Here is a 102307-nt window from a genome sequence, read left to right as displayed (position 1 = left end):
ACAGGAAAGAAAACTGCGATTGTCAAGCCATTTCATAGGGTCTTTAAAGGGTGACTTGTTTATCTTGTCCATTGAATGCTGCTGTTGTATGTTTGTCTGTGTTTGTTAGGACTGCCTTGGCCTGCCTATGATGTGGTGGTTGTGGAGGATGCACACTTTATGTTAAGTGGAGGAGACTCCCTTCAGGCCCACCACCTCTTTGATGAGCTCACTGTTGCCATGGGGACAACCTTAGTGGGCCTTCTGGAGGTCATATTAGATGGCTCTTTCTCAGATGTTATAAGCACATCATGACAGAAGCACATAACAATGTAATCCAGCCATCAAAGAAGAGATTGCTTGAAGAAACTGGCTCTGTATTTCCCCTAAAAGACAGGACAAGGATATGACCAAAGTGGGTGTCCCAGAGAGCACAAAGGGATTTGTAGATCCCACAGTGAATAAGACTACGGGATTTGTAGTTGTGAGGCAAGCTGGTGAAGTTATCGATCTTCTTAATTCAAAATAACTTTTCAGACACAATTATAGTGACTGATGCTTCTGAATACAATAATTTGTATACAACCATGTTCACTGTCCTTTTCTGCATAGCGCGGTTCCGTTTTTTGACCATCTCAAAAATGGTAATACAATTACTTAATTGATAAAAGAAGAAAAAAAAAGGGATTTCCAGGCCTGAAAAAGTAATGCATATTGATATTTCTGTATGTTTTGCTTTGCCCTGAAATATTTTATCAAGTATTTTTCTCAATTGAGGGACTTGATGGAGAAATTTGTACTCTGGTAATTATAGTTTTTAAATTTAATTGAAAATATTTGTACCTGACATTCAAATGAATCACAGCAATATTTTTTTAATTATTTCTAAAAGATTGTTATGGCACTTTTCCACTGCAGGTTCCGGTTTGAGTCTCCTCAACTCTACTCGCTTGACTTTTCTGAGTTTGCATTTCCATTGCAGTTTAGTGCCTCCTCAGCATGGGTGGGATTATAGGCTGATCTGCATAGTTGCACCGCCTCTACTGCCGTGACATCATCTTAAACACGACACAAACTGACCAAAACAATAACACAACCACTAGCTGTTAGCTACTAGCTCATTGTACTGCATAAAGCAGTTGTTACATGGTGATTTTACACAAGTGTAACAGTTAAATTGACCTGGTTGTTTTAGAAGCAAGCTTCCAGTAGCTGGTCAACTAAATAAAGTGAAGCTTTCAAGCATAGTATAGAGTTAACATAACAAAACATACCATCCTCCATTGTGGCTGAGTCCAGGGCACTCTCCCTCCCATTGCTCGCTGGTTTAGATAGCATCCATTTGGTCAAACCACTTCCACTTTTCCTTGATGGTTCTGTAGTCACATTTAAGTATTTTTTTAAACTTTTCCCTACACTGTTGGTAGGTCCGGTGGTAGCCGTGTGAGGCCAACAGCATCGCTAACAAGTGCACCATCTGCACCTTGTTTATTGACCACATAGTGGTTTTGCACACAGCCATTTCTTTTTTCACAATTCGAAAGTCGCGTGAACAAATGATACTGCTATCGCTGTTTATAACTTAAAGACTAGTGGGTTGATTTCGCATGTCGGAAATCCAGTGATGATGGTAGTGACGATTCTCCCTGTCCAATCAGAGATCTGCAGTATTTTGACGTCACATTTAGCATCGGCCTGGCTAGCTTGGAACCTCAACCGAGGTGTTACTAAAAAAAGTATCAGGTACCAGGTACTATCCATAGTGGAAAACCCCAAAAAAGCGAGCAGAGTCGAGTTGTACTGTGCAGTGGAAAAGCCCCATTATTCAGGAATCATGAACAACTGGAAATGTTTTGGGAAAGGTCATGGAAATACATTGGTAGAACTGTGGGAACTTTGGGAACATTGGAACTAACATCTCTGTGTTAGCTTGAACATTTGATTTTTTTTAATTTTTATTCTGATGATTTGAGGGCTAAATAACATATATTTACCAAGACCTCTGTCTCAATGTTATGCGTTTACCTGTGTTTAACCCTTTTTATCAGGCTGCTATGACATGTGTATTTCCTAAATGTTTCCTGTGGGAACACATTTGAGACGTTTGAGAAAGGTGATTTGGTCAAAATATCTCCTACTGTAGACCCTAAAACTGGACTTGTTTTAGCAGGGTCCCATGATGGCTATGTATATGCATTAAACCCACTGGTAAATTGCAGGAGAAATACTCCCAGCCAAATGATAAACAAATGTTTATGTTCACAATTGTCCAAGGCTAAGTGCTGTACACTCACCTAAAGGATTATTAGGAACACCTGTTCAATTTCTCATTAATGCAATTATCTAATCAACCAATCACATGGCAGTTGCTTCAATGCATTTAGGGGTGTGGTCCTGGTCAAGACAATCTCCTGAACTCCAAACTGAATGTCAGAATGGGAAAGAAAGGTGATTTAAGCAATTTTGAGCGTGGCGTGGTTGTTGGTGCCAGACGGGCCGGTCTGAGTATTTCACAATCTGCTCAGTTACTGGGATTTTCACGCACAACCATTTCTAGGGTTTACAAAGAATGGTGTGAAAAGGGAAAAACATCCAGTATGCGGCAGTCCTGTGGGCGAAAATGCCTTGTTGATGCTAGAGGTCAGAGGAGAATGGGCCGACTGATTCAAGCTGATAGAAGAGCAACTTTGCCTGAAATAAACACTCGTTACAATCAAGGTATGCAGCAAAGCATTTGTGAAGCCACAACACGCACAACCTTGAGGCGGATGGGCTACAACAGCAGAAGACCCCACCGGGTACCACTCATCTCCACTACAAATAGGAGAAAGAGGCTACAATTTGCAAGAGCTCACCAAAACTGGACAGTTGAAGACTGGAAAAATGTTGCCTGGTCTGATGAGTCTCGATTTCTGTTGAGACATTCAGATGGTAGAGTCAGAATTTGGCGTAAACAGAATGAGAACATGGATCCATCATGCCTTGTTACCACTGTGCAGGCTGGTGGTGGTGGTGTAATGGTGTGGGGGATGTTTTCTTGGCACACTTTAGGCCCCTTAGTGCCAATTGGGCATCGTTTAAATGCCATGGCCTACCTGAGCATTGTTTCTGACCATGTCCATCCCTTTATGGCCACCATGTACCCATCCTCTGATGGCTACTTCCAGCAGGATAATGCACCATGTCACAAAGCTCGAATCATTTCAAATTGGTTTCTTGAACATTTCAATGAGTTCACTGTACTAAAATGGCCCCCACAGTCACCAGATCTCAACCCAATAGAGCATCTTTGGGATGTGGTGGAACGGGAGCTTCATGCCCTGGATGTGCATCCCACAAATCTCCATCAACTGCAAGATGCTATCTGTGGCAGCGGGGGCGTGGTCAAGCGCCCGTCCGGGAGAGAAAAGCGGTAAGGGCGCTCACACCTGAGCTAAATTATGTCTAACACCTGTGTCTAATTGCAGTAGCATGAGGAGAGTCCTTAGAAGGAAGACACGGGAAACAGCGTCGGCTTCAAAGGTAAGTCTCTTTAATTTTTACAGACAAAGTCAGTAAACTGTGTTTTTCTTCTTTCGCCTTCGTGTCGGGTTTCTCTCTCTCGAGGCTCTCTTGCTGCTGCTCTTTATGCCGCTCTCCTCATGCTACTGCAATTAGACACAGGTGTTAGACATAATTTAGCTCAGGTGTGAGCGCCCTTACCGCTTTTCTCTCCCGGACGGGCGCTTGACCACGCCCCCGCTGCCACACTATCCTATCAATATGGGCCAACATTTCTAAAGAATGCTTTCAGCACCTTGTTGAATCAATGCCACGTATAATTAAGGCAGTTCTGAAGGCGAAAGGGGGTCAAACACAGTATTAGTATGGTGTTCCTAATAATCCTTTAGGTGAGTGTATATAGCAGCACTATTGTGGTGGTGGTGCAGTGTTTTCATCCCCCTCCATCCATTTGTCAAATAGACAGTTACACTTTTCTACCCTGGGAGGGAATCTCCACTGGCTTAATCCAGAAAATTATTTAATCCAGAAATTCCTTCTTCACTGGTTCCTCCTTTAGTCATGTATACATAGCATATCTGTTTTGAATGTTGAAGTCTAAAACATTATGTTTATTGGATCTAAGGAAACGGACCTCTAGTATGTAAATGTGTTTAAAACCTTAAATGTTTGAAATAAGCTTTCAAACCAGTTTATGTAATGTTAGTAGTATACTGCCTGGCCAAAAAGAAAGTTGCCGTTTGGATTTAAATAAGCAGATACTTAAGAGCCTTTTATTGGATCATTATTGCAGTGATTAATATGTTTCAGCTGGCAACAATTCTTTTAACCATAACTGATGCAGTGTGTGGCTTCTAATTTCTTAATCAACCATGTCGGAAAATGTATCCCATGGTCGTGGAAAATATGTTAATCTGTTTCAGAAGGGGCAAATTTTTTACCTGCATCAGGCAAAGAAAGCAACTGAGGAGATTGCTGAAATCACTGGAATTGGGTTAAGAACTGTCCAACGCATTATTAAAACCTGGAAGGATAGTGGTGAACCGTCAGTTTCGCCGAAGAAATGTGGTCGGAAAAAAATCTTGAATTATCGTGATCGGAGATCACTAAAACTCTTGAAGTCACATCATAAAAAATCGACAGTAGGACTCATGGCTATGTTTAACAGTGAAAGTAAGAGCATTTCCACACGCACAGTACGATGAGAATTTACAGGATTGGACTAAACATCTGTGTGGCCACAAAAAAACGACATCAATTTGCTAGGGAGCATAAAGATTGGACTGTGGAGCAATGGAAAAAGGTCATGTGGTCTAGATCTACCATATTCCAAAGCGGTGGGCCCAATTCAAACTCACACACAAATGGTAATGTGATGGTAATCACACACAAATGGTAATGGTAATGGTAATCACACACAAATGGTGGGCCCCATTTGCCTGACATATGTATTCGGAGACCCATAGTTGGGTCCGCAGAGTTGAAGAGGTTTTAAAGATAGTATTTGTCTAGTTTTTCAAATCTAAAACTTGTTGTTCTCCAATAAATATGTACAGGAAAATGGAAAAGTCTTGTGGAGATATACCACCAGTGTTCCTTTTTTCTCATCTCGTTCCTGCTTCATTTGTTCAGTCAATAGACATATTTTGGGATTAAGCCATTCTAGGGGTTAAGTTGAGAGTAAAACAGCTTTAGAATTGTAGAACAATAGCTATATAGTTCAAACAAAACACATTTGACACGATTATGAAATAATCCCGTACTGTAGACCACACTCAGAGCAGCTCCTGAAGAGCAGCTCATGCCTCATATGCGAAGGTTTGCGCCAAACTCCCACAAAAATATATGTGAGGATTTTGATAGTGAACGCAAAGCCGCAAAGCACTCCGGTTTCACTTTGATTTAAGGTTCGCATAATGGCAAATGTTCTTCGTAATCGCATGTTCGTACACGCAGTGTTATTCTATTTCTATGGAAATAACAGAAAGAGAAACATATTTTCAAATACACACAGATTCTTAAAGGTCTTCATTACTGCAGAATATGGGCTTGTGGGTTTAATCAGTGAGAATTAAAATAACATGTAAAAATGAAGAATTTAGGTCAAAAATATGTAACAATTGCATAATATAATATAATAGCTGTTCAGGTTTGCTGGGTTCCAAAAACTAATGTGTGAATGTAAAATGGACCAAAACTAAAGTTGACCAAAAAGAGAGACATATTTTAAGTGTTTGGAAATATTTGAATATTTAAAATATTGGGGGCCTGGGTGGCTCAGCCCTGGGAGTATTGACGATGTCTACCACCCCTAGAGTCGCGAGTTTGAATCCAAGGTGTGCTGAGTGACTCCATCAAGGTCTCCTAAGCAATCAAATTGGCCTGGTTGCTAGGGAGGATAAAGTCACACGGAGAAACCTCCTTGTGGTTGTGATTAGTGGTTCTCGCTCTCAGTGGGTCGCTTTTTATTAAGTTGTGTGTTGATCACAGAGCGTAGCATGAGCTTCCACATGCTGAGAAAATCATATATCCCTATTTCATATATGATGCCAAGTTAAGTTAGAAATAATTGATGACGGACCATCGAATTATTAAATTATTGAACACATTTAATGTGATAAACCGGTATTTACTTTACTAGGACACCTGTGTGAATTTAAGGGGAAATTATTTCATAACTCTAACCTAACCCTCACCCTAATCCACTAAAAATTACCTTCACACCAGTTGGTTAAAATTCATAAAACAGTTAAGAGATGTTTGTTTGCAGATGCCACTTGGTTTGATATTTTGTTAACAATGCAATGAAATCTTAACATTAAGTGTGACTTAAGTTTCGAAATACTTTTTTGGTCCACTTCATTTTTTTATTTATTTTTTGGTCATTTTAAATATGACAACTGGCAGGTCATATCTAGTAGTGAATTAATCCTATTTAAAAACGATAGTGCTCCCTTATTTCCATGCTTATTTATGCCATTGTTTTGCAGTTATGGGATTTCTCTGCTAAAGGGATAATCTTCTCATCACCATGCATCTTCTGCTTGGCATCTCTGAACAATCATCAACTGCTGTCTAAAATGTCTAGCAGCAACATAACAATGTCACCATCACCCAATCAAATGGTCACATGTGGTTCACATGACAGCCTGTGTTTACTGTTTAAATGCTGTTAATGGATCGTTACTATGGCAGTTCCAGACAACAGGCAAGGTTTTCTCTTCTCCATTTGTTTTTAATTGCACTCCATGGGGTTTTAGAGTACTAGTTACTGTGTGCTCTACAGATGGGACAGTGTGGATTTTAGATGGAGAGATTGGTACACTTAAGGTTTTACACTGTCTTTGCAAAGGGAGCTTTTCTCCTCTCCTGTTGTATGGAGATATTCCTTAGTGGTTGGATGTTGTAATTATTATGTTTGCTGCTTAGAACTGGCCAATTAAAATATCAAACCCTGGTGCAGTTGGGTAAATCAACTTTTGTTTTCAAGCAATGGTGGCATTACAAGAATAACGTATATATACAGTTTAAGACAAAATTATTAGCCCCCTATGAAATATTTAGTTATTTTTAAAATAATTCCCAAGTGCTGTTTAAAGGAGCAAAGATTTTTTTCAACATAGCATTTCTAAACATAATAGTTTATTTAGGCAACTTAGAATGTTTATAATACAAATAGAAACAAAATTATAACCAAGAATAAAAAAAATATATACAGGTCAAAATTATTAGCCCTCTGATGTTAATAGTCAATAGTCAATACTGTGTCCCTTTTGCTTGATAACATCCTTTAGTCCTTTGTTGTAGTTCTCAACAAGTTTTAGGCATTTCTCATGAGTCACAGCCCATTCCTCCTTAGCAAATCTATCAAGCTCCTCCAGATTTGTTGGTCTCCTGGCATGGACTCTAGTCTTCAGTGTGGCCCACAGATTTTCTATGGGATTCTAGTCTGGGCTTTGTGCATGCCAGTCAAGGACGTTCACTTTGCTCTTTTGGAGGTAGTTCTTCACCAGAAGTGTAGTATGCTTTGGGTCGTTATCATGCTTGAAGATGAAATGTCGACCCAAACCAAGTTTTGTTGCAGATTGCCTGAGGTTGTCTTTCAAAATCTTCTCGTAGTCTTCCGTTTTCATGATTCCTTCGACCCTGATGAGATTCCCAGTTCCACACACACTGAAACATCCCCACAGCATTATACTCCCACCGCCATGTTTCACTGTGGGAATGGTGTTCTTTGGTTTGAACGCCTCTCCCTTCTTTCTCCAAACATAGGCAACATCTCTATGGCCAAAGAGCTCTAGTTTTGTCTCATCTGACCAAAGGACACGTTTCCAGTATGCAGAATTTTGGCAAACTTCAGTCTAGCTTGAAGATGTCTCTTCTTCAGAAGTGGAGTTTTTCTTGGTCTGCAACCTTGCAGTCCATTCCTGTGCAGGGCTCTAGTGACAGTCTTCGTTGAGACATCAATCCTAGACTAAAGACCCAAGTACAACTAGTGTCTTGGAAGTTGTACTTGGGTCTTTAGAAACCTCTCTCAGCAGTTTTCTTTCCAAGGTTTTTGAAATCTTTCGATTCCTGCCTCTGCTAGTCTTGTTCTCCACTGTGTGGGTCTCCTCAAACCTCTTGATAATACTTCTCATGGCAGTTCTTGAAAACTGAAAACACTTTGATAAACGTGCATATCCTTCTCCTGCTTTGTGAGCATTAACAATTATTTTTCTCAAGTCTAAACAAATGTCTTTTGTCTTTGCCATGATGACAGTTTTATATTACGTCACTAGTTGTTTTGCAAGATACTAATCCTCAGTTTGAAGTGGAAATTAAAGGCTTGGGGGATTAATTAGGTTAATTAGGCAAGTCATTGGATAACAGTGGTTGGTTCTGTAGCCAATCAAACAGATAATTTCTTAAAGGGGCTATTAATATTGACCTTAGAATTTTTTTAAATAATTATTTTATTCAAGGAAAATTTAAATAAATAAGGCTTTCTCCAGAGGAAAAATATAATAAGAAATACTGTGATAAAATCCCCTTGCTCTGTTAAACATCACTTGGGAAATGTATGAAAAAGAATAGAAATTTCATAGGGGGGCTAATAATTTTGTCTTCAACTGTGCGTGTATGTGTGTATATATATATATATATATATATATATATATATATATATATATATATATGTACTGTATATAATTACAGGTGGCACGATTGTTTTTTAGCACTAATGTTTATGCTTGTTTTGTGCAAACAAACAGGAATTTCAGATCACAGAGTTTAAACACCTTTAATTTTCTCTACATTTTTCATAATTTTTGCGTCAATTTTTCAATAATGGATATTTCTAAAGTAGAACAAAAAGTGCAATTATCAACAAACCATTTTTGTTTCATGTCACAGACAACACTGTTTATGCTACACTATTGCACATGACCAATGTAAAAACAAAGTGACGCGACTTATGTTAAGGAAATCTCCAAAGGAATACAGTCCATTCCATTTCACCTCTATACATACATACATACATACCTACATACATTACATACACACAACATTACATTAGATAGTGGGGTCAGTGGCTCTGCTGAGAGATCAAGGCTTCCATTTAGTAATGTCCATCATTTAGTAGACACTTTTTATCCAGAGTGTCTTACAGTTCACCTTCATGTACAGCTTTGCCTACAGTGACAATCCCCTTGATGCAACCTGGGGTTAGGACATAGAGATGATGTCCAATAATATTCCATTCACTCATTGGAATTGCTCCCATTTTTCTAAAGGAACCTCTCATTGGCTAGACCTCTTGTTCTGACTCCCCCTGGGGCGTTTCATTTGAAACACTGATCTCCCATCACTTAGCCATTTTGCAGGTTTCGCTAAGTAGCAGTAAAAGAGATGCTAGCACACGTAACTTCAGTATAGCATTGTTTATGTTACAGCAAGCAAGCAGTTTGTCATCCTAGGCAACCACATCTAAGGAGGCAGGCGGCTATAGACACTGCAAGAAGTAGATTTTTCATCAATTGACAACACGGCTCAACGGTATATATACTATGCTGTAATGGAAATGTTGAAATTCAGAGTTAGATAATTACGAGTAAACAGTGCTGACATATCATATTAATTATGATTTTTAGCAATAGTTAAAGGACAGTACTCACAGTTGTCGCGGACACAGTGAAGATCTTTGCTCTTTGCCAAGATATCAAATATAATAAGTTAAGAAAAAATGAAGACCATATCTGTCCATCAACAAGGACTAGTGGTGCCAACACATTTGAGTGAATACATGAGAAACTGTACCAATAGTTAAAAAAAAATACAAAACTGTTTCTCTGATTTACATGCTTGTTGGAGTGAGACAAATTTGTTTAGGATTCACCAACTGTTATTATTAGCCCTTGAATTGCTTCCCAGAATTGTCACCAAAGCAACAACATAGTGTCTTATCTAATTTAAAATGTGTTACATTGTATTGAATTTTGAACATCTCTAGGATCAACAGTTTGACATGCATTGTGTATATACACTGATGAACAAGATCACTGAACTTTGACGACTGTTAAGGTTAGAAGGTCTGTTCTGCTTGACAAAGATTTTAGGTGTTTGATTAGCTGCGACTGAAAATGATTAAATATACTGTTGTTGTACATTATTGCAAAAATCGCTTGTACTGATTGAGAACCAGAAGAAACAAGGGTTGGCTTCTGGAGAAGGTGATACATTTCATTATTTGTTATCTAATCCATCATCTGACAGAATTCTAAATAGTACAGTTCTATAGGCACAATGTTTTGTCATTACGGCAATACATTTTTCATTCTTAAATACCAATTATTAGAAAATGCCTGGTAGCTTGTAACTTGTAGAATGTTCAGGGAAAAAGTAAAATAGCGATGTGTAAAGTTGTTGCTGTTCAGAGCCAGAGGTGAGTTGGGGTGCAGTGTTGTCTAATTGATGTGGATGAAGGGGATGATACTTATTTGCTGTTAACACTGGGTCAAAAGTTTTGGATCACTTGATGATCTGTGGGCAATCGCTCCAGGCTTTGGCCTTACGCTTGGCTAGGGCGAGCCAAGCAGGCTCAGTGGAAACCTGGGTAGTGTCACCAGGAGGGAATCGCTTTGTCACATCCTTCGTTGCCGGCGGAGAGGGTGCAGAGTCTGTTATTTCAACTGTCAAAATAAACAAAATCAACATGGTTATGATTCACCAAATTGCTATTTAAAGTATTTTTCATTGTTAGTCACTAGAGTTATTTATTAAGTATAGCATTTATTGAGAGCATGTTCTTTCCTATATTTTAGGGGGGTTGAATGTCTTTGTAGTAAAAGCATCAGATCATGAATGTGAAGACCCTTAAAGGGTCATGAAACCCCTTGTTTCAGCACAGTTGAGCTCTCATCACAGATTCTAAAAAATGCCGGGGATGTCGGACCCAGTCACTCAGCTTTATTGCATTGCACTTAACAGCAACAAATATTCTCACAAGTAACAAAATGCACAAATAAATTCTACACTGTTTGTAAGCTCACAATTCATTACACTGACACACATTTTATATCTGTAATTTAATGTGCAAATAAATGCCAATATGTGGTACTCTGTATTGAAGATATGTGAATGCTTTTCAAATTAAGTAACTTTTTAGAAGCCAGTTTTGAACACTCCTGGCCTAGGATCAACTTACTCACTTACAGTAAGTGTGTAATGCTGGGAAGAAGTCAAGAGAGCTGGATCTAAGTGTAGCTTTAGATTTTAATAAAAAAAAAATAAACAAATACAAATAACTGGGAGACACAGGAACAAAATAAAACATCCACGAGGGGAGACAAAAATATAGACAGGCGAAAACGTCCACGAAGGGCATGGGCAAAACACGGTAGGTCTAGATACATACAAGTACATACATTCAACAACTGACCCAGAACAAGCAAACAACAGAGCATTATATACAATTTTCATTAATGACTTAATGAAACACAGGTGAAGACAATGAAAGACAGCTGGCAGTGATGAGAGTAGGGAATTATGGGAAGTGTAGTCCATGGGGATCATATAACAGTTATATGGGGATCCATAATCAATTGAAAATATAACATTTATTTTTCAACATAATGTATAATTTTTTATCACAATAAATGCTTAAGGTGCGTACACACTGCCAGCGACATCGCGCGCGACAGCGACTCCATACCATTCATTTTCAATACGAGCACAGCGACTTCCGGCGACACGAGCTGTCGCGACCGTTGGCGCTAGATGTGGGCGTGTCCAGCGACGCGACAAAGTTGAGAAAAGTTAAACTTTGGAGCGACTAACGGAAGCGACAGCCAATAGGAGAGAAGACGGGAGAGCTCACGTGATCCTTCTCTATCTCTCAGCTCCTGCAGTAACGGAAAGATGGATGAAAGGCTAATTCTTGCTGTTAGAAATTTTCCAGTGCTTTATGATATGTCTCTTCCCACGTACAAGGACATTTTTAAGAAAAATACTGCGTGGAAAGGTGTATCTGAGATTGCAGGGATTTTATGGACCCAGACAGACCGGCATTTGCATTTTCGCCGCAGATAAACAGCCGCTCTGGTTTCTCATTCATCTTTGATATAAAGCATTTTATGTACTGATTCCATTTATATTTAGTCTTTTCCCTCCAAAATCTTTGTTTTTAGTGGCAAGAAAAGAGATTCGCTGTCAACAGCAATGGAATGGCATCCGTGAATGTAATTTATAAACGTTACTAGGCAACCAGTAGTGGGAACGCCCACATGCGACTTCACCGCCAGCCACTGGCGACTTGCAGCGACAAAGTCGCTGGCAGTGTGTACGCACCTTTATAAACATTATCTCACAGCACAGTCCAAAATACAGGATTTAAGTTATATTTTGTCAAATATAACGCTGCATAACAGAGCATCACAGATGTGAGATATTGCTTAAATATATTACAATTAATATTGATTTCTTATTATCAGTAGTAGTAGTAATACAGTGAATATTACATAACTTTACAGTAGTGATATATTTCTGTCATCTTTTTTTTATTTGAATTGAGCTTTTGTTTTGACAGCTTTTATTTTGAAGTGTTTCTATGTGATGACGGCAGCTTTTCAGTCTGGAAAAGCAGGTCGTTCCACACCTTCACAAGCACTCACATTTGAAGCATGCCACACATGCAAACTATATATTTATTTCATTAAATCACAGCATTTGTGGTTAATCTCACTAGAACATAATGTGATTTTAATTTGTGTGCTGAATGTTTACGAAATTACATTCATGTCAGATGGTATCGGTTATTGGTCACATCCTGTGACATTGAAAATAGAGCAAAACATTACTAAATCAACCACTTTCTGCTAAAATTTTAAATAAAGGATGCTACCATTTTCTTCTATCATGTGCAACACACATATCTGTTAACATCTCAGAAAATGTAGGTTAGTGTTTCATGACACTTTTAAGTCAATGTTTAAACAACCCCAGTAGACAGCTGCATAAGGGAAACACAATCAAATAGATTGTCACCTGTGACTGAGCTGGGCAAGGTAATGGCTTTCTTCAAGTTCTCGCGTCGTTCAAAGCGGGCTAGGAGTGTGTCTGGTCTCTTAATCTCATCTGCTGTTTGAGGCTTGGGGGGACTTGAACTTCCAATGCCTTTATCTTCTGTAGGACTGTCCATTCCAACCTTTCAGAGACAAAAAACACCTATGTTTTTCCCAATTGCTACTAAAACATAAGGGTTGTTTTAACACTAGTTTAATTTAACAACATTTAGTACAACACCAACTGTGTAGCTTGTTGCTATTGTAGCTTGTGTGGCCATTTATATATTTGTTTTACATACGATTTCTCTGTCTCTAGTCTGTTTATCAGCCAGCTTAGCCTCTCTCTGGCACTTCCTCTCCTCCCGGTTCTGCAGCTGTTCCCTGAATCCTTTCTGTTTCTGTAGTGCCAGAGTGATCCACAGTGGTCCTGCCTCTTTCTCCTGTGTCCGTGAGCTGTCCAGGGAGTGTCTGGTCTGCAGAGAGGGTTTTTCTGTGAAGTAGAAAGAAATTTAAAAATCTGTGCAAGAAGGGACAAGAATCTACTAATCTTTCTAGTACTCTTTACCAGGATCTCAATAATGCAAAGATCCTGTGTGTATAGGTCTACAGTGCTTGAGTATCTCAGACCTCTTTTAAGGAGTTCTGTCCTGCGATCTGTTTTTTCTCTCCACGGGATGCTGATGGATGGAAAAAATGACTTCTTCTCTTTTTGCTCATCCTCTCCTTTTCTTTGGGATGGTACAGATGCTGAAGTTTCTTCCTTAAAATCACTGCTCTGCTCAGTAGCTACCTGTTCTAGTTCCCCTGTTTCCCTGTCCCCAGAAGTCCTTCTGCCAGGTTTCGTGAGAGGAGAGGGTGGAGGTGTGGCACCTTCAGATGGTTTGGGGGAGGTAGGTGGTTTTTGGCAAAGTGGAGGCTTGGGGACAAAGTTGTCACTTTCAGTGTGTGCTGAAGGGACTGTACTTCTGACCATCTTGGTTCGAGATTCTATACTAGGTGCTGCAGGGGGTCGGTGTCCAGAAGTCTCTTGTTGGGGAAAAGCCGGGCTTGACTTTTCAGAGGGTGTAGAGGTGTCAGAGTTTTGGTCAATGGAGGTTAGGGGAACTGGGACCCCTTCAAAGCTGTCACCTGCACTGTACCTTTTCTTCCTCTTCTCTGCAGATTGTTCATTATGAAAGCAAACAGAAAAGTTGGTTCTTCTCAGCTTGATTCCAAAAGGTGAGGGCCTCTCATTACCACTTAGATCCTTCTGATCCCCTTCATTCTTTGTGTCTGAGTCTTCTGATTCTGTGTAACTTGGGGACCTAGTCTCAGATCTCTGTGATTTGGGGGATCCATGTGGCGGACTAGGAACAAGAAAGGAAGGGAGGTCTTTGGCAAACTTGCATTCTTCAGCACTATCTGCAATACGGACAACCTTACTTCCCCTGCTCTTGGTACCTATAGAGGGCAACTCTACCTTTTGGACAGAATTAATTTCTAGAGGTGCCAATTCTGTTTTCTCACCCTCTCTTTCTTCCTGACTGAAAATCTCTGAGTTCCTGTTAGAATCAGCAAATTTCTTTCTGGCTGGGGTAATGGAAAACTTAGCACTGACTGACAAGGTTTTTCTGAGGTTAGTGTGAGAGAATGGCACTGTATGTAGATCCTCACTTATTGGTCTGCTCTTGGATTGCTTGCGACACTGATCTGGATACTCATCATATTTTACATCTTCAGCACCTTTAAAAATTTTAGATCGGATACTTGCCCATTCCGCTAGTACTTCAGTATTGGATTGGTCTGCAGATACGGAAGACTCGTATAAGGATTTGGTTTTTCCAGATTTAAGTTCTGGAGAAGTCTTGCTCTTGGTTGGTGGAGTGCCCATAGCTTTTTTGTCTTCGGAAAGACCAAGAAGGGACTTGCATGCTGTATCCTTGATCTGATCGAGATTGACTGCAGTTCCACAAAGCTGGGCTCCTGTCACAAGAATAGCAGTATGAGGGACGTAAAGAGATGAAGACAGAGTAGGTGAATCAGCGCATCCTGGTGAAAGGCCTTTAGCTCCCTCCCTGGTTTCAGCTGTTGTTTCAATCTGTTGGCCAGTTCCTGGAGTAACAGGGGTGAGGTTGACCTTTTGAAAGAGTATCTGTTTCTCACCTGAGGACACCTTGAAAGTGAAGGGTCTTTGTCTCTCCTCCATCTCTCTCCATCGCAGTTCCTCTGCCTTTCTTTTCCATTCTAGGTCAGTGGCTCTAGCCTGCTCCTCAGCTGCTTTCTCTTCTTGCTTTTGCCTCTTTCTGTCCTCCTTCCTCTTTTTTTCTTCTTCTTGGATTTTTCTCTCAGCCGCCTTCTCTTGATGGCGTATTTCTTCCTCACGTAGCCATTGCTCTTCCTCATTCTGTCGTTTCTCCTTTAACTCCTGAATCTTACATTTTTCTGCCTCCTCCTTTCTCCTTGTTTCCTCCTGCTCTCTTTTTCTTTCCTCTTCCAGAAGAAAATTCTCTGCCTCAAATTCTCTCCGCCTTCTCTCTTCCTCTGCTCTTCTTTCCTCTTCCTCTTTCCTCATTCTTTCCTCATCCTGTTGCCTTTTTCTTTCCTCCTCCTGTCTTAATTGCAGCTCTTCCTCTTCTTTCCTCCTCTGTTCCTCTTCCCTTGCTCTTCTCTCCTCTTCCTCTCGTTGCTTCCTCTCCTCTTCCTCCTTTTGCCTTCGTTCTTCTTCCTGTATGTGCCTTTTCTCTTCTTCTAGCCTTTGCTCCTCCATTCGCCTCCATTGCTCTTCCCTCTTTCTCTCTTCTTGTTCCCTTCTTTGAAGCTCAAGCCGTGCTTGCTCCTCCTCATGAAGTTGCTTTCTAATGGATTTCTCAGTGAGCTCATAATCTTCTTTGCTCTTATGCATACTGTTGTAGTCCTCTTTTGACAAATCAAATACTTCTTCATGTTTTTGTGTTTCTGTTTCCTCTTGCATTTCAGAGAGATCCAATTCATGAAAATCCTGAAATATAATAAAATAGTTGTTTTCTTTAACATCTTCAAATGTCAAAGGTATCCAAATAAACACTGTGTGAAGATCACCTTGACATTTACCTGTGTAAACCTTCTGTGTTTGCGAGACACCCTCTGGTTCTTTGGTTTGACAGACAGTTTGTGTTTGGCAGCAGTGTTGTCCAAGCGTGGGACAGACTGAGGAACAGCATCTAGATTGATGGACTCAATTGTACCAGGTGGAGGTGGGCGCTTAGTGCGTGGGGATTTGACTGGAGTTCTGTACTGGACCAAATCATGGCTATCAGCCTAATTATAAAGCAAAAACACACAAAATGAAGTCAATGGGAAAGCAATCTTTTGATAAAGGTTATAAGTCTATGGAATCGGTGTATTGATAGTCTAACAGTATATTATAATTTTTCCAAGTGAGGAAAACGTATTCTGTAAAACCGAACATTCATCTTAAACTGACTGATTTTCCACACAAAAAAAAAACACATAGATGGTCTAAGCTTGCATTTAAACTGAAACTGACATAAGACATTGTGACTGTATGTAAAGAATTAGGTATGCACTATATGATGGCAGATGATATATTATTGGCTGATAACAGAGAAAATCTAAATATTATTACCGTGCAGATAGTGGAATTACCGCAGATATTTTCACAGATAATTTGTTACGATTTATTTACATGCAGCCTTGAATATCTGACCACCTGCAGCTTCTTTCCTTCATGTAGGGACTCGGGCAGCCTCAAGCGGCAGTGCATGTGCGCACACACAGCATGTCTGACAGTGAGACCCAGGCTAGTGTTGCAAGACAAACTTATGTCCCTCTGTGATTATTTCAACATCTCAGCACCTTGTTGTATACTGTAGTTTTGGGGCTGGTTTTTATCAGGATCATCAGCTATAAGTAAATATATGCCTTTTCCCATATTCTGTTTTTTTAATGAAGCAATAAATTAAAACGCAAATGTATGTTATTTGGGGGCAATCATTTTCGCCTATTACTTCATGAATTCGGATATGAATAATAGCGTATTGTTACTTACATCAAAGATTGTGATTAAAAATCACAGTTAAATAAGACCAAACAACTATGTAACGCGGTGCATAGATCTTGAAATAATCTTCACGGGGTGAGGTGAGATGGTTAAAGACACTAGTTTGTGAATAGAAACTAATGTGCTTGTATTTTACTAATAAATATTTGATTTTCAGATTTTTAAGATCATGAGAAACATTTAAGTCAAGTGTTTCAAACGTTTTGACCGGTGGTGTACATCACACACATAAACAACCATTGCACTCGCTGTCTGGCTGTCGGCATAAATATTACACCATTTATACAGAGATTAGGGTTTGAGATTGTGTACATTGTTGTTTATTGTTCGTTACATGATGTTTATCGCCTTATTTTAGTATAATGCATTAAATCTGTTAGAAGTTCTTTATTTATGTAAGTGTATTCATATGTATTTATTTTTGTAATTTATTATTTAAGCGTGTCATTTATTTCTCAATCAGATCAGCATACATCTGTAATATAGGCACATAGATACACATGGCAAACCTTAAATAGCAGCAGTAAAGAGTTGGTCAGATTATCAAAGCTTTTAAATTCTACCTATTTTTAAATGAGTAGCTTTAAATCATTTAGCTAGAAGTTCCAGGTTAAAAGATCATAAATAAATAAACGGATCAGTTATCATATCGGTCCAGAAATTCCATATTGGTGCATCCAATGAAGAATAGCTAATAATTTGGGGATTAATTTACCTTTTCCATGGCTTCAGATTGCTGTGGCTCACACTCCACCTGAGCAAGAACCTTTAACGGACTTTGTGGTACCTCTTCCTCATCTGAGCTACCGTCATCTCCCTCACTCTTCCTAAGTGAAGGGGGTCTCTGACCAAACTTGATATTATGTCCAATTTGCCTCTGAAAAGCATAGAAACAAAAGCAAACCATGTTTTTGGCCTTACTGTTATTCGAATAAGGCAAAACTTTTATTAGCCATCACTTTGTCATAATGATACCAACCTAAACATTGCTTTATTTTTTCATCATATTCATAAATAATTTTTACTCTGGCATTATTGGTAATCAGATGTCTTATGCTAATGTCATATTATTATATTACATTAATGTAAAGTAATGTAAACATAAAGTAATGTAAACAGTCTCACCTGAATGTTCTTGACTTTGTCTGAAACGTTCTCCTGGGACATTGTCTGCCCTGGATACACCTTCTCTGAGTCCTCAGGGATAAATACACTCTCGTGTGAAAAAGCTCGAGACCCTAGGGTGTTCAGCTCCCTTTGAACACAGGTATAAGTATGCTCCTTCTGTTACTGTTTTTAATACGCAGTCCATCAGTTAAACAACTCTATACTCCAACTTTTACTTGACACAAGATATGATTGATTTTATGAGCTTTGTCTCCTTATTTCAAGAGAAAACATAATCCCATAAATATTAAATCCAGTGGTTAGAAAGTTTCAGGATACTTAACCGTGAAGGATAAATATACATATTACAAATTGCTCATGCTACTTAAATGAAAGTAATACTATTTTGCATAGCCTCATATTTACTTACAACAGACCAGTAAAACTGCAAATAATTTTTTTTTTTTTTTTACCTTAGACACTGATCATTCTCTTCATTAACTGAAACCACCCCATTGCAAACATCATTTGTGGAATGGCTAGGTTTAAGTTCAGATCCCTCAAACCGTTCTGCTTCCCTCCTTTTCTTCTTCCCAAATAGACGTCGGAATGGCTGGAATTTGCCCTGCCGTCGCCGCTCTGGTAAAAAGTGGGGTCAAGAGAGAGGAAAGAAAGGTGATAAATAGTCATTAAGTAGTCAAAGAAGATAGTGCTAAACTTATTATGATTATATTTAAATACGTATTTTTTACTGTATGGACAAAAGATTCCTGTGGATATTTTTGCAGGAATTTGAATGTGTATTTCAATGCAAATGTAAATGAAAGACTGATGATCAGAACAGATATTAGGCTAGGGAATGAAGTTATATCAGGTGAAAAATTAGTGTCTCGACTAACACCTGTGGTGACCAGATGACCTCAAGACCCTAAGAAGCACAATTTTAAATAGGTAGAACAAAGGGAAAGCCAAGAAACAATGACAAGCCAAATGCTAGATAAACACTTTTATATAGAAGTGATCATGTGTAATATAAAGTAGAGACTGCATGGCAACTAATCAGTTTCAGTTTGAGAATAGTCACAGAGGCTTTACACAATAAACTGTATTATAAATAAGTTTGAATTATCAAACATTCTATTTATATAGCCACTTTCCAAAAGCTCAAGTTCGCGTTACAATATGTTCAAGAATTCAATATAGTATAATAGTTTCTGCATCGTACAAAATATGTTACGACATAACCATTTGTGAGTATCTTGAGCACCAATTAAAAACCATTGTCTAAAACTTTACATTTTTAGATCTAAGAAAACAACCCAAAACCATCTTAAAGAAAAATATTTACAGAATATATATCAACATACCGATTAAAATGCAAATTTGCAGGTGCAAAGTTTATCCGGCATGACTGAATCACATGGTGAGACGGTTCCCATGTAACAGCTTTAAAGAATGATAAGACAAGGGACCTTTGGTTTGTATTGTGTGCAATACACTTCCTGAAGCCAGAAAGTTATTATAAATCATAAACATGTAAATACATAAAAATGGAGATAAGAGTAACTGGAAAAAGCATGGCTTATGTATGACTGTACAGTACTCATTAAATATACAGTAAGTAATTCCACTAACGTGAGTACCATAACAAAGGGTATGGTTCAAGGCGGTAACTTTCTTTTTGATAATCAGCTACCATAATTCATTTTTCAATTCATTAATATTCTCTGATATATTGTATATGTGAATTGGGGGATACTGTTTCGTTTACCTCACAATACTGTATTCTAATGCCAATAATAGATATTTTAATTACATTTTAACCATAATTTTCTTTGAGGATAAAAAGAGATTGACCACTACTGAGAAGAAAAAATGTACTGCAGCATTATGTCAGTGAATAATCAGTTATATTTGTTCAACCTAAATACAAACTCAGAATGAGCTAAAAGAATGTCATGTTTGTTTTGTAAGGAATGTTCGTGCAGATCCTTTGTACAGCTTGTTTTCATGTGATATTCCCTCATCATTTTTTTATTACCATTACTGTCATGTCAATGCTCTGCATTACTTATAGCTCTACAATAAAGAAACGCAGGAATATCAGCTGTTGCTGTGCAAAGCTCCAAATTCCAATGAAGATTAATGAGAAAGGAGTAAAAAATGCAATATATCAGTTTTGAATCACAATATGATCATATTGCAACCCAGATATCGATATGACATCATATTGCTAGGTCCTTGATGATTCCCACTTCTAATGTGAACATGCAAATTTCTGTCTGTTTCCATGACAGTATGCAAGTCTCTTCTTGGTATTTCTGAAGTTAAAAAGTGATTACCTCACTAACCAAGAGCAAAACATCACCAGACTGTATTTTCTGTGTCTAACAATGTGTTTGTGTATACCCAAAGCTGAATTTGTGTGAATGTCTTTCTCTGTGGGAGCTCCTGGTGAAATGGCTGGGGTAAGAGGGTCACTCTACACCACAGAGTGGATACATTTAGTGAGAGATCAACATGGATCTGTTACAGGCTAAAAGTGGAAAGTAGTGTTGGGTTGCACAGCAAGTGTGATGCTTCTCGAAACACAATGGCAGAATGACAAAGAAAGTAGACGTGGTACCTGCTATCGGTGTCTGTTTATGTCGACGTACTGTTGTTTATTTTTAAGTTATTTTTAGAGCTCCTGATTTAATGTGTTGATTCAGTGCGATTATTTAAAAAAATAATGCATTAAAAATGTATGCAGTTTATCATGTCCTTGGACCGTAATAGGTAATATGCCTACCATCTAAGCAATTTAAGCTTAAAGTACCACTTGTGTTCAGCAGGGGATAGTAAGTGAAACTCCAGCTGTATAGACCATATTCACAGCAGCGCCATCTTTTATTTTTGATGGGAATGGCAACGAGGCAGTACGGGACAGACGTACATGGGTTGAACAGTAGTTTAAAGTGTTTTTGGATCATTCCGCTGACGAAACATTGACAAAAAATATCTTTCCAAGAAATTTCAGCAGTCAAAAAACTCCAGACAACATGAGTTGTGGAAAATAAAATTTGATCTAGGAGCTTTTTGCTAGCTTTATGCAGTGCATATCATTGAAGAGATGATAAGTCTAAACATCACAGGCTCATTTTCATTCCCATCAAAAATCAAAGATGGCGCAACACATGCAGGGATCACGAGAAGTGTTTCTCTACGTTTTAAACCATGTTTAACTTGAGACAGCGACCTAAAAAAGTTTATGATGTGACGCTACCAAAGTGAGATGCTCCAAAAGCACCCGTTTGATGCTTGTGTATACTGATGTGTAATTTGAAAAGCTTGTATAATACATTTAATCTTGGACAGATTGACAATTTAATTGCAAAACGCATTGCTGTGCATTCTAGGCCAATGAGAGGCTTATGATATGGAAGTAATAAATTGCCTTCAAAAGATACTTTTTGTATTGTCTAATAAATGGTTTACTTGTCTGCCACAATATGCAATGCATTTTAATTACATTACTAATATATTTTACATTTATATTATTTTTATATATTTGTTTAATCACATATTTAATTATTGTTATTTGGGGGTCTTTTTCTGCAAATGTTTATAAATGCGTCTATTGCGATTAATTTATAATTCATGTAATTATTCATTTCATTAAAAGTTCTAATCAATTGACAGCTCTAGTTCCCTATCTGTCACTCACTCGAAGTTGTGTCAATGTAGTGACACTAGGGGTGGAACTTAGGAGCCCCAAACACCTCAGATATTTGAAAAAAGGCCAATGGGAATTGCCGAGTGGAATTTGCATGCCACTCCACCAGACATACGGGTATAAAAGGAGGTGGCTTGCATTCACTCATTCAGATTTGTTCTTCATAGCCGAGCAGTGTTGAGTGAAATCCACTAGCGTTCCATTCACCTCTGACAAAAGTGTTAAACGGCTGTTGGATATATGGCGCATTACAGCGGGTTCTCCCTTTCTCACACAGATAAGTGCAGAGAATGCCCCTGGATGCTTCAGCAGCCACACTAAAAGAGAGTAAATGTTCTCTGAAAGAGTAAGCACTGATGGAGAGCATCTTTTTAAAGATGCCTTTCCCTTTATGTGCAGTTCCTGGGTGCGGTCGTTATCTCTCTGCCTCTGACAGCCACAATCAGTGGTGGATATGGATGGTTCATGTACTTACTGCGAGAACATGACCATGGCAATGTTGCGGTCGCGGCTTTCTTTCTTTCATAAAGAGAAAGCCACTCCAGCCACTCCCCGCTAGCGTTGGGGGCAATTTGGGGACATTAATGGGAGCGTTTCCTCTGGGTGAATCCCCACAAACCTCCCATTCCCCAGCACACTCATTTCCACCGGTCGAGTTCATGAATAAGTCAGGTGGCTCGCCCCAGGGCAAACTTGATGTCTCATTCGGGCTCGGGAGGAGGATGACATTTATATTACATTTATGCATTTGGCAGACGCTTTTATCCAAAGCGACTTACAGTGCAATTATATTACAGGGACAATCCCCCCGGAACAACCTGGAGTTAAGTGCCTTGCTCAAGGGCACAATGGTGGTGGCCGTGGGGTTTGAACCAGCGACCTTCTGATTAACAGCCCTGTGCTTTAGCCACTACGCCACCACCACTCATGAGGTTTCGATCGAAACATCAGAGAGCAGGATGTTACAGTCTGACGTGGAGGACACAGCCGGGCTTCCACTGTCTGGTACGAGAGGCCAACAACGATCTGTCACCACATGTTCAGCCCTTGGTCGGACCTGGCACTTCTACAGGATCGGGTTCCCCTAGAAAAAGTGTCCAGGCATGTCATTGTCACAACAGACCCGTCCAAGTCAGGCTGGGGCGCCGTTTGCAACTGGCACGCAGCCTTGGGCTCCTGGACAGGACCTCAACTGTGTTGGCATATCAATTGCCTCGAGTTGCTGGCAGTTTTGCTGGCTCTGAGGAGGTTTCGGCTGTTGATCCAGGGCAAGAACTTGTTAGCCTGGATGGAAAACACGGCGATGGTAGCCTATATAAATAGCCAAGGTGGTTTACACTCACATCACATCTCGCAACTCACCTGCCATCTCCTCCTTTGAAGTCGCTGTGGGCCACTCACATCCAAGGCGAACTCAATTGCACAGCAGATGCAGACACTCCCTTCCAGGTAGGACCTACCGCGGGGACTCTTTTCCATATGTGGTTTTCCGGGTTGGTAAGTCCATGTTATTTTCCACATGTTAACCTCCCCTTCAGGTGGGATGTGGTCTCCGTGGTGTCTTTTCTCCGTGGGGAAAAGAACACCTTCCCCGGCGCAAATGTATCTTGGTCTCAGCTAAGTGAATTTTCGTTTTTTCAAAAAGAGGAGAAAAGGTCAAAACAGCTGGTGCAGCCTATTCCCATTGTAAGTACGTGTTGTCCCCCCCTTGGGGTACGACTTATGTGCGGCGTTGGGAAGGTTACGATGGGGCTGTGTGCATTTGTTACTAGGCACCACCGATCCACGTAACACAGTTCAGCTGGTCATAGTGTTTTGTATAGGGACCCCTAGTGTCACTACATCGACACAATGTTGAGTGCGTGACAGATAGGGAACATCTTGGTTACTGTTGTAACCTCTGTTCCCTGATGGAGGGAACTAGACATTGTGTCCCTCCTGCCAAAACACTGAACTACCCGCTGAAATGGTCTGGCTCCTCAGCACAAACCTGAATGAGTGGATGCAAGCCACCTCCTTTTATACCCGTATGTCCGGGGGAGTGGCATGCAAATTCCACTTGGCAATTCTTATTGGCCTTTTCTCAAATAGGTGTTTGGGGCTCCTAAGTTCGACCCCTTGTGTCACTACATCAACACGTCTCGTTCCCTCCAACAGGGAATGGAGGTTACAACAGTAACCAAGACATTTTCTGCTTTGTGAGATGGTATGACAGTCACTGTGAAATAATATTTACAACCCATTTTGCTTCCGTAATTTGACCGATTTCCATGTGAAACAAATTATTCTATGGGAAAAATGTAGGGCGGGATTGATTCAGTCATGGAAAACACAACATTATTTTGTGATTGAGAGGCCCCTATTCTTTGAAAGTACAGTCAAACAAATCCTGAATGCTTTGGTACCTCTAGCCAGACGGCAGGAGGGTGAAGAGTTTGTGTGAGTGGTGTGTGGTGTCATCCACAATGCTGGTTGCTGTCGATGTTTAGTGGAGAGTGTTCACTATGTGCTTTCCTGAAGTCAACAACCATCTCTTTTGTTTTGTCCACATTCAGAGACAGGTTGTTGGCTCTACACCAGTCCGATAGCTGCTGCACCTCCTGTCTGTTTGCTGACTCATCGTTCTTGCTGATGAGACCCACCACGGTCATGTCATCGGCGAACTTGACGATGTGGTTTGAGCTGTGCATTGCTGCACAGTCGTGAGTCAGCAGAGTGAACAGCAGTGGACTGAGCACACAGCCCTGGGGGGCCTCAGTACTCAGTGTGGTGGTGGTGGAGATGCTGTTCCTGATCCGGACTGACTGAGGTCTCCCAGTCAGGAAGTCCAGGATCCAGTTGCAGAGGGATGTGTCTAGGCCCAGCAGGTTCAGCTTTCCAATCAGGTGCTGAGGAATGATTGTGTTGAATGCTGAGCTGAAGTCTAAACAGCATTCAAACTTATGAGTCCTTTTTATCTAGGTGGGTGAGGGCCAGATGGAGGGTGGTGGCGATGGCATTGTCTGTTAAACGGTTGTGACGATACACAAACTGCAGTGGGTCTAGTGAGGGGGGCAGCTGGGTCTTAATGTGCCTCATGACAAGCCTCTCGAAGCACTTCATGATGATGGGTGTGAGTGCGACGGGACGGTAGTCATTGAGGCAGGACACTGAAGACTTCTTTGGCATGGGGATGATGGTGGTGGCCTTGAAGCACGTTGGAACGATGGCGCTGCTCAGAGAGATGTTGAAGATGTCGGTAAGAACATCTGCCAGCTGGTCTGCACATCCTCTAAGCACTCTGCCAGGAATGTGGTCTGGTCCAGCAGCCTTCCATGGGTTGACTCTGCGTAGAGTTTTTCTCACATCGGCCGTGGTAAGACAGAGCACCTGGTCGTTGGGAGGAGGGGTGGTCTTCCTCGCCACCACGTTGTTCTGCGCCTCAAACCGAGCGTAGAAGTCATTCAGCTTATCTGGAAGGGAGGCATCTTTGTCACAGGCAACTGATGTTGTCCTGTAGTTGGTGATGGCCTGGATGCCCTGCCACATGCGCAGGCCGCTGTCCTGGAAGTGACTATGGATTCTCTGTGCCTGTGCGTGCTTTGCCTCCCTGTTGGCCCGGGACAGTTTGGCCCTCGATGTTCTTAGGGCTGCCTTGTCACCTGCTCTGAAGGCGGAAGCTCATCCACGGCTTCTGGTTGGAGCGTGTGGTGATGGTCTTGGAGAAAGTGACATCATCAATGCTGATGTAGCTGATCACTGATGCTGTGTATTCCTCCAAGTTGGTAGAGTCGCCATATGTTGCAGCCTCCCTGAACATGTGCCAGTCAGTACACTCAAAACAGTCCTGAAGAACAGAGATAGCTCCTGCTGGCCAGGTTTTCACCTGATTCTGGAGCGGTTTTGTGCATCTGACGAGCGGTCTGTATGCTAGAATTAGCATAACAGAGATGTGGTCTGAGTAGCCGAGGTGGGGGGCGGGGCTCCGCCCGGTACGCGCCTGGGATGTTTGTGTAAACAAGATCAAGCGTGTTCACCCCTCTCATTGCAAAGTCCACATACTGATGGAATTTAGGGAGCACTGTCTCGAGATTCGCATGGTTGAAATCTCCGGCGACAATAAACAGTCCGTTCAGCAGTTCGCTAATAGCCCCATACAGTTTACAGAGTGCTTCCTTCCTATGACTGTGGTGAATTCCCATGGTAAATAAAAAGGTCTGCATCTAACAGTCACAAGCTCCAACAGCGATGAACAGTAGAGTTCTTGCACCATTCCGTGTTGATGTAAACACACAAGCCACCACCGCAAGTCTTACCGCACAGAGCTGTATTTCTGTCGGCACGAAAGAGGCTCTCCCATCTAGCTGAATGGCAGCATCCGGAACTCTGTCACTGAGCCACGTCTCTGTGAAAACAAAGACACAGCAGTCTCTAAACTCACGGAGCGTAGTCTGCTGGAGTCGGATGTAGTCCAGTTTATTGTCCAGGGAGCAAATATTTGAGAGCAGGTTAGACGGGAGTGCCTGCCGGCTAGGGTTTGTTTTTAGCCTAGCATGGACCCCCTCCCTCTTGCCGTGCTTTCGCTTCCTTGCACACCGCTTTTCCTGCAGATCATCATGCAGCTTGGTTGTTGCATGAATCTTATATTTTAGTAGTGTCTGGAGATGGTAAACACGAACACCGGTTGCCATTTTGGATCCGCTGCATGCTATCGTACCGCCATCTTCTCAATCAGATTTTGTCTAGTAGCACAAAATGGAAACAGGATATTGGGGGACTTGTGACAAGCATTTCTTGAGGGTTAGTTGATTTTTACTTCTGTTTTTTTGTTTTTCTTTGGCTCAGCGTATTGAACTTTGTTATAGTTCTTGATTAATTTAACAAACTGTGTAACACTAAAGGGAATGGGCAGGACTTGCCCAGATAAGGGGTAAACAGAAGATAATTTGCTCAGAAATATGTGGGGAAATACACTCACTGAACACTTTATTAGGAACACTATGGTCCATATAAAGTGCCGACATGGTCTTCTGCTGTTGTAGCTCATCTATCTTAAGGTTCGTAGCCTTTCTGTCAGCTCAAACCAGTCTGGCCATTCTCCGTTGACCTCTCTCATCAATAAGGCGTTTCTGTCTGCAGAACTGCTGCTCACTGGATGTGTTTTAGTCATCATTCTGAGTAAACACTAGAGACTGTTTTGCGTAAAAATTCCAGGAGTTGAGCTGTTACAGAAATACTCAAACCAGTCCGTCTGGCAGGGGCGTCGGACTGGGGGGGTAAAGGGTACCGAGTACCCAGGGCCCGAGGCAGGGGGGGCCCCTTAGAAGTCAGTTTTCTATACATACATATTTGGTACGGGGGCCCAGCAAGATGGTTTGTACCCAGGGCCCAAAATTTGGTGCTACGCCCCTGCCGTCTGGTACCAACAATCATGCCACTTTTGAAATCACTGAGATCAAAAGCTCCTGAATAATATCTGAATGATTTAATGCACTGCACTGCTGCCACACGATTAGATAATCACATGATTAATTAGGTGTACAGGTGTTCCTAATAAAGTGCTAAGTGAGTGTTTTTCAATAATATAAAATATATTTTTGGGCTATTTGCTAACAAAGTGCCATCAGCGGAAAATTATCTACATTTTGATAAAAGATTATGAAGAAAAACTATTTTGGTGTGCGAATAACAAACACCGGTGGATCTATCACAATAAGCCAAGAAACTTGCATTTGGAAACCTATATAAATATGTAATATGAAATTTTGATTTCATGTTGACAAAATAGCTCACCGATTTCTCTCCCACATTTACATATGTTCTCTCCTTTGATTCAAGAAAGACGTTTTGTCTCGTCATGTCCCTTCAAAGCTTTGTCCAAGTCGCAATCTGTCCCCAGCTGCTGCTACCCCATTTCACTGGCTCACAATGCAGTGCTGCAGGCATCCTCAATCACTAAGGCATATGATGTGATACCACTCAGCCAGAGATATAGCACTGAGTAGTCCTCAATGTGTCTCCCTTGTACTCCTCCATACTACAACCACTATATACTCAAACATGCCCTTCCCATTCCTATCAGTGTCAGTGCTGCTAAATCAATTCACTCAGAACCGACTGTGCTTCTCAGTCATAAGTCATAAGCTATAACACACGCCTGTCCAGTTTAACATAAGAATACACAACCCTACACATCACACTCAAACCTATCCTACAATATTGACCATGATCAGTCCTGTGCAGTGTTGGGTAAATTACTTAAAAATAGTAATGTCTAAATTTAATTCTTATTCATTGTTACACACAAGTCATACACAGCATTAGGGATGTCATAAAATATCAATATATAGATTATTGATCAGCAAGTCATTTTTTCAAAACATTTTTGAGGCATCGATATATTGCCATCAGGCGACATTTAAATTAGAAGCCTAATTTGTGTGCTTAGCCTGATGTAATAGCTTTGGGAGACCACAAGGGGGCAACATAACATTTACTAAAAATGTTTTGATGAGACTGACACAAGCTGATGGCAGTCCAAAGTTACAAAGGTTTTTGTACTTGAAGAATTTATGAAATGACATTGAGGAGTGTGCAGCTTAGAGTATGAAACTGGTGTAACCGTGCAAACTTAAAGATTAGAAATGCAGAGGTTTATTATGCAGTTTTCAACTAGGGTATATGAAAGATTCATATAAACAATATATCATCCAGTGACAACTAGACTAAATAATGTCCTTTGATAGTGATTTAGATCTAATTTAATGGAAAACTGTGCGAGTTGAGCTCTTTGCCGCTGCAGAATTTTTATGTACCTTCATAAGGTGGAGTTACTGGTGCCCCCTTGGGAGTTTGTGCCCTACGCAGACTGCGTAATATGCGTATAGGGAGCGGCCTTAAAGCCTGCCACTCACACTTTACTAAAGTTGTGTTGATGAATATGTTTGAAAAGATAAAGACAAGCAAGCAGCAAGCAGCTTATTATCTATGCGTTAAAACTGCATCTATCACAAGCCTACTCAGCACCTCACAATTCTCCTTCACAATGACTCATTATGGGGCCATAATTCATGTTTTCTTCATAAATAATATATTAGAAATATGCATAACCCTATACTGTACTAAAGAGTCATTTAATTAATTGAAAGTCAGTAACTGTAATCTGGTAACAAGAATTTAAAGTGTAATGAATTACACTATTTTTGAAAGTAATTTGATTACAGTAACTGATTACTTTGTAATCTGATTACATCCAATACATGTACTGTTACAGACGGGTCTGGCACAGCTTTACTTAGATTCAAAGATCAATGTGTGAGAATATTTTATAAACCTTATTTGTATAGTTAAAAAAAAAATACTAATTCTCAGTTTCATTGTTGGTGTAGTTACTACATTTTGGTTATTTATGACAGAATACTCCTCGATAGAACATTTGTATTTATCAATGTAATTCTACTGCACACCTGAACCTATTGGCCCACTCCTAATCAAAATCTCAGCATCAGTACATGATAAATTGCAACATATATTATAAATAACAACGTAATTGTCACTTATGTCTTTATGCCAGCTTTCTGTTTGTTTGCCTAACATTAGCTACATGACCATAAAAATGTCTTTAACAAGTATTGCTCAAACTATAATAAAGCACACCACACACAGTCTCTCTTGTTGAGAAAGAATGACATTACTCACAAGCAGAAATGTAATGGTTAAATGTGGTTATAAAACTTTGAGGGCACAAGGTTCAAGTTGGAAAGTTGTGAATAATCCCTTGACAGCAACTGTAACATAGTGATAAAGTAATATTTAAACAAACATGCATGCACATTGCACACAGCACAAAATTGTTGAAGATTTTGTGAACTCAAACTCATCCACACCACACTGTTCTTAAAGAGACGATGCTGACAATGAAGAAGGACAAAAAATAGCTTGATGCAATTAGCTGATCCAATGATGCAGTGCACTGTCCCTTTAAGAGCAAGCCCTCGGAAAGATCCTCACTCTGTTTTTGTGTTTACCTGGGCCTTCAGATACTGTTACCTCTTCCTGTGTGTCAAGCTTAGCCTCCTTACAGTCCGTCGCCATGGTAACAATGTCTGCAGCAAGGGGTGTAAACGTGAGCACAGAGGTATTTTCCTAATTGATGTGTTTATGTGTGCAAGTCTGAAAAGAAAATGGAAGGAGGAGATGAAAATAATGAAGAAATAAAGGCTTTCAGAGATCATAAGGCACTTTCTTTTTCTTTCATTCCTTCTGGGGCCTCAAGAGTTTTCATGAAACCATTTTTGTTTTTCAATACCTCTCTCCAACAATTTTTCTTCCTCTACTCCTTGCCATCTTTTGGTTCCAAACAGCCGGACCTTCCCTCTTTCTCTCTAAGTGTGTATGCACATTTATGCAAGTTGAATGGCGAGTTTCATGCCATAGTAATGTGTGTGAGTGTATGCATAACAGTGTATAATTGCAGTGCATTGTTTCTGTGAAGAGCATCACAGATATTTGGTGCTTTCACAGCCTGTAGTGTACAATTGCATCAGATATATGGGTAACACTTTAAAATAAGGTTCCATTTGTTAAGATTAGTTAACAACATCATTTAACATGAACTAACAATGAACAAAACTTTTTGCATTTATTAATCTTAGTTAATGTTAACATAAGCATATACAGTATATACAGTTTTAAAATCAAAAGTTGTATTTGTTAACATTAGTTAATGCACTATAAACTAACATGAACTAACAATGAACAATTATATTTTCCTAACAATGAACAATTGTATTATTCGTAACTAACATTAACAAAGATTACTAAATTATGTAATAAATATATTGTTCATTGTTAGTTCATGCTACCTAATGCATTAACTAATGTAAACTAATTGAACCTCACTGTAAAGTGTTACCGATATATGCCTGGTCAGCAATCTGTTCATAACTGAAATTAATGGCTACTTTGAAAGTACTTTTTCTACCAGTAGCATCTTGTGTAAATGGCATCCCCACACAAGTTATGCTGGAAAAAACAAAAACTTTTTGATAACAGCTTAAAAATCTGATCAAATCTCCTATGAGTAATGCACACAATATAATTCCTATTAAAGGTAGCTCACAAGGTTTTGAATCACAGCCTGTGATTCTCCCGTATATTCAGAACACCATTATCAAAAGATTCCAAATGCCATTTTTGTTGTTGATTTACAAAACACATTGCCTCAAAACCTGCATCCATTTTGGCAGACAAAAATCGTTTGTCAAAGCAGCAATGTGATAGCAGATGCTATCACAAGAAACTGTAAATGATTACAGTCTTACGTCATCCTTCTATGTCCGTTGTTTTCTTTTTATGAGAAGACAATGTCCTCTAATAATTCACAGGGTGAACCTGAAAGTCTTACTGTCTATTGAACAGCTGTGAGAAAAAAGCTTTGTGTGTGTGTGTGTCTGTTTGGAATTCTGATCCAGATGTAGCTGTGCACCTGCGACACAAGTGTACACGTGATTGTGGCTAAAACTGTTCCTGAATTTATGTGTATTTGTCATATTTTGGGACACATGTAAGTAACAGCCACACGCACACTTTTTGACCAATTCATTTCTTTAACTTTCCACTACATTCCAGTCATACTGGATAAGGATTTTCTTTTTTAAATAATTAAAGGAATATTACGGGTTCAATACATGTTAGGGTTAGGGTGCAATAAGGTTACATTTGTTAACATTAGTTAACTACATTACATTACATTACATGAACTAACAGTTAACAACAATTATTAAGCATTTATAAATCTTAGTTAAGGTTAATTTCAACATATATTTATACATTTTTTACATTACAAATCAAAAGTTGTATTTGTTAACATTAATTAATGCACCATGAACTAACATGAACTAACAATGAACAATTACATTTTTATTAACTAACATTAACAAAGATTGATAAATGCTAAATAAATAAATTTGTGGCATAATATTGATTACCACAAAAGTTCATTTGGACATGCCCCTCCTTTAAAAAAAAACAAAAAATATCAATTAGGTATAGCTGCAGGCCGGAGACCACCAAATGGGGTCAGAATCTCCAAAAGAGAGAGGAGTTACTCCAAAAGGGGGTGGGGTTACTCCAAAAGGGGGTTGCGCCAACTCCAAAAGGGTTAAGTTTAGGGAAAGGGTTAGGTTAGGGGCTCCCTATATCTTTAATGGCAATTTGGAGTTCACGCCCCTTTTTGGAGTTATGCCTGCAGCTATATCCTTCTCAAAAATCTGGGTTCCAGTGAGGCACTTCCAGTGAAGTCAATGGTGCCAATCTGTAAGCATTAAAGGTGGAGTATGTAACAATTTTCATGTAATATTCACCTTTTTCCCATCTGCCTAAGCGGGAACATGATCATTGTCGAGCGAGAATTAGAGTGAACATTGGCAGGACATTTGATTCCTGGAGGGACCTTCGTTCGGTTTTGGGGATCAAAACCGACCCTAAATTGGCGTTCTTCTTATTGGACAGGAAACCTTACATAACTCCAAAGCATGTGAAATATAGTGCCATAAGGGTTGATCTGTGTGATTTTAGCTAACTTGATCTTGCCTGCACAGTAATAAACAATGTCATAAACAATGTTAATCTGTAATTATTCAGCAAAGTAAACTACAATATCACATGAAATGAATGTTAGACAATGTTCAAGATTATGCAAAAAGCTCCATTCATTAGTGTAACGTTATACAGAAAATATGTACATTCTGTTATTATAAAACAATAGCACATCGATATATCAAAATGACAGTTGTGATAGAATCACACAATGTACAGTCTATTTTATAAGCTGCTATTGTCATCATCCACCAAATTTAGCTAACAGCTATTGATAAAGCTGGTTATCTTATAAATGCAGTCAATGTATCATGCAAAGAAAAGTGATTACTTCAAACTACAGACTTGCACAGTCAGACCTATATCCACACTTTGTTTTAGCATTGTTCCAGCACTGGAGATTCAAAAGTCTCAAAGTTTGTAGTAAAACAATCATAACTGTATAATTTTAATTATGCTACCTAGTCTGTCAGTATGATGCTGGTGGATCATGTTCAGTCTCTTTGTACGTTACGTCTTTGTTTTGGCCGATGCTCGCTCGCGTCCCTATGGAGTGTATGCACGAGTGTGAGCGTAAGCAACAGGTAGCTGCTGCAGTTCACTTAACGGCCACAAGTGTCATTAATAACAAGGGTTTATGAATCTTACATACTGCACCTTTAAAATACTATTTCAAAAGTATAGCGACAAGACAAAAACAGTATATGTGTTTACATAATTTTAGTGTGATAAAATCACTTACTAACCTTTTCTGTATAAAGTTATAGCCAATTATACAACTTTGTTGCCATGACAATGTAATTATTTATAAGCTTCACATTTCTGACTTTAAAAAATTGGCCCCATTAACTTGTCTCTGGTCCCCATTGTAAGTGCCGCTCTGTAACCCAGATTTTTTTTTTAAAGAAAAGGAGGGACAAGTCTAAATAATTTTTTGTGGTAATCAACGTTTTGCCACAAATGCTGTCGATTGAGCTTAACTTGTATTGAACTGGGAATATTCCTTTAAGATTCAGAGCAAATCACTCCTGAATCATTTAGACTGATTTTTACTGATTCCTCAAAAGAACAATTTGCTCATAAATTGGACAACACTAGTGCCTGCAAGCAATTTTTACTGTACAGAAGCAATTTCTAGCCAATTAAATATTAGTAAAGTGTAACTAGAAACATTTATTTTCCAAATAGAAATATTAATGACTTGTAAGGTTTTAGTCACTTCCATGACTTTTCCAGTTCTGCAAAACACAACTTAAAAATGACCAGACTTCTCAAAACTTTTAATAATATTTCCAGTTTTCTATGGAAATGAGAACCCTGCAGGAAATACCCCAGATGAACATACACTGCAGAAACACTAAATAAAGGCAGCAGAACTACAGCAAATTACCCCACTGCTCTAGGTGCTCCAGTGCTAATTTCAACCAATGCCAAAAATGTAGTAGTAAAAACTAGTACTTCTGATCTTCCAGCTGACCTCACAATTAGGCAATAACACCAAGAGAAGCTCTAACTATTGTTACCTGCATTTCAAGACTCAGACTTGCTTGTTTGACAGACCAGAAATGGACTGCAAGTGGATTCCTGGAACAGTGTCCCTATGACTCCTGAACCTAAAAATCAATGTATCTAATAGCTGCATTACTAATTATAAGTCATAAGATATCCTATAATAACAATCACAAAGTCACTGAGCCAAGATGACACACCCTATAGCGTGGTCTTGAATATTGCTGTAAAATCCATGCAAGAAGAGGATGCGCTAGTGATATTGCTGCGGTGGATATAGTCAGGTAAAGAGCCACATGGATAAACTGCTTTTGATATACCTTTTGTAAAGGAAAGCTTGACCATGTGCTATAACTGAGTGCCAGGCCTTCCAGATAAGATGCTGCTGCTGTCCTAGGCTAAACAGTATTCACTTCAATACAATAATACATACATTTCAAGGTTTTAAAAAATTGTTTTAAAGAGCTTTGAATAAGCCATCTTTACACTGCAAACGTGCACAGCATATACACCATGAAAAAAGCATTAACACAAATGTTTTAATGAATCACAAAAAGGAGGCATAAAAGTATTCACACAGAAATCACAATCTCACACCCACCCACTGAAAAAAAAATTGAAGTGGGGTTTACTTATAAAAAAATTAAAAAACCTAGGAAACAATTTCCACACAAACTAAATTTAACAGACTTTAATGGCTTTAATGAGAAATTCAATGACAAAGATTTACTTTAATTAGATCCAGAGGTGTGCACGCAGACGTGAACACGGTGCAAAGCATAATGACTGTGGTAATCAAAAGATCATTTTTATTATCATGAATGGGTCATTTTGAGTAGAAATTTAACTCAAGACTTCACAATTGTTACTACACTTAACAATAAAATTTAATTTAATGTGCAACTGTGAATTTTACTCAGATAAGCAAATAAAGGTTTTTGATACAAGATTAAGAAAACAAGAAAGTACTTTTAAGCAAGAGCATTCATTTTTCATTTACATTGAGTACTAATGTAGAATTTACCTAATATTTTCAAGTTCCCGCTAATTCTAATTAAAAATTCAAATGAATTCAATGTAAAGCCTTCAGTGTTGATTCTTGTGTATGCTGGTCAGATTCAGTCATCTGGTCTCTCAGCCTGACCAGGTGACATTTGCCACAAATCCCTCTAAAACCAGCCAAAACAAGCCTGACCAGGCTAGGAGACCAGCTAAGACAGTACACTAGCTGAAGCTGGTTTAAACCCAGCAGAGTTCTTCCAGCAGAGATAGAATTTGAATGTTGCACAAAAGCCACCACAAACTACACATGGCAGTGTAAAGATGATTTTACAGCTAATGTTGTATATGAAGAAAACTAAATTATATAATGTAGTTCAATATCAAGCAAAAACACCACAGCTTCTCATTGCTTCATCTATGTCATCGTAGCCTTAATATGAAACAGCACACAGAACTGCCAGTAATGACTACACATTAAGCATAGCACACAGAGCCTTCACTGAACGTGTTAAGTAAAAGTGGTGAAATGATGTTGCTCTGCAAAGAGCCAAATAAGGTATACATTATCATGATGGCAATCTAGTTGTTCAATGGGGCAGCTTAAAGGAACAGCTAGAAATCACTGAAGTGAAATGGGATGACTGACTGACTGCACAGCGTATAGCAAAGCTGGTCTAGCTGCCTGTGCTTACAGAGCACAAAAGCACACTTTTACCTAGTTCAGCAGCACAGCTAGAAAGAGCTGCACACCACTGAAGAAAAACCTTAGGGAACATGGATTGACCCTTCTGCACCTTGATTTACAACTCTCTGTTGCTGCTCCTTGGCGCTTTAGGAGAAAATATAACAAAACCATTGAATCACAGTTTATATATATCTATTGAAACTAGCAATAATAACATGTCTTATCTTAATAGTGTTAGTTGAAAAATGAAGTTTGATACATCTAACTGGATTATGGTTCAGGATGAATGATGGTGGTTAGTTATAGAGATCAGATAAACACAGACTTCTCATCAAATGGCCAAAAGACCACATTGGATGTCAGGGTTGCCTTTCATCACAATGAACCAGGCAATTGTCATCCATGTAAATATAATATAATATAATATAGCATATGAAATACATAATATATATGGTAAAAAAGGCAAATCATCGTTAAGTTTTTCATGATCTTCAACAACAGATCTTCACTAGAGTCCTTCTAATACTAAATCACAGACCTCCCTCCTTACAAAAGAAAAAAGGTTTTTGATACAACTCCATAATGCTGTATTTTCACCAGGTACTTTGTCTGCAGTCCCATGAGCAAGCTCTTGGGTCAGCTCAGTCTCTTTTTTCTAAGTCATTTGGATAAGATTGCAACAAACTGTGCAGAAGTCTGAGTGAATCAGCAAGGGGCTGGCCTGGTGTAAATTGAGTAACCTTTACCCAGAAAAACAGAGAGCCAGAAATTTCCTGTGGTCTAAATTTGTTTTGCATATAAATGTACATAAATACATCTATACAAAGGATCCAAAAGATAGGATAAGATATATAAGAAAGGTATAAATATGGCTTTGAAATAGCATTAAAAAAAGGATAGTTGTCCTGCAGGAGAACGGAGAAATAGGGAAAGATCAGGGAAAGAGTTGTACAGTATTCATGTTATCATAGATACAATTTACATACAGTACATGCATAATCACACTCACAAATCACAATACATTTCTGACATATACTAACCAATATTAGGATGAAACTGTGTGACAACTGAAAGTGGTAGAAAAGCTCCATTTAATTAAGTAAATTACATTTTACAATACCAATAAAATGATTGTATTCAAAATACTGTAAACACCTAAAAGCTGTTTTCTTGATTCTAACACATGGTTATCACTGAATATGGGCTTACATAAATTTTAATGACAATAAATACGATAGGAAAGGCACAATGTCCCTTTGGGGATGTGGGACTGTCGAGAGATAAAGACAATTTCATGAACAGAAGCCTACTGTGTTTTAACACTATCATACCACATACATTACACAAAGAAGGCTTGATTACATACACTGTATGGTTGATGGAGTACTAAAGAATAAAGACTTACCTGCTTGTTGATTTATCTGGGTAAGAAGGTAGTTTGTATGCTTGTAAGCAGTGTGGCTGTTCCACCTGCCTGCTGTTACTGTGGAGCTGGGGTATTACCTAGAGTCAGGTGTCACATTTCACAGATGCAAAGAGAGCTCAAGAATTCTAATAGTGTTGTGTGTGTGCGTGTTGCTGTGTGCAAAAAAGGATGATTTTACTGTATATTTGTTTCCTCATATACACACATTTTGTAAATTAAAAATTATGAAAAATCACAAATGCCCCTATTAAAACTAGGAATGACCCGATCCGATACTTGGACCGATATCTGCTGTGATATGGATATTGATTGGATAATGATTTGACGAGCATGTTTCAAATCAAATACCATACATGTTAGTAATGGTCATTATTGTTAAGCTCAAGAAAATGACATGAAAGAACTATAAAAGCACAATTAAAGTAGTACATAATACTTGTGCATTTTATTCAGATTCTCTTGAAGACATATGGTGGACGTAAATCACAAAAGATGAATACATTGTTTAATAAATAAATATACAGTCTGCATGCACAGCGCGCTGGTCTGTTGGCACAAACTCTAAGCACAGGTGGGGCTTATGAGACTGATAACACAAGTACCTCACCAAGACGTCTATTTGAATTGTGCGTTTACATCTGAAAGACATATTTTTAGGTTGTTTGCTCATCTGCAATGCGACTATAAGACATTCAGCAGATGTCTTTGAGATGTTTATAATTTAGAATGCTTGTAAATCTGATAATTTTAAGATTTTTAGCAGATGTTAATTAGATTGTAATGCTTTCCAGATGAAACACTCTAAAACAGACATCTCTGAGATGTGTGCTATAGAGATGTGCTGCTATTTTTTGGCTTTAAAGGGGTCATGACATACTCTTTTTATATATATATATATATATATATATATATATATATATATATATATATATATATATATATATATATATTTTATTATATTAATATATATAATTTTCTAATATTTATTATTTTCCCTGAGGTCCACTTATAATGTTAGTAAAGTTTTTTTGTTTTTTTTTGCACCAAACAGTCATAATTTAGTCATATATAATAATTTTCCACCCTGTCTCTGGCCCTCTGTCTAAAATGCTCAGTTTTAAGCTATCTGGCCCTTTAAGACTTCAATGTAAATGGCCAATGTTGTGATTGGCTAACATCGTGCAGCGCTTCCAATACAGTCATTTTTTTTAAACGCAATCCAAAGAAATTGAACAACCTCCACATAACATTTTAAAACTACGTTTCAGGATTTGCACCTTATGTACACCCAACACATTTCATCTGAATGTATCAAACTGTTCACTCAAGGAGTACCATAAACTGTCAAACAGTCATGACATTTAAAAAAGATTAGTGAATGGAACTAGTTACGGTTTTTCTTTCGATAGTCCAATTTTAACTGCCCCATCTTTCAATAACAGTTCCTTTGCAAAGCTTGAATCATATTGTGGCCGTTTCACAAGCGATCGACGCTGAAATGTTCTGAATAAACTAACGTAATACAATGCACAGTGATTTTGTGTGCTTAAACCAGCTTCAACATGCCAAATCAGAGATGCTGGACTTCACATACATCTTACATGTTTGTTTACACACAGGACTGCATGTGTTTCTCCCAGTTAGTGGCAGCAGCAGATGCTGACGTGTTTTTAAAAGTTGCGCTTATCCCGGTTTTGAAACGCGGCGTACATCGCCATAAACGCGTCAAAATGATGAAAGACTTCCATGTAGACACAGATGGGTGCAAAAACGGTCCAGGAAACCTTCAAAACAGCACAACAGAAAGACAGTGCAGCTTACTGAAACACAATGGGGGATCCTTTTTAGTTATAACTTGACATTGTCCTAAATTTGTCACTTTATACCTGGCTCCTACTTCAATAACTACTATGTGCATAGAACACTATCTCATAGTATGTTATGTTTACATTTGGCATTTTTAGAAACTGTCATCTTTTTGCACTACTGTGTACTGGTCGGCGCTGCACTGTCTCTCACTGTGCCTATTGTCCTGTTATTTTTAGTAATTTATTGTACTGTCCCGTACTTTTTGCACACGTTTGCACGTGCAATTTATATAGGTATGTTATTTAGTCTCTGTATCTGTGTATGAGTCATGTGGTTCTGTGTTTGTCCTATGTTGTTTTATGTAGCACCATGGTCCTGGAGGAACGTTGTCTCATTTCAATGTGTACTGTACTAAATGTATATGGTTAAACGACAGTAAAAACAACTTGACTTGACATCTCGTCTTTTAAAAGCAGTGCGAGATGTATGATAATGGTCAAAGCCATGCAAGTTTATGTAGAAAAACATTTAAATCCAGATAGGCACATGAAGGTGTCCTGTGTAAGTCGACTTTGGATGTATCTCCCATGACAGGCCTCCTCTCTCCTGTGTGACTGACTGAGCACCAGTGGGCTTGGCCATGGGAACAGAGATGGAAAAATAGGCGTTGATGTCTTGCTGAAGAGGCAGTCATATGCAGATGTATTTGGTCCTTGTGATGTCACAAGTTCCACAATTTCCAAATGAGCCGTTTTTGCAGCTTGGTTTAAATAAATGCTCTTTTCTATTAAGGAGTACAATGACCTCTAATATGTCAAAAGATCAAGAGAAATTTGATTCCTCATGTCATGACCCCTTTAAACATGAACACCATCTCAGATGTAGATGCTTGATAGTTCAGTTGGCTTGTAACATCCACTGAGAATGACACGACACAATAATAATAAATTATTGTTATTATTTTACTAATTATAAGTTGATTGGGTTCCAATAAAATAACTGTGTGATTGAAAGGTCTACTGCTATACTATTATAACATAACAAAATGCAATGAGAACTTGTTTTCTGCTGAAGACTTTCATTGAAATTACTGCTAAATTTGATGCTTCATTATCCAGTAGACTAGTTAACAAAGGTTTTCTTAATAGGCTACACATTTTTATCTAACTTTATATATATATATATATATATATATATATATATATATATATATATATATATATATATATATATTATAAAGAAATCATGTGTAGTTAGAGGTCTGTGTTTCTTTAAACAAAAATTAGTACCACCCAATCATTTCCACAAAGTGAAGTATAGATATTCTAAATGGATAAAGGAAAACACTACAGTGGCATCGGATCGGGAATCCCTAATTAAAATTGAATATAGTGTGAAAAAAGATGATATGCTAATTTGTATTGCCATAAAACTGTGTACAGTGACACCAAAATGTATTTTGACACTTTTGGGCAATTAAGCCACATTTATAATTATTTCTTTAAAAGCCACTTGGTTTGATATTTTGTTATATAATGCAAAGGCATTATATAACAAAAAAATGGGTCCAAACAATTTCTGGGGTCGATGTTGGTTTTGTGTGTTTGCAGGATGTCTTATGTGAGATGTGTTTAAACACATGACAGAAAACAATACATGAATGTCTGTATGTGTCCAAGAGAAGAGAAAGTGGGTGATGATGGTGAGGGAGTGTGCTGGTTCATACTGCCGTCTCTGTTACTACTCACATAATGCCACTTTGTTCATCGGCCAGCTTACCAGGGCAGAAAGAACAGACATGCATTGATCATTTCAAACTGCCCAACACACACAAAGACAAGGCTGTGACTGTAAGCTTGTTTGTGTGTGTAATGTATTCAGACAATTTCAGAAATATAAGCCTCCATTAACTGAATAAAGACTTTTGGTGGATCAATATTGACAAAAACAGCTACCTGTCACTCATGTCAAAAAGTCTAACTACACAGAAGAAAATATGGATTGCCCAGGTAAAGTGAACATCCCTTATGGCTACTCCAATGTAATTACAAATCTCTTTAGGGTAATATGCAGTTTCAAAGGACAAGAACAATTAAGCAGTATGCATAAACAATTAAACCTGTCATTTTTAACCAGCATCACTGAAGGTCATGTTCACTGAGCAGTAACATGATGGATTTGTTTATTACTAATAAACAGTGAATATGAAATGGGGGGGGGGGTTAAAGTAATATATATGCAGCAGAACATTTTTAATTTGTCTTGTTTAGATTCTGAATTCATGACGCTAATGCGCTAACACGCTATACACGGCCATAATATGTGCTGAATACACTCTATTATTGTAATTTATGATGACACTGATATAACTGCAAAGATGCGTGCATAAAACAGCAATTTTAAGCAAAATATAGACAAAAGAATGATGATAGATATATCTTATTTCGGGCAGATATGTGAATGGCTTTCGCTGCAGATGGCACATGAGTGAATGGCCACTTGAGAATATTTGAGTAGATGACAAATAGTCTTGCACGCTGATGTGTTCACGTTGAATACTGACTGACAAATATAAACAAAGTAGAAGGTGATGTGTTCACGTTGAATACTAACTGACAAATGTAAACAAAGTAGAAGGTGGAGCTTCAGACCACACCAACCAATGACGTGGACCAATGGCAGCAAGGTGTTTAGCAGTTGGTTAGAATTTTTCCTAAAGGTTCACCCAAACGAGCTGTTACGAACACCGAAACAAATGCAAAAACACCTTCTTTTAGCCCCATTTTGTTCTACACCTTTTTTTGCCAGATTTTGTTCTAAATGACATCATACCCATTCGTTCTTCGATTTCGTATGAAGTATATCTGGACCTTAGCTGGGAAACCTGTCCGGAAACAGTCATTATTCCAATGCCCCATTGGCAGAGAAATTACATGCTGTGGCTGTAACTATGATATTTTCAACCATTTGTGTTCTGTTCTAAAAATAAAAGTTGATCTCACTGGTGTTTCTAGTACTGTAACAGTGTTAAAATAAGATTAAAAATCTATTGCACTAGAAGGCTGAGTGTTCCTTGGATGTGTTAAACTTCAAAGACTGTGGTGACTCTGTGGCCTCACACTGGCAGCGAATATTGGCATTTAATAAAAACTCCCACAGAACAGACACAGAAAGGAATCATGGTGGAACAGATTCAATCTAAAACATTACATTTCAAGATCTGTAGGAGAAACATACCAAGGCAAGCAGCCCACTTAAGTAAAGCCAACTTCCTGCAGTAAAAAGTGCACAAAATGAATTCACTGAGCTCAACTTTTGTAGTCTTAAATTTGATTTTGTTGAAAATTTGATTTCTAGTCACTCATTAACCAATTCTCACAAGAAGGCCAACAAAAGTTTTCTATCTTTCTTTCTTTCTTTCTTCTGCACGCTCCCACTAAACTCATCAAGCGCTCAATGTGCTGCTGCAGCTGCACGTGAGATAAAGGGATAGAAAGTGGATTTACTAGTGCATTTTTGGAATAAAAGTTTGATAGAAAAACAAGGTTATTGATTTGATTTGTTCATCTATATCTATTGTTTTAATAATTCGCAGCAGCACTGTAAAGTGAATAAAAGTGTGCAGGATTTCCCGCATTAAAACGTGAAACTTGCGGGAATTTAAAAAAAAATTCCCCTCTTGTCATATACTGCAAGGCGGGCCAAATCAAACGTCACCACGGGCAAACTTTGGCCCACAGGCACCGGTTTGTGCATTTCTGCCCTAGAGTGTTTGCATGAACTAAAGGTAAACAGAATGCAGAAATCTGCATTCTGAAACGTCATGTAAAGAAGAATGGTGCTTTCCTTACACTGTTTAAGGGATTAAGAGAAAGCAGTTTAACATACCCAGGTAAGCAATGTTATTACAGGTTTTTGAAGAGTGTGCATGTACATGAACAGACAGGATAACAAACGTCATGGGATGGAGCCTAACAACGTGTCAACAAAGCAGAAAGTATTCAACATTTCTGGGATTACAGCGGGAAAAACACATACACTATAAACTATACCCATTTATAAACACCAATGTAAAATACTGAGGGTCCCTAACGTTCACAAATATGAGCTTGTACATTGGGGGAGTCCCAGAGTTTTACATAAGAGGAAATCCCACTATTGCAGTACCAATCCGCTGCAGTTCTTGATGGAAATTTAAGGTTACAAACACAGCAACAACTGGAATATCTGGAATATAAAGTAAAGAAATGAAGAATAAAAAAGTGAAGTCTTCCTCGGATATCATGTTTGTTATTTACACACACATTGCAGGGAAATAATGTTGCTGTGGAGAAAGCTGCTTACTGACCGAGATGCATGTATACGAGAGTAAAGTGTACGCCTCTTACACAGTGCATGTAAACGGGAACGCTACTTTCTGTCATGTTCACTGTTGTCTTTTGTTTTTGTGCTTTTATCTGGAAGTTTAGTTTAGTTCCTGTTTCCTGTTTGGTTTTTGTAGTCCTTTTTAGTTTCATTTTATGATTGGTTTTCCCCTGATTAGTTCTCATTCCCTGATTGTTTCCCTAGGTGTTTCTCATTCCCTTGTTTGTTCCTTTTGTGTATATAAGCCCTTTTAGTTTCCTTGTTTCCTTGTTAGTTCTTGCATGTTTTTGCAGGTTTCCCGTGTTTTTCTTTATTCTGAGTTTTCTTTATGTTTATTAAATAAACTGCTGCACTTAGATCCTCATTCTCTGCCTGCTTCGTCACACTTTCTCACAATATGCCACTTTCTGGTGTTCATGTAAACCTTGTCACTGTCAGCAAGGCATGATACATCAGTGGTATTTAATGTATAGTAATGGTGCCAACTTGGCTGAGAGAAAAAATTTTCATGTTGCAACAGCAACCTACGATGCTCATGTTATGTCCCATGGAAACCAGGAAGTAATTGCATTCATATAAACAATGTTGATTAATTTGCCATTGGTGGTAATTTGTTTACTCCACTTATTTTAAGGTTTAGGGTTGGGGTTTGGGGGTACAGTTAATAAAATATGCATTCCTGTTGACTTAAATATATAATTTTACAACTACAAATACGATTGATTTTGGCGCCAATCTGTGGATATTTCATTTGGAAACTGCAGTTCACACATTCCCAAATGTTTAACAATACTTACAGCTTTGGCCACTGGGGCAGTGATTTGAATATGGGTAAGAACAGACTGATTTCAGCCGCAAAACTTTCAACCTGCTGTTGCCGAATTCACAGTGTGATCAGTCTTGTTCTGGTGTTCCATGCTTATAAACCGGCACTTTCTTCGTCAATCAGCTTCACTTCACAAGTGCTTGTAAACAGCCTGGCTTCAGGTTCATCAGCTACACCAGCACCAAACCAGTATTATTAACCAGCTTGTATTAGCCTAAAAATTAATGTTGGTCAAAGCAGAATTTTTGTTAGCAGGGTTGCCATTGTATTACTATCTGAGGTCAAAGATATATGTACTCAAGGACCAACCTGTGTTTGGGTTATAGATTTTCTGTACATCATGACTTTATGGTTTCTGTGAAATTAGATACTGTATTTTTAAAATGTTTACAATTATTTATAGCATCATTGTATAATAGTGATGTGTTAGCAGAGAAAGACTAAAGCTAAAATTGTCTTACTTACAGTACCAACTTGCTGATTAAAATGAGAGGAGAAATTGGGTTGAGTCAGGTACTGTAATTACAATGTGTTCCCTTACAGACATACATTTGGCATGTCTCTAGTTGTTCTCTCTCTCTTTCAAACACACCCAAAATGCCCCTCTCTAACTCAGTACAAACAGTTGTACATACATCCTTTGTTGTGTGTGTCTCAGAGAAACACAGTCGGCAGTCTCACTTACTCCTCTTTTCTTACTCCTAAATCTTTAAAAGCATTTCTCGCTCTTTTCATACAAACTGCTACTGCAGTATCATTGTTGATAGTGGTCTGCGCTGATTGTGTTTGGCTACTGAAGATTTGCACCAATGATTTGAAAGGTATCATTCTGCCTTATCTGTTTTTAGTTTGTGTGTGTGTGGCCTGCTTCACTATTTATCACAAAAGCCTTAGTGAAAGCAACAACCATTCAGATGAATTATTAAACATTAATAAATAATTTACTATGAATATTAATAATTCTGGTAGGATTTGAGAGATTCTTTTACTGAGGAGTTTGTTGCAAAAACTTAAAAATATAAAATACGAGCATATTGTGCAACATCTTTGTGTTTGCACTACATGAATGTACTTAAACCTAGACACATAATGGCCTTGCTTAAACTAATGAGGACCAACTGGACTCTGACCTCAACTGCATGTGAATCACCACTTGCCCCGGACTAATGGACTGAACTACATATCAGAGTGTTCTAGTGTAAAGGCAGCATTTGCCCAGATTCCATACATACACTCAATTAGTGCCCTATTGCTAAGTGAATGTAATTTTCTCAGTCAGTTAGTAGAGAGTCTCTAAATTCTATAGATTGCCTTTAATATCCCCACACCATTCAGTGAAAACATACAGTATGGCCACTTTTTATTTCATGTGCTATTCTTAAGTGTACATCTCTGCTCATAAAAGATCTTAGAGATTTTATCATTTTCTAATTACTGTATATAAGGTTTGTGTTTCAGTGGCTATTTATACAATGTTTAATAGTGTCTTTGCTTATCTATATACAGTATGTCTATGAAAGTGTATACACTATCTATTTGAATATCTGCAGCCTAGGGCAATATGAATTCCCCTAGGGATCTATGGTGGAGTTTATATTTGTATTGTCTGTCTGTGTCATAACAGACCAGAGAGCAACGTTATACCACATAATGTTTTATGGACAATGTCATATTTTTCTCATCAAATCTGTGAGTATAATAAAGTGGGATTAATTAGGTCATATTGTGATGGAAAATAACATACTTCTAATCTAGCATGCTTAAGGCACACCCATTGCTCTGTGTAACCTTATTCGGATTATGCTGTGGGATCGTCTGTCACCAACAAAAGCATATGCACTCAGGTCAAACACACAGGGCCTTTCTCCTTCACTGGTCAAATTGTATTGATGCAGTACTTTTTATGGATTAATATTAATTGGCCTTTTCATGAATTATTTACAGTGGGAGTAAGCCTAGGGAGCAGTCTCTCTAGTTTCCTCAACTAGAATGCACAAATCTCCAGGGTGTATCAGTGAAACATGCCCCAAATCGAGGTCGGTAGTGGGAACTTATGGGGCTGTTTCCTATTTTGAAAATTGACATTTTTAGCCTTCAAATGGCAAGCCTGAGGATGTACAACTGAAAGAGCAGTGGTAGCTAGTATTCAAAGGGAAGAACATGTATTGTTGTTTCAATACATGTTCTGTCAAGAGGACAGAATCCAATGTATGTTGTCAACTTTTTCTCTTATTAATTTTCTCAAATAGACCTATTACAATTTGTCCTAATTAAACTGTACTTGAAATGTCACGTTTTGGAATCATAACTCAAAAATATACATTCTTTAAACTTTGGCTTAGAGTACAACTAACTAAAAATTATCAAGTAAAAAATTCCTTGAGCCAAATGAGTACTTTACTTTAAAAAGCATGCAAACCAATTGCTTTAAAAAATCTAAGAAAGGTCAATTAATTCGAAGCCTAAGACCCAAGAAATTCAGCGTGATGGTGCTATGCATCGGGTCACATGTTTCTGTAGCCTAGTTTCCATCCACCTTTCGCGCTATTTTGTTATCGACAAAGTGAAAATATGAAAAATAAAATTGCGACATTTGCCGCCTTCTGCCCGTTTCCATTCAAATGGCCTTTTATCGATAAAAAGGGTGTGCGTGATGACGTCATGCCCATAAAAACACTTATGTCGCATAAGTTTTGGTTTAGCGCAAAAGCTTTTCTCCTAGTATTGTTTAATTATTTTTTTTATTTAAAACCTTTATCTTTGTGCACAGAAATGATATGTTTTTTTGTATTGTGGGCTAATTCCGTGACTGCCGTCTATTATTTTGAATGGTGTGGAAAATAAACTTTAATAAATAAACGTATGGATACTGCGATTAAATTAATCGCAAACAGTGGTCATTAATTTTTTCTCTGTGCACTTGTCAATGTGCATGATATGAGACATTTGTGTTGGCACTCCTGGAAGTGTCATGTTTGCAGATCGGCTCTATATTCCATCAAGATCAATTCATAATCACGTACAATAAATTGGCTTTCAAGAATGTATAGCTACCTTGTCGTCATGATTAACACAGGCTAACGATTGGGGCAAACTCTGTCATGTGACACAAAATTTTTGCGTTAATGCCAATATTATAGGCAAAAAGTGTTTCCAAACCATTTTTTTTTTCGCAACATTTGATGTATCGACATAGATTGTATGAGTTTGATTTAAACTGAAAAATATTATGTCGACATTTGTGACATTTTTGCGATAATGTGCATTTTCATCAGCTTTATTTTGAAGTGCTAAAGCTTTTTTCGCAAAAAATCCTGGGATGGAAACGTAGATTGTGAAATAAACGCAACATAATTAAATCTGAGATGTACGAATGTCTGCTAAATGTCATATATGTCTACATAAAAATCTTCTTCATGTGTTATATGAAGTGGACCATGAGAGAAATCCACAACCTTATATTATATAGTATAGTAAGATTAGGGGTTTTCTGCATGCTAGTAATTGGTGTTATCATTTTCACATCATCTCAATATTTGAGTATTGATAGATGCGCAATAAACAACTCAATACATGCAGGATCACCATATATCAGTTTATGGTGTTTATATTGTGGATCTTGGAATCAAATACAGACAAAGAAACACATTTCCGTAATTTAATGTACAGTTATGCATTACATCATCGTTACGACATGGTGAAAGAAGAAGAACTGGGCCAGACGCTGTCAATAAAAAAATTAAAAAACTTGTATTCTGATTATAAACCTATCTCTGATTATAAGCATATTAGAGCGAAATTAAAGCATTTCGTGATTTATATTGAACTTATCTGTGTATAGAGTGTCCATTCATGTCCTTTGTAGAACCGGGCAATCCTATCGATAACATATTTGGCCACAAAAGCATGCATTATGGCAGGTATGCATCGTGAGAGAAAACGACACCATTGCTTCAGGGAACCATCACCATTTACCATAAGCATATTATGAATGCCCGACGATTTATGATGTAGCCTATTCATAATTCAAATGTTCAACGATTTTCAGACATCCCCGAGAAATCCATAGCTTCACATAATCAAAACTAGTCATTAATATATAAGCTAATAAAATGTAAGATGTGGAGGGGGTAGAACAGACCAGGCGTATTCTCAAGAATGATGTGATGATGTCAACATATCGACGGCGTTTTCTACTGAATGACAATTTCTAACATAGCTACATATCCACGCGAAAAGCAGCTCGAGACATACAGCGTTCATGCCCCCAGCTGCGCACACATCTGTGAAGAATGGTAGTTTTGGGGAGATGAGCTACACGACAAGGTCAGTATCACTAACAAAGCTATGCAGTTTAAACAAATGTATGAAAGTCTGCAGAAATCTCCTACCTCTCCCTTGTATGACACAACACAACGATTAGTTCCTATTTCCTTTATCGTGTCTGGCGGCACTCGGTTATCTCCCATTCAAGTCGCAGCACGCGAGCTGACCTCTTTGTGTGTGTGTGTGTGTGTGTGTGTGTGTGTGTGTGTGTGTGTGTGTGTGTGTGTGTGTGTGTGTGTGTGTGTGTGTGTTGCTGATGCTGCGAGTGCTCGCCTTCCACCTCGCGACAAATCTGTACGCATTCAGTGCGCGCGGAGGCGCTGCTTCACACAGCTGCACGTGAAACACGAGGGCGTGGCAGTGGCCGTTCACACAATAAAAACAGCTAACATCCTTTCCTAATATTTCGGATTCTAAACCCAGGCAGTTTTTACCCTGCTGGACACACAATATGAAGTATTCACAGCGATGAAATAGTGAACGGTCTCTTTGTCCAAGCACCGACAATTGTGGGCCAAAAATAAATTGCTGAATTACTCTAAAAAAAGAACATTAGCCTCAACTACCTGTCACAAGAGTGCTAAATACCACCTAGATACATATTGTAATGTGTTGTTAAATTTTATGAAGAAGAAAAATGAAAACATATCTCTCTCTCTCTCTCTCTCTCTCTCTCTCTCTCTCTCTCTCTCTCTCTCTCTCTCTACTCTATATACATACAGTACATATCCCAGATTTGTATGATTTTCTTTCTTCTGCTGAACACAAATGACGATTTTTAGAAGAATAGGCCTATTTGGGTCAATACAATGCTAATAATAGTGGTTAATAATGGCCAGAACGTTGAAGGTACAAAAAGCACATATTAGTAGCATAAAAGTAATCCATACGACTCCAGTGATAAAATATATGTCTTTAAAAGGGACATAAAAGGTGTGTGTGTGTGTGTGTGTGTGTGTGTGTGTGTGTGTGTGTGTGTGTGTGTGTGTGTGTGTGTGTGTGTGTGTGTGTGTGTGTGTGCGTGTATTTATCACTTTGTGGGGACCAAATGTCCCCATAAGGATAGTAAAACCCGAAATGTTTGACCTTGTGGGGACATTTTGTCGGTCCCCATGAGGAAAACAGCTTATAAATCATACTAAATTATGTTTTTTGAAAATGTAAAAATGCAGAAGGTTTTCTGTGAGGTTTAGGTTTAGGGGTAGGGTTAGGTTTAGGGGATAGAATATAAAGTTTGTACAGTATAAAAACCATTATGTCTATGGAAAGTCCCCATAAAACATGGAAACACAACATGTGTGTGTGTGTGTGTGTGTGTGTGAAAATGTTTAAGTACTTTTTACTATAAATCTCCACTTTCACTTTCTGAAGGATTTAAATATTGATCTGTTTCTCACCCAAAGTGATTGCATCACTTCAGAAGACATATATTAAACCACTGGAGTCGTATCGATTACTTTTATGCTACCAATATGTGCGTTTTGGAGCTTTTTTGTTGTTGCCCCATTTGCATTTGTATTATTTTATTTCTTAAACAATTATTTTAAGAATATATCATTATATTATTTACAATACACATATTTTAATGATATTTTAGGGGGACAACCCACAGATAGGGGGGTCCTGACCCCCCCCCCCCAAATATCATTAAAATATGTGTATTGTAAATAATATAATGATATATAAATATACACATACACTTAATCCTTTTTAAAATAATGATACAATTTGAAAACAATTATTTTGTGGGGGAGAAAATGCTATTAAACAAATATTGGTAACACTTTACAAGAAGGTTTCATTTGTTAACAAGACCTAACAATGAACAATACTTTTACAGCATTTATTCATCTTATTTAGTGCTAATTTCAACATATAGTAATACATTCTTTAAATCAAAAGTTGTATTTGTTAACGTTGGTTAGTTAGTTGCACTATGAACTAACGTGAACTAACAAAAGGCAATTGTATTTTTATTATCTAAAATTAATAAAGATTTATAAATGCTGTAAAAAATATATGGTCCGTTGTTATTTCGTGATACTTAATGCATTAACTAACGTTAACGAATGGAACCTTATTGTAAAGATCCCCCGTTTCACGCTGCTGTGTTTCATCCAATGTCCAGCAGATGGCGCTGTTTCATTGACTCGAGTTTCAGCAGGACTGGTCTTTCTTTCACTTCGGCGCCATTTTCAAACAGTGTACCGCCACCGGAAGACCGTTCGTCCATCGCGGGGAGGGGAGGAGAGGAAATGTGCATTAGACACAATGATTAGCAAACCTCAAGGCAGTTTCACACTATGGTAGCACTGAGAAGAACCAAAATCACAACAACCCGACAGATCCTTCTGGACGAGTTGCTACAGTTAGCATTGTGAATATTGCAGAATGAAGACTGAGGCAAATACAGTAAACAGCCCTCTGACGACAGGCTGAAAGTTTGCTTAGAGACGGTAGACAAACAAACACAAGCGTCCGAGTAAGTATTATTTTTATTTTATGAATGTATTTTAGATAGCTTGCTTAAACTATATGGCTATGTCTAAAATACTAGAAAGCTGCCTGCCTGCATAGACAGCAGTCGAACGTTCACTAGGTTGGCAGTTCACTAGGATTTGGGAAAAAAACCTACCAATTTCTGTTTAATGAGAGTGGTATAAAGCCAGCAAGAACGTTAAATGTTTTAATATTTGATACAGCCTTTGTAAAATCTTTCACGAATGTCGGTTGTTGACATATGTTCATAGTTATCCATATATAGCGGAGTGGTTACTTGTGTTGAAAATGACTACCAGTGCAGAGCGGAAGTTCATCAATCTGCGGAAGCGTTTGGATCAGCTGGGCTACAGACAGCCGCTGGCCATTGAATGTCTGCCATTGGTCGAGAAACTGTTCAGGTGAAAATTACGTGATATGAATGTGCTACATTAATTAACAAGTGTTATTCATAGTCTAGTCATTTCATTTGTATTTGTATAGCGCTTTTCACAACACACATCGAATAACAACTTTACAGGAAATAATGCATTAACAAAAAAACAAAATAAAGTGACGCTAATATCTATAATGTTTTACAGTGATCATTGTGTAGTTTGTGTATTATATGCCTAGGTGCTTTAATGTTTTCTCTTTATATAGTTGCTGGAACTAGTGTGCATCACAATGAAACATCATATTCGTATTATATGAAACTTGAACTGACAAAATCAAATTATTCCCACAAGGAATAAAAAACTTTTTTTCTTTTTTTTTCCTGAAAACTACTTTATTTCATCCAGTTGGAATAAAATGCCATGACTTTGTTCACACAGGGCATCAGAAGACAATTAATTTTTTTGTTGTTGATCATTTTCATAATATTTTATTGATTTTATTTCACCTGTGTTGATCCCAGTCTAAAGTGACCAGCCATTAAAAATATAGAAATGTTTATTGTTCAGGAGCATCCTATGAGCACATATGTGGAAGTGTGTTTGCACACACAAAGTCCTCATCCACGTGCATGCGCACACAGTCACACACACACAATGTGTATTGAGTGCCCTTTTGTGCATCATATTTCCAAATTTCATGTATACTCTTTGAGGAATATTTCAAGATCTACTTCTCATATTATGTTGTGTTTGGGCTTGCTTGAATAGGGATAGTCTGCTGTAAGTTACATGTCATTGTCTTTGTTTTATGTATGTTTCAGAATGTAATAAGGAAAAACTTGACAAAAAGACACTCCTGTTTATTATGTTTATTTGTCTCAGTGGGAATTTTATACACTACTACTCACTGCAGTTTGGCCTCTGAGTGAAACAAATTTGCTCATTGCATTCAACTAATGGAAACTTTTCCAACAATATATAACGCATGGCTATCTCATGTTCTCTGATTATAATTGCTGTGATAACAAATTGGCAAATTATGAGAACAAAACAGTTCTTATTTTTCAGCAAATTAAAATGCATTATTTAAGTATCGGTAGGATCAGCTATATGTATTGTGAAGTCCAGATTCTAAAATGACACCTATTTGTTTTAGATCAAGCAAGTGGTCATTCATTTATTACATTATTATAATGTTTTTTTCTGCGGGGAGTGCCCCCCACTAGCCCGGTATAAGCTCAGTTCAATTAATCTTTCTCTCTATCTATTTATCTATCTATATCTATATCTATATATATATATATATATATATATATATATATATATACATACATACATACATACATTTTAGAATAATAGTAAAGTCATAAAAACTATGGAATTCATAAATAGAACTATGGGATTTATGTTGTCACAAAAAAAATCCAAAATAAATCAAAACTGTGTTATATTTTAGCATCTTCAAAGTAGTCACCCTTTGCCTAGAATTTGCAGACATGTACTCTTGACATTTTCAGAACCCACTCTTGAGAATTACCTTGGGATGCTTTTTAAACAGTATTGAATGAGTTCCCATCTATGCTGGGCACTTATTGGCTGCTTTTCTTTATTATTTGGTCAAAGTCATCAGTTTCAAAAATGTTTTTTTTATAATGAAATAAATTAATATGGTGGTACAATTATATTTTTGTCTACAAAACTAATTTCAAACATTTAAGCATACACTTCAGATCAAAAGATTTTTTAAGATCATGAAAAACATTTCAGTCAAGTGTTTCAAAACCTTTGACCGGTTGTGTGTGTGTGTGTGTGTGTGTGTGTATATATATATATATATATATATATATATATATATATATATATATATATATACATATAATTATTATTTAATAAATACACAACCTGTCATTACTAAATATGTTGACATAAAGATCTAATGCAATATCTTGGGATAATATATGCATTATGATAGATTTATTAACAATTTATTGGGCCGGTCATTTCCTGACCGAGAACACAAAAGGTGTTAGCACACAAACACAACACAAGGGTTAATTTAAGTTGTTCTAGTTATGCTCAGCTTTAAAATACCTCATGTGAATACAATCTCTATGAAATTGCAGTTATTACAAATTGCTGGAAAATTCATTGAAACTCATTGGTGAAATTATTTGAGGAGATTGGCAAGGTTTACAATATTTGCATAAACTGTTTTCATTTAATACCTCAGTGACCTGGTCCACACCACAGAGAGTCTCAGGAATGCCAAGCTAGCTGCAGGAAAGACGGAAAAGGAAAGTCGGAATGTGGATGCTGTTCTGGAGCCTTATAAAGCTGAAAATGGCCGTCTTGTCAGAGAAAACAATGAGCTACACCTTGGGCTACTAAAACTGAGAGAGGAGAAGGATCAGATCAGCAGAGGTAGTGTTTGGGTATAATGCATCAAATCATATAGCCTACAAATAGATTTGAACTTTCTAAAGGAAATTATAACAATAACCACCATGCTTCTATTAACAGAGTTGAAGGCATACATCAGGAAACTAGACCATGAAACCTCAGATCTGAAATTCCTCAATAATCAGTATGTGCACAAAGTTCAGTCCCTTGAGAAAGACAGCAAAGCCAAGACTGCACGTATCCTACAGCTCCAGGAGAAGAACATGCAAGCTGTTGTTCAGACACCAGGTTTGTTGACTTGTTTTATCTAATATCGCAGCTATGATATTGACCTAAGTACAGACTGTTTATGTTGCTATTAAGACATTTTATGGTCAATAACTAACACAACAAATGTGATTAGGTGGAAAGAAGCGATCAATTCCATTCAGACGCCAGCGGATGCAGATTGATGAACTCCTCCCACCCTCCTGTGGCCCCACCCCTCCATCTGTGGTACAGCCAGATGATCCCTACATCGCTGACCTTCTTCAGGTGGCTGATGACAGGTGTGAAGGAGCAAACATACCATAATCAGCGGTTCTCAACTAGTGTGTTGTACCCCCAAAAATGGGTCCCAGGTTGTTTTGGTAGGGTCATGAACAGCTTGGAAAAACAATGCTAAATGCAAATAATATAATACCACTGCAAACTTACAATATAAACATACATTGTGTTAATATAGAATAATAAGTCTTATCAACCATGTCCAATACTACAGAAGGTAAAAGAAAATACAGTCCAGACTACATTAATTCTGGGTTAATTTGCAACGAGGATTAAGAAGTAAAAATAATTTGTCTAAAAACAATCAAATTCAACTTTGTACAATGAACAGTTTTTGGTACTGTGTTGGGTTGCCAGTGGATGTCGTGCACAGTCTGGTAAACAAGTTGAGAACCAATTTCGTAGATTAACATTATAGTTAAAGGCTTATAATAGTTGTTAGTTATATAAAAAAAAACATCTTGTGATTAAGAAAAATGCTATTAATCTTTGTGTTAGGATCCAGGAGCTTCAAAAGGAGGTGGCACAACTGAAACTTGACCTGGAGAGAGCACAAGCAGGAATCAAACATCTCAACACTCAGGTGAAAGCACACACTTAAATTTCTAAATCAGGGTTCCCACACTCCTTGAAAGTAATTGAATTTCAGACACATAGATTCAAGGATTAGAAAGTCTGAAAATAGACTTGGTCCTTGAAATGCTTGAATTAGGACTGAAACAGGGGCTGAAAAATGTATTGAAATAAAATAAAAAACAATTTAATACAACATTTTAACACAAAGCACAAGCTGAATTGTCGGTTAAGAGATTTTTTATTTTAATTTTTCTCCCCAATTTGGAATGCCAAATTCCCAATGCGTTCTAGGTCCTCGTGTTGATGTAGTGACTCGCCTTAATCTGGGTGGTGGAGGATGAATCTCAGTTGCATCTGAGACCGTCAATCCACGCATCTTATCATGTGGCTTGTAGAGCACATTACCGCAGAGACGTAGTGCATGTGGAGGCTTCATGCTATTGTCCGCGGCATCCACGCACAACTCACTACACGCCCCACCGAGAGCGAGAACCACATTATAGCGATCACGGGGAGGTTATCCCATGTGACTCTACCCTCACTAGCAACCAGGCCAATTTGGTTGCTTAGGGGAGTCACTCAACACACCTTGGATTCGAACTTGCAACTCCAGGGGTGGAAGTCAGCGTCTTATTGCAATAATCGGCCAAATAGTCAATTCATTATTCGAATAATTGTTAGATTAGCTGCATAGAGCCCGTATTTACGTGTATCAATGTTTCACATGCACTCTTATAAATTTGCACTTTGCTTTGTGGACAGGTAGGAGAGCGAGATAAAGAGATTGAGCGTCTGAATAGAGCTCTGGATGGAGGTCGACCCAATGATGTCATCTCTCTAGAGGCACAGAACAACAGCAATGAAAAGCTTATTGCTCATCTGAACCTACAGGTATACTGGATATTCCACTTAACTATAATTACACAGGTGGCCAAAAGTTTGGAATAATGTACAGATTTTGAAAATTGGTAAGTTAATTCAACAGTGGCATTCAACTGATCACAAAGTATAGTCAGGATATTACTGATGTAAAAACAGCACCATCACTATTTGAAAAAAGTCATTTTTGATCAAAACTAGACAGGTCCCATTTCCACCAGCCCTCCAATACCTTATCCTTGAGTAATCATGCTAAATTGCTAATTTGGTACTAGAAAATCACTTGCCATTATATCAAACACTGCTGAAAGCAATTTGGTTCTTTAAATGAAGCTTAACATTGTGTTTGTTTTTGAGTTGCCACAGTATGCTAAAGACTGGCATGTCTTAAGGTCAATATTAGATAAAAAATGGCAAAAAAGTAACTGCTTTCTCTAGAAACTCATCAGAATTCTACCTGCTCAACACCAGTTTCATGTACAATAGTAAAGAGAAGAATCAGGGGTGCAGGCCTTATGGGAAGAATTGCAAAGAAAAACTATCGAGTATCAAAAAATGTCTTTCGGTACCAAATTTAGATACCTAAGGGGTTAATCTCGTCAATGTCAGTGATCAGCATATAGCATGCTAGATGTGCACAATTCTAAAAGTTCTGATGATTGGCTGTGTTTAGGCATCAAGGAAAAACACTAGTTTACGCTAGTTACGCCCAGAGACACGGCTCACACGTGAGGCTGTAGTATGTATGCGTCCCAACACCCATAGATGTAAAAGATGTGGAAAAGATCAAAAGGGTTGGCTGAATTAACAGTTTAGCTTATTTTTTTTATTTTTCACATTAATGTTTTAGTCTCTGCCGACCCTGGCATGAGGAGGCAAGAAGGCTCAGGAGATGAGTCTTTGAGTCTGTAAAAAAAAAGTAAACAAACTGAAAAAATTTTGTAATCTTGTTAAAAACGGATTTCATAAAATTGGTATCATAAAAAGTATAGTTTAGGAACCGGTATCGAAGTCAAGATATCAGTATCAAATTTGTTTTTAACGATACTCAGCCCTAGTGAGAAGTGCCGACAAGACAGCCACATCTATGGCCAACAATGGATGCGCCCGTGGATATTTATCATCCTTTATTGACCAAATTTAAACCATCAGCAAATCAGTTTAAGCATGAAAACAGCGATATTAAAAAATTGTTTAATTATAACTAATTATCATCACACTTTTTTAAAACTGTGAATTAAAATGCACTATCCAGATATAATGATAGCCACAGACTGTAGAAGGGTTGGCAATCCTAAAAACATGTAATATAAAATTGTAATAATTCTCGTTCTCACATTAATGAGAGAAATTTTGTTACAGTTGTGAAAGCAGCACTTACCTATTCATGACCATCCAAAATGCTTTGAAACCAGCAAATGTTGACATTGGTATGGTATACAATAAGGCCACCATTGATTTGAGTTAAGGTTGAAATCAAAATATGGTCTTGCGCAATTACTAAATCTTGAAAGATTAAAAATAGACTGCATTCAGTGATTCAGTCAGCACTTCTGTCAGTATTGTGCAAGCGGCACCCTCTAGCAGTGTATATGTCATTATCCATTATGTTTTTTTGCTTTGTTAACTAACTTGCTTTGCCCAACATTTGCATAATATGAATTTGTTACATTCTATTATATACAGTAAAAACATGTGAAATGTGAGTTTTTGTTGTTTCGTTCAGTATTGAGTACAAAATATTTTTTTCACAGCAATCATCATGCTTTGATATTTAGTTTTAGATATTAGATTTTTTTTATCTTTTATTATGGCTCTCTTTAAAATTTTGGCCTGTCATGTGTTCAACAGATGCAATCCATATTCAATGAAAATTATTTATTTTTAGAACAATAAAAAGCTTTTGTACCTTTTGTAAATTTTAAAACACAATTTCTGAGCAAAACAATGATCTGATGACAAAATTATTTAAGTTGCAAAATATCTGTATCAGCCAATAGTTTTTTTTTTTATTATTGGTATCAGCCAAAAATATTAATATCACAGCATCCCTACTGCAACCACTTGACAAAGCACATAGCCCCAGTATTAGGAGTTCACACTGATGTCTATCACTTCTTGCTGTTTACTCCCCTATGTTTGCAGGTGTTGATCTACAGGTAGACACTAACTGAAAACCCCTTGTAATAGTCAATGCATTCCCTCTTTCAGATAGAGTATCTGCAGGAGACAAACAGATCCCTGGAACAGAAAATTGAAGGACTGCAGCAGAGAAAGAAGACAGTGTCCAGTGAGGTGGCTGACCTGAGTGCTCGAAATCAAGAGCTATGTCAGGAACTCACTCAGATAGACCAACTCGCACAGCAGCTGGAAAAAGATAAAGAGATGGTTCTTGAGACTGCTGACACAGAGCTGCAAGAGGCCAAGGTGATCGCAAAGGGCCTCTATACTTGCTCAAATGTGTAAATTCTGCACCACTATAGTCACCAAACTGAATTGAGAAACTATTTTAAATGGTTTTTTTCAATATTTTATTTGAGTAATTAGTTTTAATTTTACACTCGCTCTGTCGCTCACAGAAAGAGATTCAGCGTCAACAGCAGGAGATAGAGAACCTGGAGGAGGTCATCTCTAAATTAAGGCGGGTATGTTTATAGGTCCATGCACTGCTGTCCACACAAGAGCTTGTGAAATGATGTGTTAAATTAACCATCTGGTTTAGAACAGCACATTTATCCTGTCTGTCCTAACATGACATGGATATATCACGAGAAATGTCTCAGTTAAAATTTTAAAATCTTTTGAAAGCTTAGAATCTGAACTTTTCAGAGATAACCATCACTTCTGCATTTGTTACTAAAAATAACAAAATTATGCCTCAAAACATTTGCAGTTTCATTGAAAATATGTGCCCCAGAGTTAATGGGGTATAAATATTTATATAAAAATAGAAGTCCTTCACATAGCACATAAATAGACAAGTCATATATCAAAGCTCTCGGGGATGTAACTGTATAGTTTTGCATTTTGTTTTGTTCTCTTGAAAGATTTATTTTGTTCTCAAAAGAATCTCAATGTGAAATATGATTTCTGTAAGTCATCAAATGCAGACATTAATATTTTGCTCCAGTAACTGCTGCTGAATGCCCCAAATATCTAAAAACTTTATATCTGCTTTTAACTTGTTGTTGTTTACTATGTTTACTTACTTAGAACTATTGTTTACTTTTCTGTGAGCTTTCTTGGCTGAATAATCCAATGTTATATCTTAGATGTCCAGAATAAAATATGCCATCCAGAAGAAAAGCATGCACAACAAATAATCAGAAAATATGTTTTTGACTATTGATTATAAAATGTTAATTATGTAAATGTTTTATTATCGCAAAGGGGAGGATTTCAGCTTTCTAATGACACCTGTCAAGTTCACTCAGAGGCTAAAGTATTCAATAAAACAACAAATGTGGGGGTTGAACTAAGAATTAGACTTGATGTCTGTGGATGAACACATCTAGTGCTTTTTTCTAGTGCTTTCTGCCAACTAGTGAAATAATATGAGACTTTTCAAAGTAAGGTAGAGTAAACAAAACCAGAATTACATATTTTACAAAGTTAGGACAATGAAAAAAACATATTTTTTGTTTATCATAAGAATATAAAAACACAGTATTATTCAGGAATTATTTGAGTCTTTGTTTATTTATTTATTTGGGTGGTTCTCTGAAAAATTTGACATTTTATTTTTATTCAATTAGTCCACAGTATGTTTGAATGTTGAGCTTTTAAAATTGAGAGAGAAAAATTGCGGGCGGCAGCCCAAAAATGCACCAGAGTTTAAGGGGTTTTAATAAAGCTCCTGGATTTGAGGTTAATATACATTAGATATACATCACTATCTTTTTATAAATAGATTAAAAGTCCTATTACAAGGTTTCTGGGTTTAGGAAATACTTTGTTGATCCTGTTGCAAAAATGTTTATGACTGTTAGCCTTTCTAATGTTTTCATTATTAATTACTAATGCTAACAGTGCTTTGATAGTGGTAATGCTTTGTTACCGTACATTAGGCTCTATTCTAGAGCTTTATGCAACTTAATTTGCTGTTTAGATTGTCAGTAAATAGTGTAAAATGTGTGATGATTTGTTACAGGATATGGCAGAGGGAGACCATGAGAAAGACCATCTGAGGAATCAGCTGCTTGAGCTTCAAGAACAGAATGAGAAAATGGAGGGCCTCATGAACTTTTTGGAGGAAGAGAAGAAGAGGCTTCAGGACAAAGTAGAAAGAATGACACAGGCTGGTAAGATGTAACACTATCTTTGTTGTATGTGCCTGCAAATGGACAGAGTTGTCAATAAGTAAGTAAGCCAATGCATATTCCATGTTAAACATAAAGTTTAATATAAAAAACTGGAGCCTAATTCTACATTTAATCAAATCATCTAGAGTCACATGAGATAAAGGCTCAAGTCATAACAGTCGCCTTAAAGTTTTTTTTTTTAACTTAGTGGGACACTTTATGGGTGTTGATATCAGAACCATCTGTATAATACTCAATTTATCTCTGCACGCCCTGGTTTTCAGACAAATTCATACTTTCAGAATAAATTAATCATGGTTGATTGGTGTCAGCAATGGAGTGCTATTGCTTTTGAAATATGCTGCATCAACAAAAATAGGTGTCTGTGTTCATTCAAGACAACTAATGTGTCGGTCAGTTCAGTGTTAACAAAACAATTCTTAGTCTACCTTTTTATTTAAATCAATCATGAAATGTTAAAAATATATCTTTGTTTGGAGTTATAGCATGCAGATTACATAATATGTTGAGTCTGGTCTGTCACTCAAGCCTTATTAATTGTTGGATTGTATTTGTTTCAGATAAGGAGGTGATTCTGGAATTGGAGCAAATGCGTGCAAGGCATGGGATGTGTGGGAAAGATCACTCTCCATCCCGTCTGGATGCTTTTGTGAAAAGTTTAGAGGAGGAAAGGGATTACTACAGACAGGAGGTCGAGCGATACCGTAGGGTAAGGGGCAGGGCAGAGAAAAGCCCCATCCCTAGCCCAGGTAGAGGGAGGAGTCCTAGAGGAAGAGGCAGCTTGCATGGGAAGGTGAGATCTGACAGTTGCTTCTGTTAAAGGAATAGTTCACCCAAAAATGAAAATTCTGCCATTATTTCTTACCCTCATATTATAGCTTTTTGAGAGGAATAGACCAGAACTGTTTCGCCCCGATCAGTAAGCCAGTACAAATTTTCTGTATTGAATATCAAGTTTTTTTGTTTCTAGAGAGATTATGGAGATACAGATCTCTCACGTGCATTAAAGGAAAGGGATGAGCTGCATTCAGTGCTGCTGGGCTTTGAGAAACACATGGAGGACATCCAGACTAGAGTTAAACTACTGACTGCAGAGAGAGACCAGCTCAGCACTCAATGCCAGCAGGTTAGACGCTATCCAATGGATGAATGACTTTGAGACAGATACTTCGAGATAATCAAATCTTTTCATAGCTGTTTTCTATTGGCATATATTTGTGTGTAGGCTCAGGAAGAGCTGAGACATGTCCATAGAGAGCTTGAGTCCTCTGAACTTCAGCACAGGATCAGAGAGGACAGTCACCAGACTGTAGCTGAACTCCAGAGAATCACAGCAGAGAGAGACTTGCTCAGAGAAAGACTCAAGGTGTGTACATTTCCATTACATTTTCTTAGAACTTAAGTTTAACTTGTTGGGGGAAACAGCTGGGTCCCCAATATGAAAATTGAGGAATAAAAACTCAATTAAGAGAGCGTTTTTTTTAATCTGATTTTTCTCTACAGTTCGAATAATCATCACAAGTTAGTGGGATCCAGTAGTTCAGAAAGACAGAAGGGGAAGAAGAAAAAAAGAGAGAGAAAAAAGTACCCATTTAATTAAAGTACCAATTAGTCAAATGCAAATTGAAATAGAGGTGTCAAAAAGTGGTGGAGTGGTGGTGGCGTAGTGGCTAAAGTACTGGGCTGTTAATCAGATGGTCGCTGGTTCTAACCCCACGGCCACCACCATTGTGTCCTTGAGCAAGGCACTTAACTCCAGGTTGCTCTGGGGGGATTGTCCCTGTAATAATTGCACTGTAAGTCGCTTTGGATAAAAGCGTCTGCCAAATGCATAAATGTAAATGTAAGCTTCTGATAGGTCACTTTTTAGCACTTTACAAATATGGTATGTTTCTGCCTTTGTGCAAACAATAATTAGTTAGCCATAACATTTATCAAGTCCCCATCACAGAATGCATGTGCAGATGTCATGGGATAGATATCAGTTATGATTACTCCTCTTTCTCCACATCAAGAAGGTACCAAGGAGAGCTATTAAAATCCTATGAGGTTTTTGGCTATGGCAAATTCACATATGCCATAATCAATCTAAACACTGAAATGAGTTAAACATTGCAACAGGTATGCGTTATCTGCTTCCCAGGACTAGAGACTGTCTCCCTCACATTGGTGGAATTCAGATCCTCACCATCTGCAGAAAAGAAGGACAGAGCACAGAGAAAGACAACGAGCACACACACAAGGCCTAATAAGGCACATAGTCATCTAATATGACAGTAGAGTCATAAAGAAATTCAATGTTTCAGTTCAATGATTACATGAGGTAGATATTTTGTATGCAATGGTTACTTTTACAAACCATATAAAAACATGGATGATGATAAGATCATAACTAAAATCTTTCTCATTCAGGAAATAATTATTTAATTAAAATAGAATCAAATGGTAATAAAATAGTTGATTTATTATGCAATAATTATAACAGATATATGTTGTGGATAAAGGCAGTACAATATAAATGCATATTCTCCTGGAGACGGGCTAAATTAATCATTTAACCTTTCCTAAAGCAGTAATCACCACTCCCAGAGCATCTGCCGCTCTGGGGGGTAGATGCTACACCCAAAAATTGTACATAGCAGGTGGCGCAGCTGTAAATACCTGAAGAATTGAATTTTTGACAGTATTTTAAAGTCAAAATAATCAATGTAAAATCTGGGAATAATCTGGATCAGGGAAATTGGACAGTAACACTTAGACTTGCTTGGATCTTTGTCCTTTTTATGAATCAGACTGATCTTTAATGATTCTGTATGAACTTCTAACAAATGTGGAGCCAGTTCTGTAGCATAAGATCTAAATAATTCAGCGGCAAAGCTGTCTGGGCCCGGAGCCTTGCCGGCAAGGCCTTAATTGCCTCACCAAGCTACCTCATCAAGGTTATTTCCGAATCAAGAGAATTTGTTTGCTCAGCCGACAGTTTAGGAAGTTCTAATGCTTCCACAAAGTTTATAATATCCTCTTCAGTAGACGAAGATGTGGAACTATAAAGATCAAGATAGAATTCTTTAAAAGCATTATTAATATCAGTGGGCGAGGTAAATATTTCACCACCAGAATTCACTGAGGGAATGGTAGAAAAAGATTCTCTGTTTTATATATCTAGCCAGAAGCTTCCCTGCATTGTCACCCGACTCGAAGTATGACCGTCTTGCTCTGAACAGCCAAAACTCCACCTTCCGTGACAAAATAGTATTATATCTGTAGTTCAATCGGGTCAATTCTCTCTGGCCATTAGATGACATTCCGTGCTTCATTTCTGCCACTGCACTTTTAATATTCCCTTCCAATTCCACGAGTTCTTGTGCTTTGGATTTTTTGATGAATGTGGCGGACCGTATGATTCGGCCCCTAAGAACCGCCTTAAATGCTTTCCAAAGCCACGACCACAGTGGATACTGAGGACTAGTTGGTCTCCATATAGACATTGATTTCAGCCTTTAGCATTTGTTGGAATTCAGGATTCTGCTAAATGTAAACATTAAAGCACCAACTATATAGCGTGTAGCTTCATCCATAAAACTGTCCTGAAGGTGTGACAGTCTACAAAATATACTCCAGCCGCTTGGCTGAACCAGCACAAAGAAAAGGTGCAGATTCTTCAAAAAGTCAAACGAATGTTCAGTGAGCCGGTCCACTCAGCTGCAACGTGAGTACAAGAAGGCCCACTCACTCTGTTGACTTTATGAAGGACATAGCTTGCTGTGGGTATGTGTATGTTTTACGGCCATCCTTAGTATCTAATTTCAATTTGGCCGGGAATATCAGTGCAAAAGCAACCTTCCGTTGGTTTAAAAGTTTCTGAATCGATTATGCTTCTCTCTTGTCAAATTCGCAAAGTCTTGGAACAAGAAAATGCTGTGGTTCTGCCAAGAAAGCCTTCCTTTACTCCTTGCCTTGCGCAAAACAAGATCTTGATCGGATGATCTGAGAAATTTGGCCAGAATTGATCGGGGCCTCTCTCCCTCTGCGGATCGACAAGCAGGAACCCTGTGAGCTGGCTCGATTTCCAGCTTATGGCCTGCTATGTCGAGCAGATTCGGAAAGAGCCCATCCAGGAATTTCACCGTATCCTGTCTCTCTGCTCCCTCGGGGATTCCAACGATATTGACATTATTCTGCAGCTACGGTTTCCCATGTCCTCCAATTTCTCCCAGACATGCTCCAAATCCACCTTGGTCGCTAGCGGATTAGCAGATAATTCCCTTTCCAATGATTCCAGGTAATCGATCCGTTTCTCGACATCCCCCACTCTTCTAACCACATTAGAGAACTTCACCTCCATGGCAGTGATCAATCGACACACAACAGCAAGATCCTCCAAGTCAGCAACGACCTTCGTCAGCATTGCCGACATGTTCAGCATCCCCCACCGCACTTCCTGCACCTCTTTGACCAAATCGACTCCCAGGCTTGCTACCTGCTTAGGGGTGTTAGCTTGAGCACGTAAATGTCTTTTAATGTCTCCGGAGCCCGAGGATTTAGAATTCGTTGACATACTGTCCCCTAGAACAGCCATGGAACAGATAGAATCTAATCTCACCCGTTTGTCATAAAATACATCAAAACTAGTAAAGTACGCAGAGCTCGCTGTTCACAAGTCCGATCCTTGCATGGCTCCACATGACTCCGCCTGAAAACTACTGATTTTAAATTCTACTGCATCCAAGCTGCTAGGTGTCTGTGTAAGTCCAAGATGACACAAAGACCAAAGTTACTGAGTGCACCTTTCAGCAGAACATAAATATATGTTAAGTAGGTGCAAGCAAGTTTCTGCATTTTGAGTATGAAATTTCACAAAACACTTCTAAACTGTAGTCTACTTGAAGGCCAATGTGTATGGATGTGTTAAAGGGAGTTATACCAAATAAAGTTGTGCCAATGTTTTCTCCTCCCCAACCCCCTTAGGTTGCTCAGACCACAGCTTTAACAGACAGAGAACAGGAGGAGTTTAGAATTATTGACCTGGAGAACGCAATTCAGAAGGTACAACTCTGATCATTTTTATTAAATAAATATCCGGTTCAATACAATTTAAGATCATTTGACAGCATCTGTTGCACAATATTGATTACCACAACAATTAATTTGGACTTGCCCTTCCTTTCTTTAAAATATTTAAAAAATGTTTCTCCCTTAAAACCCTCCAAAAATTGGCCCCAATCACTTCCATTGAAAGTGCCTCACTGTAACCTTGATTTCTGCTTTTTTATTGAAGAAAAATAATTTTTGTGGTAATCAACATTATGCCACAGATGCTGTTGATTGAACTTTACATTTATTGAACCCAGAATATTATGATTATTAATTGTTGCAATTACCTAGGCTGTTAGTCGTTCGAGAATCTTGTTTCTCACAGTCTGAGAGAAAGCACTGAGGAGAGGCTTCTGTCTTGCCACTCTGCCATAAAGTCCAGATTGGTGGAGTGTTGCAGTGGTAGTTGTCCTTATGCAAGTTTCTCCCATCTCCACACATGATCTCTGGAGCAGCTATTGGGTTCTTGGTCACCTCTCTTGCCAAGGCCGTTCTCCCCTGATTGCTCAGTTTAGCTGGGCAGCCACCTCTAGGAAGTGTCCTGGTTGTTCCAAACTTTTTCCATTTTAGAATTATGGAGGCCACTGTGCTCTTGGGAACCTTCAATGCAGCCGAAATTGTTCAGTAGCCTTCCCCAGCTCTGTGTCTCGACTGTGTCTCTGAGCTCTGCGGGCTGTTCCTTTGAACTTATGGCTTGGTTTTTGCTCTGATCTGCATTTTCAACTGTGAGACCTTATATAGACAGGTGTGTGCCTTTCCAAATCATGTCCAATCAATTGAATTTGACACAGGTGGACTCACATCAAAGTGTAGAAACATCTCAAGATGATCCTGAGAAATGGGATGCACCTGAGCTAAATTTCAAGTGTCATAGCAAAGGGTTTGAATACTTATGTCAATTTGATATTCAGTTTTTTTTCTTCTTTTTATTAAATTTTCTAAGTTATAAAAAATTTGTTTTTTTCTTTGTCATTATCGGATATGGAGTGTAGATTGATGTGAAAAAAATTATTTAAAGCATTTTAGAATAAGGCTGCAGCATAACAAATTACTTTCTGAATGCACTGTATATTTTTTAGTATGAACTGTCACTGTATGTGTGGTAGTTAGTTTTGGCTGAGGTAATTGTTTCTAGCTGTCTAAGTGAACATAAATTGTGTAGCCCTGTAAAATTATTATGATGAGAGTTTAGTGTGTGTGTGTGTGTGTGTGTGTGTGTGTGTAGCTGGAGAGAGAAAAGGCTGATCTGCGCACTCAGGTGGCTGTGCTGAAGGAGAGTCGTGTTGCTGTTGAGAAAGAGCTGAAAGCTCAGTCAGCAGTGCTGGTGCAGAATGTAGAGGAGACCGCACAGCAAAGAGCCGAGAGCAGCGCACTAAGGTATTGTCAATCAATCAATGTATTTTTTAAAAGCACATTTAAAAACAACTTTGTTGCCCAAAGTGCTTCACAATCAAGAAGCTAGAAACAGTTAAGAGATTTAGAATGATGGAAACAACATACATATGAACAATATAAATTCAACAGGAAAGAATATATATTTAAAAAAAAGGACAGTGTATGTGCATATAACTCCAGTTTAAGATTCCCTAGATTCAAAAGCAATCGAAAAGAGATACATTTTCAATTGAGACTTGAAGACCTCAACAGATGGGCCAAACGAATATGAAGGGTAAGATAATTCCATAGTTTAGGGGCAACTACCAAAAAAGCTTGATCCCCCTTAGATTTTAGCTTGGACCAAGTGACAGCCAACATCATTCAGTTTGAAGATCTCAGTAGCCTAGAAGATTTGTGGTGTCTTAGGAGATCACTAATGTACTGAGGAGAAAGATTGTGTAGTGGTTTAAAAACTAATAATAAAATCTTAAAATCAATTCTGTAGTACACCGTAAGCCAATGAAGTAGTATAATCCCTTTTTTTTGGTGCCAGTCAGTAGCCTGACTACAGCATTCTGCAGGAGTTGCAGACGGGACAGTTGCCGTTGACACACCCCTGCGTAGAAAGAGTTACAATAGTCTAGTCTCGAGGTAATAAAAGCATGAACGACTGTCTCTAAATCTTTAAAACTAAGCAAGGGTTTTAGCCAAGGAATCATTCTGAGCTGGTAAAAGCTGTTTATAACTACAGAATTGATCAGATTCTCAAAGTTTAGTGCCAAATCAGTTATGACAGAGATTTCTCACCTTATCTTTCACAGTTATCGCCAAGGGAGCTAGAATACTGGCTCAAACTATTGTGTATGTGTACATCATTAGTATAGGTGGACATTTGTGCCTGTTGTTTTATTTGCATTTATTCAGAGACTGGGTGTCTCATTATGAAGGCTGTTGCTAAGTAGGACGTGTCCTCTGAAGGCAGCGGTATACCGAGTGTCCTCTACTTAGAATTAGCTTTGTTTAAACAAGATGGCCTTCGTGGGACAAACAAAAACTGAACGCATCATAGTTGAGATAAACTTTAGGAGAGTTCTAATGATGTAGAGAAATGAAAATAGATTTTGCAGCTGTACATTTATATTTACTTTATAATAATTTATTTCACATTATATATCATTATAATTTTACATATTATATATTGTTCACTCGTTATTACACAGAACATACTTGTTTTTGAACATCATATTTTCAGGTAAATCCAAGTAATTTTTTCAGGGAAATTATGTACGTTTCAGTCGGCATAAAGGTTGAGGGTGCCAATGAATGATACACCTTTTGCATCCTCTGTATTCCTGTGAAAGAAGGTCACATTCAAAGGCTTCATTCGGAGTGTCCTTGCTTTTCTGAAATGAGCCTCTGTGACTTATGCAGCTGTCAAATGCAAGCTCCAGAGCACAGCCTTCGAAACGAGACACAGCTACTGATGCATCAGGCTGTTCTTCTTAAATATGTGCCAGCAATTGTACCCAATTGAAAGCAGCTTGATATTTGGTGTGTGTGTGTGTATTTAGGCTGCTGCAGGAGCAGATGGAGCAGTCTCTCTCAGATATTCAGCACAGATTATCAGTGAAGACTATTGAACTGCAGGCAGCCCACCAACAGATTGACAAACTGGAGGAGAAAATTGGTGCGTTTTTCTCAGTGTTTTGCTGTGTTCTCTTCCTAATTTTATTTATTTATTTATTTATTTATAGTTGTAAAATTCAATATGTAAAAAGAAGATTCTGATCTTTGTGTGTGTGTCTGTGGGTGGACGGGTTTGGGTGGTTTATGAGGAAATTGTTTAGGTTACAAACTGGTAATTACAAAGGTATTATGCTATAAATGTTGTTTATGAGGACACTTCTAGCGTGCGTGCGTGTGTGCCAAATGTCCCCAAAAGGATAGTTAAACCTGAGATCACCTACCTTCCCCACGAGGGAAATGGCTTATTAAACATACTAAATGTTTTGTTTGAAAATTCAAAAAGGTTTCTGTGAGTGTTATGGGATACAAATTATTGTTAGATCTGTATAAAATGCATGAAAGTCTAGGAAAGTCACCACAATGATATAAAAACAAGTTTGTGTGTGTGTGTGTGTGTGTGTGTGTGTGTGTGTGTAGGTGATTTGAGTAGACATGGTTCATCTCAGAAGGATGAAGTAGCAGCTCTGCAGGGTGCAATAGCATCTCTAGACCAAGAGAAAGACGCCCTGCAGGATGCAGTCGACCAGAAGACTGAGAGTATGGAGCTACTTCAGCAGGAGATCCACAGGAAGGTACTGTTGTGTCACACATAATGTACCACTGATTGTATTTAAAGTATTTTATGAATATAGCATTTTTGCTATAATGTTTTTTCTTATCATATTTGTTGATAAGCATGTAATATTATATGCAGAGTCTTTAGTACTGTAAGCCAAATTTTTAAGTTCTCAATAGTTCTATACATTTTGTTTTGATTGCAGGAAAAGACTTTGGCGGAAGTCCGGGTTACTGTCACAGATTTGGAGAACTCTCTGGAGTAAGTGTCTGTGGTTTTGAATGGGTGTATATTGATATCATCATGATGAGATCATGTCATGTTTTATTCTGTGTAATAGGCCTTGAGTGTTTTGTATGTAATATTTCAGTCAGCTGAAGGTGGCATTGAGCAGTCGTGAGCGGGAAATAGCTAGTCTGCGCAGACAGCTAGACCAATCACAGGAGGAGTTCTCAAACATCAGTCGAGACAGAGAGGTCGCGCTGAGAGAGAATCGCAGATTACATGACGATCTGGCCACCATGACCAGAGAAAACCAGGTAGAAACATTTGCACCAATTAACCTCTCCCTTGCTATAGGTGTTCTTTTTATTTTTCTCTTTCCACCTTTTCTGACTCTCTCTTACTCTTAGCATTTCACTTAGCATTTGTTTATTAAATGTCCACAACATTTATTTTGAGCATCATTAACCATTAGGGTGGGAATTGTCACAGACCCCCTGATTAAATATTTAGATTCCAAATAATTTACATTTGACATTTATTCATTTGGCAGACGCTTTTATCCAAAGCGACATACATTTTTAGAAAAACTATTTGCTCTAGATTTTTTTCTTTTGCATGTTTTTATATATATATATATATATATATATATATATATATATATATATATATATATATATATTACATACAGCAGTTAGTTCCGTTCCTCGAATATGATTGGACGAGAGACGCTCCATGAGTACTGATGGTCTCACACCATCACCACTCGGACATAAATATATATATTTATATATTTGCTCTAGATTTTTTCTTTTGCACTTCCATTTATATATATAAACATGGAAAAGGAAAAACCTAGAGCAAATATATAAATATACACAGTACTGTGCAAAATTCTTAGGCACATAAGCTTCACAAAAAGCTTTGCTGTTTTAAAGGCAAAGGTGGTCACACTGAATATTTATTTTAGCTTTTTTTTATGTTTACTGGTCTTTGTATGACATCTAGTCATAAATGAAAACTATTTATGTCATTATTTTTGAAGACATCCTCACTATGCAACATTTTTGACCAGTGCCTGAAACTTTTGCACAGTACTGTGTGTGTGTGTGTGTGTGTGTGTGTGTGTGTATATATATATATATTATACACACTGGCAGCCAAAAGTTTGGAATAATGTTCAGATGTTGCTCTTATGGAAAGAAATTGGACAATTACTATTACAATTTGAAAAAGAAAAAAAAAACTACTTAAAAGTTCCATATATATTTATATAAACAGGTTAACTGATATCTATATAAAATCAACTAAATAACTATAACCTTTTATCACATAAATCACAAGAAAGACTCTAATGCAGATTGACACAATGCTGCTTAAGAACATCCCGGACGTGGAATGACGTGCTTCAATGTAACCAGAGTGCTTGGAGTTACAGAGTGATCATGGCTCTGCATTCAAAAAGCCCATAGCTGTTAGATTATGCAGTAAATATTGTGGGGGTGTAACGTGTAGTTCACAGCATTCAACAGTATGATGAGCCTTTTTTTACTGCCACTATTTATGGGGTTTCAGACAGAAACTGCAGAATGACTCCTGAAAAATGTTCTCCACAACTTCTCACAAATAAACCTGTAAAAATGTTACAGGTGGCTATACAAATAGTATGATAACAGTACTATTACCCACAGCAGAGGATTTGACGTCTGACAGTGAAAAAGTGCCGCTTTGATAGCTGGAGTAAATGTAAATTATTTAAAGGACTAAATGTAAATTATTAAAGAAACGAAACTTCTCTGATCTATCTATTATTGTATAAGCATATTAAGCTAAACAATTTTTATGACTCAAGAATTGTGGTTTGTGACAGAATATTTTTATTTTTTTTTTCAACCCTTATAACTCGTTGAAATAATGTCCACTAATTCTCACATTTCTGTGACTTTTTCTTCAGGCAGTGCATGAAGAAATGCAAGAAGCTCTGAACGAAAAGGACGAATTGAAGCTCAGAGTTCACTCATACATCTCAGAGGTGGCTCGAATAGAAAGCATGATGGCTGCCAAGGTATGGGAGGGACTCCACCCCCAGCCATTCTAAAACATAAAATAAATGTCTTATCTCATTAGCCTGCAAAACCCTTTCTATGATAGTATAATATATAAAGCAATTTCTGTTCACGCTGACATTTTTCATAGGAACAAGAGAACAGGGAAATTCTGGAGCGTTTCCGATCCGTTCACTCTGAGACGGAGGACAGAGAGCTGAAATTGCAGCAGGCAGAGGGACTGAATAACTCCATCAGACTGGAGCTGCTCTCATCAGACACAGAGCGTAGACACCTTAGAGAGAGAGTCTCACTGCAGGACAGAGAGATACAGGAGGTACGAGTGACTATGGGCATGAGGAATAGAATAAATATCTCTGCTGTTGTTTAACTTGCCTGTCCTTTCTTTCAGCACTTGAATGCTCTGCAGGCATATGAAGCTCAGGTGTCCTCAATGGCACGAACAATGTCTCGTTTGGAAGAGGAGATCCAGGCAGCTCGAGCTGATAAAGCCTCAGTATTGGCAGACCTGGCTTCTGTCAGAGAACTATGTGTTAAGCTAGACTCCAGTAAAGAGGTCACAGCTCGCCAACTAACAACTAAGAGCATGGAACTTGAGAGGGTAAGATGCACCTTCCTGCCAGTCAACAGCACTTGTCTCTAGCAAGGGTTTGAAAATGTAATGTAAGTCTAACACAAAGTCCCTTTTGAAGGGCAAGTCAGTCCACCAATCGCCTGCAATTTAGGTAATGTCCCTTGGGCCACTATTTTCTATTTAGGCATTCAGCTTTTATCTCCTTGAATGGGAGAAGACTGAAATCTCATACTGTTTGTCAAAATTATTATGTTTTAATAACATTGGAATTTAGCAATAATTGGTATCATATTATTTAGCTTTTTTAGCTCAACAAATTTTTCAGGCTTGTCCAGCTAATGTGCATGAATGTTCTAAATTAAGAAAACAAGTGATGGCTTTTTCTATCAGAAAGGCGATTGACTCTTAAGGCAGGACTTCCATTCCAAACTTGTGATTTCTCCCATTCATATTTTTTTATATTGTATCTGCTAACACTAAACAATAACCTGAACTCTCCATGAACTTGAATCCCAGCTAACAGGTGAACTGGAGGATGTGCGCTCAGAGGCAGAGCTTCTGAAAAAACAGCTGGCCAGTGAGCGGCTCACGGTACGCAATCTGGAGACGCTGCTCTCCACCAATCGGCAGAAGGAGTTTCAGACGCACATGAGTGCCAGCGAGAAAGAGTCTGAAGTCAAAGTGCTGAAGGGCCGCTTAACTCTTGCAGACAGTAAAACGTAAGAGAAAATAGAACGAGTAGATTGATGTAAGTCTAGGGAAGGATTCCCAAACAGATTTTGATGATAGTCCAATTATTAATTGAATGTGTAATGTATTATAATATATATATATATATATATATATATATATATATATATATATATATATATATATATATATATATATATATATATATATATCACACACATTCACTGTGCACTTTATTTAGAACACTATGGTCTTAATAATGTGCCGATGTGGTCTTCTGCTGTTGTAGCCCATCCGCCTCAAGGTTCGACGTGTTGTGGTTTCTGAGATGCTGTTCTGCTCACTCAATTCTACATAGTGGTTATCTGAGTTATTGTAGCCTTTCTGTCAGCTTAAACCAGTCTGGTCATTCTCTGATGTATAAACTATATATATAGCAGGTGGCAACAAAAGACTCTTGTGAGTTGAGCTGACGTTGATAAACTGTGTCAGTCATTGCGTGAAGTTTTTTTAAAGTCATCTGGAATTGTCTATCACTCTATGATCGCTCGGATTACTATTACACTATAGCTTCAGCATTGCTGCCGCAAACTATAGTCGGTACCTGATACAAGATTCAGAGTTAGGAGAAGACAAACTTTCAACATGATGGAGTAGAGAATGCTTTCTGTATTAGTGTGAAAATAAGATTTCCCATAGAATTATACAAGAAAAAAACTGGTGTCTTCCATATTTAACAGCAAAACACTTAAGCGTGATTTAAATACTTTTAGGATAATTCCAATAGCACGTATGGCAGGCATCTCTCCATGATCGGAGCGGATTTCTATCACACTACAGTAGGGCTGGACGATAGAACAATATTATCAGATATCGACGATGTCTTACAAAGATCCCGATGCAGATCGTGACACTCATTGACCGATGATGATCAACTATATCGGGAAGTTGCAAAACCATGGATCTGGAATGTCGCCAAATATATTAAACAGTAGTCCAGATTGTGAAACTAGCACCTGCAAAATGTGACAAGGCTGAGTAGAGTTTGCAAGCTCCTAGTCCAAATGTATTTCATGCTCTGGTTATTTTGCACATCTACCCGCAACAGGCGGGCGACCTGTAAGACATCTCGGAGTGACACGTGACAAGAAATGCTGTTAGTCACAAAGACACATGCTTGAAGAAACACACTTTATTATAATTTTAATAAGTCAATGCTTGTGTCTGATTTGCTGTTGTCCAGAGGCATGCAGCACGAGCCTGTCATGTGGAACATTATTTCGGGAACACACAGGAATTTATTAGGCCATTAGTAATTTTCCACCTGGTGTCGTTGACGAATACTTGCCTGATAGCAAATGGATCCATTGGAGATGGTAGATGTTTAAATAAGGTGGTTAGATGAGATATTTTTTTATTACTTTGTTATTTTATTGCTTTTTTCGTTTAGTTTAAAGTGGAATTTGATTTTAGAAATGTCTTTTATTTATGTTTTAGCATGTTTCAATAAATGAATACAATTTTAAAAGCAAAATCAATAATGCAAAAAAATTCACCGTCTCTCAGCAGGAAGGTTCAAGGTGTAATGGTATATCGCAATATATTTTTAAGGCGATTGTCGATAAAATATTTTTTACATGTCGCCCAGCCCTACACTACAGCTGAGGAATAGAGTTAAACTGACAGACGCAGGTGATCACATGCTCAGTCACTCTCTCATTCTCAAACACGTCCTTGTTTCTCCAATAGCTCATTATAAACAGCCCAAGCTGTTGTTACTATTTCTAAAGAGATGCTTTCGAATTAGTAATGGCGGGTTGGGCACATCTTTCAGACTAGCAAAGGCAGATCTTGAGTCTGGGGCGTAAGAATGTAGTTAATCACAGAAGAGTGATTATTTTTTTTTTTTTTGGACCAGTCCTTAGTTTTTCCCTTCTTATTTATTTACTTGTACATTGAACTGTTGTATAAAAGCAACATCACACTTGCAATTGTACTGTATTGTCCATCTATCAGCACGGCTGTGATTATCTGCAGCATTTGGCCTGCAGCCTCTTGCTCGTGTGATATTGTTTTAATAAGTAAACATGCAAAGAGTTTAAAGGTTAACATTACTTAAATATCAGGGATACTTTAAGGCAAGGGTGGGGAACCCTGCTCCTGCAGGGCCACTGTCCTGCAGGGTTTAGCTCCAACCCTAATCAGACAAACCTGAGGAAACTAATCATGGTCTTGATTACTTAAAAAATGTAAGGGCAGGTGTGTTTGATTAGGGTTGGAGCTAAACTCTGCAGGAAAGTGGCCCTCCAGGAGCAGGGTTCCCCACCCCTGCTTTAAGGGTTCCTGTAGCTCAAATGGAAGAGCATGGCACTAGCAACGGCAAACTACATGTTTGTTTTTAGCTGACAATAGAGCCTTACAATATAGCACAGATGATCAAGCATAAAAAATTGACCTCTTGTTTAATGGAAATTATGCTTTGGTGAATTGCATAGTATAAAAGAAAATTCTGAATGGAATGCAAAGATAGTTTTATTTATTTTCATTACTGTGGCCCATTTGTGGGTGTGCTGTAAATCTGTTTACATTGTTTATATAGTACTTTACAATATACATTTCTACATTTTACATTTGTCATTTTGAGTATGGCTTAAGTGGTTGTTTTGGCTTGCGCAGAGCACTGTGTCCTCTTTAAGAGTGCATAAAGACTCAATTTAATGTTGGTTACCTCCAAACAAGCAGTTACTCAATTGTGTTGCCTAGTGGAAGTGTGCAGTTGCTGTGGTGATCACTGATAACAGTGTGTGGAACAAACAGACATCCATCAAATAAAGACATCTTAATGCACTCCAGCACAGTTAAAAAACCATAGATTCTGTATCTAACAATATACTGTATGTGTTTCTTTCAAGGTCTTTGAAAAGTCTGTAAATACAGTGTGACTGTTTTTTAATCTTTAGAGCTAGTCATGCTAGAGAGGTTTCTCAGTTGCGTGGAAAGGTGTCTCAACTACAGACAGAAATGGATGTCCTCAAGAGACAGCTTACCTCTGAGCGCTTTGAAAGGTGAGATTCTGAGTGACCAAACACACTTAATCATGAACAAAATGTCCATTTGGGCTGCTGCCAATGATGATTTACAAGCAACATAAATGTCATTTTAAAGGGATAGTTCACCCCAAATTGTCATCATTTATTCAACCTTGCAGTGTTTTACCAATGTGACTTTCCGTGAAACACAAAAGATGTTCACTGTCATTGTATGGAATTTTGGTTGAGGCTGTCAGTCCCTCACACTTTGCCTAAGATCTCCTTTGGAAAGTCATACAGGCTTTGAACAACATTGGGTGATTAAAAGACAGATTGTTCATTTTTGGGTGAACTATACCTTTAAATGATCCATCGTAGCAGTGAAGTGTTACATGTTTGTCAATGTGAGGCTCTGTTTTTCTCTGTTAGGGAAAGAGCAGTGCAGGAAATGCGCAGACAAGGCTTGTCTTTCTCCTCTTTGCGTAGCTCCTCCCCTCTCAGTGCCTCGCACAGTCCTCGGCCCATTTCTCCTGAGCGCTCCATCCTTCGCATTCCAGAGCGCTCCATAGATAAGACACCAGAAAAGTAAGTCTCTCATATTAACATTCACTGCAACTTAATTAGGTTTAACTGATACATATTATACACAAACAATATATCACACTGATATGCGTACGAAGACCAACAATTAAAAAAGTAGCACAAATGGAATATGCAAACGCATCTTGTGTGAATGGCCCTCATGACATTGACAAAATTGATAATAGAATGGGTTGTTGTGGACATGAGGCTTATGTTCAGTGATCTGGAAATAAAACTATGTTAACATCTACAGCCACTTTTATCTATTCAGTGTTTAGCTCATGTGCCACAATTAAATTGTTGAATTATCTCGATTTATTGACTTTTTTAGGAAATATTAAAGGGATAGTTCTCTCAAAAATCTTACATCATTTACTTATCCTCATGCCATCCCAGATGTTTGACTTTCTTTTGAACACAAAGATTTTAGAAGAATATTTCAGCTGTGTAGGTCCATACAATGCAAGTGAATGGGTACCGCAATTTTAAAGGTCCAAAAAGAATATAAAGGCAGCATAAAAGTAATCAATAAGACTCCAGTGGTCTAATCTGTATCTTCAGAAGCAATATGATAAGTGTGGGTGAGAAACAGATCAATATTTAAGTCTTTTTCTTCTGAAATTTCGCTCTACCCAGTAGGAGGTGGTGGTGGTGGTGTAGTGGTCTAAGCCACATAACTGGTAAACTGGTAATCAGAAGTTCGCTGGTTCGATCCCCACAGGCACCACCATTGTGTCCTTGAGCAAGGCACTTAACTCCAGGTTGCTCCGGGGGGATTGTCCCTGTAATAAGGGCTCTGTAAGTCGCTTTGGATAATTTGTGTTCAGCAGAATAAAAAAAAGCATACACATCTGGGATGGCATGATGGGTGAGTAAATTATGAGAATTTTTATGTTTGGGTGAACTAACTCTTCAACATGCAATTTGTGTTAAATTTGATAAATGTACAAATGTAAATGACTGACAGCCCTAATTGCATCATATGCACATATGTTTTAAGTAAACCCCATGTATCTTCCATTTCTTCAGAAGTGTGAGCTTTAAGGACTAGCCAGGCTTGAAGTGCAAAAGAAAACAATGGCTTATAATACTGGCCATAATACCTCGAGAGAGCGGCCTGTCACATTTGCACTGTCAAGACATCACATGAATATTTTTGGAAGATTCTTGTGAGTAGCAAATCTTAAAGAAACCTTGTGTTGGACCAGACTTGTCTCAGTCCTGACGATCCTTCCTTTGGCTTTTAAAAGGGAAGAACTTGTGTATTTATTTTATAAGTAAAATTATGCCAAAAAAGCCTGTCAGTAGAGCTGTCATTTGTCTAATTATATGTTTTTAATGACTTAAAAGCAATTGTATTGCAGTGGTTGTGGCCCATGTTACATTGTATTGTCTGCGTTTTGCATAGTTTTGTACTTTTTGAATGTAAAAAGGCAACTGTTATATCTTTATATTGCAGACTTTTTAGCAGGTTAAACTTGAGAGTCTGTTCTAAAACATGATTGAGAAATTTAAATGAGCTGGCAATGAAAGCATGACTAAATCATTCAGTCAAATTGAAGATCGTTTTTTAAAAAAGTTGATATGGCCATGATACATAGGCTGTGTTAATATCACACTACACCAAACACTTGCTATCCAACCCCTTTGTTTTCTATGTTTACATGTGTATAGTAGACAGTTCTTGTCAACTGATTAACTTATGAATAAACATACATAATTTTTAAAAGGACCTGTCTTTGTTTATTGGGTATTATATTCATCCTGTTCTGGCCAGTCTGTGTATTGTTCAATATAATTCTTGTTGGTTTATGTGAAGAACATTTTGTAGTCCTGAATGTTTTTCATGTTTCATCTTTTTGTACTATTTAAAGCTACACTATGTAAGTTTTGGCCCTCTAGCGGTTAAAAAAATAAAACCGCATGTGTCTTGTGGAAGAACATTGTTTTGGTTGTGCTTCGGCTCTGCTCCTCGGTGTGGATAAATGTTTCAATGCACCGGTGTACACTGCATTCAGGACCGAATGGACAAATCAATGACAAAAGAAAGGAAAAGACAGATATCCAAAAACATGTCATCTGAGCAGGTAAATGCCATATCTTATGCTGTTGATTTGACTTCCTGGAGACAAATGACATTACAAAAGTTAGGCAACATATGTTAACATTAGACACAATGATTGTTAGTCTGATAAGGTCAAACGTTGTAAAGTTTTTATAACTGCAGGATATTCCGACCATATAGACCAAGATTGTAACTAATTTATGGATTGTCGTTGTTACCAACCAGTGGTCAGCATCATTTCAAGACTCACATGTCCTTGGCAAGCCTAAGACTAAATGATTTATTTATATAAATAATCGCCGTTATAAAGAAAAATACTGCAAAGATAACAGTATAATTATTGTATTTCACTACACACACAGACGTGTGTCATCTCTGTGTCACTTTTAAATAGTAACTTTCAGATCTCGTTGTCGAGAGTTGTCGGCACCTCTGAAAAAAAAACAATGTTGATTTGTGTTTTATTACGGACTCCATCACTTCCCTTTTTGCTTGCTGTGCTCTGTTCTGGGTTTTTACTCCAGTGATTTCCTGGAGGTTCGCCATTTTGAACGATCCATGCTAAATTTTTCTCGTTCGTTGTGACAACAATCTTGCAGTTTCATAGTACTCCCACACCATACATGTGCTACAGTAGCCAGAGCTTATTTTCTCTGTGTACGGATCTGATATGAACATGCATGAGCAAATGACGTATGTATGCAATTTCCCACAAAATCTGTCCCGACAGCTCTAATATAAATAATTATTTTAGGTTTATTAAAGTATATTGGGTAAAAACATGGTTTTGAACTTTGTAAAAATAAAAATGGTTAAATGAAAACAAAATGTACTATTGCATTTACAAGGGAAATTGGTAGAAGCTTGTGCTCACTAATATAAAACTCTCACGATGGTCTTGCGCACACCTCAATGTTTTAAAGTAAATGCCCCACTCGTGGACATACCACTGCATCTCATGTACACAAAGAATATTTGATAGATTGACTACTTCTAGTTTTAAATAGTGGTCTTTGCTAATACCTACAGTATTCAGTGGTTGTGTTGGGTAATAGCCAAACAGAGAAAAGTCTAATATATACTTGAGCAGGAGCTCTGAGAATCTTCTGTGGCACAGTGCATAGATAATAATTCAGTGTGTCCTCGGTAACAGGTTTGTTTCATGTTTGTCTTTCAGGAAAACTTAAATGTTGAGGTGCCCCGACACGTTCCAACACATATGTTGCATCACTCCAGCCTTTCATATGTGCCAATGAAATTGTATTCTATAGCACAGGGTTGGCACAGGTTGTAGATGGGCATCCAGTGTTTGTTCATGTGCTCAGGATCTTCGTCTCGCAAATAACCCACAAACTCGGTAAATGTCACATCGTTTCCTACTATCTTTTATCCTTTGCATAGCCTTCTGTATACCGTCATAAATCTCTGCTCCATATTTTACTGGTTTGCCTCAATTTCACCAAACTTGTTGCGATAGGCAGAAAGCAAGCAGGCCATTGGCTCCCGTACAAACAGGAATTTAAAATAGAGCCGTAGTCGATGGCGAATCTCGTCAGGTGAAAATTCCGAAAGGAAGAGCAAGTCAGTGCAGTGATCCATCTTCCCTTTGATGTCCACATTGGCCAGAGCACCACTCAGTACTTTCAGTACACGTTTCCAGTTGGAACAGGCTACTTTGTGTACATAGCAGTACAGGAAACGATGCTCATCATTTACAAGTATGTGCTGAAGGAGAGTCTTCCTCTGCAGGGGACTGAGAGACCAGACACTGTGAGGCATGTTCTTCTGACCACACATTGATCTTATGGTGCGATTACGGATCTCCTGTAAAATCTGGGGAGAAGAGAGACAAATGTTTAATAACTCGATAGCAAATAAATTAGAGATGTGTTGTATAAGTACATAAAAATGCATTTATATACACTCACTGAGCACTTTATTAGGAACACCGTGGTCCTAATAAAGTGCCCGACATGATCTTCTGCTGTTGTAGCTCATCCGCCTCAATATTTGATGTGTTGTGCACTGAGATGCTATTCTGCTCACTACAATTGTACAGAGTGATTATCTGATTTACTGTAGCTTTTCTGTCAGCTCGCACCAGTCTGGCCATTCTCCATTGACCTCTCTAATCAAGGTGTTTCCATCCGCAAAACTGCCACTCACTGGATTTTTTTTTATTTTTTAGCACCTAATTAAACTCTAGAGTCTGTTGTGCATGAAAATCCCAGGAGATCAGCAGTTTCAGAAAAACTCAAATCAGCCCATCAAACAATCATGCTACAGTCTAAATCACTGAGATCACATTTGTGTCCATTCTGATGGTTGATGTGAACATTAACTGAAGCTCCCGACCTGTACCTGCATTTTATGCACTGCACTGCTGCCACATGATTGGCTGATTGTAAAATAGCATGAATAAGTAGGTGTACAGGTGTACCTCATAAAGCCATTTTGTGAAATGGTGTATTCCAACATATTCTTCAAGATTTAATATAACAAACACAAAGACTTATTTTATAATTTTAGCACAAAAATGCAGATTCACCTAACTGTCCGCTCACCATTAATATAATTTTCGCCTAATGTCAAAGACCAATAAACATTTACTGTACATTTATAAATGGCATACTATGTTTAGCTAGCACAATTTCTATCTATCCATCCTCCGGCCAGAAGCAGACAAAATATATGAAAATATGTTACTAAATAGACAAATATTTACATTGGACATTCCACTGGCTGACCAAATATTCCCTTTTTTCTACACTTGATCTTAATTCGGTAATCAACATTTATTTAATTTTATCATCATGAGAATCTGCCCATTGTCAACTTTCAATTGAAATTCTGAGAACCAAGACTCTTGAATTGTTGATTATCCAGTCGCAGATATCGCTAAAATATCATGTGATTGTAATCTTGTATCTTCGGTGAGTGCAACAAAGATCCTAATTTGAAAGTAAACAATTTCCATTTCATACCTTGGCTTCAAGATTGCCACCCATTTAAGATTTTCTGGTATGAAATATGGAGTTTCTCTGTTCCCCGAATTTTTTTTCCACATGCTAAACTTAAACCAAATTGGGGAAACAAGATAATCGGATTGTTTTACACCTTAAAATGACCATGAAGAATCTAATGAGTAGTGGTTGACCAATATAGGTATTTTTTTATTGACTGAGGCAGATATCCAGGGAGGCCAATAGGCTGATTTATCAGACAATTTAATATGGTAAATAACATATACATAAAATTGCTAAAATAGCATTGTTTACTCAAAATTTCACACAAAACTTTAACTATGTAAACGTATAACATTTTATGTTTTAAATGGCAGATAGCATTTTCTCCTGGTTTTCTGTTTAGTCATACCATTTTTGTAATATGTTTGCACATAATTAGTTTTTTAATATATAAGGAACAATTAAATAACCACAATGCACACAGTAGTCCAGCAATCACGGACGGCATGTCCACATTAGGAATCACATTTTCTCACAAAGCCAGCATCAAACTCATACTGTACATACAGTGCACAGTGAATATAACATTTACTTATAGCCAATTCTGGACAGTAACAGATTAGGTTTAATCTGGATACATGAATCAGATTATAAAAATAATGTACTTGTAATTGGATTGCATTGCCGTTTATATTGTACTTAATCAGATTACAGTTCAATTTTTGCGGATTACTTGATTACTTCAACCAATCAGCCATGGGAAATAACTAGTGCATAATTTACTAATTATGCTCCTAAATTATAAAAGAGCAGTCAGTGTTTTAGTATGATTATGAAGGTTATAATATGTTTACTATAGTAAAACCATGGCAAAATGTATTGCGAGGGCACGCAAAACATATTGTGAGGGAAAGCAAAATACTGTGAGGGCACGCAAAACTTATTGTGAGGAAACGCAAACTATTCAATACTCCAGACTAAAAAATTACTTGGGAGCCATTGGCTCCTAAACTGAAACATTTAGGAGCCAAATGTCTGTTTTTAGTAACGAAATAACAGATTTTCTCGATTTAGTTTGCTGTTCAGAAACAAGATTTAAAGCAGAAGAAAAAGAAGTCAGCTGATAACCCATTTATCGAAGGTTAAATAAACAGTATATATAGTTGAGAAGATAAGTTTGCATTCCTTTTTGTCTCAAAAATGTTCACACCCCTTTCATAATTTATAGAAAATATAAGAGATACAATATTTTTTTATTTAGTACTGCTCTTCAGAATCTACATTACAGATATTTACATAAAGTATAGTATGCATATAGTAGTGTTGTCTTCATTAGCAATTGTCTTTATATATATATTTTAATTGTTTTAAAATACTGCCTTAGTCTTTCTTAGAGTTATGGACACAGAGACTACAAGAGTGCAAACCGAATGAAATCCCAGATGCAGTTTATTGTGCTACTTCAATCCCAATCAATAATTACCAGAAGAAAAATTTGGTACACAATACTGGTCTTTTAATTATAAAGAAGCCTGAAATACACATGGGACTCTTATTTTGAAATGTCTGCACTCCCAGTTGTTAGCTCACTGATAGCTGATTTGCTGAGAAAGTGAATCTGATTCAAACTGCTAACCTGGGCTCCAGAGTTCTAACCCCCAGTTCTTTTCAGGTGATTCATGAAAAAGATCCAGTTCAAAAGAGTCATTTGTTCACGGCTATCTTGCGCTGGGTTTGTTGTTGCATGTGGTGGAGTGAACAGAATGGGTGAAAAGCAGAGTGAGACACACTGGTTGTGCACGTTCTAAAAATATATTTAATAACTCACAAGATGATATCTGATGAAACCGCATATGAACGCACACAACCTGACTGTTCCCAGTGGCAAATAGATTTTTAATTATTGTCATAATCAATTATTTTTGTTCACATTTGCAACCATTTTAGGCTCAGGCGAGGACATGCAAACTATTGCGAGGGAACAAAACGTTTTGCGAGGGCATGCAAACTATTGCGAGGGAACGCAAAACTTATTGCGAGGGCATTCAAACTATTGCGAGAGAACACAAACTTATTGCGAGGGCACGCAAACTCTCGGTGGTGTGCGTGGTGAGTTGTGTGTGGATGCGGAGGACGAAACTCAGTTGCTCGTGGAGGCTTCACGCTATTCTCCAAGGTAACATGCTCAAGCAACATGATAAGATGCGTGGATTGACCTTCTCAGACGCTGAGGCAACTGAGATTAGTCCTCCTCACATACTGTGATTCATAAACAAGAGCGAGCCTTTGCTTGGAGACGGACATGCCTGTTGTGCATCCTCCATAACAAACGAAGAGCTGATTTGACAGTCTAAACTGCTGGGTGCGCTCCACATACTTGTGCAATGCCCACACGGGGCATAATAAATGCGTTAAGTGCTCCTCATCCAAATTAAACGATGGGGAAGCAATGGCTTGTAGGTGGACTAACTAGGCCCTAAAGGCAGTGGAAAGCACCTTAGGCATATAGCTTTTTTGGGCTTGACGGTGGCTTTTGAAAGCCCCGGTCTGAATTCTAGACATGAACTTTCAACCGACAGTGCCTGCATATCACCCACCCATTTAACTGAGCCAAGAGCCAATAGGAGTGTGGTCTAGGAGACCAATTCTAATGGTTCGAATTGGGGGCTCGTGAGCACCTTTAATGCCAGGTTCAAATTCCAAGCTGGGACTGTAGCAGGGCGAGGGGGTTTAGTCGAGAGACTGAAAAATAGAACATGTCTTCCCATGGAGGAGCCAGCCTCCGGGGCATGGTATGTTGATATAGTTGCTACCTAAGCTTCGATGTGGTGAGATCAGCATCCAGCCACTCTTGGAGGAACGCAAGGATCTCAGCTATGGGGCAGTTCACAGAGTCTTCACCACATGAAGAGCATCCATTTGTAAACACACGTAATTTAGCACAGAGGCGTCTCATGGACATCGCTGTAGCTTACTGAATGACATTCACAGGGCACAGCACTTATAAGCTACATCTGTCATATTGTCCAGTCGAATCAGAACGTGATGATTCACTACCTCGGCATGCAAAGCCTTCAAAGCTAAGAGACAGCTTGTATTTCCAGACGACTGAAGTGCTAGGTGCCAAAGGCTGGGTGCCCACCGCATGGTGCGCCTCAGCCTGCGCTGAACATATCCGTGATTACCACCTTTTGCCAGAAGACCTGACACACAGCATGAGGCTGTTAAAAGGTTGAAGCTGTCCAAAGTGCTGGAGCAGCCAGACAGCTGTGAGATATGTCAATGCGCATGCACCCCTGGAACCCTCGTGCCGTGTCGGGCTAATAACAGCCCATCACAGTGGAATTTAAAAATGTACACGGTGGTGCTCAGCTTCAATGGGGTGAGTGCTACATCGATACACTTCGAGAGTGTGGAGAGCCAAGCAAAGGACTCTGAATTAATAAGCTGTTCCTTCAAATGCAAATCTCAAAACGCATGCGTCCTTCAGATCTATTGAAGCAAATCAGCCCAAGGGCAGATGTGCGATGAGATCTGTTTCTGAGATACTGTTCTGAATGGGCGCTTTGCAAGTGCGTGATTCAAGTGTCTCGGATCTAAATGGGCCGAAGCTCACCAACTAACTCTGAAACGGAAGACATCGGCTGTAGAACATTTGTGTGCACCAACAGTTCGGAACAATCTCTATCATGTTCTCTGCGAGGAGACTTTGAGTTCCTGTGCGCAACATAGGCGCATCCCAAACCGGGACCATAGATGACCGAACGCCATAAGCACGATAACGGGTGCATCGGCTCGCTCGCTAGAGGAGGGGGTTGTGCAAATGTGTGGGTGTAAAAGAAGCGTTATGGGCTTCTTCGATTGTGTGCACCACGTGCAGTGCAAGAAGCGCTTTTCTCTTATGAGAACATCCTTTATTTAAATACAACACACAGAAGCAACAGTCTGTGTAATATCCCAGTTCCAATAAACTCCAGTTGGGAAGGGGAGAGAAATTAGTATGTTTGAGTCATTCTTTATTTAACACATCACACTTTAAACAACATTTTGTTTAACATCCTGGCAAACTCTGGTGGGGAGTGAACAGCGTGTGATTTGTGTGCATGTCATACAGTGAATGCTCTCTCTTTTATGTGAGAACATTCTTACGTGAACACCACACTCAGAAACTCATTCCTGCATTGAATGAGCAGCATGTGACTGTGTGCGTCTAAATATTTTTGACTAGCACATTTCTGATTTTTATGAAAGCATTGTTTATGTGAACACAATACACAGAGAGAGTCTGCATGAAGCCTCCCGGCGAATACCAGCGGGTAGGGGAAGTGAACAGCATGTAAATGTGCTTGTGTCAAGCATGTGCAGCGTGAGCAGACCCAACAAGCACTTTCTCAATTGTGTGAGAAGTTTGTTTATGTGAAATTGATCACACAGAAACAACACATGCAATCTTCCAGCGAACTCCGGCGAGGAACGGAAGTGAACAGCATGTAAATGCATGCATCTAGAGCACAGACACAACCAGTGCTTTCTCTGTTGTGTGATAACATTGTTTATGTAAACACCAAAAGGAACACACTTGTCTATCATCCCGGCATACCCCGGCAAGGATGAGCAGGGTATGAATGTGGTGTCTCACAGCGAGCGTTTCTTGAGAGAACATTCTCTTTTTGAACACAACACAGAAACTATTCAATGGCTCAACTGTCTTTGGCAAAGCAGCAGGGGAGGGGTTCTCCGCCTGGTGGTGATCTAAAATAGAGCTGCGGGGTCTTCAAACTGAGTAACCGGTGACTTTTTGTGACCCGCAGCGGCATCTTGAGGCAACCATGAAATTTTGTGTCACATCCAGGACTCTTGTCATGGCATGTATCAGCTTGAGTCAACGTCCAGTTTTGAACCGTGGTTATCTGACTTCAAGGTTAACTGAGGCAAGTTAACATGCAAGCTGGATCTCTGGAAAATATGGCTCTGCCCTTTGAGATGCAGTCTTTTGATGGCAGCCAGACTGCAGGGCCACTCATCCAGGTAAGATATTTCCAGCTTGACTGGAGGGGACCAATGTAAACCGAGCTCCTCAACCACCTGCAAGGGGAAGTGAATCAGCTCTTATCAGTGGCATGTGCATGCTCCTCACCCTCACTGGGGGAAGGGATGGTATCATCCTCCATGGACCACTCGCTCATATTTGATGCTGCAAGGGAAACAACGTCATCCCCATCATCAGAACCGGCAACGTGTTAGGCCATGCGCTCCGATATAGGGCCAGAGCTCATCGTGCGTATACTGTACTGGCGGGGACGCTACATTGGGTTATCGAAGGGATCGCGCTGGCGTGGGATATTCCTCGACTTCATCCAACTCAACCTCACGGCCATGGCTCCCTGTGTGAACCCTCGGGATCTTACACAGAAGAGGCATGCGGGGGAGCCAGGATCATCCCTCAGAATGAGGGAGATCCTTGAGCGGAGCATCCAGAGACTCATGCCCTTGCAGTGAGGGCAGTCTATCTCTATGAGAGATGCTTCAGCGTGGCCCAGGCAGCAAACGCAGCTCTCATGTTCATCTGATGGCTGAATGTGCCGCTCGCATGCGGAGCACTTGCGGAACGACATCTTGAAAAAGTTACGTTGCACGCAAGGTTGGAGGGTGTCCGTCAATGGTGAAGAGTGGGCTGTTCAAGATGAGATGATTGTCGTAGTCAAGATGAGACAATGTTGGTCTTGAAGGAAAACAATTCTGAGGAATGTTGTTCGCGAACCCGCTTATATCGGCCAACTGCACTTCTAAAGGGGCGGGCTCAAACACCATTGCCGATCGTAAGATTCAACTTCAACTAGGTCATTGGAGAAGTAATTCCCTGTGGCAGAGCGGAGGGCGGGCCGGGTTGTGATTATACACACCCGGTCCCTTATCAGGCTAATTAAGCCTCCAGACGGTGGTGCGACGAGAGAGAGATCGTTTACGGACATGTCCGTCATGTGTGTGTTTGTGTCTTTTGTTTAAGTTATCATTAAGTTATCAAGTTATCATTAAAACTATTATTTATATTGCCAAGCCGGTTCTCGCCGCCTCCTTTCCATCGAACTGCTTTACATTCCCCAAAAGCGTTTACCGCATTGTCAAGTGAACTGAATCGATAGGGAACAGCAGTAGACACTGCAGATTCATTGAAGTATGAAAACCAATATAAGCAGCACTCCACTCCAGTCATGTCATGTTTTTTCGCAGGTATCTTGTCTTGTTATCATTATTTCTCTGCTAGAACCACTGTTGTGATGATTTCATGATTGATTTAGTCTTAAATCTGCTCTGATGTCTCTCAAACACACAAAACCACAAGCATATGGTCTACTGAATCTGCAGTGCTCTTCTTTAGGCTTCTATTTGTGTCAGTTGGAATGCGATAAAAAAACAGTTCTGTATTTTTTAGCTTTGTAAAAAACTACACAACAGCTTTTCGTTATGTATTTCATTTTTAAAGTAGCCAAATCTATTGGATATTTCTCCCCGTTTGTCTCATATGGATGAATGAGTAACTGACTATGGTAACAGGGCTTTGCTTTCCCCCCACACTGTATCTATGCTGTTTATTTAAAAAAAAAAAAAAAAAAAAAGCAAATATCAGATGATTTATTAGCCTCAGTGATATATCGGTCGAACAGCATGTTATATAGGAACATATGGTTCCATTGCTTGGACCTCCCCCTCCCGCTGGTCTTTGTTCACATAATTTTATTTGAGTCTGAACCACGGTCCGGTTGCATCATCAGTGTGAGAACAAGTGGCAACGGTTTACCACTGTAACTAGGTAACAACTCGAGAAGACGTCACTGTGTGAAGTATTAAAGTTTGTCTCTTTGGATTTACCACGAAAACTTGCCATGCACAGAACGACATTTGTGTTTGTCTCACGCTGATGCATTAAATGTGCAATGATGTGATGAATATTAGCGTTTCTCTGCCGCAAGCATGCGGATGCATTGCAAGAGATGTGAAGTATGTGAATTGCTCTCTGAAGGCGATGTATTTGGACACAAGCAGGTATGAGAAATGTATTACACTATAATAATTGCGATCGCAAGACTGCAAAGATGCGAATTATATGTCATCACAAGCGGTTCAGTTCTAATGAACCGTACCCCAGACCACCTTTTCAAGCGGACTTGGGTGTGGTTCCCGAGTGCGCACCGGATTTTGGAAAACAGCGTTCACATTATCCAAACAAACCGAACTTAACATCATTCGACCACATGTGCACACTTGTAGATCGGTTCTCTTGGTCTGGACCAAAAAAAAAAGATCCATTTAGTCCTGGTTCGCTTAGTGTTCACACTGGTATTTTTAACACCAAATCTAAAGATCCGAAACAAAAGGCATCTGGAAAAAGTCACAACCGGATTGGACAGCTTTTATGATGTATATTTTGCCGATGCCGAACATCCAAAACAATGCTGGCTGCTGGACTAAATGCGCTCATTGGATTTATATATGTATGGTGGTATTTTTACCAGCTGAGAACAAACGAAGAGCTAATCAAATGTGTAAAGGAGTTAAAACAGCACCAGGAATTCCTCCATTGTACACACAAACGAAGATAAGCTGCAAGGACGGCTGACGGAGGTTCCGACGCCTGTATCGAACTGTAATGGGAAACATAGCTCCTATGATGAGAAGAACCAGGTAAGCTTGAGATCAGTATTAGGCAAATTACTAACTGTTTTTGGTCCGTTTAGAAGTCTTTGGTCCATGTTGCGTTCATATTTAAATCGAACCACACCAGTGTTCATTTGGAAGCGGACCGAGACCCACAATTCAGGCGGTCTCGGTCTGCATGTTGGTGCACACCAAGGTTCAGATGGCAGCGTACATACTTGTTCAAATGAACTGCACTAACAGAGCAATTGCACCAGAGTTCATTTTAATCGAACCAAACCTGCCATGTGTGAACACACCCTTAATATCCAAGGGTTCAGCACTAGGACAAATCTTGCTATATTGCCAAAGGAAGAGTGTAGTTGACAGAAAGGATTACATGTTGAATTAATGTTTTCTTATTCCCCATAGTGCACGTTGGAAAATGATTGTAGTTCACAAAAAATGTATTTATAGGCAAGCTAATAAAGATTAAAAGTATATGTGATGTATAGTCCTGTTCTGGAAGCCAAAACGTCATCTGTCTCAAAACTAGCTGCCTGGCCATCAAGCAAACAAATCTTTGATAAGCGCATAGGATGACCAAAATACTGCCTAGATAGGCAGCGCAAAACCTTTTGTATGGGATTAATATAGTATCAACATTATTAACGCATGCATAAATGCATACATCAATTAGATTAAAGTCAAACATGCATCTTACTATACACACACAAATCCTTTCAACTTGTGTCTGCGAAATTCCAAATGAAATGAATGTGCACCTATTTGTGAATACAAATGTTCCCTTTTGTATAAATGTAAAGCATTGTGAAGCATTGACCGTGCATTTCTGGATCAAGTGACACGTGCATTCCTTTACATGTTTTGTATCTATTCTAGGGATGTGCAAGACTAGTCGACTAAACGGTTCTGATTACTAGTCGGCTAATATTTCCATCCATTAAACTGATCAACATTTTTACACATTTGTGTTTGTGGTGGTGCAGGAATCGGATTTCTAAACGTTTGAAAGTCACTATGGATGTTTTCACATTTGAGTTTTCTTTACATCTGTGTGTGCTTGTATGTTATTGTGCAGGCTTTTTCAAGCACAGGATAGACTCCTTGGGCGAGTCAAGTCCCATCTTTTACAGGACCATGTCGACATGTTAATTTTGCTCATCAAAACATTTATGCTTAAAGGGGTCATGACATGAGAAACCAAATTTGCCTTGATCTTTTGGTATATAAGAGGTCTTTGTATCATTAAAACGTCCTGCAAGTTTAATATTTTAAGACGGCCTCCCCATTCTAAACGAATCATTTATTTAATCAAGCTCAAAATACAGCTCGTTCTGGATTCATGGTTAGAAGTGACGTGTCGGTTAGAAGTGACGTAACAGCGTTTGCATATGACCGCCTCCAGCACAACATAACTACGCTATAAGCGCAAGACAACTACGCTCATTTCAGTATCGCCGTCGCCTCACAAGTGTTCAGTCGATGGACAGCGAGCTCTGACAGAGACTACTTGTGCACAGGAAAATTACGATGCCACACAGATGTGCTGTTCCTGGCTGTGGTCAAACAAAACCTCTGAATAAGCTGCCGAAAGATCCAGGCGTCAGGGAAAAATGGATGCAGTTTATTTTTTGCGGACGACCCAGTCACGGCAGTGTTAACTTAAGCGTTTGTTCTGTACATTTTAAGGATGACTGTTTTGAGAACAAATCTCAATATGATGCTGGCTTTGCCAGAAAACTGTTGCTCAAAGATAAGTCCGTGCCGACTATTCTGGGAACAACGACGACGCAAACTGTAAGTAATCTATTTTAAACTTTAAACTACTTTTTAAAGCGCAATTTCATTCATTATGAATAATCACAGTGTTTTTACTTAGTTTACTTGCATATTGTTCTGGCTGGGAGCGTCAATAATTGATACATAGGCACTGACGTTAGCCAATCATAACAGTGGGCGTTAACACTGAAGTCTTAAATGGAAAACGCCCCCAAAACAGACTGTTTGAATCAGAGGATGAGAAACAGGGTGGGAAAAGGTCATAAATCACTAGATTTTAAAAGTTTTTCTTAAAAAAAAATATATTAATACTATAATTGCACCTAAGGGAACATAATAATACAATAAAAAAAACCATGTCATGACCCCTTTAAGAGTAAGTAGCCTAGAAAATAACAGTTTTAGGCTATGTATGGCATTTTTTTTTTTTTAATCTGCTGATTAAGAAGGCTATTTTCAACAAGGTGCCAACTGCTAAATCTTTTCTTCTGTGTACACGTCATGTTTAGAATACATTAGGTTTATTGTGGGCTACATCATAGGCCTATTTTTTCTATCCTATAGCTACTTTTTATTTTTTTACATCGTAACTGTTATTGGTTAACGTTCTTTAACTAACAGTTGTCATGTTAGATTAATGGCTAATGCACATTCATTCAATTGTTTTCAATAAATATGCCTCTTAAATATTTGCTAATGTTGATTCAGTGAATGTGTGTCATGTTCTATATTTAATGTACAATGATCATAATGCAGGCCAGCACATTGCAGGTTGGTTTCTTTTTAGACTAGTTGACTTCAAAATTTTAATTTAAACGTCAGTGAAATTAGTCATTCCACACATCCCTAGTGTACTCAGTTTTATTTCTTTGAATTTTGAGACTTTTGTTTTGCTGTTTTTACCATGGCTGACACACACACATACAACTACCAATGAATACGTCACAAATTCATCCATAAATGTGGACACATCTACCCACCAATTTGGGAAAAATTCACAAATGTGTGTTATTAGACTTATACAAATGTATTTTTATAAATGTAACAATTTGCATGTCTAACCAAAGGAAAACATTCCAAATTAAACACAAAATGGCCTTGTCAATCATTGAATATGCATTTGTGGATCAAGTGACGTATGCATTCATTGACATGTTTGTGTCTATTTGCTTTCATTTCTTTGTATTTTGAGACTTTTATTTTTCTATTTGTGGATCAAGTGCATTAATTGATGAGAATGCATTCATAGATCAGCAGAAAGAATCAAAGATTTGTCTCAATTTTTCTTATATACAACCAATGATAATGTCCTGTCACATTGTAAAATGTTGTTGAGTGGTGTACGGACAAACAACCTGGCCCTGAACACCACAAAAGCCAAAGAGATCATTGTAGACTTCAGAAAATCCAGGAAGACTACCCATCCCTCTCTGCACATACATGGAGAGGAGGTATGGGTGAAATGCCCTATCCCTTTAAGGCAAAACTATAATTTCTTTGTACAGGGGGTTTTGATCTTAACAGACTCAGGGACCACCCAGTCAGCTCTCAGCAAATGAGGGACCACCAATATAAAAGTGAAATTTTCTTGGTAAGACATAATAATAACTTTATGCTAATCAAATCATTAGTTATTGTTCATTCAAATGATTTGGCGTCATTCATATCTGTATTTATAAAATGCTCTGTGGAGCCCTGCAGTACTGTCATCCATGTTCTTTAAGTGAATTTAGTTTTATATCTTTATTTTCTTGTTGACGCTAAGGAGTCAAGAATCCAATTACAATTATATCTATAATTTAAAAGTATTTCAGTTTTATTTCTGATGAGTCTACGTGGATATTCTACTGGCACACTCCTGATTTCAAGTTTCCATAAACATTTTCCCCAGCTCACATTAAGTTTCTCCAGCGGTTGGCCCAGTGAGTTGATGACGTAGAACTGCAGGTGTTCTGTGTACTTCTGCTTGGCTTCCTTTCTCTCTGCCTCCAAGCAAGAGATCTTCAGGCTAAACAATGTTGAGAAAATATGGTGGAAGTTCTCCATCATCACCACATCACGTGGAGTCTTCTGGCTTTCGTTGGCCACCTTTTCCACTAAAGAATACACAAATGGACAGAGAGTCCAATCATTATTGAGTCAATACGAACAGGAGCAATGAAGAGAAGATTTCACTCTGCTTAAATCACTTCACTATTATTTAAAAAGATTTCTAGATAATTGAGGGTGTCCGTTTCATGTTGTCTTATATATATATATATATATATATATACACACACACACACACACACACACACACACACACACACAGTGCATCCGGAAATTATTTGCAGCGCTTCACTTTTTCCACATTTTGTTATGTTACAGCCTTATTCCAAAATGAATTAAATTCATTATTTTCCTCAAAATTCTACAAACAATACCCCATAATGACAACGTGAAAGAAATTTGTTTGAAAACTTTGCAAATTTATAAAAAAAAAAAAAATGGAAAAAACAAATCTAAAAGAAATCACATGTACATAAGTATTCACAGCCTTTGCCATGACACTCAAAATTGAGCTCAGGTGCATCCTGTTTCCACTGATCATCCTTGAGATGTTTCTACAACTTGATTGGAGTCCACCTGGTAAATTCAGTTGACTGGACATGATTTGGAAAGGCACACACCTGTCTATATAAGGTCCCGCAGTTAACAGTGCATGTGAGAGCACAAATCAAGCCATGAAGTCCAAGGAATTGTCTGTAGATCTCCGAGACCGGATTGTTGAGAGGCACAGATCTGGGGAAGGGTACAGAAAAATTTCTGCAGCATTGAAGGTCCCAATGAGCACAGTGGCATCTATCAACTGTAAATGGAAGTTTAGAACCACCAGGACTCTTCCTAGAGCTGGCCGCCCGGCCAAACTGAGCGATCGGGGGAGAAGGGCCTTAGTCAGGGAGGTGACCAAGAACCTGATGGCTTCCAGAAGAACAACCATCTCTGCAGCACCCCACCATTCAGGCTTGTATGGAAGAGTGGCCAGACGGAAGCCACTCCTCAGTAAAAGGCACATGACAGCCGCCTGGAGTTTGCCAAAAGGCACCTGAAGGACTCCCAGACCATGAGAAACAAAATTCTCTGGTCTGATGAAACTTTGGCCTGAATGGCAAGCATCATGTCTGGAGGATACAGGCACTGCTCATTATCTGGCAAATACCATCCCTACAGTGAAGCATGGTGGTGGCAGCATCATGCTGTGGGGATGTTTTTCAGCGGCAGGAACTGGGAGACTAGTCAGGATTGAGGGAAAGATGAATGCAACAATGTACAGAGACATCCTTGATGAAAACCTGCTCCAGAGCGCTCTGGATCTCAGACTGGGGCAAAGGTTCATCTTCCAACACAGCCAAGATGACAAAGGAGTGGCTATGGGACAACTCTGTGAATGTCCTTGAGTGGCCCAGCCAGAGCCCAGACTTGAACCCGATTGAACATCTCTGGAGAGATCTGAAAATGGCTGTGCACCCACTCTCCCCATCCAACCTGATGGAGCTTGAGAGGTTCTGCAAAGAAGAATGGGAGAAACTGCCCAAATATATGTGTGCCAAGCTTGTAGCATCAAACACAAAAAGACATTTTGGAATCAGACAGCGCTGTAACATAACATAACATAACATAACAAGAGCAGTGAATACTTTCCGGAAGCACTGTGTATATATATATATATACATATACATATATATATATATATATATATATATATATCTGAGCAACCGCCTCAAATGCAGAATTAAACTTATGGCTTCCCATAAATAACCAATCAAAGTTTTTCATGTCATCAAAAGTGAAGAGGCCCCACTGGTTAAGAGCCTCACCATTAGAGGTCGACCCATAGAGGATTTTTCAGTTTCCTTACTATGATGGGGCACAGACATTGAGGCTACAAGAGTCCAAAATTGACAAAATTCCAAAAGCAGTTTATTGTGGAACCACTACTCCAATAATAACCAGAATGCTCTATATGGAATTATTTAACAAATTAAGCTTTATATAGCCTATATATTTACCAGATAATTTTGTGTATATAAATATATATATATTTCACCAGAGGTTTATTGCTGAAGAATGAAAAAAACAAATATTGGAAAGTATCAGCATCGATTTCTGCTGATAGCCATTAGTTCCAAAAAGCAACTATCGGCACAGATTAATCAATAAAACCGATATATCGGTCTACCTTTACTCACCATAATTGAAAACTGCTCTGATGAGTTTAATGTAGGCCTTGTCTAGATCACCCCGTCGCTCTACATTCCGGAAAATAGCCTCTGCCAGCTTAGCAAACTCCTCAAAGCCAGAGACAAAAGGCAGGAGTCCCACCTTACTCTTCTTTGAAATCTTTACCTCTTCCATCTGACGAATTTGACCAGACTGAGAGTTTTTTTTTAAATAAATCAGGAGATACAAATGCTAAGCTCTTGTTGGTTTCAAGAAAATACAGCCTAGCATCTGCTTTTTCATTCACCATAAATAAAAAAAATCAAACTAGACTAACATGAGCGCAACTCACAATGCATTTATCAAAGTTTCTTTTAACAGTGACCAGCACATTGCCAAGTGTTGTGTTGAGATAGGAGGCAGGATCAACATTTTCGGCTGTCCAGACATGGTGACTCATCTTTACCAGCATGTACAGAGAGTTGAAGCTGTCTATCTTATCACCTAAAGCTATAAGACTGTTCAGCTCCATCTCTATGCTCTGAAATATCTTATTCATTATCATTCGAACCATGTGCTTCCTAGAAAAGAAAAGAGCATATGTCCATTTACATTGGTTTGAACCAAGTTAACTTCATAGCTTTTGACTGCTGATGGATGATTGCTATAGTGAAATGAATGAGCTGAGAAGAGAACCGTCACTCACTCAGATATGGAATGTCTATGTTCACTGACTGGTCTGGTGTCCATCTGCATCACCCACATTCTCTCCCTAATGAAAGTGTTTGTAATATTATTACGACAACACAAACACCAAGACTTGTATGGTTTTTGGCTGATCCTCACCTGAGCTATTGTTGAAATTTGCTGCAGCTTGAAGAACTTGCTGATAAAGTCCTGTTCAGCCAGACACAGTTGTTCCAGTTCACTCAAAACCTGCTCAAAGATCTAGACACAACATGCAGAAGAGCCATAAACATTTCAGTCTGTACAACAAATTTCAGTATTTAACCACATTTAAAGGAATAGTTACCTCAAAAATTAACATCATCTCATCATTTACTCACCCTTATGCTATCCCAGATGTACACAAAGATTTTTAGAAAAATATTTCAGCTCCGTAGGTCCATACAATGCAAATGAATGGTGACCAGACCTTTTCATCTCCAAAAACTACAAAGGCAGCATAAAAGTAATCCATAAGACTCCAGTAGTTAAATCTATATCTTCAAAAGCTATTTAATAGGTGTGGGTAAAAAAGAGATCAATATTTTAATCCTTTTCCACTTTCAATATCCACTATCACAATCTGAAAGTGAAAGTGGATATTTATAGTAAATAAAGATTGAAATACTGATCTCTTTCTCACCCAAAGTGATTGCATAAATCACCGGAGTCTTATGGATTACTTTTATGCTGCCTTTATGTGACTTTTAGAGCTTCAAAATTCTGGTTCACCATTCACTTGCATTGTGAAGACCTACAGAGCTGAAATATTCTTCTGAAAATCGTTCAGCAGAAGAAATAAAGTCATACGCATCTGGGATGGCATGAAGATGAGTAGATCTATCTCTAACCATCCCTTCAAACACAGCAATAAGATACAAGAGGCCATGCAGTTCACTGTTTTTAACTCGGGTAAGGGTTGTTTATAGGCATGAGATGAAGGGAAGTATTACAATTACTGCAAATTACTCCATTTGGATTTGTTCATGGGTATACACTGTAAACATTTCTATTTGAAACTCTGTGCCTCTATTATGTGAACATGACATTTACTGTAAATCTATAAAGTTTTAGTGGTGGCACACCCTTATCAAACCTGGTCCTGTCTGCTACATCCAGGTCAGAGGCGGACATGTTGCCCATATCAAGCAGAGAAGAGGACTGAGAGCGCCTGCTGTTGGTACTGCTCACAGCCAGTTTATTCAGACTGGAGGTGGAGCCTGTCAGTTTCCCTGAACTCCCGTGAAGGCCTGAGAGAGTCAGGAGAACCCATCAGAGCAAGAACTCACCACACTGAAATGACTACAGACAATTCTGATATTAAATACGTAATAGGCATACTTGCTTCAAAGAAAAGTATTTTTTCAATTTAACTTACCTTCACAAAAACTCCCTAATGAACTCACCAAAGAATTTAACAAATGTGACGTTTCGAGCTACATGTTCACGTCAAGTTTGTTAAATTCTATGGTGAGCTCGTTACATCATTGCTGACTTTCCTTGAATTTTTGTGAAGGTACGTTTTTGGTTATGCACCTGTATTCATTATATTGTTTGAATGTGCATGCTTTGTACGATTTTTCATTTAACTTACCTTGTCAACAACATGGTGATCTGAAAGGGTTCATATTACAATGCATGCATTCTAACTACAGTGAAATCTGTCACAATTTACAGTAACTGCAAAAATATTTTGAACACTTAAGTCACACAAACAAGTTTGTATTTTATTGAATATAATGATAATGCACTACTGATATCCATTCTTCTTCTTTTGCAACATTAATGTTGGTAATGATCATTAAAACAAGCAGTAATGATGGATGTTCTGACTAATGTTTTATGATTTAATGACTAACAGCTAGTAATGCTAGGATAATTTATATTTACTGGGCGAAAAGGCTTCTTTATTTTGCCTAAAATATGCTGAAATGCAGTGCTTATGTCAACCTCAACTAACTAATTTTAAAACAACGCAGTGTGCCAGCTTTGTTCGCATAGGTTTGTCCAGGAGAAAAAAGTTTGGCTTCTTCCATAATATAAATTAGGCTTTCTAGTTATTGTGATGTTGTAATGGCAATCTGCAGTTTTACAGAAACTATGTATGATTATAGCGGTGTTGTCACGACACCAACATTTCAGTAGTCCATACCGATACCAGTGAAATTTCATGGTTCTCTATACCAATTTCGAAATCACAGTGAAAATATGCTAATATGGTAGTGTATTGAACACACTCCTTCAGCCTACTTAAAGTAAAATTTCAATGAAATTAATACATTAAAAGAAATGCATGTTTTCTTCAAGTGTTTCTCAATAAATTATGCAATGCTTAAGTGTTTTTTAAGGGCACTACTGTTTTATTTTCTACCAAATCCTTTTTTCACCCAGAATGTTTTAAAGTGTATTTTATCATCATTCAGTGCAACACCACTGTTGCTTGTGATATATTGCTTAATTTGCATTATTATAATTTATTAATCATTATTTATTATTATTAATATTACTTCAGTGAATATTACATTTAAAAAAAAGAAAAACACATATACATTTATATATATAAAACTATACTACTCTCTCCACGCCCACCCAAGAGCCCTCCAAAATCTCCAAATACTGCCCCATTTCCAGACAAACAAATCCATGTCACCCTGTCTTCCCAATGACACCTCCTTATAAGCCGCTACCCTTCCTATCTCCATGCACCACTCCGTAAATGGGGGTGCACCAGCTAACCTCCAACCCCTCAAAATAACCTGCCATAATCTCTTTATATATGTTAAAGCTCTGTCCCCCAGACTCTGAAATAACAGTGAGTAATACACTGATGCCTCATGACCTTTTCCAAAAGCAGTAATCACCTCATCCAAATTATCTGCTGCTTTAGGGGGGTGTGCTACTTCCCAAATCAGTACAAAGTACAAGGCTGGGTGCCCCTATTCAGAGTAAAATAATCTGAAATTAATCCATTTGTTTGTACCACTGCTACAGGGTGTCTATATAGTAATTTAATTCAACCAATAAATGTAGTCCCGAACTCATACATTTCCAAAATCTTAAAAAGATAATCCCATTCTACCATATCAAACGCCTTTTTAAGAATCAGACTAATACGGGCTTGTGTCATGGTTGAAGCTTTGTATTCTTTAATGATTACTGTAAGGCTGGTTTAAGATATTGTAAAAGTCAAAGAACTCGAGAACCAAGTCATATAAACACTTACACAGATGATTGTGGCGTGGGGACGTGGTCATGTGTCGGTCTCGGGGAGAGAGAGAGAGCAGAAAGGCTTCAGGGTTCTCTCTCCCTCTCTGGGCACTCAGCGCTCCTCTTATGTCTCGCTCCGCATCACTATAACAAGACACAAGTGTTAGGGTTAATTACAAACCAGGTGACAAGCCTTACCGCTCTCTCTCTCTCCCGCAGACCCGACACATGACCACGTCCCCACGCCACAATGATATTAATGAATTTATTATTTTACCTGGTAAATAAATTGTAAATTTTGTATTCATTCTGAAGGACTGTTTTTAGTATATTTCTTATTATCTACAAATATATGGTCAGAGTTGGCTTAACTAAGCTACATCAGAAGTAACCCATTAGTTAAGTTAAAGGCTAAACAGCAAACAGAGAACCTATAAGGACTTAGTCAAGTAGAATTAAACGGGAATAATAAGAGTAAGGACTGACAATCTGTAAAACAGAACTTAATTAACTGGGGCTAAACGGTGAGTTGAGAATCTAATAAGAAATAAGACTAAACGGATCAAACCGAGAACCTATATGGACTTAGTCTAAAAAATTTGTTTTGTAGTTAAAGGACCTGCATCTGGCTGGCACAGGACCCAAATAGCATTAAAATAACAAATACAGTCTAGAAGATAGAATTGCTAAAAACAATAAGATACAAAACTTAAATTCATAGCATAGATACATCAAAGATGTTTTTTCATAATTGGAGTCAGATGAAATAAAGAAAAGAATAAATGATAAAACATGGAACTCAAATCCAATAAATGGATGTCGTCCTTGGGCCAATAGGTGGACTCCTTACAATTACATATAAACTTCTAACAAAAGTGGAGCCAATTCTGTAGCATAAGATCTAAAAAATTCAGTGGCAAAACCATCTGGCCCCGGAGCGTTGCCTGTAGGTAAGGACTTAAACTTGGAGGAGCTTGTCGATTTAATTATCACAGAATCAAAATAATTTTTTTGCTCATTCATCAGTTTAGGGTGTTTCTAATGGTTCCACAAAGTTTCCAATACCTACATCAGTAGACAAGATGTGGAACTATATAGATCAAGATAGAATTCTTTAAAAGCATTATTAATATCAATGGCCCAGGTAAAAATGTCACCACCAGCAGATTTCACTGAGGGAATGGTAGAAAAAGACTCTCTCTACTTTATATATCTAGCCAAAAGCTTCACTACTGTTTTGCCCTGAATAGCCAAATCTCCACCTTCCACGAACAAATAGTATTATATCTGTCTTTCAATCAGGTCAGATCTCGGAGGCCATCAGATGACATTTGGCACTTCAACTCTGCCTCTGCACTTTTAATATTCCCTTCTAACGCCACGATTTTTTGATGAATGAGGCATCTTGTATGATCCAGCCCCTAAGATCCACCTAAAGTGCCTCCCAAGCCATGCCCACAGAAGATACTGAAGACCAGTTGGTCTCCATATAAACATACATTTCAGTCTTTAACATTTGTTGGAAATCAAGATTTTGCAAAAGGGATACATTATCCTCCAACTATATGATTTATTTTTCTCCTTTTGTGGCAACATTTCTAAACTGTTTCCAATTGAACAATCAACAACAGATGAAATGAGGGACTTTTATAGTCCCTGCCAGACGGGTTCAAAAGTCGATAATATCTGTAAGACTAAGATTTTTACACATCCTGTGAAGCATCAGTGTTGCTCTAGGTGACTTTTTGACACTTTTGCTTCACTATGATCAAGGACTGAATCCATCAATAGATTAAAGTCTCCTCCCAATATTATATCATGAGGGGTGCCAACGGCTTGCACCATCGCTTCAAGATCTATAAAAAAGTCCTAATCATCAAAATTAGGTGTATAAATATTAGCCTAAAACTATAATGATTCTCCCTACTTTATCTTTAATCCGTTTGAGACATTTGAATTGTAGATGTTTATTTATCAATGTAATGACTCCCCTGCTCTTACTTGAGCCAGAACTAAAGAAAACATGTCCACAGCATAACTTCCCAAATTTTCTTGAAGAAACACTATATCATATGGGGTGCCCCAACCCATTCACATTCCACGTGGAGAAAGATAACCCACTCATATTAACATTTTCCAAAATTTCACGAGCGGATAAGCGGATATTTCCCTTTCAGATGACTCCAGATAATCAATCCGTTTCTCAACATCTGCCACTCTTATAACCAACTCAGAGAATTTTGTTTCCATCGCCATAATCAATCGGCGTATTACTATGGAGGACAAAACCTGCAAAAATAATAAATAAATACATACATAAATAAATGTAATAATAAGAAAATAAATAAAGGAATAAATGTCTTGATAAAACAAATATAATTACTTTTTAATGAAAGTTACTCATGAATTTTTTTTATCATTATTTATTTATGCATTCATTTATTTTTATATTTATTTATTCCCACCTGTATTTATTTCCATATTTAAATATTCCCACATGTATTTATTTTTATATTTATTCTTACATTTCTGTCTCTTGTATGACAATTATGTGGGCTGGTCCTGCTTACCATTGTGCTCGATTACTCTTGACTTGTTTTGATGTGATGTTAGGTCATAGCCATATTGTGTAAACTATAGCTATTTGTGGGTCTAAAAACATAAGAGCTTAAGCCAATCCAAGATTTATTGGTTATACTACAATCACAAAATAAATGGTGAGCTGTTTCTTCAACAAAACCACAAAATGAGCAAGTTTCATAAATGATATGATTTAACCTTATGCTTTTCATTTTTTTCTGCGTATATAACTTCATATTTTGATTTTCTGTTGTTATGATTGTTCATTGTAAAAGATACAACCATGCTTCATTTCCCTGATCATTTATGTATGTATGTATGTATAAGTTCAGCAATATAAAAAATCTATAGCTTACGCTTCACGTATATCTAGAGAGTTTCGCAACTTAGCGAATGAAGTCGATAACCACGCATCAAATGACTACGTTTCATTTAGAGTAGAGGTGCTTATTGATGTTTTAGGAGAGCTGTATGCTGGTATGAATGTCGAAGGACATCCTGGAGTGTTAAACTCTCTGCAAAACGTTTCCCTGCATATTCTAAATCTGTGTGAGTCAGAGGGTGCTAAGGTGTGACGTCCATCTTATTTGCTCCCGATAAGTACTATTGAGCTCTCAACCAATGATGCACTGGAGCTACACAAGGACCGCCTGCCTCATTTCCATATTGCACACAGAAAAGTAAAAATAAATACATGTATAAATAAATACATATATGTGGGAATATATAAATATGGAAATAAATATATGTGGGAATAAATAAATATAAAAAATAAATGAAAACATAAATAAAAAAATAATAAACAATGCAAAATAAATGAATAAATAAAAAAATAAGTTAAAAATAAATATAGAAAATAATAAACGAATAAAGTCATACAATAATACATTCAGGAATAAATGTAATTAAAAAATAATTATATATGTTTTATCAAGACATTTATTCCTTTAGTTATTTTTTTATTATTACATTTATTTATTTATTTATTATTTTTGCAGGTTTGGATATATTACAGCGAAATCCCCCAATTCGGCAACAACCTTCATCAGAATCACAAACATGTTAGACAGTTGATACTGAATTTCCCCAGCTGTGCCATCCAAATCGAGTCCCCGGTATTTTTAAAGACATCCTCAATATGTAACATTTTACACAAGTGCCTAAAACTTTTGCAAGGTACT

At 38.2% G+C, this 102307-nt stretch overlaps 2 protein-coding genes and 2 pseudogenes across 2 annotated transcripts; 1 reads left to right on the top strand and 3 right to left on the bottom strand.

Annotated features, from left to right (window-relative positions):
• Positions 1-8755: 8755 nt before the first annotated feature.
• On the bottom strand, positions 8756-48688 carry cracd (capping protein inhibiting regulator of actin dynamics). Its single transcript, XM_052095338.1, has 9 exons — positions 48475-48688; positions 18642-18807; positions 18187-18316; positions 17777-17938; positions 16092-16298; positions 13650-15999; positions 13322-13512; positions 13003-13162; positions 8756-10649 (listed from the first exon to the last, which is right to left on the bottom strand). The coding sequence occupies exons 3-9, from the start codon at positions 18226-18228 to the stop codon at positions 10489-10491; spliced, it is 3273 nt and encodes a 1090-aa protein (XP_051951298.1). The 5' UTR covers positions 18229-18316; positions 18642-18807; positions 48475-48688; the 3' UTR covers positions 8756-10488.
• A 1936-nt stretch (positions 48689-50624) lies between these two features.
• cep135 (centrosomal protein 135) lies at positions 50625-77664 on the top strand. The gene is made up of 26 exons (XM_052095337.1): positions 50625-50891; positions 51160-51309; positions 53516-53706; positions 53806-53973; positions 54089-54233; positions 54730-54814; positions 55570-55698; positions 57898-58113; positions 58266-58331; positions 59837-59987; positions 60569-60801; positions 60979-61134; positions 61234-61374; positions 64977-65054; positions 66328-66479; positions 68051-68166; positions 68643-68797; positions 68987-69042; positions 69152-69320; positions 70958-71068; positions 71200-71385; positions 71461-71670; positions 72160-72362; positions 75294-75398; positions 75792-75947; positions 76974-77664. The coding sequence occupies exons 2-26, from the start codon at positions 51197-51199 to the stop codon at positions 76993-76995; spliced, it is 3513 nt and encodes a 1170-aa protein (XP_051951297.1). The 5' UTR covers positions 50625-50891; positions 51160-51196; the 3' UTR covers positions 76996-77664.
• A 1238-nt stretch (positions 77665-78902) lies between these two features.
• LOC127622489 (carbohydrate sulfotransferase 14-like) lies at positions 78903-81017 on the bottom strand (annotated as a pseudogene).
• A 10709-nt stretch (positions 81018-91726) lies between these two features.
• The window catches only part of LOC127622488 (exocyst complex component 1-like), a 21527-nt pseudogene continuing 10946 nt past the window's right edge, over positions 91727-102307 (bottom strand).

Source organism: Xyrauchen texanus, chromosome 28, assembly GCF_025860055.1.
Source record: "Xyrauchen texanus isolate HMW12.3.18 chromosome 28, RBS_HiC_50CHRs, whole genome shotgun sequence".
In the NCBI taxonomy this organism is placed as follows: domain Eukaryota; kingdom Metazoa; phylum Chordata; class Actinopteri; order Cypriniformes; family Catostomidae; genus Xyrauchen; species Xyrauchen texanus.
This window is presented reverse-complemented; position numbering and strand designations above follow the sequence as displayed.

What these genes read in the sequence shown, in the direction of transcription:
- cracd (XM_052095338.1), bottom strand. Translation starts at nt 18,228, where the DNA reads ATGTCCCAGGAGAACGTTTCAGACAAAGTCAAGAACATTCAG. An exon ending in GACAGAACTCCTTAAAAGAG is followed by an intron (nt 13,513 to 13,649) that starts GTCTGAGATACT and finishes TCTACTTCACAG; the next exon opens with AAAAACCCTCTCTGCAGACC. An exon ending in AGACTAGAGACAGAGAAATC is followed by an intron (nt 13,163 to 13,321) that starts GTATGTAAAACA and finishes TGTCTCTGAAAG; the next exon opens with GTTGGAATGGACAGTCCTAC.
- cep135 (XM_052095337.1), top strand. Translation starts at nt 51,197, where the DNA reads ATGACTACCAGTGCAGAGCGGAAGTTCATCAATCTGCGGAAGCGTTTG. An exon ending in GATTTGGAGAACTCTCTGGA is followed by an intron (nt 69,043 to 69,151) that starts GTAAGTGTCTGT and finishes GTAATATTTCAG; the next exon opens with TCAGCTGAAGGTGGCATTGA. An exon ending in ACTCTTGCAGACAGTAAAAC is followed by an intron (nt 72,363 to 75,293) that starts GTAAGAGAAAAT and finishes TTTAATCTTTAG; the next exon opens with AGCTAGTCATGCTAGAGAGG.